We start from the raw sequence: 144,179 nt of genomic DNA on the forward strand, positions 1-144,179 counted from the left end.
GGAAATACTTTTCTATGGACATAATCATGTTGCAGTAATTCATTACCCTTGGGCCTCGTTAATGTCAACTGACATGATAAAAATTTCTCTGGCTTCTTCCTTTAAAAAAACCCCAACAACAACTCTTATTCATTACTGTTCATGACCTAGGCATTTTTTTCAATTCATTGCTTGTTTAACTTCACTCTTTTGGCAGAACCTCAGATCAAACCAATGGGGAAAGGGGGGGGGGGGGTAAAAATAAATAGGAAATAGGAAAAATGATATGAAGAATTGATAGCATGAATACACATAAATGAGACTAGTGCTCTTTTGTTAGTGCTCTTTCCATGTTCATTTGGGCCATGTCCTAAGTAGGAAAAGTGTATTTCAAAGAGGATTAAGGACACAGTCTGAACTATGGCTTTAACAGACTTCATTTGCTAGTGATGTATTCAGAGGTGAGTCTTACAAGCCGCTTGTGTGAACAGAACCCAGCATACATTTAGCTTATCTCTCAGGCAGCATAGCCGTGTCCATTCTCAAGTTATGTATCATAGCAGTAACTTCAAAAAATTCATTGCTAGGTAAACCCACCAAGATCATGAAGTTTATGCAGGGACCGTGGGACTGCTTTTAAGGGATTGGTGTTGTGGGGTGGTGGTTCAACATTGGCAGTCTGGATGCTATTCATTTGTCCTACTTGCATCTACTTGCAAGGGAGGGCAAATTATTTTTCCTAGCCATCACCATTCAAGAATCCTTAAATCTTGAGAAGCACAATGGACTCCTATGTATTCAACACAGCTTTGTTATTTGTTATTCTGAACCTTCAAGTCATTTCCAACTTATGGTGACACTAAGGTGACTTTATCATGAATTTTTGTTGTTTATTCATTCAGTTGCTTCCGACTCTTCGTGACCTCATGGACCAGCCCAACCCAAAGCTCCCTGTCGGCCATGGCCACCCCCAGATCCTTCAAGTTTAAGTCAGTCACTTCAAGGATACCATCTATCCATTTTGCCCTTGGTCCGCTCCTCTTTCTTTTTTCCTTCCATTTTGTCCAGCATTATTATCTACTCCAAGCTTTCCTGTCTTCTCATGATGTGGCTAAAGTACTTCATCTTTGCTTCTAATAGCCTTCCTTCCAGTGAGCGGTTGGGCATTATTTCCTGGAGTATGGACTGGTTTGATCTTCTTGTGGTCCAAAGCACTCTCAGAATTTTCCTCCAACACCACAGTTCAAATGCGTCTATCTTCCTTCGCTCAGACTTCCTTATGGTGCAGCTCTTGCATACTGGGAATACCATTGCTTTTAACTATGTGGACCTTCGTTGCCAATGTGATGTCTCTACTCTTCACTATTTTATTGAGGTTGCTCATTGCTCTCCTCCCCAGAAGCAAACGTCTTGTGATTTACTGGCTGCAGTCTGCGTCTGCAGTAATCTTTGCGCCTAAAAATACAGTCTGTCACCTCCTTCACATTTTCTCCCTCTATCAGTCTGGTTGCCATAATCTTGGTTTTTTTAATATTTAACTGCAGTCCAGCTTTTGCACTTTCTTCTTTCACCTTGAATTTTAATTGCTAGGATTTGTTCAGATGAAGTTTGTCATTATCTTCCTTTGAGACTAAGAATGGGATCCCATGGTTAAATATGGGATTCGAAGTCTGGTCTTCAGAGTCATAGTCCAACACTCACATCACCATACCATGGTGGCTCCAATGTAGCTTATTACCAACTAATTCTACACTCTATAGGTTGTAAGAAGCCTGTATTAAGCTTGGCTCAATGACAATTTTTATCTAAATATTTCTTAGTGCTTGGTCACTTAGTAGACTTCAGAATGGTTAATGCTGTGGTCACTCAACTACATCATAGTCCTGGTGTCCAATTTTCCATGAACATTTCAGAGGGGCTTCCGTCCCCACCCTCAGCTTAAGTAACTCTGCTCCTTGTTCTGGAATTCATAATTCTGTCTAGCATTTTCCCTGTAAATGATGGCTTCCATACAATGAGTGTTTGAGGTATGATTTCATCGTCCCTGTTTGAAGGACAGGAGAGGATGTGGATAAAAAAATACCAAGCACATAGAACAAATTTTGCTTTTACAAATATAAGTCCTGAAAATGGAAAGATAGAGGCCAAGGTCACATGCTATGTGGGTCTTGGCCAGATATACAACCCATGAACACACTTCTATAAATTCACCCACATATTTATGTTCTCAGATTCATTCCACTAAGGGCAAAAGGGGGAACATGTCAAGAGGAAGGTGCATCAAGCCAACCCTGATTGGAACCACTTTCCATCTGGAAACTGATGCCCTCACTGCGGAAGAACATGCAGATCAAGAATTGGTCTCTACAGTCACCTACGGGACCCACCACCAAGACCCTGCACTTGGAAGGCAATCATACTCAGCCATGAGGTATCACCCAAGGGAGGAAAGATTCTCAGTAACACTCACTCATTTTCTATTCACATATCTCTTTGTCATCTAAAACATCCACTTCTCTTCTTACTTCTCTCTGGCCTTTATTCCTCCATTTGCCTATCCCTACTGATATTCAGCTGATTTGTGTAAACCAGTTGAGAAGCAATGATATCATGGTGACAGAAATCATGAGGCTATGGCACCTCGCCTCCATGGGCACATCTATACTGACACTTTAAGGCTGATCAGGCATTCTGGACATTGGGTCAGCTTTGATAAGTACTCCAAAGGGATCCCCTCTGCCACCATGGAGCAAAGAGTGAGTCCCCATGAGAACTTTTCTCTAGGAATCTCTAGGTTCTCCAGCACTACTCTATGGTCAGCTTGCATTGGAATATGCCCATAGAGTTGGACTGGAGGACTTAAATATTCATACAGAAAGCATTTAAATTAATTTAGGGCCCTTCTACACAGGCCCTAAAGCTTGTGACAGGTCACAGGTTTATCTGAGGCATCCACATTACACCTCAGGTAAATCTAGATTATTGTACAGTAAACTGGGTTTTCCCAGTTTATTCTGCATTAATTTGACACTTGCAAAGATCTGAACCTTAAGATAAGGTCCAAATCTTTGCAGGTTCCGGGCCTGTAAGGATTGACTCCTGGGACTGCTTTCGTTGTCCCAGGAGGTCAATCTCCACAGCTGTTCTGGTTCTTCGGGCTCCTTGAGGCCGAAGGAACGGGAGGGAACCCACATCCTTCTCTCAGACCCCTATTTTCTTCCCAAAACTTACCATCAGGAGGTGGCAGGGATGAGGGATTTTCATCACCTCCCCCCCCCCCCCGATGTCATTTTTTCACATCACGAGGACTGTGAAGAGGGTCCTGCACTGCTAATAGGCCCCTCCGATAAGTTTTGGGGAGAAAATGGGGGTGCAGGACCGGCCCGAGGAAATTGAAAGGGGTACGCAAAACGTTTTTTTGCACCCCCCCCCGCGCCGCGGTAGGCATGGCCGCGTGACGCGGGAGGCATGGCCAGGACTGGCCCCGCCTCCCGTACCCTAACCCAGCCTCCCATGCCGGGCAGCCATGCCTCCTGCGGCGTGGGCAGTGCGGGAGGCGGGGCCAGGGTGCACGGCATGAGAGGAGGGGCCAGACATGGCCCCGCCTCCCGCAGCACGTATCCTGGCCCAGCCAGGCTGCGGCGAGAGTTCTGCCAGGCCGCAGCCTGGAAGGACTCCCGCTGCAGCGAGTGCGTGCTGTGGGAGGCATGGCTGGTCCCGCCTCCCGTGGGGCGCACCCTGGCACAGCCAGGCTGCATGCGGTGGGAGTCCTTCCAGGCAGCCTCGTCGCAGCCTCGAAAGACTGCCGCCACACACAGCCTGGCTGTGCCAGGGCGCGCCCCGCGGGAGGCAGGGCCAGACCTGGCCACACCTCCCACATCATGTGACCCCGCCTACCATGTCGTGCGACACCGCCTCCCAGGTGTGGCCCCACCTCCGCCAGGTGTGGTCCCACCTCTGAGGGGCTCAATAGCGCCCCTGAGAAGGTGGCGCCCAACACGGGGGCATGGTCAGCGTGCCGTGTTGGGCCCTGCCTGTGGGGGTGGCTGGATGCCACCTCGGATCAACCTTTGGTTGACCTCGGATGTCAACCAACCACCCCAAGGGAAAGCCCAGGGTTGTGGGAGGTGAGGAGCTCTGAAACCTGGATGGAAGAGGGTTTTTAACCTACTTCCTCCCAGGTTAGTAAAGTGTAAAAGAGCCCTCACTGAGTAATCAAATCCGCTAATGTCAAACCCACAAATATGTAGGGCTGATTGTAGACCTTCTTGGCAGAGTACTACTCGCCACTAGATGCTTCCACATAATTTGGATGAACTCTCTCCCCTTTCACCATCACTGTAGGCTGCTTCATTATTTTGGAGGGACCTCACAAAGGGAAAGTGAAAGTTAAGTGCACTTCTGCCAGCCCAGCTGAATATGACTCAGTCTAAATGTACTGAATGCATACATGTATATTTTGTATACAATTTGTGTTTGCATATATAATTTTCTCCTCCCCACGCCAAACTGCTTATACAAAAGAAACTTCTTTGTATGCATATGTTGCAAACATATGCCTACAAAGAAATTTTTGCTTTTAATGGCAAAAAGTTACAAGACTTTAATAAGGATTGGAAGGTGGAGGGGGGGAATCAAAAACAATTGTGTGGATATCCCATACAGATTTCTTTGGCTTTTAATCCACCAAATCAAACTTTTCAGCCATTTGGATCTGAATAGAGTAAGACTTTGAATTCTTCACCAGTAACTGAACAGCAGAAGATGAAAACATATTCCCCATTGAGCTCTGGTTTTCATAAAAATATATCAGTTTAATAAGTGCATCTAAAGGAAACCAGAATGATCATATTAAAATGCTGCCAAATGTATAAACTTTGACAGTCCCACATACTGAGATGAACAACCAAATTTATTTCATCTGAAATAAAAAAAAATCTTTCCATTTGCTGAAATGGAAACGCACATACATCTGTCCCATATTCCTTGGAAGGCACAAAATGATTATCTGTTAATAAGATATCATGACAATAACTCTCTTCTGCCCATGCTTTGTTCAGTGATATTTGCCGTTCCAAAATAATTTTATTAAAGTCCAAAATCCAAATAAATTTTATCTCACATATGAAAACAAAACAATTTTAGGTTAACCCCTATAGTTCAGGGGCATAATTCATTCGCTGACATGTCTGAGTTAGCTTCTTATATAAGATTCTCTTATCTAAGATTCATATGAACTGTGTTTTCATCTCGATGATCATTAACAGACAAGTTGGATCAACATGGGCAGTGCTGCTATTTATTATCAGTGCACCAAATCCTTCTGTTAACAAACAGGTAAAGGCAATTGTTTTAAATTACTATACATACAAGCATACATGAAAACACACATATCTATTATAATACATTCGGTCTGGCATTAGCCATACTTATAGTTGTTGTTTTCTTTTTGTGCCTTCAGATCATTTACAACTTATAGTGACCCTAAGGTGAACCCGTGATAGAGTTTTCTTGGCAAGATTTGTTCAGAGGGGATTTGCCAATAGGACTTAAGTAGGGATGTGATTGTTTAAATTAGTTGTTCCAGCAGGGAGAACAAATAATTTACTCATTTTTCCCTGCTACAGGAATAACTTGTTCAGTTTTTAAACACGTTCTCACAGGGTGAGAAGAAAGACTCTGCCCACAGACACACCTCTCTTTCCCTGACAATGCAGCCATGATTGTCCTTACTCAAAAGTAGTGCATGCCAATGTCATTTTTCAATCTCCAAAGGATCTTCAGGACTCTGTCAACATATCATCATCATCATTATCATTGTCATCGTCATCAATTTTATTTGTTACCTGCCTTTCCTCGTGTCTCAAGGAAGGACACAACACAGTTAAAACACATCACCATGAAATAATTACAATAAAATATATGTATTAAAACACATTACTGTAATATAGGTAAAGGTAAAGGTTTCCCCTGACGTTAAGTCCAGTCATGTCTGACTCTGGGGGTTGGTGTTCATCTCCATTTCTAAGCCGAAGAGCCGGCATTGTCCGTAGACACCTCCAAGGTCATGTGGCCGGCATGACTGCATGGAGTGCCGTTACCTTCCTGCCGGAGCGGTACCTATTGATATACTCACATTTGCATGTTTGGCAGGAGCTGGAGCTAACAGCAGCCGCTCCTGGCGCTCCCGGGGTTTGAACCTGGGACCTTTCGGTCTCCAGCTCAGTGCTTTAACGCACTTCGCCACCGGGGTTCCTAGATACAAAAAAGTTATTCAAATGGAATATCTGCTGTGCTGTGGTCTGTTTATATGGTAATTCTCTCAACAATAGATGTGTGATCCTCAGTGTTGTTGTATTGTAGTTCTAAGCTTTCATCACCATTGGTTGACTTCACTAAAGCTATTGAGAGTTACAGTCCAACAAGCTCCCATTCACTCCATGCAAATGTAGCATCATGATTTCACTTGATCTGCCATATTTGCATCCTATGGAATTCTGGGTTTTAAAGTTTATGGAAGCACGAAAATGTTCTGGCTGAGAATAGGATAGAATAGTGACAAATGAAGTAGTATCATAGTGCTGAATTGTATAGTGTAATACAAGGTTGACAGTCCAGCTTCAGTGCTGATTTTCCTGTCTTGTACAAAAAAGTCAGTAATCCAACTCTACACCGGCTCTCTAAATGAAAAGATTCTAAAGATAAATATATTTTTCAGTGGGGCAGAGACTATGAATGACCAAAGATGTTGATTAAATCACAGCTTTGTTCCATCGTTTCTTCTAGTACTTTTCTGTAGAAATACTGGGGAATTCAGAGTCCTTTCCTTTCAGCTGTACCAAGTTTTGCTTTCAAGCCAGGTCTGGAGTGTTTTGTGCTGAGTATTTGCTTCCACTTGATCACGTTTGCTGTCCCTTTGCAATCTGTGCCAGAAACAGAATTCCTGAAAAGCAGAATAGTTAACAAGTGTTGTTGGCTGCCAACAAGATAAGTTTCATGGGTACAGCTTAATGGAAGGCAGTTGGGTGTTATAAACAAAACAAAACAGGAAACTATTGTCTACAGCACTGCTGTGTGAGGCCAATCCCTGTGTTAGGCAAAGAGCAGTGGAAAGAAAACAGTGAACTATAAAATAGTGAGTTACACTGGACCCAAGGAACAGGCAAGCGGCCAAGAAGAACTGGCCAAATGGAAGGTATTATGTGCCTTCCTGTGTAAGACAAAGGAACACAACGCTTATGGGCAGATGTTTTGTTGTTTCTTTCAAACATCACTTAATTAGAGAAGCAAGGAAAAAGACCAGGATGCCAAATGCAGATTTTCTGAAACAAACACCTCCTCTCTATTTTACCTGCAGTGTCCCAACATTATGTACATATGTTCCTTCAATTAGCTATTTTTGGTGACCCCATAAATTTAATAGGCCAGGAATACTCCTTGGGTCCAGATAAGTATTCCTCTGAAATATAGTCTACAGCACGTGGCATTCATTGGCAGTCTTCCATTCAAGTACTAACCAGAGCCAACTACTTATCTTCTGGGATCTGGGTCCTTAGGGTATTTACTTCGATCCTAAAGATAAGGCCAGAGGAACACCAAATCTCAGAAAAGTATCACTTGGAATTCCCCTCCCTCCAGCTACTAGGCATGCTAACTGGATATTCTGCAAGTGCTAGTCCAATGATGTTTCTAATCCCTGGGCTATATATGGTAAAAAAAAACATTGGTTTAACACTGCATGTACGTATCCTTTTTCAACAATGATCAGGAACTGCTGGCTGGGATTTATGATCAGGAATGGGTTCATAGTAAGTAATTTTTATTTTTTGGTAAAAGAATAACACCCTATGTTGTCAGCAACTGAAGATGCTATTAATCCCAGGAAGATCTTCAATCTGTATCAATGTTAACCCCTCCTCAACCATAATCTGTACACCATACTCCCAATCCTGGTTTTATCTGATTAATAAGAGTTAGTTCTTTCAAAGGTAGGGAGACCTTAAAAACTGAGCTGCCACCCAACCACTGGTCTGTGTTGCACAATTCCATAGTAAGACAGGTAAACACAGTGCTTTTCCTTTCATCTTCTCAAGTTCCATCATATAATGAATACACAACACAACTTAGTAGAAAGTCTTAGCAGGTGGACTCTAATGAGCCCAGCTATGAATGGCCAAAGTCCAGGGATGATAGGGGGTGGAGTCCAACATCATCTGGTCAGTCTTGGCTTCTTCTACCCATTGCCTTATAAGATACAGTAGAGTCTCAATTATCCAACACTCGCTTATCCAACGTTCTGGATTATCCAATGCATTTTTGTAGTCAATGTTTTCAATATATTGTGATATTTTGGTGCTAAATTCATAAATACAGTAATTACTACATAGCATTACTGCGCACTGAACTACTTTTTCTGCCAAATTTGTTGTCTAACATGATGTTTGGGGGCTTCATTTGTAAAATCATAACCTAATTTGATGTTTAATAAGCTTTTCTTTAATGCCTCCTTATTATCCAACATATTCGCTTATCCAACATTCTGCCGGCCCGTTTATGTTGGATAAGTGAGACTCTACTGTATAACTTCCCCTTAATGCAACTGTGTCGATAGCACTCAATGACAAATTTAGTCACCAAGTCAATATAACAAGATGTTTTATGACAAGGATCTAAAGAACCTTGCTGTATATGATCATGCCCACCATAGTCCTAGTTACTGGTTGTTGAGATTGGTTTGATACATTTTTACGTTTTTATACCTTGCTGGTTTTAATTGTTTTAATTAGATTGTTTATGTGTTATTATGGTTTAATTATGTCTTAGCTTGTAAACTTCGTTTATGCTGGGATTGTTTCTCATGTAAGCCACACCGATTCCCTTCAGGGAGATGATGGCGGGATATATATATATATAATATATAATAATAATAATAATAATAATAATAATAATAATAATAATAATAATAGTGCGGTTTTCTGGCATTGTATATTTCTGCCGCTTCTGTGACTGTTCATTTGTATTTTGATTCTGTAGCCCACTTGTCGATGGATGCCCAGAATCGGCAGCATCCATCGCGGTCCTTTTTATCCTGGGTGATGACCGAACCAGTATAGACTTCATTTTGGTTTGATTCCCCATAATGCTAATGGGTTAGGTCTCTTAGTTCCACTTCTTAACTGAGACCTCTCTGGCTTGGTTGGACCTGCGGGTAGTTACACTACTGCCAGCACAGCTCTCAGCATCCTTGGAACAGTTAAGCCCCCCCCACCACCACCACCACCACGACAAGGTGGCACCTATTGGGGGGGGGGGGAAGCAGGATATATAAAGAATGGCGGGATATATAAATAATGGCCTGATCCTTGCAGCCCAGGAGCAAGCCATCAGAACAAAGGCAATTAAGGCCAAGATCGAAAAATCAGCTGATGACCCAAAATGCAGACTGTGCAAGGAAGCTGACGAAACCATTGATCATATCCTCAGCTGCTGTAAGAAAATCGCACAGACAGACTACAAACAGAGGCACAACTATGTGGCCCAAATGATTCATTGGAACTTATGCTTCAAGTACCACCTCCCAGTAGGAAAGAACTGGTGGGATCACAAACCTGCAAAGGTAATGGAAAATGAACACGCAAAGATACTGTGGGACTTCCGAATCCAGACTGACAAAGTTCTGGAACACAACACACCAGACATCACAGTTGTGGAAAAGAAAAAAGTTTGGATCATTGATGTCGCCATCCCAGGTGACAGTTGCATTGACGAAAAACAACAAGAAAAACTCAGCCGCTATCAGGACCTCAAGATTGAACTTCAAAGATTCTGGCAGAAACCAGTACAGGTGATCCCGGTGGTGATCGGCACATTGGGTGCCATGCCAAAAGATCTCAGCCGGCATTTGGAAACAATAAACATTGACAAAATTACGATCTGCCAACTGCAAAAGGCTACCCCACTGGGATCTGTGCACATCATCCAAAAATACATATCACACAGTCCTAAACACTTGGAAAGTTTTGTGATATGAAATCCAGCATATCTATTTTGTTTGCTGTGTCATACAATGTCGTTGTGTCAATAATAATAATTATAATAATAATGTATTATTATTATTATTATTATTATTATTATTATTATTACTATTATTATTATTAGGATCACATGTGTTTAGAAGCTTTTCACAATGTCCCACTTAACCTGCAGTAAAATATAAAACGCCCCTTTAAGCAAGCATCTTTTTTCTCTCTCAATACACACTGGTTTGTGAACCTTCTTACTGAAAATTGGTGGCATAAATTTGGGAGCACCTTGACAACAGAAAATGGAAGGAGTTGCATGCCATCCCCAGATGACATGTTGCCCTTGAAATCCCACTTAGCACAATTTTTGTTCCAGTGTAAATGGAAAGAAGAAAACTAGTTCTGATCAGAAACTCCTGCTCAATCTTCTAATAACAAACATTTCATTATTAATCTTGATAATATATCTTGAAATACCCAAAAGAGACTGCGCTCTTAGGTAGCATAGGCTGCTGCAGGTACAAACTTGCCTGTGATCCTACAGCACTTTTCATTCTCTTTCTTAGCCAGTAACTCACTTAATTTTGTGTAGTTTAGCACATTACAAGATTGTTCAAGAGTGCTATAAATAATGTCAAACACCATCAGTAACCACTTCAGAAAATCATTGCCTGTAGCCAGATCAAAAGGTGAACACCTGGAAACTAGCAGTGCTGGGAAAATAGAATAAATCATTTTTCTCCTTTTCCTCTTGGAGATTTGTTAGTTTTTCTGTAAAGAATTCCAAAGGTTTATTTACATCTTTCCAAATGACCCCTAATTTATTTAGAAGAAACCCAGGCAAGCAAATCTATCTTCAGCACAAGACTACCACAGGCATTGGGAACAGTATTTGTTTGTCTGAGTGATTCCCTTCCCAGTTGTTTTTAAAACATACTGTGACAGGTTCTCTTATCATTTAAAGAAATATTTGGAGAAAGTTTTTACAGTATTTCTTTAGTTGGTTATATACTGCCAGTGTGCTTGTTTTCTCTTCTTGAGAAGGCAAATGTTCATAAATACTGGAATATTTATATTGAGTTTAGTTAACCCTAACATCATAAATAACTGATATCTGTCAGTTCCGTCACATGTTGGCAACATAATTAAATCACCCATTATTACTTCCACTTTAGGAACATTACCAAGTTAGGAAAAAGTCTGGACAGTAAAATAATATGGTCATTACTATTACTACTATTATGATTATTACTTCTTAATTAATAAAAAATATACTGCTTTAAAGAAGGTAAGAAAACAAAACAACAAATGGGAAGGGGAAAACTGAAAGGGAAACAATTATGTAAATAGAAGTTGAGATCGAGCTCAATTTATACTGTTTTTTTTTCTTTTTTTCTTCTCTCTCTTTTTTCTTACTGGACTTCTCTATTTTTACTTTTGCTCAAACTATCTTGAGTTCTTTCGATCCTTTTTCTTTAGTTAACTGATGTTCTTCACTTTCGTTGTATATATAATCAAAATCTCAATAAAATAATTTTTAAAAAGAGATTGAGCTCAAGATTGCAGCTAAAATGATTTGTAGATCTGAATTGTCAAAAGACCTAAACAGTAAATCTGAATTGTAGGTCTGAAAAGAATCCTAGTGGAATTCTTCTTTCTTCATAGAAGCAAGATCTGTGACATACAACAACAGAATCCTAGGCATGCTTACTCAGAAGTCAGTTCAGTTGTCCGCAGTGGGCCTTACTCCCTGTTAAGCATGTTTAGAATTGCAACCCGAATATCACAATAAATTATATTAATATGTAGTCAATCACTTAAATTGCTCACTCTTTTTTAAAGGTTTTCCCCTGACGTTAAGTGTAGTCGTGTCCGACTCTGGGGGTTGGTGCTCATCTCCATTTCTAAGCCGAAGACCCAGCGTTGTCCATAGACACCTCCAAGGTCATGTGGTCGGCATGCTGCATGGAGTGCCGTTACCTTCCCACCGGAACGGTACCTATTGATCTACTCACATTTGCATGTTTTCAAACTGTTAGGTTGGCAGAAGCTGGGGCTAACAGTGGGTGCTCACCGTGCTCCCCTGATTCGAACCGCCAACCTTTTGGTCAGTAAGTTCAGCACCCCAGCAGTTTAACCCTCTGAGTCAACGAGGGCTCACTTTTTACAAATCCATTATTTCATTTTAAAAAACATATTAGTAAAAGCATGGAAAAAATGTAAACTTGCACCTCTCTCTTTAGATGCAATTAGTTCCTCAAGGCCTGACTGTATATCCCAGATAAAAAAAAAATTGTTGGTGGTCAGAAAAGTAACATCTAGCCAAATATTCCAAGGAAGTGCTACAAACAGATACCGAGAAGGTTCTCTTTTATGTTCTCATGAAATGAACCTCTGATGGTGTTGGGACTTAAGAGAACGACGTCTTCTCAAAATCTCAAAATCCAGAGAGGTCCATATGGGGACATAAGGTTCTTCTGAGTCATATAATGTTTTATAGATCATAACCAATTTTTGAAATTGTGCCAGGAAATGGACCAGTAGGCATGGCAATAAAAAAAGTAAGAAATTGTCTTAGTCGTTTCTCCCCATGGATTGTGCACGTAGTTATGTAGGTGTAATGAACAAAACAAAAAAATAGTACCCGTTTTCCTTTTTAAAACTGCCAGCTTGTAGCTTTGTACTCACTGCAAGTCAGCTACAAAATGTCCTAAAGAACAACAGTAAATTCAATGCTATGGGTGCTTCGTAAAGGCCTGTGTCTCTAGTGTCATAGAACACTGCTCCATTATTTGGAGTCAGTGATATACAGAGTTATCCTCCCAGGTTTCACTGGTTGGAAGGAAGACCAGAAATCCTTATCTGTGGTTATAAATAGGGGGTGGAATGGAGCTTTTGAAACTGATGGGATTAAACCAGGTGTCCCCAAACTTTTTAAGCCGAGGGCCGGTCCACAATCCTTTAGACTGTTGAGGGGCCGGATTATCATTTGAAAAAAATAAAAATAAATTCCGATGCACACTGCATATGTCTTATTTGTAGTGCAAAAACAACAACAAGAACAATGAAAGAACAATACAATATTTAAAAATAAAAACAATTTTAACCAACATACATTTATCAGGATTTCAATGGGAAGTGTGGTCCTGCTTCTGGCCAATGAGATAGTCAAGTTAATTAGGGTTGTTGTTGTTGTTGTTGTTGTTGTTGTTGTTGTTGTTGTTGTTTGCCTTCAAGTCATTTCAGACTTTGGGCGAGCCTAAGTCTAAAATTTATTTATTTATTTATTTATTTATTTACTGCATTTATTCACTACATTTGTATCACACCCTTCTCACACCAAAGGGGACTCAGAGTGGCTTACAAATTATATGTATATACAATATATTATATTATTAGCATAGCACAATATTAGCATTATATATTACTATATTGAACTATACTGTAATATTATTAGTAATATTATATGTAATATAGAATATATAATTAATATTATTATATGGTATTATTATTAGTGTTATATTGTATTACATTATAATATTATTATCAATATTATATGTATATACAATATATTATATTATAAAACTGAGGGCGGGGGCCAGGTAAATGACCTCGGAGGGCCGCATCCGGCCCCCGGGCCTTAGTTTGGGGACCCCTGGATTAAACCATCATTTTTATGGACCAGAAGACAGTAATGGGCTTAAAATTGCTTTGCCATTGGACAAAAGAATGGTAATCTTAAATACCCAAGGTTTACTATTGAAAAATTGGTCTTTTAGCATAGATCTGATTGTTTATGTGTGTTAGGTAGAAAAGAAATAAGTTTTCATTTAGGTGCTGTTTCCACTGCCATCTTAATAGATATCTCGTCGGAGAATAGGAGGGCAAGATCAATCAGTCCAACTAATAGGGAGGAATTATTGGGAAATGCAATAAAAACATTTTGAATAATAGAATCATAGAGTTGGAAGAGACCTTGTGGGCCATCCAGTCCAACCCCCTGCAAAGAAGCAGGAAAACTGCATTCAAAGCACCCCCGATAGATGGCCATCCATCTGCTCAAAAGCCTCCAAAGAACGAGCCTCCACTACACTCCGGGGCAGAGAGTTCCACTACTGAGCAGCTCTCACAGTCAGGAAGTTCTTCCTAATGTTCAGGTGGAATCTCCTTTCTTGTAGTTTGAAACCATTTTCTTGTCCCCAGAGCAGCATAAAACAAGCTTGCTCCCTCCTCCCTATGAATTTCCCTCACCTGTTTATACATGGCCATCATGTCTCCTCTCAGACTTCTCTTTGGCAGGCTAAACATGCCCAGCTCTTTAAGCCGCTCCTCATAGGGTTTGTTCTCCAGACCTTTGATCATTTTAGTCACCCTCCTCTGGACACATTCCAGCTTGTCAACATCTCCCTTCAATTGCGATGCCAAGAACTGGACAGTATTCCAGGTGTGGTCTGACCAAGGCAGAATAGAGGGATCACATGACTTCCCTGGATCTAGACCAGTGGTTCTCAACCTGGGGTCCCCAGATGTTTTTGGCCTTCAACTCCCAGAAATCCTAACAGCTGGTAAACTGGCTAGGATTTTTTGGGAGTTGTAGGCCAAAAACTTCTGGAGACCTTTGGTTTAGAACCACTGATCTGGACACTATACCCCTTTTTATGAAGGCCAAAATCCCATTGGCTTTTTTTGCCGCAACATTGCATTTATAGTGCCGATGATTCTGAAATCTTTTAGTGGGGTGAGGAAACAGTAATATACTGCTGAGGCTAAAATATATGAAGATTATTTTTGTGTGCCTTCAAGCAGTTTCTGGCCATGTGGACTATAATATGAACCTATCACAGGATTTTTATTGGCAATATTTCCTCAGAGGAGGTTTGCCATTGTATCCCCCTGAGAAAATGGGAATTAACCAAGGTCATCCAGTGAGTTTCAGTGGTTAATCATAGATTTGAACACTGGTCTCCTCAAAACCTTGAAACACACACTATTACAGCATGATCTATTATGCTGTCTAGAGTTGATGAAGTTAGATTAAAAAACATTGGAGACACCAAAATATGGATCACTAAGGTAGTAAAGTAGCCTCACCAATTATAATCTTATATCCCTGAGTAGGTTTTCTAATGAATTGAAATTTATTGGACAAAGTGACCTTTTTATTAAACTCTTTCATATCTTGTATTGCTTGTATCAGAGAGTTTTTATTTAATTACTTGTTATATACTATCTTCTTTCTCCTTTTTATTGGCACATTCTTCTTTTCCATTCACTTTGAAAGTTCCATGTTTTCTTTGTAGAAAGTCTTATTTAATACTTTTCTGCCCCATCATCAAAAACAGACCTGAGTGAATTATGTGTGTTTGCACCCATTTAAATAATAATAATAATTTTATTTTTGTATCCTGCCTCTATCTCCCCGAAGGGACTTCAGGGCGGCTCACATGGGGACAAGCCCAACAACACAAGTTAAAACACAGAACAATCAATTAAAAACATTATAACTACATAAAACAATAAAATACATCAACAGAATTAATGATTGTCTGAAAGCTCCAAAACCATTTAATATAGAGCCTGGATTTTTTGAAACTCTTTTTCCCATCTTTGAAAAGATTTGTCTTAATGAGAGTTTGATGCCATAAATAAGGCAAATGAATATTAATATTTCATATCGCACTCAGCCTGACTAACCTATATGTATCATTATTACTGCAAGACACATAGATGTTTTAAATGTTTGCTCCTGGAGGTATTTTCTTGAACTTAAGCATAAGTTATCTAAACAGTTGAAAAAAGATTTATAGTTATGAAGAGACCTTTATGTCAGGCAAAGTTTTATGATATGTCCCATAATAAATTAACAATAAATGGATACAGGTGACTGTGGAATTTATGGTCTTTAATGTTTTAATGCTCTACTAAAGGAGAAAAAAGCTATTATTAAGGCCTAAGAGGGTAATACAAGAATACAATCTACAAATTGTCAAATTAAATCCTTGTTACGTAGCTGAGCTGAAGAATAGGTTACATTAGGCTAGCAGCAGGAGAAAGGGGGAAAACATACAGAAATCATCAGTTTAACAAAAGGCAGGAAGAAAATTACAAATCAAAATTCCACCCTATCAGCATGGTCATAACCACCCTCCCCCGTCTGATTGAAGGCCTCTTCGACACAGCCAAATAAAATCCAGATTATCTGCTTTGAACTGGATTATCTGGCAGTGTAGACTCAGATAATCCAGTTCAAAACAGATAATGATGATTATCTGCCTTAGTATGCTACATTATATCGCAATGTAGAAGGGCCCTAAGTGGAATTGATTGAGAAAGGGTTGAAAGCTGAAATGCCTGAAAACCTTGTAAACAAAGCTTTCCTTATTCATTTGGAAAGAACTTTCCCGAAATTGGGGAAAATCTCCACCTGAAGGACTGCATAAAGTATAGGCCTGGCTATGAAACTGCTCCATCAAAAAGATTTTTCCTTTGCTTCCTAAACCGCAGCAATCAAAGGACCTCATCACAAAGGCCCATGGATTCACCATTCATTTTGGCAAATCCATGGGACTGCAGTGAAGGGTGTAGAGAGCTGGTAACTCCATGCCCCGCATCACCTACCTTACCTTGACCCCAATCCCACGGGGAGAAGTGCCACCGTCTGGATTCCCCCAATGCTCCTAAGACCACACGGGAAGCATCCTGTGTTGCCCAGCATACACCGCTTGCTCTCCTCTTTCAGCATGGAGCCCGGCTGGAAGTCCCTATGTGTCATATAATGGGCTCTATTTCGAAAGTGGAGAGCAAGCGGAATACGACGGGAAAATCAGCCCGTCTGATGAGGTTGTAGAACTACAGGTGAACTTTTAGAACTATAGGGTTGTTGTATGTTTTCCAGGCTGTATACCTCACAACCTCTGAGGATGCCTGCCATAGATTTGGGCGAAACGTCAGGAGAGAATACTTCTGGAACATGGCCATAAAGCCTGGAAAACATACAATAACCCTGTGATCCCAGTCATGAAAGCCTTCGACAACACTTTGGAACTACAGTAGAGTCTCACTTATCCAACATAAATGGGCCGACAGAACGTTGGATAAGCGAATATGTTGGATAATAAGGAGAGATTAAGGAAAAGCCTATTAAACATTAAATTAGGTTATGATTTTACAAATTAAGCACCAAAACATCATGTTATACAAAAAAACTGACAGAAAAAGTAGTTCAATACGCAGTAATGTTATGTAGTAATTACTATATTTACGAATTTAGTACCAAAATATCATGATGTATTGAAAACATTGACTACAAAAATGTGTTGGATAATCCAGAATGTTGGATAAGCGAGTGTTGGATAAATGAGACTCTACTGTATATTTTAAGCATCCAAAGAAATGGAGCAGGGAAAATTACCAAGGAGATATAAACAGAGCAAATATCTAGGTGTTAACAATTTGGATTGTCTCTTTCTGCCTCTGCAATGCTAAAAATTGGAGAACCAAAGGAAATTTTTATTAGGAGGGACAAAAATTTAATGGGGGTGCATTGTTTCACACCCACCCACCCATCATACTTAGATTAGTCATTGCTATTCAGTATAAGCAACATAGATCTTATGGGACTTGTACGGTATTTGTACATGTTTTAGTGTATTGGATTTTAATAGAGTTTGGAAAAGTTTGTCTTGGGGGGGGGGGGGGCAACTACAAACTTCCAAAATTTTCTATACTAGTGGGAAGATTCTGAGAGTTAGTAATCCTCATAGAGTTTTTCCCCAGGCTCTGTATTGAGCACTTTGTGAATTTGACCACTTTCTTACCAAATCTGAGACAAAACTGTCTGGAAACGATGGGGGGAATAGTCCACCTATAACAAAGATAGAGTGTAAGATACGTGTCCAACTATAGGTTATACTTGCCAAAGCTAACTGTCTCTGGAAAAAGGCGTTGCAAAACACAGTGCACTTGGAACATCCTTTTGCCTCTTTCTAGGGGCCCTTCCACACAGCCCTATATCCAAGAATATCAAGGCAGAAAATCCCACATGATCTGCTTTGAACTGGAATATATGGTAGTGTGGACTCATAACCCAGTTCAAAGCAGATATTGTAGGAATTTCTGCCCTGATATTCTGAGATACAGGGCTGTGTGGCCATAGGTTTATAAGTAGTCAACAACCCCGCCTCCCCCCCCCCCCCATGTAAACCAGACACATCTGGGGGGCTGGAGGAAAAGACATGACAACAATTACCCTAAGGGTACATATCCAGTACATTATTGCTGTATCTGCACATTAACATGTTGGTACTGAAGTGGGGTATTTTAAAAGACATCTGCTAATACTGCAATGGCATTTAACAGCTAAAAGGAACCACATGCCATTAGAGCTCTCTGTCTAATCGGAAGAGACATTTATTTTAAAAGAATCTATTCTTTTAGAAGCCTGGCTTTTAAGGCTAATAACTCACTGCATTAATCTATTTGATCTACTGGACTGATCTGCTCCAAGGGTCAGAGACCATGCCTTCCTCTGTTTGTGTAGCTCCAAACATTGTTTCTGTTCTGCAAATAATAATGATAGAGATAATGATACTCCATCAGCTTGCTGCAGACACCAAATAAATCTTACGCCTGTGCAATTGGCTACATGGATTTTAGCCGGCTGGCTGTGAATCACTGGCACATAGCAAGACAATTCATCTTATTGGTCTCCTCCCAAAAAGCAACCCTGCCTGGGGGGCAACATTGTAAAATGATCACTCCTAGGTCCTGTATTTGTTTGTTTCATGGCAATGTTAATTTCAGCAACCTGATACCGTTTCACAGATGAAAACATGTGGTCAGTCATCTTCAGGCTTTCCATTAGCATGTGTGCATATGTGCCTTCAAGTTGCATGTTAATCTATGGCAACCCCATGAACTTCATAGGGATGTCCTAGGCAAGGAACACTCAGATCATTTCATTGTTGGTCTGGTACCTCAGGTTGAGGTCCCCAGATGTTTTGGGCCTACAACTCCCAGAAATCCCAGCCATTTTACCAGCTGTTAGGATTTCTGGAAGTTGAAGGCCAAAACATCTGGGGGGTCCAGGTTGAGAACCACTACTTCAGGATATCATATCAGTATACTTACATTTAAAATGTTGTGGCATCTGCATTGGTTTTCAGAGTACTCTCCAACACCTCAAAGGTCTGAGGACTAGCAAATTAGAGTCTCTCTTTCCCTACTAGAATGCAAGTGAGAAGAAAGGTGTGTATCAAAACTCAGGATTGTTGAGGTTTGATGGTGTAGTACTCACAAGAGGAGCAGAGTGGTGGTGGTGGTGTGGGGGTGTGTGTTGCAAACAGCCAATCTCTTGCATTGCTTATATTCAGCTATAGAGCATAGCTATACATGCTAACAAAGCAGCCCAGTTTGTTGTGGTCGTGAATTTAAAAATTGTTAATAATTCTGACAAAGTTACACCACTGAACAATATATTCTCCCCTCTTTACTTGTAAAAGAAAATACTAGTAGGCAAGGGAAGGCACAGAATCTTTTTACTTCTTTCACAATATGAAAACTAAGCTAGGATCCTTCATGTTTAATTGTCATTCTTCATCTATGGAATATGTATATGTCCAAATCTGGTGGCGCAGTGGGTTAAACCACTGAGCTGCCAAACTTGCTGACCGAAAGGTCAGCAGTTCAAATCCGGGAAGCGGGGTGAGATCCTGCTATTAGCCCCAGCTTCTGCCAACCTAGCAGTATGAAAACATGCAAATGTCAGTAGATCAATAGGTACTGCTCCAGCGGGAAGGTAATGGCACTCCTTGCAGTCATGCTGGCCATATGACCTTGTAGGTATCTATGGACAACACAGGCTCTTTGGCTTAGAAATGGAGATGAGCACCAACACCCAGGGTCGGACACGACTAGATTTAATGTCAGGAGAAAATATTTACTTTTACTATGTCCAAACCCTTCCCTGCTTCATTTTTATTTTGACCCTGTATTTTGGGAGGACTAATATTAACTTACCACTCTTAAGAAAAATATCCACTGAAAATGCTGAATGCCTATGGTTATATTGATTGTTAATTATACACGGCATTTTGAGAGGGGGAGTAGAGAAATGCCTGCAAAGGTGAGCCTTATAGTCACACTTATATCTTTAAGATGTTTTACTGAATGAGGCAGCCTTCCCACAAAATCAAAGTACATAGTACACTAGGCTAGTCATGCTATTTTAGCATTTGAGATAGAAAATCTCAATAATAATAATAATAATAATAATAATAATAATAATAATAATAATACTTTTTATTAGCCGCCTCTCCTGATGGCTAGAGGTGAGGCACAACAAATTCAAAAACAAATGCACATAAAATATATACAATAGTTTTCATAGATAAACACACACACACACACATATAAAACTTTGCACCAAACAAAGATACAGAATTGATATATAGTAGCAATAGAATGTAAATCAGAACTCATGATTGAAAGTTGACAGGATAGGCCTGCCAGAATAAATGGGTGTTCAATTGTGTTTTAAATTCTGGCAGTTGATTTAGCTGTGAGAGCTCTTTCGGCAGGTCATTGCACAGGCTTGGGGTGGCCAATGAAAAAGTCATCTGGGTGATAGTCGCCAGTCAGGTTCTGGCTGGTTGGAATAAGTGAAGTCCTCAGAGGACTTCAGTGTCCTAAACGGCAGATTGTGAAGTTGAAGGCGATCCTGTAGGTAACCTGGACCCATACCAGGTCAAAACCAAGACTTTGTACTTTTCCCGGAAACTAACTGAAATTCAGTGGAGTGATTTTGGTAGGGGTGTAATATGCTCACTCCTAGATGGACCTGTAACCAATCTGGTTGCCATGTTTTGAACTAATTGCAGTCTCTGAACCTGATTCAGAGGAAACCCAATGTACAAATCGCACTATTTTCTTCCTAGAAATAAAAATACAGTAGTAATAAATTAAGTAACGGATGCCTAATGCTTCTGCCTCTTGGTAAGGCTAGCCTGGGTTATATACACATGGGTTCTCTCCTAGGTCAGGAACAGAACTTACTGCAGCAATTCTATCATTGCTCTTTGCCAAAAGGCTATTTCCAATTTGCTTTTAGTATCTTCTCTTGCAGCTTCCTCATATCTTGTCTAAATTCAGTTGTCAGCTATCCATACGCCCAGATTATTTGTATTTTAAACCAAACGTCTCTTATTTTAAGCCACTGATAAGGAGATAGACAACATCTCAGTTTAACCTTTTAAATATATTGGAACAGAGTAAAGAAAAATGCAAGTGACATAGATAACCACTCCTGACATGCATTTCTTGAAGAAACACACTGGATATTGTCAAAAAAACTATCTTGGCAAGGAAACTCCAGTCTCTGGTTGTCTCTTCCCCCACTCTTTGATCTGTACAGAATAATCAGGATGCATTAAAGATTTTGATCTTTATGATATACAGGTGGATAAACTCAAATATAAAAATGTGAAATATGGATGGAACTGCAAGAGAAACATTTTTCATGTTATCATGTAGGATAGATGAAACAATACTCCGGTAAAATATGGTTGCAGCCATTTGTATGCACTGCCCCCACATACCTGATATGGCATCCAAAATGTGGGAGCCCCACTATTGAATTTAGTATCTTGCTACAACCATTTTCTCATAGTTGCTATCACTGTCATACGTCGCACTAGAATTTTTTTTAGGGTATATACAGTTAAAACAGAAGTTGGTATACATAGGAGAAACAGCGTCATAATGGAAGAGACCCACATTATTATCATGTGGGGCCACAGACATACTAGTGATAAAAGGCATGAAATGCAGTGGACTCTGAGTAGTTGCAATAGGGATATGTTGAATGGTTCATCTCCATTTCAATGCCCTTGCCATCTATCCCATGTATGCACATGCGCACGCCTTCTGGTAGCTTGTAAGCTAATGGTGACCCGATTAATTTCATAGGGTTCTTTTAGGCACACTATACTTGGAAGTAGCTTGCTAGTTCCTCGCTCTGAAATACAGCCTACAGCACATGATATTCATTGACAATCTCCCATCCAATACTCAACAAACCAACCCTGTTTAGCTTTCAAGATCAGACAGGATCTGCTGTCTTTCAGATATTTAGGTATAAATACTGATCTAATACATCTAGAGTACCAAAGTAACAGGTGACATACCCAAAACCACATACTGATGTTCAGATGGTTCAAAAAGGTGGAAAGTTCAATAAACATATTACTTGTATTTCCTCCAAATCACCAGGGGTGAAATTAATACTGTTACCATGATTTAGGGATTGCTAAAGGGAACAGACGAATTCTACTGTATTGCCTGTTTATGTATTGTTGGATTTGCTAATTAGGAACTCATCCTGCTACTAAATAGAGCCTGCTGCTACTGTAACTCATCCTGTTTCTATCAGATGGTAAGAGAATTAAAAAAAATCAATAAATCAAGAAGATAGTTCAAATTATTAAAACATTAATGGAAGGGTTTTTGTTTGTTTTGTTCGTTTTTGCATCTGCAAGCATTCTACATATGATTGGTGTGATATTTAATCAGCACTAAAAGACAGAAAGCTTCATTATAATTACATGATCAAAATCTGAAACACTAAACACTGTCTGAAACACTAAACTGTTTTATGGTTTTGCCTGCCCAAGGTTATTGATGTCCCAGAATGTTAAAAGCATGTTCAGTATTATCTGGTCTGCTGCAGGATTTCCCTTATATGGATATCTTACATACAAGCATCACTATACTAGTGACTAAAACAGTGTGCAGAAATGGATTTATGGGTTTCAGATGTGTTTAAGCTTAAAAGCAAAGCCAGTCGGGTGGAAGAGATGAAAGTAAGCAAGTGATGAATACAGAATGTGACCCAATTACCATATAGTTGGTCACATTAACAAAAGGAAAAATACTAGAAATCTGTTTTGGCTGAGTACATCTTTCGAAATCTTAATCAGGTGAAGTCCAATTAGATATTGGACTGAACTCCCATCAGCCCTACGGATGATTAGGGTTATGAACAAAACAAGACAAGCCATACTTTCCCCGTCCCTAACCTAAATCCAACTGAGGTTGGTGTCCTGTACCCTTTAGTCATGCCCCATCTACACTACCATATAAAATACGGAAGTGTAGACTCATACAATCCAGTTCAAAGTAAATAATGTGGATTATCTGGATTATATGGCAGTATAGAGCCAGTCTCAGATATCAGCAGAGTGTCCATTTGCTTGTTTCAATTGTAGTGCAATCTATGGCGGTTGTGATGGTAGGAGAGTTTATGGAAGGCTGGATAAAAGTAGCTGGGACCCTGAAGCAGGTCCAAAAACATATATCCCACATAGGTCAACCATACAAATTAAATAAACAATATGTGCAGTAAGGCCTTTGACAAGATCCCTCATGACCTTCTTGCAAACAAACTAGTCAAATGTGGGCTAAGCAATGCTACTGTTAGGTGGGTCTGTAATTGGTTAAGTGTCTAAACATTAATGGTTCCTCTTCATCCTGGAAAGAAGTGACAAGTGGAGTGCAGCAGGTTTCAGCCTGGGCCCAGTACTATTCAACATCTTAATTACTTAGATGAAGGGTTAGAGAGCATGATCATCAAGTTTGAGACAACACCGAATTGAGAGGGATAGCCAATACTCCAGAAGAAAGGAACATTATTCAAATGGCCTTAACAGATTAGAGAGCTGGGCCAAAACTAACAAAATGAATTTCAACAAGGACAAATGTAAGATACTTCTCTTAGGCAGGAAAAATGAAATGCACAGATACAGGATGAGTGACACCTGGCCAGACAACAGTCCATGTGAAAAAGATCTTGGAGTCTTTGTGGACAACAAGTTGAACATGAGCCAACAGTGTGATGCAGCAGCTTAAAAAGTCAATGGGATACATCAGAAGGAATATTGTATCTAGATCGAGTGAAGTCATGGTACCCTTATATTTTGCCTTGGTCAGAGTTCACCTGGAATACAATTCTGGACACCACTATTTAAGGAGATATCGAAAAGCTGGAATGTGTCCTGAAGAGGACAACTAAAATGATCAAAAGGTCTGGAGACCATGCCCTATGAGGAGAGTCTTAAAGAATTGGGTAGTTTAGCCTGGAGAAGAGAAGGCTGAAAGCAGACATGATAGCCATGTACAAATGTGTGAAAGGAGGAGGGGGCCAGCTTGTTTTCTGCTGCCCTGGAGACTAGGAAGCAGAACAATGGCTTCAAACTACAGGAAAGGAGATTCTACCTGAACATTAGGAATAACTTCCTGACTGTAAGAGCTGTTCAGCAGTGGAACACTCAGCCTTGGAGCGTGGTGAAAGCTCCTTCCTTGGAGGCTTTTAAACAAAGGCTGGATGGCCATCTTTCAAGGGTACTTTGTACTTTCCTTGCATGGCAGGGGGTTGGACAAGATGGCCCATGCAGTCTCTTCCAACTCCATGATTCTATTATTCTACCCTGCAGAGCACAAGAGCCGGTTGCAGAAAAACCTTTATGTGTAAAATTTGAACCCTACAAATTCCAGGATACCAAAAGTCAGATCCCATGTATTTAAAACTCAGTTGCTCAAGTAATGCACAAAATGTAGAAGACAACAGAAACACTGGAAGATTTAGGAAGAGAGTGGGAAAGAAAACGATTCAAGGCCCTTCTACACATGGCTGAAAACTCAGATAAATGGTGGTAGGGTGGCTAAACGGCATTTAACAGCTGAAAAGTCAGTGTTAAAAAGGTGTGCTTAAAACCCTATTCCACCTAAAAATGTACACCTTTGCATGATTGTATATCCCTACAGTCATGCAAAACACGTGCTTCCCTTCCCTTCCCGCTGTGTACACTGCCACGGACACACAGCTCAAGAAAAGCAGAATTAGGAAGCAATTAGAACTCTCTGAAACCATTCCTTTCTTTTGATATGTATAATATTACACAGAGCTTGAATTTAAAATTGGATGTGGAAAGAGAATAAAAGAAATCTGTTTGTGTGTACATTCAGGTGTTCACATATGGGCATATGAGGTCCAGTGTATCTTTGAGAGAATTTTAAAAACAAACTTCTGCCAGATGTACCCCGTCCACCCTCCATCTTGATCCACTTGGTTTCCTATGTTTTATTGCTTTTTCATGCTTGTTTTATATGTTCACTGTTTTAAACGTATTTGATACTGTATTTTATGCTGTATGGGGACCGGGCTTGGTCCCCATGTGAGCCACCCCGAGTCCCTTCGGGGAGATGGGGCGGGATACAAAAATAAAGTTGTTGTTGTTGTTATTAAAGGAAGATGTGATGACAGTGGGGGGGGGCATTTCCTGGGACTGACAAGTCTGTCTGTGGACCTGCTGTCAGGTCCTGGGATTTTTTGTCCCAGTTTTGAAACCCACATTTTGGTGCTGTCTGGAAGTGCCTTCAATCAATACCTTTTCAGTTCAGCACAGTGCTCTTCATGAAGGACCTGAGCTGGGTGTGTGTGCCTATACCTTCCAGTAGCATTCATGGTGACACAAAGAATTTCATAGTGTTTTCTTAGGTAAATAATACTTAGAGATAATTTTGCCAATTCCTTTCTTTGAAAGATAGCCTATGGCACCTGGTATTCTGTAACAGTCTATCCATCGAAGCACCAATCAGATCAGACCCTGCTTAGCTCCCAAGATCAGATAGGATCTTTTTTTTTTTCGTGTGTGTGTCAGAAGCAACTTGAAAAACTGCAAGTTGCTTCTGGTGTGAGAGAATTGGCCGTTTGCAAGGACGTTGCCCATGAGACGTCTAGATGTTTTGATGTTTTACCATTCTTGTGGGAAGCTTCTCTCATGTCCCCACAGAGGGAGCTGGAGTTGGCAGAGGGAGCTCATCCGCACTCTCCCCAGATTCGAACCAGCAACCTTCAGGTCAGCAACCCAACCTTCAAGTCAGCAGTCCTGCCAGCACAAGGGTTTAACCAGTTGCGCCACTGGGGGGTCCATGGGAACTGGTGTCTAGGGTATTTTAGCCCTGGAAAACTGACCCTGAGTTTCTGATGGATGAACCATTACATTCTGGGTTTTGACAGGCTTGCACCCCAATTTAGAAGAATTCCTGTTAAGGTTACCAGTATATTTCTTGTGCTACCCAGAACAGAAGACGAGAGCTCTTCTGCATGTGTTTTGCCTCCTTGCCTTTAAATTAGCATTTCCTATTCTAGTGATTCCCAACTAGCTTTTGTCATACAATAAAAAAAATACACAGACATTAGCACAGGTGTAAATACATAACTGGTTGTTCACAGCCAGTTATGGGCAGTTTATTCCCCTGCAGCCATGAAAGGCTGAAGTAGTAGTTCAATCATTTATTTAAACATTTTACATATATTTCAGTTGTTAATCATGCAAAATAACATGTCGATATAGTCATTGGTGTAGGGTTTTTTTTGTTTTTTTAAAAAAAGTCCCCATTTCCTTCTTTAAAATTCAGTCTCATCAGAATACTGGAAGCAGGCAAAGCCCATTTTGATGTGTTTAGATTGTTTTCAAGGTGTGAAATTGGTATGTGCCAACAACAAAGGGAAATATTCCTTTTAATATTGCATTTCCATTCCACTTGAAACAGTACTGCTCTTTGGCATAAAACCAAGAAAATGAAGTGAGAAATTTTTCAGGGCATATGACTATAATAAAAAATATATTTAATCCTGGACTAACAATGGATTAAACTAGTGGGACATCGTTTGTATTAGATCATAAGGAAGAGTATCAAAATCGAGGCGATAGTTTTGAAACAACAACCAGCAGTGAAAAGTTTACTTTTAATATAAACCAGACAGTCCAAAATAATTTGCGGGTTTCTTTAATTCTTACCGTTCATCTTGTGTTCTTTTGAGTAAGTCAAAGCCATATAACAGCAGCAGCTGGTTTTAATTTCATTCTGGATCTTTAGTAAGCTGAAAACTCTAGACACTGTCTACAAAGGTTGCTGGGAAAAAGAGAAGTCGTTTTTGTAAACAGAAGTAAGTGTTTTATATGGTAGGTGCATTTGGGGAAAACATGCTAATATATTAGAATAAATTACTCTTCTGTCTTTATCTCCTTATATTTGAGCAAACATCAATGGCATGCATGCCATGTGAAAAGAATGCCTTTAAAACGCATGGCAAGTGTGCACCCAGACAAAGTAACTACTGTAACAAAACCAGCTGTGTGTAATAGAAAGCAAATGATTTACAATGTTACTTAAGACACTACTTTATTTTACATTATCATAAAAAGAACAGAACTGAGAATTTGCATGACAAACGCAAAGACCCAGAAAAATTCAAAATCGTATCATTTGCGGGGGTGTGCATATGCATTTGCGTTAATAGGTATTAAGTTAAGAAGGTGGATTGTTTCGTATTAAAAGAATATTTTTCAGAGAGCTCAGTTCAGCTGCTGGATGAAATGTTAACTTGTTTAGAGAGAGAGAGGGGAAATATAAGTATATAGTTTCACAATATTTTTTGCGGATTTACTATTGTAGCATTGAGGTTAAATTCATAGGTCATCATTTTTTAAAGATCATCATCTGCTAGAATGATCTTCCGGCCACATACAATGGTGAAATGGTTGTCCAAGTTAGTGGGAAAATGCTCAGAGATCCCTTGATGTCACCTATTGAGCCCGTAAATTCCTATCCTAAGCACAACTGAGAATACCGTATCACTGGAACCTGGTAACTAACATGTTATTATTGAATTGCATGTAGAAATGAAAATTGGGCACTTTCACCAGCTGTATAACATCTGTGCCCTCTGCTACATACTATGTATATTCATTTCAGAAGATGTATTATACATCTTTTCAATTTTCTCTATGGCTCTTACAGATGCCATGCAGATTGTCATAAAAAAAACACTTCAATTTAAAAGAAACAATACATGCAGCCATATATTCTAAGGATGGGATCATATGCAGATTTTACTGAGAGTAATCCTGATTAGAAGATATTGACACTTTTGAATAGGATTGTGCCAAGCAATGTGTAAGTGAATTGTATATTGTGTAAAGAAACATCAAGCAAGACTGAGATACTCTTTTCCCTCAGTATTGAATACAGAATGGGGGATGCCTGGCTCGACAGCAGTAGGTGTGAAAAAGATCTTGGAGTCCTCGTGGACAACAAGTTAAACATGAGCCAACAATGTGATGCGGCTGCTAAAAAAGCCAACAGGATTTTGGCCTGCATCCATAGGAGTATTGTGTTTAGATCCAGGGCAGTCATACTACCCCTCTATTCTGCCTTGCTCAGACCACACCTGGAATACTGTGTCCAATTCTGGGCACCACAAGTGAAAGGAGATGTTGACAAGCTGGAATGTGTCCAGAGGAGGGCAACTAAAATGATCAAGGGTCTGGAGAACAAGCCCCATGAGGAGCAGCTTAAAGAACTTGGTCTGTTTAGCCAGCAGAAGAGAAGGCTGAGAGGAGACATGATGAGGGCAGTGTATCAAGATGTGAGGGGAAGTCATAGGGAAGAGGAAGCAAACTTGTTTTCTGCTGCTTTGGAGACTAGGATGTAGAACAATGGCTTCAAACTACAGGAAAGGAGATTTCACCTGAACATCTGGAAGAACTTCCTAACTGTGACAGCTGTTCAGCAGTGGAACTCTCTGCCCCAGAGTGTGGAGGAGGCTCTTTCTTTGGAGGCTTTTAAACAGAGACTGGATGGCCATCTGTTGGGCCATCTGCTTTGAATGTGATTTTCCTGCTTCCTGGCAGGAGGTTGGACTGGATGGCCCATGAGGTCTCTTCCAACTCTACGATTCTATGAATGTAATGTCAGCAGATCTTCAGGCTCAGGTAAAAGACCAGCCTCTGAATAAACTTTGGTGTGTCATTTTCTCCTTGACATTTCATCTTTCTTTCTGGCTCCAGATACTGAAATCCTTTCTCTCCACTCCATGCCTATACAAGCTCATTTCTCGGTAGGTTTGTTGCGCTTGCATACCTTCAAGTTGTTTCTGACTAAACCTATCATGAGATTCTCGGGGGTGAGAATGTGTGACTCCTGGTCAACCAGTGGGTTTTCATGGCTGAGTAGAGAATCAAACCCTGGTCTCCAGATTTCATATTTTAGAATAAGTATATTTGCATCTATGTTCCATCTGCATCTTATACGCATACAACCTCATCACATTGGGGATTTTATTGCTCCTTTTTCTCTTCCGGACAGGGCCTGCTGAGCACTATCAAACAACGATGGCTTGGCCCTGCCCCTTTTACTCCCAAAGTGGACGGGAAGTGTCACAAGATGCTTTCTCTGCCACAACACAAGGAAAGTGTGTTTTGAGTAGCTCCAATTGAGTTACCTGATTTTTTCGCCCTTTCCTCCATTTGATGGGGGAAAGGGCCATGCAGCAACATGCACTGCTGCCATTTCACCCATATGGTGGGCACAGGGCACCAACATGCCTTGTCCCATCCTCACCATGTGAGGGGCGAAGGAGGGAGGGTGCGCGGGGTGCCATGAGCCACCATGTGTGCCTGCTGTTTCGCTGGCACCTACCAGCCAAAAGGCACAGCTCCAGGGGCCATGTGAAGAGGTTCATAGCCTGAATCTATTTTGTACAATATTTGTAAATGATTTTGTGCATAAAACAAAATTTGTATACACTAACCGTCGGAAAGCAAACCATCCATGTGGATAATTTTGGGTTTTGATTTTGCTCAATTCGTATTAATGAGTGTAAAATTCTACTCTGTATCATAATTTCTCAAGCTGCTACACAATAAGATCAATTTAACCATTTTTAAAATTTAAAACAATAAAATCATTTGAACACTGTAAAAGAATAGTAAATTATTTAACAATTTGGGAAAAAAATAAAGGTCTGCAACCTCTGAGGATGCCTGCCATAGATGTGGGCGAAATGTCAGGAGAGAATACTTCTAGAACATGGCCATACAGCCCGGAAAACATACAACAACCCTGTGATCCCGGTCATGAAAGCCTTCGACAACACTTTAAAAGCCATGTTTGGCACAAGAATGAAGTCAGTGACCTCATCACACTACAGCATGGATCCACTTTACATGCTATGGAGAATGTTAGAAATCCTTGAAAATATTTTTATAAATGTAATAATTGAAATTATTTAGTTAATGTATCCCATTAAAAGAAACACAGATGTTGTATGAATTAGTACCTGTTTTTGAATTAAAGATTTTTTTAAAAAAAATAATGAATATATCTATTAAATGGAGAAAACTAAACTTTTCAAACAGAGCTTCAAACTGACATGTTACAAGTAACATATTCACTTGACTATCCTCACTTTTGTGGATCTTCCCAGAAAGCATGATTGTTTTTGTTCCATCTCTGAAAACATTTACCATCTATCAGAGGAAATAGTATATGATTTAGCATAATTCAAAGAATATATTATCTTTTCAAACTGGCTTAATTCAAAGATTGGGAGATATATAAAGCATTTGGCTTAGAATTTGTTTCGTATTCTGTTTCCAGAAAGTTAGATAATTGTGTGGACTATAACTTTTTTGACTGCAACTATGGACGGCATGATTGTTATGTAATGTAATGTTTTTAAATGTTTAATATGTCTGATTTTAATCTAATTTAATTTTAATTTTTACATTGTATATGTTTTAAGGCATTGAATAATTGCTTCCTCTGCCACAACGTGAGTTTCCTGCGCGGTAGAGAAAGTTGGGGTATAAATAGAGCAAATAAATAAATACATAAATTCGATCACAAACTTTTCCTTATTTACTGTATATAGGCCTCTTTGAAAGAGGGCAATTATTCCCACCACAAATATTAAAGTAGTATTGATTTTGCATGTTTTTGACTAAAAATGACTTCTCAGATTTCTTTTTTTGCTAAAGAGTTAATTTTAGCCATATTTACTCACAAGTAAATCTTATTGATTGGACTGGTTCACAAGTGTGTCCAGTGTCCACAAAGAATGCCAGCCTCACTAGCTTTCTAAGACAACAAACTAATGAGCTGAGTTTTATACCTCACACTGAACAAAAAGACTATTTATGTAAACCGAGACTTTAGGCTAAACAAATGTTTTAACAGTTCTGGTAAAGGACTGTATGTATCATGTATCTCAACATTGTCCATTCAATTCTTCCGGAATATTTTATTTGGACAAACAGGATTGGTTCCCAGGGTGTACATCAGATACTTCCTTAGCAAAGTGTCTGAGATGTACTCTTATACCCAACCCAAACTTCTTTGTGGTTAAAAGAAAATATTTCTAGTTATTAATGTAATTAAAAACAACACTTTGAGGATGTGACACAATCAATAGCAGATAGTTAAGCAGAACATTTAGATTTTATCTCTCATATAGGTTAGAGTTTGCATGTCTTCATTTTAAAAGCTGCAATAATATTGCTGCTTTATGTTTTAGAAACACCTCACATTTTCATAAAAGTGAAGTTAGCTATTGGATGGAAAAATGTGTTGTGGAAGTAGACCAGATACATAGATGCCTGCTTCTGTGACAAGGCAGTTGCCAATGGAGTGTTACCAGGATTTGTGAAAATATTTGGAACTGCAGTTGCTCAAAGTCTAGGGACATTCTCACACACTATGCAATACTACTCATTTCAACTGGACCGGGTGATGGGAAAGAGAAAAGTGGACTTCACATATAAATAAAGCACTTTTTACAAATGGGCTACCATCAGAATGCATATGTGTAGTACCATATTTACCCGAATCTAATGCTCGCCGTTTTTGGCTAATTTACATAGCTAAAATTGAAGTGAGAGCATTAGGCTTGTACACCTAAATCTTTCTGCGCTGTTGGGAGATTCCAGCTGGGGACCGAAGGAGAGGCAACTGTGGTCATAAAAAGGCTAGTGTGAAGGGGAGTGGCTTCCCACTAGCCTTTTTGTGGCCACTACTGGCTTTCGACTAGGTCTGATGGAAGAGCTTTTCACACCCACCACCACATCACATTATATTCAATAGCAAATCCTATTTTTTGTAATGTAGACCTTTAAAATTGGTGTACTCATTATATTCGTTGGCGCATTATACTTGTGCAAATACAGATATATTGTTATCCCTTCTCAACTTAGAACCATAATATGCATCTCACCTTGGGGTTCAAGAGACAATCATTCAATTGCAACCCTTACTCTGTTCCAACAAGTGAGTGTGTGTTCACAAGTTTCCCAAAATATGAATGCCTGAAACTTTGCTACAGTCTTTATTTTATCTAGGAACCCCGGTGGCGAAGTGTGTTAAAGCACTGAGCTGCTGAACTTGCAGGTCCCAGGTTCAAATCCCAAAAGCGGAGTGAGTGCTCACTGTTGCTCCAGCTTCTGCCAACCTAGCAGTTCGAAAACATGCAAATGTGAGTAGATCAATAGGTACCGCTCCGGCGGGAAGGTAATGGCGCTCCATGCAGTCATGCCGGCCACATGACCTTGGAGGTGTCTACGGACAACGCTGGCTTTTTGGCTTAGAAATGGAGATGAGCACCAACCCCCAGAGTCAGACATGACTGGACTTAATGTCAGTGGAAACCTTTACCTTTACCCTATTTTATCTATTTCGATATCCTAACAAGCTTGATGAATCTGTGGATTAGGGTAGCATGACAGACATTTTAAATTATAATACAAGTGCATGTAGAAAGATTCCCAGCTCAATTTCAAAGGTTGAACTTGCAAGCACACTTAATAGGAGGTAAATTCACCTCAGTATGGCAAAACCTAGAGTGAGCAATCAAATTACCAGGTTGTGACTTTGAAGTTCTATCAGAGGTGTGGGAATGAGTAGGAGACACCACTTTCCTCCTTTCCTATATGTCCTTAATTCCAGAGGTCTGTTCGGCTTTTGCAGACTTCAGGGTTTTATTTATTTTGTGTCAAAATCATTGCATGCATAAATAAGTTTACAACTGATAAAAAGGGATCGCAAGCAGCTAAATAGTTTTAGACCACAAACAGGCAACAGCGACTGCATTGTCTGTAGCTTTAAACAGTTCTTCCTCTGTGCATGAGGCAGGGCACTCTGGGCAAGCATACACACGCTGAATTGTTTGTTCTGCTCTACAGTTGCACAAGGTAGAGGATTCTTTTAGGTGTTGTTGCCATTTTGCCAGGTTGTCTTTTGATCTGCCCACTCCACTTCTGAGACTGTTCAGGGACTTCTAAGTTGTTCATTCTTGGTTTACCCCTGGAGGAAGACCTTCGTGGGGGCCATACAGTTGGGATTGCCTAGTTTTGCTGCCCATATTCTTACTGTTGCTGGAGAAACATTTAGAGGAATGGTGGTTCTCATGAAACTTTTCCTTGATTTAAGTCTACTGGGAGGAGGCTGATAGTTATAAAGACTTTGGGATGAGACACCAAAAAGGACTCACGGAAGGGCTGGGACATTTCCAGAACAGAAAAAAGGGAATAATTTTCCTTCTGCTTCATTGGGTGGATATAAAAAAAAAACCCAGATTTGTTGCAGAGCCAATGGACCTGTCCCCCCTCATGACCATATTGTGTTCTGGTTGGCTACAGCAATGCCAGTTGGAGAACTGAGGAGCCATGTAAAATTCGTAGGATAGAACAGAATGTAAACCAAAAACTTTAAGTTATTGGGGACTTTCTAGAGAAGGAGTACGGGTTGGCCATGTATCATCTATGTTTGCTTTCAAAGGAAATGCATGTATTGCTCAGATAGAATATACCTCTCAGATTGGGAATAAGATGGGAGGCTTTATAGGATCTACTTTGGTTTGATGTTGGTTACAAATGAGACAGGTTGGCAAGAAAGGGCTAGTTCTCATATGTTTCTCTAGTGATAGCATGGCATGAGGGCTAAATCCAGGTGGAGGAGAAACAGGATTGAGGCTCCTTGCGGGTCCTTCCCACCTTAAAAGACATTGGGGGAACTTGGGAGCAGAAGGGTTTAACAATGAACCACACCGTGGTTCTATTTCCATGTGGATTTCCTGATTATATCTGATTGTTTCCTTCAGCAATTGATCCAGGAGGAAAATTCAGGTAACAGCCCAGTTGTTCAATCTAGTATCCAGATCTCTTGTCATTTAAACACTATTCAACTGTCAAACTAAAGCTATGGCTTCTTTGTTCTCAAGAAAGCTTATGTTCCATTTTGTGTATCTAGCGCCCCTTTGACATGAGTGGCCTAGCAGCTAAAGCAGCAAGCATGCTTTGGATTATGGCATATGGTCCTGTGTTGGGAAATGATATGCTTATACAACAAAACCTGGAGACCTTTTGGGTGAATGAATTTTCTTTAATAGCTATTTGGTTTTAAGATGTAAAAAGACCCTAAACTGAGGCTATAATTCTCCTAAACACAATTCTAAAATCAACAACAATTGAATGGTTGCTATTAGGGACTAAACTAGAGGCATTTCTTCAATATGATTAGTTATTTGTGTATAACACAACATTCATTTCATTCCCTTATTTTAGTCAAATCAAGGAATTATGCCAATAATGCATGAGCTGGACTTTAGCCCTATTACTATGGTCCAAACTAAGTTAGTAAGGATGAATAGATGTCTAATATTAAATTATGTTTTAAAACTACATATAATGATCTAAGTCCAAATTTCTCTGTCTTCCTGGCCCAAATCCATGGAAACTCCATCACTGGCCTTCAGTGAAAATCTTGAGATTTATGATAATCTGAATGACAAAAGGTTTTGGCCCTGCTGTACAATTTTATTGGCCTAAGGCTTCAATTAGAATTTCCCAGTTCAATCTCCACCTAATCTGCCTAGAGCTAATTTATATTCATACAATGAGAACATATCCAAGAGTAGTTTCCAATATTCTTGTAACACTTATGAGTGCCAAAGTAAACCCAGACAATTCCCATGGCCCCTGCAATCATTTTTGATTTGGGGGTCAGAAAGAAGATGCTCAGCCATCTATTTGGAATGAGTGAAGCACTGAATCATTTTTATCCTGGCAAACAATGAGATACTACATGCATGAAGCCAAACTACAACCACCAATTTATGTTCATATTTAAGAATCTTTCTCATAAAACATTCACATATTAAATTGCAAACTGTACTATTCCAAAATGTTGGATGCGTGTAACAGAATTGCAGAGATTCCACGGTATATTTTGATATCAACAGGCATCCAAAATGTTGTCTTTTCACTACCACTGTGCTTTGCTTTCTGATTCTTCTACAAGTGGAATCAGAGTTGGTCAGTTTCAATATATAAAGGCCTCAGTTAATAAAGCCTCTGTCAAGAATCTCTTTACAAAGGCCTTTTTATGACTGCCCATTCTCCTTTTCCTGCTTATTCTTTTTCTTGTTCTTTTTCTTTTTTTAAAAAACAGCACCAGGTTTGGAAAGATGGTGAAAGAGGATTGGGAGAAGACATATTTTTGGTTCAGATTGCAACAGATTGACTATAAGAAGGAGTTCAATAAAGATTTTGTTCGGGAAGAGTGGGACTTTACTTTCGCCCAGAGGTGTTGAACTCATTTTCATGGAGGGGCCACATCACCCTTATGATTGCCTTAAAAGGGCCACTGAATCTATGGATGGAGAATCCATGGGCAACAATATTTTTTACATAGTGGTCAGTGTCCTTTAATTTTCAACCAGTTTGTGTCCCCTAATGTTATTGGCCAACAACACTCATTGATTTTTATTATCTGCCATGCGGACTGGGAATAATGGGGGCCCACAACTCAACAACACATATGGCTCTGAGGTTGGGGAAAGATTAAAGGATGTTTTAAAGCCATCCTTGTATTTAAATTCAAACTCCACTATCCCAATTAAATAGAACAAACTGCAGCCTTCCTGATGTTACCGTATCACAAATCTCATCAGCTCTAGTAATGATGGGTTGCTGTGAGTTTTCCGGGCTGTATGGCCATGTTCCAGAAACATTTTCTCCTGACATTTTGCCTGCATCTATGGCAGGCACCCTCGGAGGTTGTGAGGTATGTTGGAAACTATGCAAATGGGATTTATATATCTGTGGAATGTTCAGGGTGAGAGAAATAACTCTTTGTCTGTTTGAGGCAGGTGTGAATGTTTCAGTTGGCCACCTTGATTAGCATTTAATAGCCTTTCAGTTTCAAGGTCTGGCTGTTTACTGCCTGGGAGAATCCTTTGTTGGGAGTTGTTAGCTGGCCCTGATTGATTCATGTCTGGAATTCTTCTGTTTCTGAATGTTGTTGTTTATTCACTGTTCTGATTTTAGAGTTTTTTAAAATACTGGTAGCCAGATTTTGTTCATTTTCAAGGTTTCCGCCTTTATGTTGAAATTGTCCACACACTTATGGATCTCAATGGCTTCTCTGTGTAGTCTGACATGGTGGTTGTTAGAACGGTCCAGGACTTCTGTATTCTCAAATAATATGATGTCCAGGTTCATTTATCAAGTGCTCTGCTATGGCTGACTTCGCTGGTTGGATTAGTCTGCAGTGCCTTTCATGTTCTTTGACTCATGTTTGGGCACTGCATTTGGTGGTCCCTATGTAGACCTGTCCACAGCTGCATGGTATGCGGTAGACTCCTGCAGAGGTGAAAGGATCCCTCTTGTCCTTTGCTGAATGTAGCATTTATTGGGTCTGTAGATAGTTTATAGATTGTGTTTCTTCATCAGCTTCCCTATGTGGTCCGCCAGTCAGTTGTTCCATTGATGTATGGTAAGTACACTTTTCCTCTGGGTTAATCCTTGTCTTTACTCTCATAGCTTGCTCTTGGTCTTGCAGCTCTTCTGATGACTGTGGTGGAGTATCCATTGGCTTGTAGAGCCCGGTAGTAATGATGTCTAATGATGAGGAATATAGGAGTGAAGTCTAGCATCTGAAGGGCCACATAAAAGGACATGGCAGGCCAGATTCAAGCCATGGGCCTTGTGTATGACACATGTGCTCTAACAGAGTGGTTCTCAACCTGGGGTCCACAGATGTTTTTGGCATACAACTCCCAGAAATCCCAGCCAGTGTACCAGCTGTTAGGATTTCTGGGAGTTGAAGGCCAAAAACACCTGGGGACCCCAGGTTGAGAACCACTGCTCTAACCTGTCCTACTGTAGCTGTCTGTGCCTACTTATAATAGGCAATGTAAACAGCAGCTGCATCCAAAATTCCTTACGAAGCATGTTTGAATAGCTAAACAGAGAGAAAGGGGGAAAACAGATATGCCTTTCCCACAAGCATTATTTTAAACAGCTTAGTCCTCTATGTTTGCCTACCAAAAAGCAAAGCATAAGAAAATCATTCCTGGATACATTTTGGAAGAAGTATTTGTGTGGTCTTTAAAAGGTTCAAAATGTTACTTATGCAAGGCTTACCTGACCTGGTTGTTTCTTTTCACACATGCATATGGTTAGTTTTGAATAACAGGGTTGATAAAAGATATTACAGTATATTATTTTGTCTAACCTTAGTATTTCCGTGTTATTTGCCTCTGGTACCACATTTTCCATTGAAGAACTTTTTTTTCATGTCAGGAGCGCCTTGAGAAACTGCAAGTCACTTCTGGTGTGAGAAAATTGGCCGTCTGCAAGGACGTCGCCCAGGGTATGCCCAGATGTTAGATGTTTTGCCATCTTGTGGGAGGCTTCTCTCATGTCCCCGCATGGAGAGCTAGAGCTGACAGATGGGAGCTCACCCAACTCCCTGGATTCGAACTGTCAACCTTTCAGTCAGCAGTCCTGCCAGCACAAGGGTTTAACCCATTGCACCACCAGGGGCTCTGTTTAAGAACTATTACTCAGGAACATATCTGCTTCATTAACTGAGGTATACCTGTAATCCTTCCTCACTCCTGCCCCCAAATCACAATTGTTGCTTGAATATTGTTGTGACTGCGCCTTCGGGGATTATGGTTGATGGGGATGGAATTCGAAGAGGAAGAAAAAACCCTCGTGATGAGGGTTCACTGTAGGAGTTGTGCAGGATGCGACTTAGAGAGCTATATGGGGGATCTTCTGAGGAAGATTCAGATGGGGAGATGGATGCTGAGGAACAGGTGGTGGCTGGGGAAGCGGGCACTGAATGGGCACAGCCACCGGAGATGTCTGGGGATTTGGGGTCTATGGATACTTCTGAACCTGGGGTTTCTGCAGGAGCTGATCCCAATTGGGATGCTTGGAGAAGGGAGGATGGTTCTTTAAGTGTTCATGGGGCTAAGTGTGGGCAGGATGATTGGGACTCCGACGAATTGCTAGGTACTCCAGATCCACGAGCTCTAGCTGTGTGGAGCTCAGACTCTGAGTAGATTTGGGACACCTGGTGTTTGGGTGTGAGTGTTTGGTCACCCAGGAGGAAGGGGAATAAAATGGGAATGTTTGGCCACTGCACCTTGCGTGTGGCAAGGTGTTGCTGAGGCGCCATTGGGATCTCTGTGTTTCCATGAAGACTGGACTTGGACTATGATTTGAATCTGCTGTTATCACCTAGCTTGGCTCTCGCTGTGTCTTATCGTGGACCTGTTTTGGATGACTGCACCCTCTTCAGACCTTGGATCGGAATTTGACCTTGCTACTGCCTTCGCCCTGTGATTGATGACTACTATCGGCTTTTGACTCCTGGCTTGCTCTTTGGACACCGCTGTTATCTCCTGACCTGACCTTGGAATCCCGGACGACGTCTTTTCATCATCCTTTTGGAGCCTTCGGCTTTATCCACATTGTGGAAGCAGTCTACTGCATTCTTAGTTTGTTTGTTTGTTTCCTGACCAATTTGGTGTTTTCTTTTGGGAACTGTTCCTTTGAAAACTACAGAGCCGGCTGGCAGGGCTTGGACTCAGAAAGTGCAGTTTGCACTAAGTTTGTTTAGCTTTGTTTTTACCTGCTTGTGTTGCTGAATTATATTTTTGTTTGAACTGCTCTTGAAGCACTGATAGTGACGTGTTTCAAGGTTTTTTCTGTGTTAACATTACTTTTTGGCTTATCTGCTGAATAAACTCTATTTTTGTTCGCTAATTGGCGTCTGACTCTTGACAAATATACTTATCCTCACACTCTTTGACACATTGCTACAGGTTGCTTACTTCTGTACAATCGTGTCATGCAACAAAGTATCCTGCTTTAAAATGAATACTATACTACCAGTTCAGTAATTGATTCAGAAAAGACTATATGAAAGACTCCATCAGAACTGGACTGATTTGATTTTGACATTTTAACTCTCAAGGTATTTATGGCTTATGCTAAAATCAAGATTAAAGATAATGTTTAAAGTGACATCACTTCTAGTGATTACAGAGTTGCAACTCAAATGTTCATGACACAATTCACCAGAGTTTACTATCTGGAAAAAAAAAACACTAATGGGATGGCAGGAAATCTATTTCTGAGCAAACACATTACTAGATTATATATAATTGCAAATAATATAAAGCTTAAAATTTCTACTATTTGCTAATCAAATAGTAAAAAATAAATTATCAACTGGCTCATTAGTTCCTTGCTCAGATGCTTACTGAGCCGGAAACTGACTCTCCATATTTCACATTTTATCTCCCTGAATCATCCAACATAAGTCAATTATATGTGATGATGGACCTCATAGTTTAAAAGATCTGGATGGCAAAATACAATGCAATCCCAATATTCATGAGGGATACTTTCCCAGATTTCACACAGATACATTAAACTGTGGATAATACTTCCTTCTGAAATATGGAACATCAATATGCAGTCTGTTATCTGTAGTTTAATGCTGTGTACTTATTAAGAGTAAATAATGTCTAAAACCAGCAGAACAAAGGGAACCTACGTTAAGTGTTGATTAGCCAGTTCCCATTGATTCAATGGTCTACCAACCACTGATAGACTAACTACTACTGGATTTAGGCTTCTGGTTTTATCTAATACATTACTGATAACAGGTATTATGTAACTTTCCCAAATGTGAAAGCGTTTTGGTAAAATTTCAGTTTAGTTGGTCAGAACAATATTCCCCTCCTAAACATTAATCCTTTACTTATAACAGATTATGTGTTGAAGTATGCTAAAATATTCCCTCTCTTTCAAGCAGTGTACAAACTTTATTTCTTTTTATTTTAATTATATACTGATCTTTGAAGAGGTTCAGGTCTGGTAGTTAGGACGGATAATCTTTACAGTCATTTAGTTAGGGTTTAAACCCTTGGCCTAGATCTAATTCTGCACTTGCTTGTTAGTTCAGCAGATTAAGTCTCTTTTCTTATTGGTTTGCACAAAATGAGAAACTTTCACTTAAGTGTATACAGGATACAACTGTGGTTGTCCTTGCATGCATTTTGCATTGTTAATTCCAAGAGAGTGAATCAGTAAACCTCAAGGCTGACTCCATTCAAGATTCGTTTTAGAGAAGTCAATGACTTTCTATTTTGCAAACCCAGTGGTTTGGTTGTAGAAACATACATCTGAATTGGACTAAAATGCATAAACAAAACTTATATTGAGCCAAATACAAAATTTATATGAAGTTTGGAAATATACTCATTTTACATACTGTAAACGAAATAGATTCCTTACTGGCTTAAAGAGATTAACAGATGGCTTGAATATAGCCTAATGTTTTCTGATTGTGCCCACATTGGGGGAAGGGAACCAATTCACACGGAGGTTATTGGATATCTCCAGTGGAGAGGTTTCAATGTCAGCTGGATCAGCTCTTGGTGATTATGTGCCAAGGGCTGCCCTCCCATACAAACCGGAGTGCCTTTGAAAATCTTAATGAGCTCCAGGCTTTGGGAGGAAAACATGAAGAATTATGGTCTTTCAACTGGATAAGATTGCTTGCAAAACAATTTAATCAGATGATATTCCAATTCTCTGTACAATGTCATATCAGCGTCTACACTCTTGACACATATTCATATATTTTAATACTATGTTTTGATCTATAGACTGTCATAGCATGGTCAAGTGCCTTCAGAAAACAAAATTCCATTACAGTGTCTAACATTAAGAATATTGGGGATTATGAAGTGAGATGCTACCCCTCTGTAGAAATATCAGTGGTCAAGAAACATATGCCAACGTTTTTTTTTAAAAAAAAACTCAGTAATGAAGTATGCATAATTATAATCATAAACTTTTGAGTTCAACTTGTTTTTATCAGTCTTTCGTACATGTGGCAAAGAATGTGTAAACCACCATTAAATTTTGTGGATTTTCATAGTGTGGTCGTATTTCAGTTCAGGAAATTATACTCTATTTGGCTTTTCATTATGTACATACCACTGTTTGTTCCACTGTAAATCTGTTAGGGAACTTTTAAAAGCCATGTCACCATTCTTATTCTTTGTATCCTGATTTTGGTAGCCACGGTGTTTTGATTTAGGGGTTTTATGCTCCTTTTATTTTGGTTATTCCACTATGCTCACATCACTACATCCATTCCTCAAGTACTTTAAAAAAAACCCCACAGATCTGGCTTGCTTTTCTCCATGTAATTTCTCTGGCCATCTTGACTCTTCACATAATCTATTAATTTCTGGTTCCTTGTAAGGTAGAAAGGCAGCGTGTAATTATCAGTTTTAGAGAATTGATTTTTTTTTTGTTGGTGTCAGGAGTGACTTGAGAAACTGTGTGAGAGAATTGACCATCTGCAAGGACATTGCCCAGGGTATGCGCAGATGTTTTTGATGTTTTTACCATCTGTGTGGGAGGCTTCTCTCATGTCTTGACATGGAGCTGACAGAGGGAGCTCATCCACGCTCTCCCTGGGTTGGATTCGAACTGGAAACCTTCAGGTCAGCAACCCAACCTTCAAGTCATTAGTCCTGCTGGCACAGGAAGCTCCTAGCTAATGGACTGAAGTCATGGAATTCAATCATCAGGAGTTTAGTTTGACTCTGAGATCAAGAACACCGAATCCAGAAGCTAGTTGGATCCCTTAAAAAGTGGAAGTTTGATCCCTTAAAATTAGTGTCTCCTAAATTTATACAATTTTCTCACTTAAACCACCTTCATATTAGAGATGTCCACTTTGGAGTCCAGTCATACAAGTGAATTAAAGAAAATAAGTCTTCATATATGTGCAGATGGTCTATTGTATTAATTATATTTAATATATTAGTATTACTATGTTACAATATTATTATTATTATTATTATTATTATTATTATTATTATTATTATTAAACAGGAACATTACAAATGGAGAATGACATCTACAATAGAATTCTGTGAATGAGGGGGGCCCAACTAAAAACTTTCCTGTTTAGACATGGTTTTAGTAAAAAAAAACAACAACATAGAATCATAGGTAAAGGTAAAGATTTCCCCCTGACATTAAGTGTAGTCGTGTCTGACTCTGGGGGGTTAGCGTTCATCTCCATTTCTAAGCCGAAGAGCCAGCGTTGTCCGTAGACACCTCCAAAGTCATGTGGTTGGCATGACTGCATGGAGTGCCGATACTTTCCTGCCACAGCTGTACCTATTGATCTACTCACATTTGCATGTTTTTGAACTGCTAGATTAGCAGAAGCTGGGACTAACAGAAGGAGCTTTTTCTGCTCCCCGGATTTGAACCACCGACCTTTCGGTCAGGAAGTTCAACAGCTCAGCGGTTTAATCTGCTGCACCACCGCGGGCCTCCATAGAATCATAGAGTTGGAAGAGACCTCATGGTTCATCCAGTCCAACCCCCTGCCAAGATGCAGGAAACTCACATTCAAAGCACCCACAACAGATGCTATGTATCATTGCGTTTGTTAGGGCTTAGTCCCCATGTAAGTCCCTTCGGGGAGATGGGGTGGGATATAAGAATAAAGTTGTTGTTGTTATCATTATTATGTGATTTTAATATGTTGTAAGCTGCTTTGGGTTCCGTGAGGGAGTAAAGTGGGATATAAATAAAGATCTATTACTGAATTGTATTACAGTAGTCTCACTTACTAAAGTTTCTGGATTATCCAAGCCATTTTTGTAGTCAATGTTTTCAATATATCGTGATATTTTTGTGCTAAATTCATAAATACAGTAATTACAACATAACATTACTGCATATTGAAATACTTTTTCTGTCAAATTTGTTGTGTAGCATGATGTTTTGGTGCTTAATTTGCACAATCATAACATAATTTGATGTTTAATAGGCTTTTCCATAATCTCTCCTTATTATCCAAGATATTCACTTATCCAAGCTTCTGCCGGCCTCACTTGGATAAGTGAGACTCTACTGTATTAGTATTGTATTGTATTATATGTATATATAATGTATTATATTGTTAGCATAGCACAATATTAGTATTATGTTACTATATTGTACTATACCACTATACTGCAACATTATTAGTAATATTACATGTAATATATAATCTACAGTGCGGTTTGCAACCCAGAGTGCATTTTCACTGTAGAATTAATTCAGCTTGATAGCGCTTTAACTGCCATGGCTCAATGCTGTGGAATAATTCCATGGTGTAGAGCAGGCAGGGGCAAACTTGGGCCCTCCAGGGGTTTTGGACTCCAACTCCCACAATTCCTAACAGCCTACCGGCTGTTAGGAATTGTGGGAGTTGGAGTCCCAAACCCATGGAGGGCCTGAATTTGTCCTGCCTGGTGTAGATCAAACCCCTCCCGCCTCCGCCTCAACTCCAGGCCGGGAAGGGAAAGGAAGGGGAGGAGGAGGGAACGAGAGCGGCCTTCTCGCCCGCCTGAACCCTGCCCTCCGCCCCCTGCCTGCCCCGGGAAAGAGGCGGCGCCGCCGTCGTCCTCCCTCCGCCGGCCGAGGGAGAGGGAACGCGGGGAAGGAGGCGGAAGAGGCGGAGGCGGCGCTGCTGCCCTGGGAAGAAGGCCCGAGCCCCGCTGCCTCCAGTCTCCGCCCGCCGCCGAGGAGGAGGAGGAGGAGGAGGCCGCGCTCGCCTCAGAGGCTTCCCCCCTCGGTCCTGGAGAGGTTTACCTCATTTTTGGCAGGCGGACTCCACAGCCTTCTCTGCCACTCGGGAGCTTCTCCTCTGCCAGGCTGACCCAGGGGAGATGTGAGGGGGGAAGTTCCGCTTCGGTCGTGTTTTGATTGGGAGGGCCTCCCTAATTTGTCAGCCCGGATTCCTTGGCACCCCTTCGCCTTCGGCCTTCTAGTCTTCCCAGGCATCTCTAACCCCTTCTAGTCCCCCCTAGGCATCTCTTGCCTTCTTTGGCATCCCTAGTCTTCCTACACCCAGCTTCCCTAGGCACCCCATAGCCTACCAAGGCATCCCCAGCCTTCTACAGGTAACCTTCCTAGGCCTTTAACTTGCCATCCCTAGCCTGTCACCCCATAGCCTTCCTAGGCATCTCCTAATTTGCCATCCCTAGCCAGGCTTGGCACCCTATAGCCATCCCAAGCATCCCCAGTCTTCTACATGTAGTCTTTCTTGGCATCCCCTAACTTGTCATCCCAACCCTGCCACCCCATAACCTTCGTAGGCATCCCCAGCCTACTACACGTATCCTTCCTTGGCATCCCCTAACTAGCTATCCCTAGCCTGGCACCCCATAGCCTTCGTAGGCATCCCCAGCCTTCTACAGGTAGCCTTCCTAGGCCTCTAATTTGCCATCCCTAGCCTGAAACCCCATAACCTTCCTAGGCATCCCCTAAGTTGCCATCCCTAGCCTGGCACCTCATAACCATCCTAGGCATCCCCCAATTTGCCATCCCTAGCCTTCCTAGGCATCCCCAGCCTTCTACACTTAGCCTTCCTTGGAATCCCATAACTTGCCATCCCTACCCTGCCACTCTATAGCCTTCCTAGGCATCCCATAACTTGCCATCCCTAGCCTTGTACCCCATCGCCTTCCTAAGCATCCCCAGCCTTCTACACTTAGCCTTCCTTGGCATCCCATAACTTGGCATCCCAAACTTTCTTAGGCATCTCTAGCCCACAACCCTAGGCATCCCTGGCCTGGCACCTTGAGCTTTCCTAAGCATCCTAGCCTGGCCTCTTTTATCCTTCCATCCCCTGGCTTCCTAGGCATCTCATAGTTGTTACCTCTAGCCTTCCTAAGCATCCCTAGTTGGTACCCTTAGCCTTCCTTGGCCTTCCTAGCCATCCTAGGCATCCCTAGTCTGGTATCCCTAGGCTTCCTTGGCATCCTTGTCTTCTTTGCATTCCTAGACTCCATTATCAGCTCTAGCCTGGCGTCACAGGCCTGGTATCCTTATCCCCTTTCTGCATTCTTAGTCTGGCATCCCAGGCCTGGCATCCCTAGCCTTCCTAGGTATTCCTTGTCCTGGCATCTTCTATCATTCCAAGGTATCCCTAGGAAACATCCCACCCTTCATACGTATTCCTTGGCTGGCATCCCTAGATTTCCTAGGCATCCCTATCCTTCTTACACATCCCTCTCCTTGTATCCCTAGACATTTTAGCTTCCAAAAAAAGTCTGGGGATGCGGGTGGGAAAGAAGGATGGGATGTACAGACCCAACCAAAGGGTTGGGGTTAAAATAAATTCCTTTAGTGGAGATGTGGTATAAAATTTCCGGCAAGAATGAAAAGCTGTGAAAAGTTTTTGTAGGAAAAATCAATCTAGGTTAAGAAGCGCCTGTAAGAAACACCTGCTGTAAGAAACACCCTGGTTGAGACCTTCACATGTATTTGTATCGAGGATTTGCCAGGCTTCGATGAACCTGCCTACTCTTAGGTGTCCCTTTCCTATTTTGTGAGCCCCAACATCAAACGATGTTGGCAGAACAGACCCAGAAGTGGTTCCCAACTCACGTGCAGGTCACTGTCCTTCAGGCCAAAGATCTGAAGCCGAAGGGCAAAAGTGGCACCAATGATACCTATACTATTATCCAGTTGGGAAAAGAAAAGTACTCCACCTCGGTGGCTGAGAAGACGCTGAATCCTGTTTGGAAAGAAGAGGCCTCCTTTGAGCTGCCTGGATTGCTGATGGAAGGCAATTCTGAGAAATACATCCTCTGCTTGATTGTCATGCACAGGTCTCTTGTCGGACTTGACAAATTTCTGGGGCAAGTGGCAATAAACTTGAATGAAATCTTTGAGGACAAGCTTAGAAGGAAAACAGAGTAAGTTTTATTTCATACATATCACATGAAAAAACTTACAGGAAAGATTAACTTTTTCATTTCCACAAGCAGGCAAAATATTCTCCCAAACCAGTAACCTATACAAAATTTAAAAATGCATGCATACACTTTCTTTGGTGCTTATCTGTGGATGTGGAATTAGGTTTTTGAAAACAAATGCATAAAGACAGAGGTCCTTGTTGATATGTGGCCATAATGCAATTGTTACTTACAAATTTTAGGCAGGGGGACACAAAGAACTATAAACCTTTCATGCATAGTCTTTTTTAATCTTCTGTTTTTCCACCACAAGTGATGTTCTGTGACCATGTAACACCTTAACTTGTGAATGATCACATGCATCAGTATTCTCTTAAGTCTGTTCAGTAAATAGAACTCATTCTAATGCAGGGAATGGATTGTTAATTTTATCAGATGAGCCATTGAGTCCTATTTTAGGGAGACAGGCATAAATTATGAATCCAGTAAGTCAACAAATAAATGATATGAAATCATAAATCACTTAGTAATGTATAATAATAATCATGCTTTTTATTTATTACCCACTTCTTATGGCATGAGGAGGGGCATAACCCAGTTAAAATGCATCATCGTAATAAAATACATATAATAAAGGTCTATTAAAGTATTTCTATAAAATACTCATTTTAAAATACATAGGAGTGTGGTAACCATTTGTGAGTCCAACTTAGCTATTATTGGTAGGATTATAACATCTTGGAATATCTGTTTTTTTAGGTAGTCTCACATTGCAATGTCCAAGCAATTTTCAAAAGTGTAGTACTATTAATTTTTTTAAGATTCGTGCATGTTGAAAACTGATAGGCCTGTTCCTCATTCATATCAACAGCATCCTTATTGTGACTCAACAACATCCTCATTTAACATGATAAACTTCTTCATAGACCATTAGCCTCCACATTTGCGGGTTTCATTTATGTGGATTTGAGTATTCACAGATTTAATTAGTATGTTTCCTCTAGGAATCTTTAGGTCCTCCAAAATTACTTTGTGGTCAACTCTTGTTCTAGAGCTATACTAGAGGAACTAGAGATTCCTCAAGAGAACAGTTCTTTAAAACTATGGTAGGTCCTTCCACATGCTTCTGTGTTCAGCTTCTGACAAAAGTTGATCACAAGAGTTGCTCTGGACACTCTAGGAATGCTTAGAGAGTTGTTCTCTCAGGTAAAAATGTAGTTTTTATGCATGGTTTTTCCATTTTTGTGGATGTGCACAGCAAATGTGAAGGGCTGACTGTATTTTATTTACAAAGCAGCCAAGTGTATGTAATTTTTTTTTAAAAAAATAGAGCTGCATTCCTGAATAAACTTTCCTATATGTAAGCCCCTTTGGAATTCAGTGGCATGTAATTCTGAGTAGATGTATTTAGGGCTATAATGTCCATTGACATTCTACAGTCTGCCCTCTACATTTGAGTGGAGGATTGGTTATTTGCAGATTTAATTATTTGCGGATTTGATTCTCTCTAGGAATCTCTTGATGCTCCACTGCGACTATGGACAATTTCCAACACAAGTTGACCATAGACCTGTATGGAGGATCTTGAGATTCCTAGAGAGGTATTCTCTCAGGTTAAAAAATGTTTTTTATTAATCATTTTTTCACTTTTGTGGGGGTACTGCACCTGTAACTTCACTGTACTGTACTCCTTTCAAGTGGAAATTCTGGTCACAAGAACATGAACTTATTGATGCCTCAATAGAGGGGCAAATTATTTAGTCATAGTACCTTTTTCATAAAAAACAATGCAAGAGTAGGCACCAGATTGCATTTGATCTTGGCAGTCCTGACTTGTACTTGGACAGGAAACCACCAACAAATCCCAGTTCTGTAGGTTATATTACAGTGGAACTGACTGTCCAAGCCACTTCTGAGTATTCCTTGCTGAAGAAAATCATGTGAAATTCATGGGGTCTCCATAAGTCAACAGACAACATGAAGGCATGCATGCACTAAAAACAATGCATAGCGGAGCAAATTGATATGATAATGCAAACCAAACCACTTTATTAGAGATAAGTGAATCACTTTTTCTACAGCATTTCCAAAACCATTTTAACAGTGTGTTGAAGTGAACTGACAAATCATGGTGTGTATTGGGGGGGGGGGATCTACTTTACAATAGGTATTATTATGTCCTTTCTTTACTCTGCCCCTTTACTCTGAAAATAGGAAAGAGATTGATTTGTTAAAACTTCAAGTGGAGAATTCAGTTATATAAATACAAACAGAATTGCTTTCTGAATAGAAGTACATGCGATATCTTTGTATTCATGGGAAGTAATGGCCCTCTTTTGACGTTCACGTGTCAATCTCATTATATCAGGCAACTCCTTTGCTCTTCTGTAGCAAAGTACAGTTATCTAATTAGTTTCCATTTTAGATGAACTCGGAAGCTGCGATTGCCATAAATATACCTGAGACTATATTTAAGATCTTGGCTTGTTCTAACCATTAGATAAAACAGAAAACTATACAAGTAGAGTGGTTTAATTGTGACTTGTACAAAGGCCTCTCTGCACCAGCAACATTTTCTTTATTTTTTAAAATTAAGCCAAGATATGTAGTCATGTCTCATACATTCAACCAAAAAAAAAGTGCCGTTTGGCTTTACAGTATGACCTTTATATCTAGTGGGATTCTTTGGTATTCTTGGGCTGGAAGTCCATTATTTCAATAGGGTTTGCTATTATCTGTGATTTTGTGCAGTCAACACGAAGCCCAGGAATATATATTCTGCATGAATACGGGGGTCATACCGTATCAACTAATTTCAAATGGGGACACTGACATTTTTTTGGCCTTGATAAGACTAAGCAGGCTTTCTCCTTCTCCATTACCTTCATCTTGTCTTCTGCTATGTTCAGCCATCTTCATATGGTGTGATAATAATTTTCTTCTCACATGTGTAGATGGTGAAATCAAACAGATTTTGGTATCTTAAATAATTTTGCTTCTTATTGCACAAAAGGGTTTTCTGGCACAGTGTTGGCATTCTTTAGTAGACAGGTCTGTAGAAATACATAATTATTACTTAAAATATTTGTCTATCACTTCTTAAATCCCCAAGTCTCTGTGGTAATGCACAATTCCTAAAGTTGGAAATGTTATGTCATGCATGTTTGTTTTTTTTCTCCCAGGAAACTGCATAACATCAATATCTTGCATCCATGCACTTTAAAAGAAAATACATGCAGTCTCCCAGTTAGAAACATCCATCTTACCTATGATTCCTAGTTACAAGCATGGGAGGGGGGTAATGGGCTCGGTGGGTGCACCATCTAGCAGTCTGCACTGGGTCGTTTGCAGTATTTGAAAATGCTTGAGCATTTACATTTACAGGTAAAAATAAATAATATGCTAAGACAAACATCTGCCCAAGTTGCATTTAAATTGAGTTTTTAAAAGTTTTTTGTTAGTATAGTGTGGGACTTTTACTGCTGTCTGTATTCTCATTGGAATCTCACTTCCTGTCCCTGAGACAATAGGAAGTGAGAAAAATCTGCCCCTAGGAAGGGAAATTCACTCCTGTTAAGAGTTACTGTGGGAAAAAGGTGTCTCCACTGAAGCTTTAACACTAATCCTTGTTTCTACGACAACCCAAAATGTTCAAAATCCAATTATCATTAAGAAACCTACAGAACTTGTCTTACTCCTAACCTGGAGACTGCCTGTAGAAGAGATCATATCATGTCTGAACTATATATATTTGCGGCTAACAGGGCACCTGCTTTTTAATTTGATACCAGACTGAAGGAACACCAGCCTTGCAACTTTTGCATGTTTAATTATAGGCTCAGTGGGACTTACTCTCAATGGGATTTACTCTCAGATACATGCATTTTGGATTACTGCCTAAACATGTAAACTATCTGATTCAGGCATAAGGCTTTTTCATATATGTGTATGGTACACTGAAGGTGGAGTGTTACTAATAGGCCCAAGGGAATAAAATGCATTGGAAGTAGTACATCTGTCAAAGAGAGAATGTATTTGCTAAGTTACAACATTGTGTTGTTGGGAAATGTACTTTCTGTACCCAGTATATTCATTACTGTGTTATGACTGCACAAGGTTAATAGAAGCATCTCTTTCCTAGTAATTTGCCATTGCTTGAGTCCTTTTACAACAATCTGTAGTCCTGTTTCTGCCAGTAATATGTGCACAGTGTTGAAAACTTGTAACAAGTATTTTTAAAGTACTTAAGGTATCTGAATCAGAACTCTTTGATGTGCCACTACAGTCATTTCAATGCTTTTATTTAATGTTCTTTCCCACCCCATCCTAATGAACACCAACATAACTTGTCAACCTCATTTGTGTGTAGTGTCTATACACTTTGTAATAATTTATTTATTTATTTCATCATTTCTATCCCACCCTTCTCACCTGAAGGGACTCAGGGTGGCTTACAAAACTGGCAGAATTCGATGGCAAAATAAAACAATACAAAAGAACAAAACATAAGCAATCAAAACTAGATTCAAAATAATACACAATGATTCCCCCCTTTTAAAAAAAAGTTTTAATTCTTAGCGTTGACTCCCCCTCTTCCATGCTGTAACATTCTGTAATAAAACAGGCATAAAAAAACAAAGAAAAATGAAAAACTATTTTGAGCAAAGCTATTATTGTTATGGTTGTATTGAATAAGATGTTAATTATGTGCAGATGATGAAATGTATAGACAGTGGGGATTGGGATTTTATTGGCCTTGCCAAGGTCATCTGCTTGATCATTCCTATTTTTGATATCACATTGGTGTGTAGGTCTGCATACGTAGAACCCATGGTTTGTGGGACCCAGACTGCTTAGTTTGTAGTGTACATATTTTATGTTAGGCACTTTGTGTGTATAAGCTTTCAGTGGAAATGTGGAATTCAGTGTGCTAGATAAGGGCTGTATCATCCTGATTTCCATGCATTGTGTACTTTAGTAAGGTTAGCAGAGATCTTCTATTTTACTGCTGCAAGGTTCCTTGGTTGCTGCCTGGAAGGCTCCATACCTAACTCTTGAAGTGTAAAAGAGGCTATGGATATGGATGCTCAGTTTCACTCTTACGTTCTTTTACTGTGACGGTACCATGTGTGATAGTCTCCACTGTGTGCAGAATTATTTTATAAATTTTGCAGAAAAAAATACTACTCTTCTATTGCCATATATTCTTAGTACCAGAAATAAAGTATGGAACAATGGGTAAAACTTCATTACTGTGCTAATTCCGTTATAAATTTGACAAGACATCTGAGAGACAAGTAATATATTGATTTTCAGGTATGTCTCCCATATGATTATACTCTACATATGGCCTTTCTGAACAAACACAACAGCTTTGGAAATGTGCAGCCCAACATCTCCCTTCTTTAAATGGAAATTAGGAATCCATTATGGTGCTAAGTTATGAACCTACGGTTTAAAACAAAACTTGATACCTTACAATATAATTTTGATTTCTTTCAAAGCTGCTAATAAATACATACCGTATTTTTTTTTATTAAACTGTATTTTCTTGCTTTCAAATGCATTTCGCAGACCTGGAGTATTGTGTCCAAAGTGACTTTCTAACATTGATATAACCTTAACGTTGCTTAGCTTGGGGATAAATGAGATCCAAGTATTTGATGAAGTGTCTTTATTGGTAATATTTCTACTTTTTAATATATTTAATAGCTTCCTCCTTCCAACACAGCTGTACATATGGTTCTCTAAGAGACAGACTTCAGAGTCACTAGAGTATTACAAAAAAGATATTTAATATTCTGCACAATGCTGAACCTTGTCAGCAATTCCCCTGTGTGTGTTTTTTCTTGTAAGAAAAATAAAGGATACCAGCTGATCTAGAATTGCTAGGAAGACTTAGAGCTTGTAGTGTGCAGACTTTTCTTTTATCAAGGAAATGTGTTTGCCAGTCCATTGTGGCTTTAATGATGTATTAGGTCCCAAACTAATAGCCTCTTGAACGTTAACACTTTTAAGTTGCAGTTGGTTGTTGCCTAAAAGGCATATGTCTTTTTAAAAATCACCTGATGTTTCTTGTAGTGATGAAGTTTCTTGCAGCAGCAGTATTATGTGAAGGCCTCCTCCATCATGTGTTTTAATATCTTCATTCTGGCACAAGATTTAAGAAATGAAAACAATAGCTAATATAGCTTGGCACATAAATATTTTTATTTCAAAACCTTTTTTTTCCTTTTCATGAGCATGAAAAATCATTAGCTGTTGAAAGAAAAGAGAAAGGGTTATTGAAACTTAGTTCAGACCTGGAGCAGGTGGTTGTCTCCAAGGTTTTATTTATAGTCCTTGTGTTGTTGGACCCTCAGGAGCATCCAATCTATTCATAATTGCCTTCTACTTGATTAGATATTGTTGTTGAGTGTGAAGGAATAAGTTTCTGGGGAGAAAACTCAACCTACTGTAAGCCTGGATGTACTCCTTATCTTCTGAGCACACAGGGAGTTAATAGTGAACCAGATTATACAGTGCACCACAGATACCATATTAGCAATACATACATACATGCACATGTCTACTTAAATATAAATCTCACTGAGTTCAGTGAAGCTTGCTTCCAGGTGTGTGGATACCATTTGTTGACAGCCACTCTTACTGAACCCATTCATCCTTTGTGTTGTGGCATGGATCCTACCTGTCTGGCATCACATGCCGAGACGTCACCCGGGATAACGAAGGAGGGGGAAGAAGAGGAATCCTTCCTTTTCTTACCCTCCCTTCTCTGACAGGTAGGTTCTGTGTCACAGCCAGAGTTTGCTGAGACATGGGCCCCTTCCACATAGCTGAATAAAATCCTGCACTAACTTCTTTGAATTGGAATATGTGCCAGTGTGGACTCAGATAACCCAGTTCAAAGCAAATATTGTTGGATTTTCTGCCTTGATATTCTGGGTTATATGGCTGTGTGGAAGAGCCCATGAAGAATGGGAGGGGCGATAACTGCCATCCCCAACGTCAGGGAATGGTCTAAACTTTGTGTTGGAATTCAGACAATCCCTTACTTTGATTAAAGTGGAGCATGTCTGCATCAGCTCTGTTTGGTTACTACAGAGTTGATATGAGGCTTATCTGGTCTAAATGGTCAGTGTAGATGTTTTCAAGGTCTTTTGAATAGAGCCTACAGGCATTGGTCTTGAATTTTACAGGTCAAATCAAAACACTGAATTACACTTGAATCCTGTTGATTTCAGTCTCTTAACAACTGCAGATGTTTTAAGTTAATACAAACATTTTTAGTGGCATCAGTAGTGGGAGAATGTTAACCACTTCAGAAACACAATTGGTATTTTAACTGGGATATACCTGCACTCAAGGGCCCTTCCACACGGTCATATAACCCAGAATATCAAGGCAGATAATCCACAATATATGCTTTGAACTGGGTTATCCGAATCCACATATAATTCAGTTTGATGTGGATTTTATATTGTTGTGTGAAAAGGACCCAAGTACTGAGAAGACCAAGAGAATATCAAAAGAGGTTGATGTTGTAACTCTGAAATCTGAGTTGTTTTTAATTGCTGGAAGATGTACTTAATCAAAAAGAAATTCCCACATAGGAGGACTGCTTCTTTGAGTAGTTTTGCTTCAGGCCCAGGGCTGACTAAGGCCCCTTCTACACTGCCAGATAATCTAGGTTATCAAAGCAGGAAATCCATATTATCAGATTTGGATTATTTTAGTCTATACTGTCATATAATCCAGTTCAAAGCAGGTAATGTGGATTTTATATGGCAGCGTAGAAGAGGCCCAAGAACCCTCCCACGCAGTCATATAACTCAGAATATCAAGGCAGATAACCCACAATATCTGCTTTGGACTGGAATATCTGAGTCCATACTGCCATATAATCCAATTCAATGTGGATTTTATACAGCTGCGTGGAAGGCACCTCAGAAACTTTGGGGATATTAAATCCTTTCCCTTCATCTCGTTGATCACAGATGACATGATATCAACAGCTAACATGTTCATTTGTGTGGACTACAACTCCCAGAGTTACTAGAGGAAAATCTGAAAGGAAAACCAGTTTGTAGAATTAGGATAGTCAACAATTATGTAAATTTTAAAGCATTCTACTGAGAGCTAAAATCAGGATTTTTGGTGCAGTACTATGCAGTTTAACTGTACTGTCTTCTCTTTCAGATGGTTCCATTTAGAATCCAAACAAGGAAAAAGAACTAAAGATAGAGGAGAGATCAAAGTAAATATCCAGTTTATGAGGAATAATATGACAGCAAGTATGTTCGACCTCTCAATGAAGGACAAGACTAAATCTCCTTTTGCCAAACTAAAGGACAAAATGAAAGGTCGCAAGACTGAAGGGGCATTTTTGGATACGTCTTCTGCTATCATTCCAAGTACGCATATGCCAGAATCTTGTACTGTAACTTCCCTCAGTGAAATACAGTTAAAATCTAAACCAAAAAAGCCTTTTCTTTTGGGACCTCAACGACTATCTTCAGCTCATTCAATGTCTGATTTAACCGGTCCTCAGGTGACTTCAGAAAAAATTAAGTCAGGCTCAATTGGCAACACATACCTCTTCAGGCGTCAGCTGGAGTCATTTGGTTCTGTGGATGAGACTGGTAAGTAGAGATGCCTTTTGTAAGCAATGAAAACTATTGGGAGTTTGCTTAAGAAACTTTGTCCAGTTTTTTTCTGGTTGGTCCAGACCTGAAATCTTTGCATTCTTATTCTATAATGAAATGTATGGTTATGAAACTGTGAGGATGTACTTACAAAGTTACAGTGCAAGTCAGGTAAGTTATCTATCTTCAATTTGTTGAAGATAACCCATGGCTAGAGTTTGGAATGTTAGATTTGAAAATGAATTCAATAATATTAAGTATTAGAAAGAGAAATTTTTTTACCATCAAAAATAATAATGTGTCTGTTGTTCTAGAATAGTGGGAGTCCCAATACATCTGGGAACTGCCAGGTTGGGAAAGACATGGATTCAATTTTACAACCTCATTAATTCAGATTTTCATTCTATACATTTTTCTTATTTTCTACCCCAGCCAACAGTTAGACATCACTTACACTTACAAGTCACCCACTATTCAAATGCTTTGTTTGTTAAAAGCTAGCAAAAAGTGGTTTAGTCCAATTATAGGATGGCAATTCTCCGTGAGTGGATAGTGGATAGTCAGTAAATCAAGAGTGGAGAATTTCTAATCAGAAATATTTTAAGAGTTGGTGCATATATGTAGAACATTTTCTGTATGATTGTATTACTGCATCGTTTTTGCCTTCCACTTCCAGTAAAGAATTAATCCATCTAAGATAGTAACACCTTGGATGGTTTAATAGACACAAACCAGATTTTATTACCAACATGATTAAAATATTGTTCAAAATTACTTTCAGGTTATGCGTATAAGATGTATATGAAAGGTACATGAATTTTTTGTTTAAATGTGTCTCCCATCTCTAGGATAACTAATTACATACATATGCAAGCAGTCCCCAAGTTACGAACAAGATAGGTTCTGTAGGTTTGTTCTTAAGTTGAATTTGTACATAAGTCGGAACAGGTACATTTTTAAGGTACATTTTTAACTCCAATCTATCTATATCTCCAGCTATCTAACTATCTATCTATAAGCTTTGGATAGCATAGGGAAGAGTTAACACTCCTGTAGTGTTTGTTTTGCTGTCTGTGCTCCTGTTTAGAAGATTTTACGTCACTTTCTATCCCTGTGATCAGTGGATTTTGAAAAAATTGGCTCATTGTGGAAACAGGGATTGGTGATAAAGCTTTAGTTAACACATCTTTTCTCCATGATAATTCTTTCAGGAGTGAATTTCCCTTCCTAGGGGTAACGTTCTCTCAGTTCCTGTTTTCTACCCCTGTTCTTAATTTTAATTATGTGTTGTTTCTAAGTCAGATGTTTGTAACCCAGGGACTACCTGTATACAAATATCCAAACTTCAAAAAAATCTAAAATCTAAAACACTGCTGGTCCCAAACATTTTAGATAAGGGATAATCAACGTGTAACTGAAATCATTCCAGTATCATGCTTTCAAGGTATTCAGAAGTGTCATCTTTAAAGTACCCTTTGATGATGTATCCCAAAATAATCTGGGTCTGTCCCTCTTGAACTTGACCTCTCTCTCAGGGAAGGATATTGTGGTAATAGTGCCATATATGTATGCATGCTACTTGGAAGAATTATGGTATATAAATGATATCAAGGATACTGTGTATTGTCTGGACTACTTAGTAACTATCTTTTTTGTCATTTTATCAAAGCTGAAGCTATATCTACTTATGTCTGAACTAATTTCTGTCTCAATTTGATTTCTGACAGCATACAATAGGCTATTTCAGGGCATATAGATACACACACACACACATACATCATGCACGGATTGGTATTTCAATGGAAGTCTTAAACATGTCTTCTCACCCTTTCCTTTGAATCAGAGTTGAAAGTGCCTTCTCATTTAAAGAGGATTGAAGATTCTTAGCTATAGTCATGTTTTTAAAATAATTTAACAACTATTTGAATAATACAGTTTTATTATTTTTATTTATTTACAGTATTTATATTCCGCCCTTCTCACCCCGAAGGGGACTCAGGGCGGATCACATTATAACACACATAGGGCAAACATTCAATGCCCATAAACACATCAAACAGAGACTGAGAGACACACGCAGAGGCAAGTTAACGTTCTTCTGAGGGGATGTTCGATTCTGGTCACAGGGGGGAGCAGCTGCTTCATCATCCACACTGACGGCACTTCCTCATTCCAGGTCGTAAATGTCACGACCCAGGCGGCAGAGGCACCAATAACCATACACAGAGGCCAGAATCTAACTAATATCTTTATTGAAGGAATATATAAAGTTAATAAAAACAAGTATAGAAAATAGTCCAGAATTAGACCCTTCAGGAAAGGTCAGAATTAGTCCAAAAAAGCAATGTCCAATAAGAAATATTAAGGTCCAAAGTTGTAATCCAATAACCGAAACACTCACTTTGCCAAGCAAAGTGAGGGGAGATGACAAGGTCCTTAGTCCATAAAACTTGAGCGTGGCTAGGAAATAACTTGATACTTGAAACAAGGCTTGAACGTGGAACAAGGTAACTAAGAACAAGAACAAGGTCCGTGGAATAACTTGGTAAAATCCGTGAAACAAGGCAAGGATTAGTCCTGGGAAACAAGGCAAAGTCCGTAGGTAAACAAAGGCTGGGAAGCAAGGCGAAGGCTGGATAGCGAGGCAAGGCTTGAGCTGAAGCGAGGCTTGAATCGGAGCGCGCTGTCCAGACACAACTCGCTCCGTAGGCTGACGAATTGACTCCGCGAAGTTGCTACGCGGGCAAAACACCTATATAGAGTCCAACTTTCTCACCAAAGCGGTTCTCTGGGAATCAGAAACGAAAGCTAAACTCTGAGACCAGATGTTAAACTCCTTAAAGATTCTCACGAGAACCAATGTTAATTGGCAACATTCTTAGCTGCTATCCTCGCACTCCTGCGCGAAGCTGAATCCAAACTTCTCTGTTGTTTACAAAACTCCCGGCGCAAGAACACGGGAGAAGTAGGCTCTGGGGTTGTTTGACATACTTCTGGGGCACAACTTTCTTGCAGGTGCAAGGTTTCCAGATCTGCCTGGGAAGGATCTGGCTGAGAGGAATCCAGTTCAGACTGGGAAGGTAAAAAACCCAAGTTTTCATCTTCATCAGGGATTACAATGTCCTGAGCAGGACTACAAGGCCCATGGTTCATCACACTATCCCCCTCCTCAGGGCCCCTCCCAAACTGGGGTCCTCTCCCCGAGGCGCGAGGTCGCGGTTTGGTGGGATAGGTCAGATGGAAGCGACGGGTTAGATCAGGAGCATGGACTGTGGAGGCGTCTTCCCAAGAGCGTTCCTCAGGCCCAAAACCCACCCAGTCAATGAGATATTGTAGGCGGCGGCGATGAAAGCGAGAATCCAAAATGTCCTCAACCTCGAACTCCTCCTCCCCATTCATCAAAACAGGAGGGGGGGCCGGTTGGTCTGTATCAGGACGCACACCATCCGCCGGAAGGAGCAGGGAACGGTGAAACACTGGGTGAATGCGCATTGAACGCGGAAGTTGGAGTTTGAAAGTCACGGGGTTTAATTGCGCCACCACTGGATAGGGGCCAATGAAGCGGGCATCTAACTTCCGGCATGGGCGGTGGGAGGGCAGAAAGCGAGTGGACAGAAAAACCCGATCTCCTACCTTGATTTCGGGGCCCGGCTGGCGGTGTTTGTCAGCGTGGCGTTTATAGTCCTCCTTGGCTTGGTCCAGTTGCTGGAGCAAAAGTTGTTGCACCGCTGTGAGTTCCTGCAGCCAATCCTCTGCTGCGGGAACTTCTGAAGTTTCAATGACAGGGGGAAAGAAACGTGGATGGAAACCGTAGTTTGCAAAGAACGGCGTTTCTTTTGTAGAAGCTTGAACTCCATTATTGTAGGCAAACTCAGACAGTGGTAACAGAGAAGCCCAATTGTCCTGTTGGTAGTTTACATAACAGCGAAGATACTGCTCCAAAGTGGCATTGGTGCGCTCCGTTTGCCCATCTGTTTGGGGATGATGAGCTGAAGATAAGCGAGAGTCTATGCCCAGTAGTTTTTGTAGTGCCTTCCAAAAACGAGAGGTGAATTGAGATCCACGGTCTGTGACTAAACTCTTGGGCAATCCATGTAGTCTGAAAACATGCTGAAGAAATAGATCCGCAGTTTCTTTGGCCGTGGGGAGGCCTTCGCAGGGAATGAAATGGGCTAACTTGGTGAATAGGTCCACCACCACTAAGATCGTGGTGAATCCACAGGAAGGTGGTAGGTCAGTGATGAAATCCGCGGAAATTATTTCCCATGGGCGAGATGGGGTAGGAAGGGGGTGCAAAAGCCCTGAGGGCTTCTCCCTTCGTATCTTGGAGCGCTGGCATACTGGGCAGGTGTTGACATATTTTTCCACATCCTTGCGGATCTTGGGCCACCAAAAATCTCTTAGGATCAAATGCATGGTTTTAAATAGTCCGAAGTGTCCTGCTGGTTTGCAGTCATGACACAGACGAAGCGCTTTTTCCCTGCCCGGTCCGGGTGGGATATAAACATGATTTCTATAGCAGAGCAGCCCATCTTTAAGCGAAAAGGGAAAATGCAGACCTTGGCGAAGTTGGTCCTGCGCCCAGGCATCTGCTTGCTGACTAGCCCTGATTTCTTGAGCACAGATGGGTCCTGGAGTAGGGGAAGTTGAACCAATGGGACTGGATTTGGTGTTCCCCACTGTGAGCGTGGCAAAGTTCTCAGGTTGTAGCAGTTGGGATTCAAAGGTCTCCTTGCGTCCTGCAGCGTATTCCGGTTTACGTGACAGGGCGTCTGCTTGCTTGGTTTGAGCTGGGGTCACATAATGGATCTGGAAGTTGAAACGTTCAAAGAATAAAGCCCAACGTTGCTGCCTCTGATTTAGTTTGCGGGCAGTTCTTAGATGTTCTAGATTACGATGATCAGTGTGGACTTCAATGGGGAATTTGGCCCCTTCTAGCCAGTGTCTCCAAGTTTCAAAGGCTGCCTTTATGGCCAGTAGTTCTTTTTCCCAAATGGTGTAATTCCTCTCTGGTGTGGTTAGTTGACGAGAATAAAAGGCACAGGGGTGGAGGTGATCTCCCACCGGTTGTAAGAGTACAGCCCCAATTGCCACATCAGAGGCGTCCGCTTGCACCACAAAAGGGGTTCCAGGATTTGGGTGCTGTAGAATTGGCTGGGAGGTGAATAGTTTCTTCAGTTGCTGGAACCCTTTCTCTGCTTGATCAGTCCAGCGGAAAGGCTGCTTTCCACGGATGCAGCTAGTGATGGGGTCGGACCAGCGGGCAAAATCTGGAATGAACTTGCGGTAGTAGTTCGCGAACCCCAAGAAACGCTGCACCTCTTTCTTGTTAGTTGGCGCCCGCCATTCCAATACTGCTGAAACTTTGGCTGGATCCATGGAAAGCCCTAGAGGCGAGATGCGGTAGCCAAGGAAATCTACCTCTTGTAGATCAAAAGCGCATTTTTCTAGCTTGGCATAAAGTCCATGATCCCGCAGTCGTTGCAACACCATTTTGACGTGGTTCTCATGTTCTGATTGTGATCTGGAAAACACCAAAAAATCGTCCAGGTAGATTATCAAGAACCTGTCTAGATAGTCCTGAAAAATATCGTTGACAAAATGCTGGAACGTTGCGGGAGCTCCGCATAAACCGAAATTCATAACTCGGGACTCGAATAATCCGAATTTAGTCTGGAAGGCGGTCTTCCACTCGTCCCCTTCTCTGATGCGAACTAGATTATAAGCCCCCCGAAGATCCAGCTTGGTGTAGACCTTGGCTCCTCGAAGTCGGTCCAGTAGATCCGAGATTAAGGGCAGGGGATAGCTGTTCCGCTTGGTGATATTGTTCAATGCTCTGTAGTCCACCACCAAGCGTAATTCCCCTGACTTCTTCTTCACAAACATCACTGGGGAGGCGGCTGGGGATTGAGAGGGTCTGATGAACCCCTTGCGAAGGTTTGTCTCTAAGAATTCCCTGAGAGCTTCTTGCTCTGGTTCAGTCAGGGAGTAGAGATGCCCTCGCGGGATCGGGGCCCCCTCCACCAAGTCAATGGCACAGTCATAAGGTCTATGTGGGGGTAATTTCTCGGCTTCTTTCTCATTGAATACATCCCAATACTCGGAGTACTTCTTTGGCAAGGTGATGATGGGCTCGGAGTCTGTGGCATGGCATACCTTGGCTACGAGGCAATGGTTTTGGCAGTACGGTGAAGCAAACTGCAGTTCTCTGTTGGACCAGGAGATGTTAGGGTCGTGGAGTGTCAGCCATGGAATTCCCAAAATCACAGGGAAATGGGGAACCTCGGTAACAAAGAAGGAAATCTCTTCCATATGTTCCCTTATCCACATCCTGGTGGGTTCCGACCACTGACTTACGGGGCCCGTCTTGAGGGGACGGCCGTCTATGGCTTGCACCACACGGGCATTCTTGAAATCATGATATTGTAATCCCAGAGAGTCGGCATACTCTCTATCGATGAAATTGTTGGTAGCTCCAGAGTCTATCATGGCGTGGATCATGACGGGTCCCCTTTTTGCTGACCATAATGTGACCACGAGAAGGAACAGGACCCCGGTTGGCGGCTCTTGGATGGATTTTTTGACCGGGTTGGCGAGCCTCTCTACACCCGGTCGTTGGCTTCCCCCGCCGGCTGTGTGCCAGTCGGCTCAGACGCCTTCGACTCCGTGGAGGACGCCGCCGCAAGACGGGCGGCAGGCTTCCCTTTGGCTGGGCACTCTCTGGCGAAGTGGCCCCCGTTCCCGCAGTACCAGCAGAGGTTCAAGCGTTGACGACGGGCCTTCTCGGCGGCATCTAGTCTGGGACGCACATTGCCCAACTGCATCGGCACCTCCTCGCCTCCTCTGGGGTATGGGGTTGGCGGCGGGGGTCTCCACACCGGACGTGGCTGAACACTGGCGGGAGCGGGGGGTTTTGCCCCGGCTCTACCGCCCTGGCCTCGAACCCATTGTTTCCTGTTGGCAATCATGACTTCAGCCCGTAAACATTGATCAATGAGTGCCTCGAGGGTCTGGGGAGGATCCACCTTGGAGATTTCTTCCAGCATTTCAATGTTGAGACCCTCCCGAAATTGTCCTCTGAGGGCTACATCGTTCCAGCCGGTGTTGTGGGCCAGCACGCGGAACTCGGCTATGTACTGAGACATGGGTCTGTCTCCTTGAAGGAGGCGCCGGAGTTTGTGGCCGGCTGCCTCCAAATTGTCCTCGATTCCCCAGGTCTCCTTAAGGTGATCCAAGAAGCGTTGTGCTGAACTTAGGTGGGGGGAGGCTTGATCAAACAGGGCCGTCGCCCAGCTAGCCGCTGGTCCGTCTAGAAGACTGTAGACCCACGCCACCTTGATGTCTTCTTGGGGAAACTCGGCATCACGGGCCTCTAGATAAGCTTGACATTGGCGGCGGAAAACATGAACCTTAGCAGCTTCTCCAGAAAACTTGGTAGGCAACGCCATGGCCGGGAGGCGAACTCCGCGCTCCCTCAACCCTTTTATTTCTCCATCCTGCGCGTTGAGTCTGTCACGGATGCGGTCCACTTCGTCCTTGCTGATGGTGTAGCTGAGCGGCTGTCCAGCCGGCGCGGCTCCGGTAGACATCCTGGCCTCGGTTAGTTGGTGCTTATGGTTGGCGGAGTCAAACTGTCACGACCCAGGCGGCAGAGGCACCAATAACCATACACAGAGGCCAGAATCTAACTAATATCTTTATTGAAGGAATATATAAAGTTAATAAAAACAAGTATAGAAAATAGTCCAGAATTAGACCCTTCAGGAAAGGTCAGAATTAGTCCAAAAAAGCAATGTCCAATAAGAAATATTAAGGTCCAAAGTTGTAATCCAATAACCGAAACACTCACTTTGCCAAGCAAAGTGAGGGGAGATGACAAGGTCCTTAGTCCATAAAACTTGAGCGTGGCTAGGAAATAACTTGATACTTGAAACAAGGCTTGAACGTGGAACAAGGTAACTAAGAACAAGAACAAGGTCCGTGGAATAACTTGGTAAAATCCGTGAAACAAGGCAAGGATTAGTCCTGGGAAACAAGGCAAAGTCCGTAGGTAAACAAAGGCTGGGAAGCAAGGCGAAGGCTGGATAGCGAGGCAAGGCTTGAGCTGAAGCGAGGCTTGAATCGGAGCGCGCTGTCCAGACACAACTCGCTCCGTAGGCTGACGAATTGACTCCGCGAAGTTGCTACGCGGGCAAAACACCTATATAGAGTCCAACTTTCTCACCAAAGCGGTTCTCTGGGAATCAGAAACGAAAGCTAAACTCTGAGACCAGATGTTAAACTCCTTAAAGATTCTCACGAGAACCAATGTTAATTGGCAACATTCTTAGCTGCTATCCTCGCACTCCTGCGCGAAGCTGAATCCAAACTTCTCTGTTGTTTACAAAACTCCCGGCGCAAGAACACGGGAGAAGTAGGCTCTGGGGTTGTTTGACATACTTCTGGGGCACAACTTTCTTGCAGGTGCAAGGTTTCCAGATCTGCCTGGGAAGGATCTGGCTGAGAGGAATCCAGTTCAGACTGGGAAGGTAAAAAACCCAAGTTTTCATCTTCATCAGGGATTACAATGTCCTGAGCAGGACTACAAGGCCCATGGTTCATCACAGTAAATTAGTTATTCTTGCCTCCCCACTTTTATTAGTGGTACCTTATCTCCTACTTGATAGATGCAACTATCTTTCGGGTTGCTAGGTCAGCAACGAGCAGGGGCTATTTTTTATTTTTAATTGACGGGTGCTCACCCCGCCACGGGCTGGCCTCGAACTCATGACCTCATGGTCAGAGTGATTTAAGGCAGCTGCTCAACAGCTGCGCCACAGCCCGGCCCCAGTTGCACAATTCATCTGAAAATTATACGTGGAGGCTTTTTCTTATACAGTAGAGTCTCACTTATCCAACATAAACGGGCCGGCAGAATGTTGGATAAGCAAATATGTTGGATAATAAGGAAGCATTAAGGAAAAGCCTATTAAACATCAAATTAGGTTATGATTTTACAAATTAAGCACCAAAACATCGTGTTATACAACAAATTTGACAGAAAAAGTAGTTCAATACACAGTAATGCTATGTAGTAATTACTGTATTTACGAATTTAGCACCAAAATATCATGATGTATTGAAAACATTGACTACAAAAATGCATTGGATAATCCAGAATGTTGGATAAGCGAGTGTTGGATAAGTGACTCTACTTACCAAATTTGATCATGTATCTGATTGTATACTGATACCAAAAATTGTTTGCAGGAAATCTGAAATCTCCACACAGACGGACATTAAGCGCAGATACAAGTAAAGTGAACCAGCTCGACAGCACAATTGATGATAGTGACTCAGCCTTTGGAGCACAAAATGACCCTTTTACAAATGTGAGTGCTATGCTGCCTCAAAAGTTTGCCACTTTGCCAAGGCAGAAGAATCCATTTGAAGAAACCCCTGTATCATGGGACCAAAACATAGGGCTGTTTTCAAAACCTGTTGAAATAAAAAAAGACATTAAAAGAGAGAAAAAGGAGAAAGTTAGTCTTTTTGAAAGAGTGACTGGGAAAAAAGATAGTAAGCGGTCGGATAGGCTTAGCAACGGAGGATCAGATGGCTCCACTGATTTGAAATCACCCAGTGCTTTGGGAGAAAATCTTCAGGACAGTTTCGATTATGATTCATCTAATCCCTTCATGACAACCTTCAAGCCAATCAGTATGCTGTCGTCTTCTAGGTAAGTTCTGAATTTAGATACAGTGTCTCAGAGTCAGTTTAGATTTATTTATTTATTCTGCTTTATTTCATTAGGACTATAATTTGTAGTATTCTATTAAAATTATTGTAAAAGTATTGGTTAACCTCAGATGGATATTACCATACTGTAAAGGACCTGCCTTGGATGTTGTGCAGGATGTTCTGTTGCCTCTTTCTTGTAGTAACAAACATATATTTGCTTCTGTCATATAGGGACCAGTCCTACCCTTATGAAAAGAGTTTTGTAAACAGCAAAGGAAGAGAACCCAAATATTTCCTCCACACACACACACACACACTTCCTGAAGTCCTGTTCTGTCTGATCCTGTTATCATAATATTGGAAATTATCAGTGCAGTCTAGGACATTTTGCACTTTAGTATTTACTCAGAGAAACCTACATGCTCATTTCTAATTATATTTTTAAATATTAACAGAAACCCACACATGAGGATTGTTTTTGAAATTTGCTTAATAGTGTGCTGCTCGTTTTTAAAATTTTACCCTTTCCTTTATGTTGTGTTTTTAAAGAATATTTTAGTCACTTAGGACATATCTACATTGACCATTTCGTGTGGTTTAGATTTCACTCTTGTATGTGTCCACAGTAAATACACGATTATTGTTCTTTCCTTTTGTGCACTGTACATACAAATGTTCATATTGCATGTTTCTTAGCATTTTGAATAAGTAAAACCACATCATAATTTCAAAAGATCAAATATTTTATCAAAGTATATTTCTATGTTAGAGTTCCGGGTGGCACAATGAGTTAAACCTTTGTGCTGGCAGGACTGCTGATTGAAATGTCGGAGATTTGAATCTGGGAAACGGTGTGAACTCCCGTTTGTCAGTTCCAGCTTTCCATGTGGGAACATGAGAGAAGCCTCCCACAGGATTGTAAAACATCCAGGCATCCCCTGAGTAACGTCCTGGTAGACAATTCTTCTGGTGTGAGAGACAATTCTCTCATACTAGAAGCGACTTGCAGTTTATCAAGTCACTCTTGACATGAAAAAAATTCTATGATCCCCTAGATTTTTATTTTTCCATTTTCAAAAACTCCCATTTCGCCACCCCAGATCTTCTCATCTCTGACCCCAACCACAGCGTGAACAAATCCACAAATGGTTGAAGGGTTTTGTTAATGGTTCATATTTCACTCCTTAGCCCATGCACCCGCACCTAGAACTGACGCAGGGCACTACAGAACCCAAACCAAAACTTGATTTTGCTGATAAGTCCTCACCCAAAAATGTGCAAAGTAATAGATGGCCTCTGAGCATTAGAAAAGTTCCCATCATGTTCTGAGTAACCATAAGCAATCTTCTAAAGCCCGGAGACTCTATTGAAAATTAGTCTTCAAGCAGCTGCAGGCTTTGCAAATGCAAATACTTCATTAGTATTCAGTTCACACCTTTCTCTCTGATTCAGCCTGAGGGCAAGTAAAAGGTAAATAAAGACAGGCCATGTTATCAGAGCATGGCTAATCCACTGACCGAGCTTCTGTCTTAATTTATTGGGTCTTGATTGGGCACAAAAAGGATTCAAAGAGTGGAGCTCTTGTGGAACACAGATCTTATAAAACAATTTTGTTCTGAAAGAACTTTCAAAGGTGTGGATTAGGATGAAAAGATACAACATAACCCTGTTTCCACTGAAGGATAATTGTTCTAACTAAGAATCTGGTCATGGTGGTCAGTAGAAATTGCTCTGAGTTGATTAATAGAAATTACCCCAAGATGATTATCATGGAAATCCATGGGTTGACCTTGGACAAGGCACATTCTCACAGCCGCAGAGGGAAGGAGGCAAAACTCAATCTGAACAAATCTTTTCACAACAAAAACATCAACACTGAATTATTTATTTATTCACATGCTGCTCGGGAACCATGTGGCAGATCAGAGCTCTGAGGTCTTCCGTAGTCAGCTATAACAATATCTAATTGCAGTGATGTTGAAGCCCTCTGTTCACCACAGACCTATATTGGGCCCCAGTAACACCATGCATTCTGATAGTAGCGTTATGCTGTATCTTTTTATCTTAATAAGTTGAAAGTTGTTTCTTATATACTCTTTGAATCTTTCCAAAACTCTTCATTGTATCCATTCATAGGAGTATAGTGTCTCGATCCAGGGAAGTCATGCTACCCCTCTATTCTGCTTTGGTCATACCACACCTGGAATACTGTGTCCAATTCTGGGCACTGCAATTTAAGAGAGATGTTGACAAGCTGGAATGTGTCCATAGGAAGGCAACTAAAAAGATCAATGTTCTGGAGAACAAGCCCTATGAGGAGTGGCTTAAAGAGCTGGGTATGTTTAGCCTGCAGAAGAGAAGGCTGAGAGGAGACATGCTGAGGGCAGTGTATCAAGATGTGAGGGGAAGTCATAGGGAGGAGGGAGCAGGCTTGTTTTCTAATGTCTTCAAACTACAGGAAAGGAGATTCCACCTGAACATTAGGAAGAAGTTCCTCACTGTGAGAACTGTTCAGCAGTGGAACTCTTAGCCTCGGAGTGTGGAGGAGGCTCCTTCTTTGGAGGCTTTTAAACTGGATGGCCATCTGTTGGGGGTACTTTGAATGCGATTTTCCTGCTTCTTGGCAGGAGGTTGGACTGGATGGCCCATGAGGTCTCTTCCAACTCTGATTCTATGATCGTAGTGACTCTGAATGAGTTAATCTGTCCGTCTCTGCCATGGCACTCCGTACACTAAACATACTTAAGGCCAAATACAAAGTTAAATATAAAAGTATTCCATAAAATAACTGGTTGTACTCTCTGAATTTCTAGTAAAAATGTTTGTTTTTTTAAGCTATAGTGCAGCCAGCTAATACACTGATGTGAAAATTTCTCAATTTACAGCCCTTGACAGGTGCTAAAAGAAAAACATCTTTTAATTTTAATGTGTTGTTAGGCCCTCTTTAGGGGGATTGTGCTAGTTATTAACAAGGTCCTCTGAGACAGGAGACGGGTAATTAACAAGACCTACAGAAAGAGAGTTTGGGTAATTAACAAGCTCTTAGGCACTGGACACAGGGTAACAAATAGTCCAGTAGTTAAAGGCGACAGGTTGTTATTAGTATGATCAAATGCCAGATTTGAAAATATGAATAGATAGGTGTCTCAGCGAGGTGTCTAATTAGAATGTGTGTGTGTACATGTGTGTGTGTCTGTGTACACTTCCTTCAGGTTCCATTTTTGTAATGTAGCACTCATGGTGATAGCAACACACTTCCCTTTGAGATCCCTTGCAAGATTAACATTGTGTTTCAAAATTAGCAATAAATGTCCTAAGTTTGTAAAGATTACTAGGCTGAAAACTTATGGTACCAGCCTTCATTTGCAGGAAAGAGCTGTATAGATGGAAGAAACCTGAATGTCATAGCACTTGTTAGTTTGCTGCTGCACTTAAAAAGGCAGCATCAGGTTTTCCTGTTGGGAGGAAAGAAGCCAGTTGTTGCAAGAGGACAGACAGAGCACAAGAAGTTGTCCTGCCAGTCATCCTTCCTTATCCTACAAAGACTACTGTAGGAGAAATATGGGGAAGTCGATTACCAGCTTTACCAGCTTTATTAGAGTGGCAGAGTTCATCCGGTAAAGGGAACTACAGAGCTTGTATTATCATACTACATAGTCCTGTACAACTTTGCTATATGTTGCAATAGTGCTTTCTTTACCCAGAAGTGCTACCTTAACAGTGGTGTTATCTTTGTATGGGAAGCCAGGCACAAAATGTTGGCTCAGTTGTGGAGGCTAGAGCCAGTATATTCCCTTCCTCTTATTTTCAGTGCACTCACAGATACTGCTCATGGAGCAATATCTGGAAACAAGAGCAAGAGCTGGTGTTATTGAAACTCTGGCAATAGAGTGTACGTATATAAAATTCACATATCTAATCATCAGCTTGTACCTGTAACTGCTGATTGTGGAGCAGAACACATCAAAACGTTTAAGGAGATTTTATCTGCACAGTCTTCAGATTGACCTTACAAAAAAAGATGGCAATCAGGCTTGACATACTTCCCTTGTCTTCATCTTTCTACAGCACATAAGATGAGAACACTAAATGTTCCCTGTGTTTTGTCTATAGCCTTAACATTTTCTTGTAGTATCAACCAGATTTAAGACTCTTTCATTGATTAATTAAAAATATACAATTAGCAAAATAATCTAGTGTCTCTTCACCGCAACATTCATTCATAGTGTCAATTGTCCATTGAAATATCACCTACTAATCATACACACAGACATCATGTAGACTGTTGCATTCCTATAGTGTTGTCTCACTACATTTGTTGTATTTCTGTTACTTGACATCATTTTCCTCTTCAGAATGTCTTGTCTCTCCTTTACTGATGTTGTAATGTAGCTCACATAACTGCTGTGGGACAGGAAGAACAAAGTTACTAGTTTTCTTTGCACTCCGGAATTAACTGTGCTTGGCATAAAAGCCTGTATACCATTGCCTCTGTAGTTTATAACCAGGGACCCACCTCCAGCAACTAAAAATCAGAAACGAACCTAAAACTTTACATTTAATTTGGCAATCTTTCTCCCAACAGGAGGGACAGGTCTACCTGCAAATTTCAGTCAGCAAAAATAAGTAGAGACTTTTCTTGAAAAATGGGGGAAAAAAATCTGCCTTCCATACTGGTATCCTTAAAAGTTGACAGGCTCGGTACTTTCAGAGCAGCTTTCTGTATCTACTAATTTTAAACAAAGTTAGAGATAGTTTTCTAGTCATGTAAATTGCCCCCAAATTGCATCAGCCTTCAAGCTGCCTAAGATGAATTGATCAGTTTCCAGAGTCTGAAGGAAATCATTTTTTAGCCTTAGTAATAACTGTTAATATTAAATTAAATTAAAATTAAATATAGTAATCTTTTAAAACATGTCAATGTGGTATAGTGGCTTGAGTGTTTGATTATGACTCCCAGAAACTGCTTTGAGTCCATGGAAATTGGTTAGTGACCTTTACTAGTCACACATGAAGTCACACTTTCTTAAAGGAAAGCAATGGCAAATCTCCTCTGATTAAATCTTACTGAGAAAGCCTATTGATATGGTCACTGTAAGTCACCTCTAAGGCACATAAACAAATCTGCTAGAATGTAAATATCCTCATGCATTTGCCCGTGTGAAACCTGAAGAAAAGTTTGATCTGACTTTGACTACTGAAGATCCAGTATGATCAAATTCCAGCTTGATCTTTTCTGTATATGTTTTAAAATAATGTATACTAAACTTGACGTTGGAAAGGTGCTGCTAGAATATGCAACCATGGTCCTCTCTACCTAGTTACTGTATGTTTGGCACTCATTCTGCAGAAGCATTCATTCTTCCTCTGCTAGTAACAATATCAGATTATATCTTTTAGATATCTCTTTTGCTATCCATTTCCAAAGTGTAATCAGTAAGTTTTTTTCAATAATTTAATATGGATTGTAATTTAGAATTTTTGGTTTTAGTCATTTTAGAAGCCACTCTTCTAAAGATTGTTGAAGCTGCTTATATAAGGGGAATGATAGCATATAAACAAAACAAAGTTTTCAAAGGCAGCATCATGTACAAAATATTTCAGAGATATTAGCAGGTAATGTGTCATTGTGATATGATTTCAGATGGTTTTGAAAGAGTAACTCAGGACCCTTCCACACAGCCATATAACCCAGAATATCAAAGCAGATATTCTACAATATCTGCTTTGAACTGGATTATCGGAGTCCAGTTCAATGTGGATTTTATGCAGCTGTGTGGAAGGGGCCTAAATTAAAGTGGGGGTCAACTGGAATATATTGAAAATTGATAGCAATGGAACAGAAAAGAGAAGTGGGATAATTTATGCAGAAAGGTAAAAATGTGTAGGTAGTGCATATCAAAGTTGACACCAAACGATCAACTTTGATGTTTTGTATGGTTTTTTATCGAGGGTATTGAATTGTTGCCAACACTGAACAGCCCTGAGTCCCCTTCAGGGTTGAGATGGGCAGTATATAAATACCACAAAATCAAAATAAATAAATAAAATATATTTTATTCGGAAGGACAGATTTTAACCCAGGAGTGTGAGATCCCTTGAATGTCTAATTTTTTCCACATTAATATTCTCCCTTGCCCAAACTGTTTGGGAATAATGGTCTTCAAGAACATCCAGAAGGCCACATGATCTACAGACCTGCCCTAGTCTTTTATTGTATTTTTTAATCAACAGATGGAAAATTAGTAACAATTAATAAAATATGCACATTTAATTTTCTCTACTGCTTTTTTCCTTTTGGCAATCTCTTACTCTAATCATATAAACAATTCTTAAATTGATATAGTAGTGTTTGATAAATCTGCCAATTTGAAATGAACTGGAGACATGCATATTCTCACAATTGTAAGGTGTTTTTATTTTTAGCTTATCTTTTGGAACATCTATACCTTATTAGAAAGGGATTGTGTTGTTCAGCTTTTGTTTAATAATAAGTTTCCTTATTGTTCTGAGGAAACAGTGTAATTAATTTAAAGATCGTAACTTTTTTTTAAAGCAACTAGATGGAGGCAAAATGTAATCTTGGCAACATCAGAAGTTTCGTAAATAATGAAGATATAAAAATAGGTGATTTTTAGCATACTGAAATATTTTTCAATGTGTCATATCATGGTAAATAGAAATAAAGCAGGTTTGTCTTGTATCTTGTAATCTATATTGACAGCTTATGTTCTGAAATGTCCCTTTGCAACTTCAAACATTTTAAAAATCACAGCTTAAGGAAAAATTAAATGTCTTAAGTAATCTCCATCTGTTTTGTTTATCTTTCTGCTTTCTTGTTGTCTGGCAGTCTCAGTTGCAACATTATTTGCCTCATCTGTGAATTTCCATGCTTCTGCACGCTGATGAGATTTAATGTTCAGGCTTGGCTGCTTTAGGGTGTCAGACATTAACTTGGAATACCTGTTGACAACAACGTAGGTATCTGTAAAGTTTCAAACAACATTAATATGTGAATTGTTTTCTGTCTTGGGACTTGTTTTTCCATATTTGCAAAGCATAGTTATTCCCATTTATTGCAAACTATTTTTTACCAGTTTTACCTTGTCCAATATCACTAATAGGAAGAGTGCTGAATGCACTGTACGAAATTAGGGAGGAAACATGTTATAACCATCCAAAGCATCAAATGCACTCTTGTAAGATCAAGATTTTAGAGTGATTGATTTGTCTATTGAGTGAACCATATATTTTTCCCATTTTTCATACTATGTAATACAACATGTAAATTGTTATTTCATGGGTCAGGATCATTGAAATAATTATTTTGCTTCATTTAGACAATAATAATATGCACACTGCTAGATCATCGAGTATGGTTGAAAGGTCTTCCTCACTCATGAAATAAAAGTTTGCATATTGTATATTATATCTCTGAAAGATAAGAAACCCATATATTTGGTTTAATTGTTATATATGTTTTAACACCCCCCCCCCAATATTTTTGTTTTAATACAGTTGGTAACATTTGTTTTCCACCTGCATTAAAATTATACTCATAGAAGCAAACTATAACCAGGTTAAAGGAAAGTGATCTCAAAATGGATAAACCGCTACTTAAAACTTTTTAAAAGATTGGCTGTAAGCTTTTTAAATTTGGGGGAACAATCTCTCATTGTATCATTGTGGCATGTTCTGTGAGACGTATCTGTTGTATCTACAGAATGTGTATGGAAATAGGTAATTAGCAAAACAGTTTTTATTTGCTAATTTTGAATTGGTCAGTAAATTTTACTATGTGTATCTCTGTGTCAGCATGCACACACCCATTTTCTTTCAGCTGTGGTGTTGGACATGTATAGGAATTTCCATATGATTTCTTACATGTATATGGATGTTCTCTTGTGGATTAAAATATATCCAGTATATCCTTCAGGTGGTTTATGTACTAGGAATGCTAATATTCAGTTATGCTCTTGCAGTTAAGAATGAATTAATTTCTACAGTTTTCTGAGGAGAAAACAAATATTTCTGTGCTATTCTCACACTGTCTTAACACATTTTGAAATGTTATGGAAAAAAATTCTGCAGAAATGCAGGAAATGTTTGGGGGGTTTTGGCCAAAAAAACAATAATTTTGCACGCACTACAGAAAACTCATGGAGATACCTGAGATCAGTAATTTTGTGTAAACCTCCACAATTCTCATGCAAAAAAACCCCAAAACCCATATATATTTTTGCAAATAAATTTCTTGAAGCACTTTGGAACGCATGAATAATCCGAAACTATGAAATTTTTTTCCACTATATTATTCTTCCCAGCTAGATTTCACACGTGTTGAGAAACCCATTTTTCAACCAGGAAACAAATTATGGCAAATATTTTTTCTGTACCTATTGTGGGCATATATTGGGTTATATCTAGATTTGCTTTAGTTCCAAATTAATCAAGACACTGGTGCAATGACAAGACTAATAGTAAAGCTTCATATAATGGAGGGAGTTTAGCTTGGAGTCTCCTGTCTTGAGCAACTAGTTACATTTGTAATACAAAAAATCAAGAAAAAAATAGTTTGAATTATTCCTTATATAATGCTTACTCCTCACACTGATGTTACACAATTCCCTCAGTTTTCTCTATGGATCACATCCAAGGGCTGATGGCTTAGAATTATGGCAACTGTGGAAAAAACTCATAATGAAATGGAAACTCATTATGTCTTCTTTGCCTGTGATAAGGCCTCATGCTACCATTGTCAAACATTTTATTGCCAAGTTCATTCCCCTTCTTGGCCATGTGTTGACCAGGAACAGAAGGTAGTAAACATCAGGCTATAACATTTCAAAGCCATTAGCAGCATCAGACAACATGGTATTTCATGCTCAGCACAATCATATGGGAGCATATCCTAAATATTTCAGTGGCACAGACTTTTGTATGAACAAAGGACTATAAGTTATTTTAAACTTGAAAAGTAGTGAATGGGTTCCCATTTAGCAAAAAGGGTAGATGGATTTGTTTTAAGAACTATCATGAATTACACGTAAGGTCGACATGCATGATTATATAATGTTTTTTAAACCTGTACGAGCTGCATAATTAATTACATGCAATATAGGGATGGTAGCAACTACACCAAAAAGTGTATGTGAAGTTTCAAAATGTATCTAAAGGCTTGTTTATTTATAGAGCAGTCCCTGAAATTTTCCCATAAATGTTCTGAGAAAGGTAGGAAGAAAGATTTACCATTCCTGTTCTGCTAGCTCTTTAGAAACTGTCTTGCAATTTAGAATTGATGATGTCTTGAATTCCAGGACATTGGAAATGATAGCCTTTTGTGGACTCTGTGAAAATGAATTTCCCCAAGAGATAGAGAGCTGTTTCATTTTCATCCTTAAGGATTGTTGCTCCTATAGTTCTCCTCCTCTTCCTTTTCCTTCCCTCCCTACTGTATCTGAGCAACAAACCTGGAACTCTCCATGGGTTAGAGTATTTTGCAAAATTCGTGGGAGTTATCTGCCTCTGCCACAACTGAAGCGTAGCCGTCAAGTGGGCCATACAAGGATGAAGGACAAAGAGCCATTTTTCAGAGCAGTGCCATTTATTTGAGATGCCTTCACCTTTAAAGAAATATTCCTGCAGAGATGAAATACAATAAACTATTTTCCTTAAAGAATAGAACAGAATCATGGTGATATGCTCTTGCCAAAGAGAATGCCATTGAAGAGAGAGAAGGTCACTAAAAACTAGCAGCATTGTTGTTTATATGGCCCCATTCTACAGAAAATCAGTGTTGGGTTAAGAAAGTGTTTTGTTCTCTTTCTGGTGTAAAACCAGTGTTGAACGACTGCACAGAAGGGAGGCTTCATTGTGGTACCTCTCTTTCTGTATCTACATTCCTTAAGTTGTGCTAGAAGCTTAATATTTTCAGACTTACTGCTTTTAACGTCTGTGTTCCAGCTGTTCCTGAAATTATTATTAAATATGTTTATAGAAAAGAGATTTCCCCTGTAGTAAAGACAAAGAAAATCATATTGGTACGCTGTATATGTCTGTTTTGTGGAGGAGAGGTTATTTGGATCTGAAAGCACATTTCTGTTCTCACAACCCTACAAGTACCAAACCAAGCAGACATAGAAAGACTTTTGGCTATTACCTGGGTATATGTTAATATTTATATATTTTCTTCCTTCAATGGATAATTTTTGCATGTGATTTTTGAACTTGTGTGTGTATATATGTTTGTCACTGTTTTGCCTATATATGGGATACAATCAATATAGCATGCAATATGTTTAAATACTGTATGAAAGTGTATATTTATTATGTAATACATTTTTATTCTTTCCCTAGTTTTAATGTGAAACCTGCAAGCACTGAAAATCTCCGGAAATCAACGGTAAGAGATAGTCATACCATTTCATACCAAACTTAGTTTATCATTTTTATAAAGCCTTGAAGTGTGTAGCTAGCTGATAGAGTTCTTTTTAAGAGTGCCAGAAATATCTGGTTATATAATATATATTGAACAGGCAAATTATCGTATCTTGTCGACTTAAGACCAAGGTCACTCTAGCCCAGAGATAAGAAACTTCCAGGGACTGGAGGAGGTGCATGAGATTTTGGATTGCCATGTCTCATTTTCATTTCTCATCCATCTCCATAATTTGGCATATAGGCTTTATTTTTATTTCTCTCCTAACATGGAAAATACCACCCCCAAAACTGAGGTAGGCGGTAGCTGCTGGCAATTTTGAGGACCCTTTCTAGCCAACAAGGAACTCAGAAACAGGGCACTTTTTGCTTGTTTCCAAGGTTTTAATACATATGATTCTACAAGCTCTGATTAGCTTCTGTGGCTGATAGTGATTAATAGACTATTCTCCATAGGCTAAGCATTTTTAAGGTCATTTATAGTATTAGAGTAATAAATTTCAAAGAGGTAACTACGTTAGTCTGTTTCAGTTTCAAAAGAAGAAGCTCCTGGTACCTTTTGGATTTTATCAGCTTTAGTTACTGATTTCTATGAAATCTTCTCTGTCCTAAGCCTACTTCTGTTCAATTTAATTTAGGAACCTGAAGGTACAGAAGAGCTCTACCGAACCCTCACATGTGTTCAAAGCACACATGAGGGGGTGCAGAGTAGCTCCTTTCTTAGTTTCCATGAGTATGTATTAAAGTTCACTTGAATTCGTATTAAAGTTCACTACGTGACAGAGAATTCTGATTGGCCCATGATACACTTGCATGTAGAGGAATCTATTAATGTATTTTGATAAAAACTTATAATTCCTTTTCATGCTTGCTGATCATGCAGGTAGTGGGATGTGTGACATTTCAAACATGGTTATGTGGGGCTTCATGATTCTTGTCAGCCTTACTTCTCTCAGAGGAGAGGAAAGTACGGCGCTACTTTTGTGGGACCCAATTCCATATCTAGTCCCCTGAAGTCCTCCCACCGAACCCACTTTTTTCAATCATACATTAACACAAAATATTGTCATCTGAATCCGCTAGTGAAACCTGTGCAGAATAGCACAAGAGCAATAATTGCCGGTTGTGTAAGTTGATTTGTCTTCCACGCAAGAATAATTAATTTACAACTTGTTTTTGTTCATTCATGGTTTAAAGAATAAGTTGCTAAGTTAGTTGTCTTTCTTACTCAACAAGTCTTCAGCATTTTAACATGCCTCTTGGTAGCATTCACTGCATTTTACCAATTATATGACATCTTTAGGTAACCAGAGCAGCACACATTTCTGCTGCACTGTAGTCTTGAATAGCAGCATTATGGGCCTTGTATTAGCTAGTGTAATAGACTTCTATCTTTTTTTCACTAGTGGACTATATATTCTAAGCAACAAGTTTGTTGGTAGTGAATAATTCCAACCAGTCCTTTACAAATACAGGTCTCGTGAATCTTGTAAGATGTATAAAGTGATTTTACCAAAGTGAGAGTGCTAAGTTGATGAGTAAATATATTTAGGTTGGTAATACAAATAGCAAATGAACTCCCACGAAGACTAAAATAACTCTCAAATGCTGGATTTGTTTTCCTTTGGAACATTCATCTGACCTCCAAAGGATTGAAGAATAACCTGTGTGATGAGAACTTTTAAAACATCCCTTCCCAAATCCCAATTCTAACACCAAAATATTAGAAATATAGTGGTGTTAGAACCTGTTCCACAATAAAAATATTGTATTATGTTTACTTTAAATGATATTATTGAACCACATATGGTCGTAGTCTGCAGTCTTGCTGACACTTAAATTTTTAGTAAATCCTATTGGACTTGGTTGTGCTCCTTATTTATAATCATATATTGTTGTTCATCCCACTGGCATAAGGATTTGAATAGTTTTACTGCAGGATTGCTCTAGAATTAATTGCAAAAGGGTGCTGGATTGTGTGTGTGTGTGTGTGTGTTTGTGTGTGTGTGTATATATATATGTATGTATATATATATGCTTAATTCCTCCTTGATCCTTCATAGGACATATTTGTGATTTCATAAAGAAATAAGCTGGTGTTTTTTATTAGAACAAAATAAATTCAACTATTATATTGTCTCCTCTTTTGAGAGATTAAGTAATACATTTGAAAATGTTTTACCTGTTTTGAGATGTCTTCTGATGAAATTAAGTCCATAAGACTTGGCATCTATCTATATACTGTTTGATTAATTTTAAGTGGGCATGCAGTCAAGTGCTATTTGCATTATTATTGTGGTGAATAGTGCTTATTTCCAGTGAATGTCTTTTCTTTGATCATATTTTTCGCTAGTTTCTGCACTTTGTTTGAAATGCATTTCATTGGCTGCTATGGATTTTAAAATAAAATTCAGAATTATAGAATATTTGCTAGTAAAAACTGCTAGATTTTAAATGTAGTTTTAGTTGTGTGAATTAAAGGTGATAGATAATCCATGTTTGCTTTTATTCTCATTTTGGAATATTGTTGAGTTAGTTGAAAATTTGTGTAATACAAAACACAATTATAATGGCAAAGGCATTAATTTTATATAGTAAGCATGAAATAGAACTATTGTCAAAATTCAGATATTGCAGGATTAGTCTATAAGTAGTTTGAAGTACTTTAAATGATGTACCACCAATAAATTATTCTTTTCTTCCCTTGGAAGTAGTGTTTGGTAATTAAGTTTATGTGCCTTGTGCTCTGGTGGTGCCAACACCTGTCTCTGAATGAACGTTGCTTAAAGAGGAGCAGTAGCCGGTTGAAAGGGCAGCAAGAACTCTTTAAAGCCTAATTAGGAACGGAAAAGGAGATAAAGCAAGAAGAACAAGAGATGTGAAAGTGGCTCAGATGATATTCCCAAAGCAAAGTTGCTCATTAGAACAATAAACAGATGATCAAAGAATGCCAGGTTCTCATTTATCTTTCCCTTTATCCGGTAGTTGTGACTATCAGCTTGTACTCAAATAATACTTAGTTTCAAGATTTCCTGTACATGCTTACATATTTCAAATGTTGCCTTTTTCCTTGCTCATTCCTGATGTTATTGCCTTTATTGTATTAGAAAGTGGCAGTTGAATATATACTTTAAACTAAGATTTGTCTATGTTCGCTAGACAGATTTCCTATTACTTTAAGGGCCAAAAGGATACTATTACCAATAGGCTGCAAGATTTGCATTAACATGGACGTTTTACTTGAATGTTTTTATTCTAACTAGATTTCTTAAAAGATGTATTACACTGAACCGACTGCGATAGAATGCGTAATTAAAATGTAACTTTTGTTGTGTATTGTTGAATAGGTTAGAATATGACAAGGTTGGTACATACATTTTATTTATTAATACCATTTCTTATATAATGCAGTGGAAAATAAAGTAAATCTGAATCAAGAGAAAATAGAATTAGTTCTAAATTCTGTTTCTATATACAGAAATCTATCATACTACCAATTGTTCATACTCAGATATATCTATGAAGGGCTTGGCATTTTTAGTAGAGATAATTGACAAAAAGAGGTTAACTGAAAAATAGACCAGATAAAAATACTTCAGCTTTCAATTAGTTTAAAGAGCTCAAAAAATTAAACAGTTGATTGACTTGCACCATTTATTCTGGCTTGCTAGCGCACCCTTTCTAATTAGCCTTATTTCAACTTTGCCACCTGCATATTTTAATGATGTGATAGGTGCCAAAGTGGAGGCAGAGATAGCTGAAGTGAAAGGGAGTGAAGCTGAATCAGTGCATATTTGATGTGGTATGCTTCCAAAATTATCAGTGTTTATCTTCCTTAATGATAGGCTTCAGATGTAAACAGAAAGCATCCCTATGTCATCTTACCTCACTCTAAAATTAGGAGGTGGGAGGTGTGACTTGATTTGGTTCTTGCTATCTGAGAGCAAACGGATCATTATTCACACATAACAAAAATGACTACTGTTTTATACATATTTATTGTTTTGTGCTTTCAATTTATTTCTGAGTTATAGAACCCCTAGGACAAACCTATCATGGCGTTGGCAAAATGTGTGCCTTCCTCTGAGGCTGAGAGAGTGTTACTTGCCTAAATTCACCCAGTGGGTTACTTTTCCAACTAAAGATTCAAACTCTAGTCTCCTGAGTCATTGTGCAAAAGTCAGACCATTTCATTACGCTGGCTCTCACGTTTGTATATTATTTCTTTTATTCTAAACTATTTTCCAGTTTCATAAATTTTGTATTTTTTAAATCATGGTTGAAACCCTATGTGTATTTATCTGGAGGGAAATTCTCTTGAGCCTGATGGGACTTATGGAGAAGGCACATACAGGACTGCACTGTGTATTGACTAAATCTACTGATCACTCCTCAGTGACCCATCAAAAGAGACTTTTTCCTTTCTTTTTAAAACTAGCGTAAAATTCTGTTTGCAATATCATTAGCCCCAGAGGTCAGTTTTAATATGTCTTCATTACCATCCTAAGTACTATGTTGCAATTATAGTATATTTCTTACTGTGCTTAAACTCTAGATGTTGCAGTGCACATTAGGCAGTCTAGGAAATGAACATAAACACCCTGATCCATAAAACACTTACTCCCATTGAAATCTGCTTAAATCCAAGTGCTCTGATTTTTGTATCACAGCCACAGGAGGACTAGAATGGGTAATTAGACAAACAAAGCTTTAGAAGCTACATAAATCCTTGGCTGCCTTGTGAAAGGGAAGGAGTTCAAACAGTACTTTTGGATATGCCTTGGTTATACAATTCCATTCTCCACATTCCCAGGGTAGACAAAGCTTGGCATTTAAAGTGGTAGAGATGAGCTACCAAAAATGGAGTAAATAAGAATGCACATTCTCTCTCTTTCTCTGTTCCTTCTTCAGGAATAGGATTAGGGCACGGGTGTCAGGTTTAGAAAGATGAAAAAAGATACTAATTTGGGATTGAAGTTTGGCTGAGAAAAGTCTGCAAGCTTTCCAAACTGAACATTCTTTTTAGCATTATTCATTGGTCGTTCTGCAGCCATAATATTCGACATGCAATTGTGTAATCCAGAAAATGCTTGTAAAAGCAGTGTCCAGAATGGTTTTCCACGCATTGCTGAAAAGTCCAGTTATTTTAATTTATTATTAATATATTATTGAATTAATTTCATTAGCAGTTTTAAAAGGCATAAATATATGTTCACATCATTCATTGACCACACATTGCATGTGTGAAATGGGCATCCTTGATCTGTCTAGCAGGCAGATTTCTTATAGTCAGATTTAAACTCAAATATAATGCTTATCAGAAAAGCCAGTTTACAGATTCATCTGTAGATTATTGAATGATCAGTGAGTATGTGCATGTATGAATGAGCTCCAACTTGCTATTTAAATATAGATGCAGACAAATCTTAAAATAGAACCTGAATTAATTAAAAAAAAAGAATGCAGAAGAATTATCTCACTGTTGGGAAGCAACCAAGAAATGTTTTTGAACCACATCTATTATCCATTTTAATCGTTTTGGATTCTTTTCAAATATAGACAGGCTCCCTTGCAGCATCTTCTGCCAGGAAAGTGGGAAGTATTCCAGAGAAATGTTCACTTAATAACACTGCACTGTGTGTCCCAGATGGAGGCCTGTTTCCCTTAGATCTCAATTACAATCTGCTCCTGCTTTTGCTACAGACCAACAGTGAAAGCTTGAAAAGTTGGTGTACTGTAAATTCCGCAGTATTTATATTTTGTTGCAACTTCTCTTTCCTTTCTTATTGACATAATGCCAGAATTAATCAGCAAAATCATCCTTATAGTTGCAATATTCTTCTGTGGCCATGACTGCTTTACCAAAGTATTACCTCAACTGTTTTATCCCACCTTTCAGACACTGAGTGTCTCCCAAAGGTTATATATACAGCAAAGAGAGCCCTCTAACCTCAGGCTTCTTATCTAAAAAAGACAACACACACAGGGAAGGACGTGAAAAGAAATATAAGGAAGCGAGAGGTTAATTCTTGAGTGTTAGAATGAAGTAGTGAGTTATGCATGGATTTATAACTAGCTTAGCTCACATTGATTTCCCTTGCTAATGCTTTTGCTTAAGTAGCAGTTTCTGGCTCTTATGAGGCCGCAGTGCTCTTTCACCTTACTTCAGTTTAGTTGGTTCTTGATGGCTCAAGGTGCTCTGAGGGGCAGAAGTTATTTCGGTTCTCCAGTTCCAGATAATCCTCCCCTATACTACAAGCCAGTTAGACCGTATAATAGAAATATATAGTTGAATTTCTTATATGCTCCAGTCCAATTACAAAATACATGCTTGTACTGGGCAAACACACAAAAGCAGCTTTCATGCTAGTGATCAGGTACAGGAACTGTGCATAGCTGATATAAAAAATCTGTACACTACAGGTGTACGACATAGGAAGCCCTTCTCAAATAAAATCATTTTCAACAACTTGCAAATGGTAGATGTAACATGAGCATAGATCTTCAATCTGTTGGGATTCATCCTGGACTACTCAAGTCTAAATGTAGTCAGATAGATGATAGAGTTAGATTGAGGGAATCCTTTCCCCGTTTCCAAAGCATGCCTAGATAGGATTCACCATTGTTTCCTGCTTCCCATCCTATTTAGGTCAGCCCACCCTTTGATGTTTCTAGAAATGTGATCTCTCCTAGGGCTTTGACGTAACTTCCCAAATTTGGGCTTTGGAATGTTTATGGCCCTAGAGAAGAAGCGACCCACGAGGTTTGGTCGCCATTCCAGCTTCCTGCTTTGTTCCAGAGAGGATGCACCTCTGTCCTCTATTAGTCAAGATGTAGCTATCTAGAGCTTTGTTATTTTAATCCGTCTATGTGTATTAGAACAGGATAGATTAGATAGTTAGCTCTAAACCTTTTCTATCCATCAATGGATTTCTTTTTACCTCAATAAATATTTTTAAACTTTAAAGCTAACTGCATCCCTTTGCCTTCCTGATGACACAAAGGCCTTCCAAACTCACACCGCGTAAGTCTCACGCTGCTGCAATTTTTACTCTGCTATTTTAATGGGAATTTACCTCATAAAGAGGGTGATTAGAGCTTAACGGCTCATCCATTCCCAACACAATCCACATTACTGGGGAAAACATGTTCACATTACCTGAGAGACCATATCTGTAGGAATTTCTGGACTCTCCAGCACAACTCTCTACAGCACTGGTTCTCAACCTGTGGGTCCCCAGGTTTTTTGGTCTACAACTCCCAGAAATCCCAGCCAGTTTACCAGCTATTAGGATTTCTGGGAGTTGAAGGCCAAAACATTTGGGGACCCACAGATTGAGAATCACTGCTCTACAGTCAACTTATGCAGGACGTTGACCATAGAATCATACTGTGAGACCTACAAATGCCTAGAAAAGTGTTCTCTCTAGGAATCTCTAAGTCCTCCAGTGCAACTATATGGCAGAAGTCATTCTGGAGGATCTAGAGATTCCTAGAAATAAAATATTAATTAAATCCATGAATAACCAAATCTGCAAAAATCAAAACTGCAAATGTGGAGGGCCGACTGTTTTTTCCTAATAGTTTAAAAGATTTTGGCACCAAAATTTAAATCAGCAATGAATCTTTAGTATCATAAAATTATGGAAAGTAATTGACTGAATGAATAATTAGATAACAAATTATCTGAACTGAATAAACAACATGTCCAGTGTCAATACCACAAGTATTTTATTTAAATATGCTGTTGCAATTCATTATCTGTCTTGATGGAGTAAAAGAAAATTGCTATATTCAGTTTCTTATTTATTCTTTCTTTTCTAGATACAGGATCATTAATGTTCTTATTTTTTATTTTTAAAAAACAAAACCCTTGTATTCTAGGAGGGAAATCCTTTTGATGCAACCTCAGGATACCGTAATCTTACATATGAAGAGATCTTACAAGAATTAGTGAAACAAAAAGAACAACTTAAGAAGAAGGACACTCATATTCGTGAACTTGAAGACTATATTGATAATCTTCTTGTACGAGTAATGGAAGAAACTCCCAGTATTCTCAGAGTGCCATATGAACCTTCTCGAAGAGCTGGCAAATTTGCAAAAAACTAAAATAATGTTAGTATTCTGTGTTGCTTCTTTACTTAGACAGACTCTTACTGCAATGTTTTGATATCTTAATTTCTATTTTCCACTCTTTTAATTCTGAAATTTCCACTCCAAATATAAACTGGTATCTGCCAAAACTGGCAATCTGTACATGAGCTGTATAAAAGTTAAACGTGAGTTTCAATTGCTTTAAAACACTCCTTTTAACTCAAACATTTACCTGCCAATGTGTTCCATTTTTGCTTTAATATTGTAGTTATTGTGTACACCACTATAGAGCTACAATCCTATATTCTTACTTGAATATTTATTTTGTACTTCAGTCAGTCTCTTTGATGTTAAGGCATGCTGTCAAAGTGGATGCGCACAAGCAGGATGTGTTTTGCAGCTATCAACATGAAGGAAAATGTGATAATGTAGGATTTTATAGTTGACAGTCTAGAACTAGGAATCATCAATACAAACCTATTAAACGTAAGTGTCATAAAATGTTTTTGCATAAAGATGTTGACAGTATTGATTCCGGAATGGAGTGTCTTTGAAGAGTTATGTTTATGCTCTTTCAGAAATGTGCGCTTTTGAAATGGTATCCCTTGTTACGGATGTGAAAAGAGCTAGATATACAAGGATACAGCATACTACTTGTTTAAGCATCGAAGTATAAAATGAAGTAAACAGAAGAAAGTAATGAGTTAATACCTCATTTACTTAAAGTCTATATAAGTGAGGCATAGACAAAGGCTGATAGAGAAATCTGAAGAATTAGCATTTCAGCATATTTCCTTGGCATTTGCCAGTTTGCATCAGGAAATATTTTGAATGATGTGCTTTTACCAATCTATGCCTGTTTTTCTTAAGATTAAAGAGTTGGAGGATTTGCAATCCTATATGCTGTGTCAAATTTAAATATTGCCATTCATTTGAGTGTTGCAGATGTAATTGATTATGCATGCCTGTAACAAGGTAATATTTGTATATAGTGTTGTGCATTGATTTCAAAGTGGCAAAATGCAATGGAAAACACTGCCATAAAGAAAAGATTGTTTACTATACTTAATGATCCAAATGTTATTCTAATTTGCTTTATGTAAGTATTTAAGCAGCATATTTGGTGCAGCAAAACGCAAAGAAAACTTAAACAAGATAGCTGGAGTGTTAGAATGGGGCTTTTTACTTTAAAATGGTGTTTTCAGATGTTCAAATGTGTTTCTCTTATTTAATGGGTATCTTTTCAAACTTGGATATATGAAACTTTTCTGAGAAAGAGCAACTGAACATTGTTTCCTTTTTCTTCCAGTTATAAATGATATTAAATATTTTTTATTTTTGCTTTTCTCAATATTCTAAGAGCATTGTTCTTAATTTAAACTCTTGTAAGTATCACACAATAGTAGGGGAGAACTGTTTCCAAAAATAGTGATGCAGGAGTGTTGTCTGTATTCTTAAAGATCTTCAGCCATAAATCGCAGGATAATATGCCATAAGGAAGAGATTAATTTTGCTTCAGTGGGTCTCCATCAATTTTCTCTGTAGTTTGGCAGACCCTAATATATGAATAAATGTTAATAATTTAAACATTTATACTATGTCTCAGAATATGAAGGATTCCCCCCTCCACACACACACTTCATATCTACATGCTTTCACTTTATTCTTTCATATGTGAGTGCCAAATGATATAGTCTCATCTATTCCTCAGACTATAATACTGGTTAGCTAACAGTCTAAGCTATTCCTTGTGTTTCAAGGTTAACTTCTTGCATTTGAAGTAGATGTTTACCTTGATTGTTTATACAAAAAAATTGTTTTTAAAATGCATTGCCTGTTTAAAACTTTCAGATGTTTCACAGTACCACAGTTAATGGCTTCCACACGTGATACTGGAAACGGTTGGGCCATTGATGTTTAATTTGAACATCCATTATATATAAGTTCAACTTGCATCTTCACTGAGTGTTCCTTGAGTACAACAGAAGAGTATAAACCACAGAATCCTCAGCTGATATTGTTATGAACTTTTAGTATATACCATCTTTTGAATTATGTTTTTAGAATCTTAATAAGAAAGATCAGAATGTTTTGCTGTAAAATTTTTGACATGTGCAACAAAATTAATAAGAACTTTAGATGAGCTTTTGATGAACCACTTTCACATGCTTTCTAGTCCTATGTTCTATTTGATCCATTGGTATATTCAAGCACCCTTTTATTTTCAGTATTTAACTTAAAAGAAAGCAGTATGTATGTTGTAACTAAAATAGGCATAGTTCATTTTTTACAAACAAAATGCCCCATAAAAATGTAAAAGTGAATGTTCTAAATAAATTCTCTTGTGTTCTCTGAGCAATGACTTAAAATACCTGTTGACATACTCTCAAGTACACAACCACTGAAACTATAGTTACAGCTGGGGCAGAAATTAGGAAATACTATAAGACTAGAATAGCAAGGCATTTGGGTCTTTAGCTACTCATTAGCGAGATGACACCTCAGTATTAGTACAGATTCTGTGCTTGTCTTCAAACTTTGCACAATATTCCTTGTACAATAAAATAATCTTTCATTTCCAAGAATATTCCATATTTAGATAGTGTATAAATAGTTTTTGCTACATTATTTTATTTACAAAATCATAGGTGTACTCCTCATTTCCTAGAGGGTCAATACAATGAATGTAGATTGTTCACACATGTTTGTGTATGCTTCTTGTTAAGAAATTAGCATGAAGGATTTACCAGCAGTCGTTACTACTCTGTTTCATTTGAAACAGTACCAGAAAAACATATAAAGGTCATTTCTAGTGGAAACGTATGTGGCCTGGATTCTGTTGGTGAGTCTCAAATTCAGTAGGTCTGAATTGAATATTGAATGGTAAGTCAAGATGCAAGTAATTGATTATTGTATCCTACTTTATTGGGATGAAGGACATTATCATAAAAATGCTTAATATTATTGGTGGAGATTCCTGCTGTATTTTAAAATTACTATGTTGAACTTGATTATCACTTAGGAAAGAATATAGAATTATATTTAACTATCAGTTTTAGTTATACTTGTCTGCTGTGGGTATTTCTAAATCAAGTTGTAATGTCCCAGGTATGAAAATATTTCTTTGTACTGTTGATGTTATGAATGGAATCATATTTTCAATTAAGCATTTTAATAATGAGTTCTCCACTTGAAGCTTTTTGCTCAATTAGATTCTTAGAAAGGAAGGAACATATGACTGGAATATGATTTACAACGAAACCTTTTAGAAATGTAATGTAAACTAAGGGCCTTTCTATATGTTGGGCTCTGTTTATCCCCAGCAATGGTAAAAGTGGTGAAAATGTATATATTTTCTGAAGGATGTTGATTTATATAAAATGTTTGCTTTCAAAGTAATTGACAAAGGATCCAGCATTGCAAGATTAATCTATTGTATGGTCTGTTACAGAAAATCTATATGGGCTGAACATTAGCAAGTTGTGCGGCACCATGTGTTACATTCCTAAATTACTTTTGTGCATTCCCAATGGTTTTAAAGCTAAGTATATTTGCTAGCAGTATTTAAGATACAACAGCTATAGCACTTTAATTGATTAACTTTTTGTAAGTTTTTCTCAATGATTTCTGTTAAATGAGGTACCTCTGCCTAAAGTGTTGTTTGCCATCATTTCATCTTTAAGATTTTTTATTCAGGGAGTCTGTAAAATATAAAATATCGATGGTTCCAGATCATGTCTGTTTGTTATGATAAAACCGCTATAGATTATAGCATTGTTTACCAATTCTGGAAATATGAGCATGCCTTAGACGTAAGAGGGTTAATTTGGATTTGTGCAATGATTCATTTGTACTTTTTTAAAAGAAAAAAAATGCAAGTCACTACTTAGTGACATCTGTCTATGTAGAACGATCAAATGCGTAAATAATCAGTTGGTAGGCTTAAATACTTTTTATTTGATCAAAAATTGTCATTTTCATTTTTTCCCAATAATTGTTGCATGCCAAACACAAATAAATTGCCACTGTGCACTCCAACTATGTGGTTTGTCTTTCTAATGTCTTTAGTACAATAAGCTTTTAAAAATTATGTCAGAGTTTCTCATATTTGATTATTATGCTGCTAAAAATTAATATAAGGTTATTTGCGATAGCTATGGAGATATTGGTGGGTGGTATAACTGATCCAGGATCAGTAAGATGGCAAAAATCTTCATAAGCAGTAATTGTGTAAGAAAGATGATGATGGCAATGAAAGTGTGTTGATCCTTTAAAACAAGAACAATATATGGTGTATTTTCAAATATTTTAATGCAGCAGATATCTGAGATATTCAAGAAAAAAGGGAGAGATGGAACAGAAGCACTTTTAAGATTAACTTTTATTTTAGCATGAGCTTTCATGGGTTCTAACCACTTCTTCAGAAGCACTAATGAGAAAAATATCAAACTACAGATATATTAGTAGTCATAAAGTTGTGAATTGGAAAAAGAGAGTACTGTATATACCCATGGCTTGTACTTGAATGAGGGTCCTGGCCGGCTTATATTCAGGTCAGCTTATACTTGAATATATACAGTAATCAGAGTTGAGTTGGACAGTCTTATCTTAAATTACAGTTTTATGTAAGTATTCAAAAACATTTATCATAAATTACAGATTTATGTAAATATTCAGAAACATTTATCCTCAATTAATGTTATTTGATTGGTAAATATTTTTTTATTTTTGAAATTTACCAGTAGTTGCTTCATTTTCCACCCTCATGTTATACTCGAGTCAATAAGTTTTCCCAGTTTTTTGTGGTAAAATTAGGTACTCCGGCTTATATTCAAGTATATAGGGTAATAGGCTACAGAAAAATGCAATTTGTGACACTGGCCATAAACATTAATATAACTGTGTAAAATGGACCCCTGTCAGGTTGGTTTGTAGTTCTAAGATACAAAGCTGCCTGTCTGCTCTTAAAATATAGGTATTTGTTTCAGAAACTTTGTTGGGGGGGGGGGGAGAGAATTAGTCTGTTAATATAATTAATTATAAGGACATATGTATTAATATATATAGCGTGGCAATAAATCATTTCATTCATACCTTTGCTAATGAATTGGAATTGTATATGTATCTCAATACAGCTGTTCCTTTCCCCTAATGGCCTTAGAATTTTGCTTTTTAAATATTTTGTTTGAAATCTGCTACTTATAAAGAGATTATATGCTCAGGAAGATTGTTCTGATAACCTCTACCAAGAACGATGCCACTGCTAAAATACATGTCATTTGCTATTAACTCCATCAGTATATCTGAAAAAGTGGATTGACTCCACAAAATGGCCTGCTAAAATAAATCAGTTAAACGCTGTTACTTAGTTCTTCCTTCCTCCCATTTTTCCTTTTTATGCTGTGATAGAAAAAGACGGCTATGTCTTTGAAAAGAAGTTCAGAATTTCTTCTCAATATTGAAAAGTTGAATATCATTAACTTCCATGGTAAGATGTGGGTATCAAGCTGTTTGTGAAGTGAATAAGAAGTCTTTTGCACACCTGTCAGTTCTGTGTTTTGGAACTCCTGCATAACTCTTATATAATAATAATAATAATAATAATAATAATAATAATAATAATAATAATAATAATAATAATAAAAACAACAACAACAACAACACTTTATTTGTCTCCCCATGGGGACTCAGGGCGGCTTCCAACATGGTAAGAGATAAACATTCAATGCCTATATAAACATAAAACTATAAAAATGTAAACAAAAGACAATACTAAATATCGTACAGTTAAATTAAAATAAACAGTTGCATTAAATAATTATCATTAAAAGCAATTTTAAAAAACTTCTGAATTAACGTTTGTGGCTAAAACTGACATTTTTTCAAAGTTGATTGTTTTAAACATTATTTTAAGTAGTTGCTTCCCAATGCTTCATTGTATTTCTTTTGCAGCAGGAATGTGTTCAACATTGAAGTTTTTCACATCAGTCTACACCAAACCAGTCTTTTTTCCTTTGTGAACACCACTTCAGTTAATATCAATGCTTCAGTTCCTTTATAAAATGGATATTTAGTCCTAATGATTTCAGATACATTGTGGACAGGTTATAAGACACATTAGCATGTCAAGGAAGAGTGAACACAAACACGAATCTATTTGTATACACAATTGGGGAAATTAAAAATGTTCACACTTTAGATAATAGATATCCATACAAAGTTTCACACACATTATATTGCATTCTATGATGGGACAAATGTTGGTCAAAATAATGAGAATTTCACCACATTGAAAAAGTTAGATTCACCCATCCAGAATTGGTTGGAGACTTGGTCCACATCCATCTTCTAGTCCCAATTTGAATACATTTTTTAATCAACTGTTGAAGAGTAAGGCCCCTTCTACACAGCCATCTAATCCAGATTATTAAATCAGATAATGCCTTGTACTAGATTATATGAGTCTACACTGCCATATAATCCAGTTCAATCAGATAATCAGGATTTTATATGGCAATGTAGAAGGGGCCTATTCGAGCACATACCTAAATCTCATTCATTCAGTGGAACTACTCTAGTTGGGAATAACAATTGGATTTAAGAAGGTTGTATCTTTTATTGTTCTTGTGTTTGTTCTAGTAGTTCCAGTCTGGGAGGTATTTTTGAAAGTCTTACACAATCTTAATCAAGACTTGTATGAAGTTTTTTTTTGGGGGGGGGGGGTTTGCAGGGGGGAGGGTAATAAGAAGACAAAACCGGTTTCATTATTCTGATAACTCTTAGAACAGTGTTACAAAGCGCTGTGCTCTTGAACTTGCGAATTTGTATAGTCTAGTGGCCAAGTAAATCCATTGTGTAAGACTTTTAACAAATAGGAACTTTTAGATTTTTTAAAGGATTTATCTTTACAGAATTGAAAAATGCAGATAATCTGGGTGCTGATCATCTCCTAAATTTCTAAATTATCTTTCATCTTTGTTCCTTTCCTGATCTTAGCCTTTTCTTTTCTTGGCCTCATTGGCCTTTCCTGTTTGCTGAAGGAAGAAGAAGAACAAGTCTGGATCTACAAAAAAATACTCAAGTTCCATTTTATTCTTAAATAGCTTTAATGCAACAAGACATTTAAAAGCTGCAGTTAGATTATTTCAAAATAAGGCATGCCCATTTTAGTATCCTTTAGTTCTTGTCTAGCTGTTACTGATATTATAGAATTCAGTTTTGAAACAATTTTCTAAGCTCATATACTCACCTGTGCGTACTTAAGCATTGTTCTGCAAAATATATGGGGAGAATCTGCCCTGAACTATTACTGATTTCTCATACAACAGAAGCAAATGTTTGAAAGTTTAGCAGATGGAATAGTGACCAAGGGGCTGGCTGTCAGACATACATCAAGTCAAATGGATTGCTTCAGCCTGTTCTCTCCTCCCATTTTCTAGGTCTCTGGAACACTTTTCTAAATCTTTAGGGATTAAATGAACCAATATCAGCAGGGAATGTCTTAAGAAATCTGGTGTCGCAGGCTGACTGTGGCAGACCAGATTGCTTCTATTGTTGCCCCATGTAGGTGCCTGTCACATGGTGCCAATAGCTTTAACAAGAAAAAACACTGCAATGTGTCACTTCGCCTCCTCCTCTAAATGATTCATGCCAGCCTTGTTAAGGTGATGTGGGCCTCATTCTCAGATATCTGCGGTTTCCATTAGAAATTCTTTGAAAATGGACTCCCCAGGACACCTTTAGAGGTAACTTCAAAGGGCCTCATTAATGAATATCATGCCATTTATACAAGAGCTCCTAACAATAGCATTAGAAAAACCTGTGTTCTCCTTCTACTGTGGTGAAATCAATGTATTAGCTCTATAGCAAGACAGAAAACTAAAAAACAATGCTGCTTTAACCAGATGTTACTTGGTTATGGTAGTTCAATTATCCTGTAGATGTAAGATTGTACTAATCCAATAGATAATTGTTAAGGAATTCACCTAGAGAACATCTGCATTCTCCTGGAGTACATGTATATGTGGGTGAGAGAGAAAAAGAGAGGACATTTCCCAAAGTGCTTTGTAGATAAACTTTCAGGTTATATTCTTAAATTATGTGAAATACTACTTTATTTTTAGAATTTTGCTATTCACAAAATGATATTCATAAATCCTTTCACAATATAAACATGGTGTTTATATAAAAAATTTCACCACTCTTTTTTTGTGAGAAGTAGAATATCAATCAAATAATCATGGAAGCCATTTTATGTGTGCGTAGTAAGGTAAATAGGTGCAGTGTGTCATTTTGCCTTGGTCCAGTATCCTCCTTTCTTACTGTTATTAGCCAGATACACTGGAAAACCCAAAGCCACACTTTATAACTTACCGTATTTCCTCACATAATAGTTGTCACCGCGTAATAGTCACACACCCATATTTGAGGTCCCAAAATTGGGGGTTTTGGGCTTTCATTGAATAATAGTCACATCCTTGATTCATTTTCTCTCTCGCCTGCCCGCCAGCTTGCCATTCAAGCATGGCGGTTTGCTTGCTCGTCAACCAGCTTGCCTTTCAGGCACGGTACTTCATTCATTCAGTCGGTCGCTCACCTGCCTACCTGCCCATTGGCGTTTACCTTTCCGGCACAGCACTTCATTAAGCTGCTCATTCGCTTACCTGCCCATTTACTTTTCAGGCATAGTGCTTCCTGCGGCGAATTCCATGCTTTCAGTCTCAGCCACGAGAAAAGTGAGCCTGAAAGGCGAGCAACCAAGCGAACGAGCAAGTGAATGAAATGCCCTGTCAAGAAAGTGAGTGAGTAACGTGCTTTTGCTGATATGGGCAAGCAAAGCTGTTGCTTATGGTATGTAATGCAGCAAGACACATGGAGTTTTGATTCATAAAACTGGCCCCACTTTTTTTCATTGTGTAATAGTAACCCCCTTTTACCATAAAATGTGACTATCATGTGATGAAATACGGTAATAATACCACCATCAATGATGATGATGATGATGATGATGATGATGATAGTAATAGAAAACTTGATGTAGTTGGGTTGAAGAACAATTAGCCCCTTCACTCCCTAAACAGATTAGTCTATTAATTTTTTCTTTCACTTTTGAAATTTTCAAGCATATTTTTTTCCATTCTGTTAATGGGGAGATTCATAAATTCTTGCCAAAAACGAACCAAATAAGATTCTGAGCCATCTGCACTAGGAAAATTCAATGGTAAAGCTATTCTCAGGGTGAAAACAGTATTGCAGCCACCTGATGTTAAAGATGAGGATCCTTTTAGGGAAAAAATGGTTGCAACTCTAATATAGAATCACTATCATGATTGAACTTCCAGGGATTCAGCATGAGACTTTTCCAAGTTTGGCATTTAAATTTGTTTTTGCGTACATGAGTAAAGCTATTAATTTCATGTTCCCACATCTTTTTTTAAAAAAATTACATATTGTCTAATGTGAAAAAAATAAAAATTTGGAAATTCTTGTATAAGAAGGAACTAAATGCAATTCTTACCAATACTTGATTGTATGTTTCCCTGTGGTTTATAATAGTTCCATGTTTATGGTGACTAATTTATATTGAGAAATATACATATAGAGAGAGTTTACACCACTGTGACAAATAGCTGACAAATTAACACACACTATGGCTGCTTCCACTCCTTTAAAATGAAATGCTATTATTAAACCAGAATATGTTCTGGTACTACTCTTTTTTTTTTCTCTTTCTAAATTGACTGAGAATAGTTGTTCTGCAGAAAATCCATGGTGGGTCTGTTCATATTACAAAATTATAGTGGTATATTCCACAATAATAATAATAATAATAATAATAATAATAATAATAATAATAATAATAATAATAATAATACAACCACCACAACAACAACTTTATTATTACATCCCGCCCCATCTCCCCGAAGGGACTCAGGGCGGCTCACATGGGGACCAAGCCCAGCAATACACAATAAAATACAATCACATTAATACATTGAAAACATAGAAACATAAAATCATAAAACATATAATACATTAAAACATACTCAAGCAATAGCTACTAGTCAGGCGCAGTGAACATATTCCACTGGGGGCAAGTCAAATGTCCGTGTACAATATCTTATAACCCTCTACTGAATGGACTGGAGGAAAAGCAGTAACTGGGTCTAGGTGGAGGTAAGGGACAGTCGTCAATTTATGCCAATTTAATCATATGCACATTTAAATAGCCAGGTTTTTAGACGTTTACAGAATGTGGCCAGGGTGGGGGCTAGTCTAATTTAACCACTATGGTAACATCCCTTGGAATCCTGAAAAGGATATTTTGAATTTACAGCTAGAAAAGCTCTATATCTTCCCCAAACTACAAACCCCGCGATTCTCTAGAATGCGATCATGGAAGTTGAAAGGTGAAATATTGCACTATAATGACTCAGTGTGAATGGATCTAGTGTTACACATGCTTCTTTTTCATTTTCTACTCATCCATCCTCCATATCTCTCTTGTATGCCCAAAATATGGAACAAAAAACAGTGAACAACCCTTCACCTTAGCAGTACTGTGGGTTGGAGGAATAGGCTGTACTGCCACCGTTCGATCATAGCCTCTCATTTGGCATCATGTGAAAGGACCTTTTGTTTTTTATATTGGTTTATGTAATAAGAAGTATTTTGTGCAGAAGATGGGTGCCGATTGACCATCTGTGGACAACTATCTTACACACACCACATGTTTGGCCAGTAGGTAAGACTGCTATGTAGGATACCCTGCCAACGGAGCCCTCGGCAAATAATGGAGGGTTACTAGCATGAATTGACGGGAAGGCACAGACACATTGTTTTGAAAACTTCTTCAGGACTATATTATAAGTTTCACTATCCATAATATAGAAGATAAATTGACAAGTGGACCATCATTTTAGTGGAAGCTTATTATTCCTTGTAATATTTAGTTTTACCTTGGGCCTCTGTTAAAATTTAACAGTACATCGCTAGACTGAAAGAAAGAGTTATATCTCAACCTTTGGACTCAAAAACTCACCTCTTGGTGGCCTTATAATTCACTTTTTATAAAAGTCCTAACCAAAGTTATTACCTGAATACATTCTGGTTTAGGAAGTGTTAAAAACCCTTGGGAGTTTCATGTAAATATAGGTTTCAGAGCAATAGTTTGAAAATATTCAATATAGCAGTATTGCTTTCTCAATCTGGTAAACAGAAGGATGATTTTCATAAAGATGAGTACAACCCTGACTGTGTTATAACATGTTTTCACAATTGATAAAACTACTGAATATCACTTTCACCCATATTAATAAAGGCATCTGTTCTGCTGACGAATTCATACAATGCTCAGGGCAAGTTACAGCTGGCTTAAAGAGCAAAATCTTAGCTAGTTAAATGACTTATTAAACCATTTTATCAATGAAGCCTTTCAGGAAAGTTATTCAATTAAAGGGGATTTGTAGCATGGCAACAGCCATTGGATTATGACACACAAATTCTTGCAATTTTAAATTTCAAAATTAAATCTAATGGAGGTTTATGGAATTTTTGTTTCTCCGGATATTGTTGAACCTCTTTTCCCAACATACCTTATAATTAGCTAGAACTGATGGGAACTGGAGTTCAATAATGCTTAGAGAACAACCAGTTCACAAGGTTTAATATGAAACATGGTTTTCACTATCCAACAATTCCACTTGAAGTAGTGATATGGAGGTTAAGCAATAGGAAATGCTCATTGTCCAGCTAAGCTGACCATGGTTTTATTAGCTCAACAGCAGTAACATCGAAATTACAATGAAACAAGTGGTAAAGAAAATGAACATAGCAATAGTGATAACTCCTTTCCAGGTCTGAACACCATGTGATATCCAAAAGACGAATAGAGTATCCACTGGAGTTTGATTCCAGACTGGCTCTTTAGGAATTTCTAGGTTCCTTAGGGAGACCATATGGTAACGTTGGTGGAAATGGCTTGTTTCATTTGACTCCTATTATACACAGTTTCCTTTTTCCATGGTAAGTGCAGGAACACCCTTCAGAAGAGTGGGCCATGGTTAATGAGTATCCAAAGAAAGAAAGGTATACTCTATTAGCACTTGTGCCAGTAGAAAACCAACTTATAAATACCCTTATTTCACCACAAAATAGTCGTGTTCCGCCTTTTTTCCCTTCATAAAAGGGGGTCACAATTATTATTTGGTGAAAACTTTGGAGGCTGCTGGCAGCTGAGGGAGGCTTTCTAGTTCTTGTGTCTTCACCTGGCCACACTCGTGCCAGGTTGTTCTATTTTCCATTATTATTATTATATTATTCCATGATGAATTGCAAAATACAGAAACCAGAACCCTAGAAAGGGGTGTGTGACTATTTTGCGATGAAATATGGTTACATTTTCAGAAGGTAGTATTGATTGATATAGAAAAAAAGTAATATGCTGTGTCAGTATTAGATAGGTAGTGTGGACCTATGAATCCATGCACAATGGATATGGGATGCAGAAAATAGTTTAAAGCAACACAGTAGCACCTCTCAATGCAATTAAAATATCTCTGAGTAAAAAAGAATTCGAATTTTGTCAATACAAATGTGCTTCTTTAAAATCTCCAAGCGTAAAAATGAGTGCTGATGCACATTTATGTAAATGGATTGTGTGTGTGTGTGTGTGTGTGTGTGTGTGTGTGTGTGTGTATAGGAGCCCCGGTGGCAAAGTGCATTAAAGCACTGAGCTGGAGACCGAAAGGTCCCAGGTTCAATCCCCGGGAGCGGCGGGAGCGGCCGCTGTTAGCTCCAGCTCCTGCCAACCTAGCAGTTCGAAAACATGCCAATGTGAGTAGATCAATAGGTACCGCTCTGGCGGGAAGGTAACGGCGCTCCATGCAGTCATGCCGGCCACATGACCTTGGAGGTGTCTACGGACAACGCCGGCTCTTCGGCTTAGAAGTGGAGATGAGCACCACACCCCAGAGTCAGACATGACTGGACTTAACATCAGGGGAAAACCTTTACCATATATATATGGTATATATCAACTTAAAATGTGCTATACATATTAGTATTAATGACTTATGCCTCACTTTCCCCCACAACTGGGAGTCAAAGCAGGTTACAATTGAAAACAAGTGCAATTTAGCTAAGAGTGTTCAAAAGTCAACATTTTGATAATATTATTATTTATTTATTTATGACATTTATATCCCGCCCTTCTTACCCTGAAGGGGACTCAGAGAGGCTTACAAGTTATATGTACATACAATACATTAAACTATTACCACAGCACAATCTTAGTATTATATATTATTACAGTAGAGTCTCACTTATCCAAGCCTCGCTTATCCAAGTTTCTGGATTATCCAATGCATTTTGTAGTCAATGTTTTCAATATATCATGATATTTTGGTGCTAAATTCATAAGTAATTACTACATAGCATTACTAATAATTGAACTAATTTTCTGTCAAATTTGTTGTGTAACATGATGTTTTGGTGCTTAATTTGTAAAATCATAATTTTCAAAATTTAATGTTTAATAGGTTTGTCCTTAATCTCTCCATATTATCCAACATATTCACTTATCCAACGTTCTGCCGGCCCGTTTATGTTGGATAAGCGAGACTACTGTATCTTGTACTATACCACTATACTGCAATATTATTAGTACTATTACATGTAACATATATAATTATCATATTATTATATTGTATGATTATTATATTGTATTACATTATAATATTATCCATATTATATGTATATACAATATATTATATTATTAGCACAGCACAATCTTAGTATTATATAGTACTATATTGTACTATACCACTATACTTCAATATTAGTAATATTACATGTAATACAGTAGAGTCTCACTTATCCAAGCCTTGCTTATCCAAGTTTCTGGATTATCCAAGCCATTTTTGTAGTCAATGTTTTCAATATATCATGATATTTTGGTGCTAAATTTGTAAATACAGTAATTACAACAACATTACTGCGTATTGAACTGCTTTTTCTGTCAAATTTGTTGCAAAACATGATGTTTTGGTGCTTAATTTGTAAAATCATAACCTAATTAGATGTTTAATATTGTATGATTCATGTTCATTTTAATGATTGTTTTTACTGATGTTGATGTTTTTATTGGGTTAATTGTGTTATGGCTTTGTGATTGATATTTGATTGTTGTATCGGGCAAGGCCCCATGTAAGCAGCCCCTAGTCCCTTGGGGGAGATGGGGCGGGGTATAAAAATAAAGTTATTATTATTATTATTATTATTATTATTTATTTATTTATTTATTTATTTAATAGGTTTTTCCTTAATCCCTCCTTATTATCCAAGATATTTGCTTATCCAAGCTTCTGCCGGCCCATTTAGCTTGGATACGTGAGACTCTACTGTATATAATATATAATTATTATATTATATTATTATCAGCATTATATTGTATTGCATTATACAGTTGAGTCTCACTTATCCAAGCTAAACGGACCGGCAGAAGCTTGGATAAGCGAATATGTTGGATAATAAGGAGGCATTAAGGAAAAGCCTATTAAACATCAAATTAGGTTATGATTTTACAAATTAAGCACCAAAACATCATGTTTTACAACAAATTTGACAGAAAAAGTAGTTCAATATGCAGTAATGTTATATTGTAATTACTGTATTTACGAATTTAGCACCAAAATATCACGATATATTGAAAACATTGACTGCAAAAATGGCTTGGATAATCCAGAAACTTGGATAAGCGAGGCTTGGATAAGTGAGACTCCACTGTAATATTAAAATAATATTATTTTATCAATAGTAAAACAATTAAAAGCCCTACAACTAAAAAGAGTTTTAAAAGCAACTTAAAACAGTTCAATAAAAATACATGCAACACCCACCCACTGAAGTCCTTCTTTAAAATGTTGATTTCATAAATCCTATTGGAATTTTAAAATAAATCTTTATTTGCCAATAAAAAGAAATCAAGGATGGCTATTCTGGGGTGTCTGGAAAGGAAGTTTCAGAACCTTTAGGAGCTACCAAGAAGGTTTGAAAATATACATACCTTAGGGAAAAATTGTTTGATGGTTAATAGTTTTGAATGGTCTAATTTATAGTCATATGTATTTGGACAAATATGATCATTTCCATCCAGAATTTTAAAATAAAAGTTTCAAGTTGACCCAATAGAAGGATGAAATGTATTTACAGGGAATACAAAATGAGCAAAAAGTGAATCTGGCAAAAACCACATATCTCTGACTCTTAGACAAATTACATTACACAGACAAAGGGTAAAATGGCATGATATTAAACTGAACTGTCAACTGTAGATACTTTCATTAAAAAACGTAAGATTTAATTGCCCCCCCCCCCCCCACACTTTCCTCTTCAAGGACTAGGGTTATTGCTCTGTAGTAAAGTGCCTGCTTTAGATGCAGACACACGGTCCTTGGCACCTCTACTTTCGTTATTATTTTTTTAAAATGTCAGGAAAAATTCTGCCTAAGATCCTGGAGAGCTGCAGCCATCTGGAGTAGTTAATGCTGGGCTAAATTCATGGACCGATAATCTGACCTGGTATAACATAGCTTTCTACATCTGCTTTTTATGGTAATCACATCTGCAGTTGGGAACCACAGGGGTTACTATGTATAGATTACAATAAAAAATTCCCACATTGGAGATGGATTGATGGCTTAACATGGGGCATTACCACAGGAGTGTGAAAAGCACTTGTTGAAAAGGTAACTGCACTGCAGTGGTTTTTATACTGTGAATTGATTTAGGTGTTCATCTAATATTCTTAGCAAAGCTTTGCCGTTCATGTAGCAAGACTAAGAAAGCAGCAGAGTGATCTTTTGGGCCTTCCTCTTACATTTGAAAATAACTCCCACGTGAAGCAGCCTCATGAGTTTCCTTGCTCTCACTTGATATTTTTATTGAATGCTGGATGGAGCATGGAAGAGATCCACAATGAGATGGGAATGCTAGGTCATTCTGACTTGCTAGAATCTATATAAAAAATTCTGTCTAGAATAGACATTAATGAGTATTAATATGTTTTTTTTAAATGTTATGATTGCAATATTAATACCATTGTAATTATAGTTCATGGCAGAGTAACTGAATGATAACTAACAAAAATGTAATTCATGTATGAGAGTTAAATAAAAGCCTGCTAATGCTTTAGTGGTATGTGTTCCCCTGATGGCGCAGCAGGTTAAACCGCTGAGCTGCTGAACTTGCTGACCAAAAGGTCGGCGGTTTGAATCCAGGGTGTGGGATGAGCTCCTGATGTTAGCCCTAGCTTCTGCCAACCTAGCAGTTCGAAAACATGCAAAATGTGAGTAGATCAATATGTGCCACTCATGCAGGAAGGTAACGACGCTCCATGCAGTCATGCCGGTCACATGACCATGGAGAGGTCTACAGACAATGCCGGCTCTTCAGCTTGGAAATGGAATTGTGCAGCAACCCCCAGAGTCAGACACAACTAGACTTAATGTCAGGGGAAAACCTTTACCTTTCCTGTAATATAACACAGTTGATGAAAACATTACAACAAGAGCAGCATCCATATTATTTTCAAAATAATAATGCATTTTAAAATTTAAGATTTTAACCATTCTTCAAAATATCACTGATTCTGGATAATCCATGAAAACATGGAAACGAAACTAGATAAAAAGGTAAAATTAAAGTATTCCGTTGCCATATTAGGTTGCGATCATAAAATTGTGAAAGTAGTATGAGACTGCTCTACTGCTTTCCCTGGGAAGAAAAAGCAGGTGAAAGTTTCTAAAACTGCCAGAAAATCAAAATTAATGTGGGACACTAATGAACCTCTGCCTGAAATACTCAGTTGGAGTTCTACCCACAATCACTATTAATAGCTTGCATATTCAGCTACACATATGAATACGCATGCCCAGTGTGGAATACATTGCACCACGTTAAAACAGTGGGTGTGGATCTTAATGAGACATGCTGCATTATCACAGGATGCCCATGCCCCACATCACTGGAGAAATTATACTGTTTAGCCACTATTGCATCACCGGGAAGTAGCAACCTGTAATGAAAGGACCAAGGCAGTGACACCTCTGGCCCACCCCCTGTTCAGATATCAGCCAGCACGCCAACACCTTAAATGAAGAAATAGTTTTCTACGATCTACAGAGATATTCCCAGGAACACCTTAGCAAGCAAGTGTCCAAAAGTGACAGGCTAAAACCCGGAACCTCAAGCCATGGCTGATACCGAATGAGAGACTCCCTCCTGGGCACATAGAAGATTGGACGACTTGGAAGATACTGAGCAGACTGCGCTTTGGCATCAAGAGATGCAGAGCCAACTTTAAGAAATGGGACCATAAAGTGGAGTCAACGACATGCGAGTATGGAGAAGAGCAAACCACAGACCACCTATTACAATGCATTCGGAGCCCTGCTACATGCACCATGGAGGACCTCCTTATACACCAGATACACTCCAAGTGGCCAGCTACTGGTCAAATAACATTTAATATAATGCCAAGTTTTTTTTAACTTTGTGTTTTTAAATACATTACAACTGTATCCTCGGTTCACTTCTGACATGATAAATAAATACTATTAATAGCTTGAAAAGTCATAAAATTGTTTCTCTAACTTGTCAATCTCTAATTATGTATTCTACAGCATATGTTTTGCGGGGCAGAAAAGAGATGGAAACAGTTTAATGAGAGTCTGTGGAACAAGGCCTGTTCCCTTGCTGTGAAATAGTACAGTTTTGCAACAATCACATAAGAGAATTGACAAGTCTGCTGAAAATGTGTGATCTTCTAAGTATACTTCCTTTAACAGAACTACACTGCATTTTAGGGGCCCCTGGTGGCACAGTGCGTTAAAGCGCTGAGCTGCTGAACTTGCGGACCAAAAGGTGCCAGGTTCAAATCCCAGGAGCGGAATGAGTGCCCGCGGTTAGCCCCAGCTCCTGCCAACCTAGCAGTACGAAAACATGCCAATGTGAGTAGATCAATAGGTACCGCTCCGGCGGGAAGGTAACGGCGCTCCATGCAGTCATGCCGGCCACATGACCTTGGAGGTGTCTACGGACAATGTCGGTTCTTTGGCTTAGAAATGGAGATGAGCACCAACCCCCAGAGTCAGACATGACTGGACTTAACGTCAGGGGAAAACCTTTACCTTTACCTACACTGCATCTTATTTATTGGACCTCATTGTCAACTCTTATGTACGTTTCTGGAGAGTTGTTGGTAAAAATGCCTTAGCTATCCCAACTGTATAATTAAAATAGTTAATGAGGTGCCTTGGAAAACTAGCAAGACCTATACATTAGCAAATCACTAAGTACTTTTCAAAACAAGTTGTCAATTAAAACAAGAAAACTAGATCAGAGCTTGAACTATAAGTCACATAATCATAATTGACCAATGTGTCATGACTCCTAGACATTCTAGGAACTGATCAAAAGTAATTCCACAATCTCTGAAAATGATAAACTTCTCAATTAAAGCTAAAGGAATCATGGAATTCACTGCTTTCTGGTCTGCTCAGAGATGGAAATGAGTGGCAGAAGTAAGAGTGGATGCAGATGACATATTTCCATTGATTTCTCTATGCATCTGCTCCTGATATATAGTAGGTTTCTCCTTGCCACTTGACAGGATGATAGATGAGCAGTGATATTGTTAATATTACAGTAATCCTATAGACATCCAGAACCCCACTCGTGGGTGTGGGAGCAATTGCAATGGCCCTTCCTTTCCCAACAAGGCTGTGAATTGCAAACAGCATGGTGTTTGAAGCGATATCCAACTGTGCAGCTCTAAATGAGCAAGGCCATATTCATTGCCAGGTGAGAGAGTCCATCACCTCTTCCCAGGAGGTGGGACTCTGCTCCATTCACTCCTCATCTGTATGCATGCGAGATTTGTTTTGAGATCCACTTGCACATGCAGGATTGAGCATGTGCCATTTCAGAAAAGACTTCTGGAAAAACAGTACTAGCATTATGTGGATCCACTCAGCCGTGGGTCTACCTCACAAGTGGTAGGAAAGAGCAGTGGTTTGGGCAGTGGCGACAGCAACAGGAACCAATGTGCCCAACAGGGCAGAAGGTTGGCAATAGTAATGACAGTCTGAGAGTCGTGCTAGTGCCAGTCAATTTTAAACTATGAATTTTAAATGTATATTCTATTAGTATTATGTTTTAATCTTTGTAGTTATTTACTTACAGTTTTTATATTCCACCCTTTTCACCCCAAAGGGGACTCAGGGCGGATTACAATGCACATCTACATGACAAACATTCAATGCCATTATCAGACATACCACATATATACAGACTGTCAGACCTCTGTCAGCTGGGCACCAAGAACCATACACGGAGGCCAGTCTCTATCTAATATCTTTATTAAGGAAATATATAAAGGCAATAAAAACAAGTGAAGAATATAGTTCAGAAGCAAACCTTTCAAATGAGGTCAAATATAGTCCAAAAATGTATTGTCCAATAAATGATATTAGAGTTCAAAGTTTTAATCCACTTGACCGAAACACACACTTCTGCCAAGCAATAGTGTGGGGAAATGTCAGAGTCTTAGAGTCCTAGGTAGCTTGACAACAAGGCTGGAACAAGGCTGGAAATAAACTTGGTTCTTTGACTAGGTCCGTGACTAGAAACAAGGTAATCCATGGATCCTGGAACAAGGTTCGTGGTCGAAAGCAAGGCGATGCATAAACTTGAATACGTGATCTGGGAGGCAAGGAACTGGGGTTACTAAGTCCACACACGATCTCACTCCTGAAGCTGATCTGTTGACTCCGCAAAGAATCTCCCGCGCCAAACACCTATATTGGGTCTCGTTTTCCCGCCAACAATCTCTTTCCCTAGAGAACGAGAAGCGAAACCCAACTCTGTCCAGATGCATGACTCCTTAGAATTTCCCAAGGGAAGCAGGCCTAATCAGCCTGTTGTTTGGCAGCGATCCGTAAACTCCTCCGATTTGCTTCTCTGACTCCTCTGTCTCTAGAGTAAGATTCCTTCCTGGGAAACGGAGGGGAGTAATGCCCAAGGCCTGTTTTACTGAATTCTTGAGGGCAAACATCAACATCCGGCAGGTGAAGGGACTCCGGCTCTTGTTGAACCGGCGAAAACCCCATATTTTCATCTTCATCTGCCATGATAGTACTAGGAACAGGACTACAAGGCCCATGAGGCATCACACAGACAGACATAGAGGCTATTTAACATTTTTTCCAGCTTCTGGCTTCATGAGGGTATGCTCGATTCCGGCCACAGGGGGAGCTGCTGCTTTATCATCTACTGTAACACTGAGTCCTTTTTTATGGTACTTCCTCATGTTCTTTGCATGCTGCCGGCAGTTTTATGGTGTCATAAATTAAGTTAAATTAGCCTTCCCACATTAAGCGGTACCTAGAATTCTCTACTTACAGACACATCTGTTTTCAAGCTGCTTAGGTCGGCAGCAAGCTAGACTATTAATGATCGGGAGCTTTAACCCCGATCCGGGCTTTGAATCAATGACCTCACGGTCAGCTTCTAACCAGCTGCACCACAGCCCGGCCCAATGCACTATGTATTTTAATGGTATTTTGCTTTATTTGGGTGTTTTAACTGTGTTGTACCCCACCTCAAGCTTTGAGTAGAGATGGGTAACAAAATAAATGTATTTCCTTTTCCTCAGCCAAATCCCACCTTCCTGGTTTGCTTTCACTTGCATTACCATTTGAAGAACCATCCTTCCTACACAAACTCTTTGATGCTGAATCTAAACTACCATGCTGTACCCACTGTAAATGACCAATAACAAGCCTTGCCCAGGGGTAATTTTGCCATGAGCATGAGCAAAATGAAAGTCTGGATTGCGGAAAGCCTTGTTTCATTACAAGACGCTGGAAGGAATATGTTGTTCTCGTTTAGCTAAAGCATGTTTTTGATGTAGTCATCAATTAAATAATGATATGGCTAACAGCCAGAATTGCCTAACTATAGCCAAGTTCAAAATTAGTGCCTGGGAAGATTTCAAAATGCAGTAGAGAAAGGAAAGCTCTCCATGCATGATAGATTCCATTGAATGACTTCCTCTGTTTTAATTTGTTGTATTCAAACATTCAGATCAGCTAATGCGGTTTAAAATGAATGTGGTGTGGAAAGCACTGCATACATTCATTCCATGCCTTAGTTACATCTCAGAAGCTTCAGCTGGTCCAGAGATCTGTGGCCAGGTTACTAACTGATCACCATACAGGGAGTGATCAATTCCCATGTTACGGCAGCTCAACTGGCTCCCAGTTTGCTGCTGAGCGAAATTTAAAGTGCTGGTTGTTACCTTTAAAGCCCTAATGTGGTTCTCAACCTGTGGGTCCCCAGGTGTTTGTCCTACAACTCCCATAAATCCCAGCCAGTATACCAGCTGTTTCAATATCTGGCATCCACACAATGAATGGTTTATTGACAGGGTTTTAAAGATGGATTTGGTTTTAATCTATTGATCTGGATTTAATCTTACTTTCAATGTTGCTGCAAATTGTGTTTTATTTATTTGTTATTATGTTTAGTTATGATAAATTGTTTGTATCAATCGTTTGTATTTAATTTATTATGTATTTGTATTTTTATTGTGTATTCATGTGGCATCGAATGGCTGCCATCTATGTTTTAAGTCACTCCGAGTCCCCAAGGGGTGATGGGATGGGATATAAATAAAGTTGCCTTGACTTGAAATAAAGCAGCAGCAGCAGCAACAGTTTGGATACCAAGCTCTTATTTATTAGAGGCTATTTAACAGTCTTGCATAAAAACACTCTAAAATCACAAAATTATGCATGTCTTAAATGGTCAATATCAAAACCATAGATTACAGTGGCTTCAATCCTAGTGGCTAGTAGATCGACTGACTCATTTGTTGAAAAGTAAGTCAACAGACAGGTAAACTCCATTGATTTAATGGGTTTCTTTTAACTTAGTCCTGTAATAGAATTCAGGCCACATATTTGATAAAATACAATGTAAAATAATACAATCAGCAGAGAACTCAAACTCTTGCTTATTGCTCTGACAGCGTGTAAAAATAGATTTTTTTTATCTGGAGTTTTGAAGGTAAACGTGGAGGATTTTTGATTTAAGGGAGTTCCACAACAGGTGTGGTTACTACATAAAGCCAAGGTTGGGGACATATAGTCAGTGGGTCACAAACAGTCCTCAAAGCTCCCTTTTGGGATCCTGAAACCTCCAAATACATATCTCAAAGCCCCCAGATTCCCCATCTTGGGCATTTTTTGGCAAATTCTTCCACCCAAAAAAATTGCCTGCAAATGTATTGTTTACCTGATTCCCTCCCTCACCCCACAAGCCAACTGACACAGGCGTTTTGCATTGCATCATTTTCAGTGTGCTTCTGATATGCAGCCCTGAGATGGGGAGAGTAAACATTGGCACTTGCTCCTCAACCAGTTGACTATTCCTGGTATAGACAGAGGAGTAAAGCTTGGCTTTGATGGCATGCTAGAGCAGAACTCTGTTTTATTAGGAACAAAGAAGTACACTGGTACATATTAACTTATTGCCTCTACTGTGTGAAACATTGATTAAATAAGTGATACACTTTCCATCCATGGGTTGTTAATTATGACTTCTGAGCTCAGCAGTTTGCTTAGTGTCTCTCCAAACAAGCCAGAGTCATAAGACATCTTGGTTCATATTCTGAAGTTCTTCCTTTGCCTAGCTGTGCATCTACCTTCCGGGATTGGCACAAGTACCATATACTTAAGCGATATTTAACTTGCCTATACAAAAATTTGGTGTTGAAGAATGATGCCTAAAGGTTCATTCATTTACATGCCAGGTTTAACCTAAATGTGGATGCAGATAGTGCCTCCAAATACCACAACAATGTACTTTTCATGAGTTATATATACATTCCTCACATCTTTCCAAGAATCAGTGTTTATAACTGGCACTATATTTCATGCCATACATTGAGCCTATAGGTGGATATAGCTTATACCAACAATAGTGCCTAACCTCAGTCTTGCGTTGTATGATCTTTCATCAATGATGTAGTTGCTCATAGCTGCCTGGCTGTCTGTGTGTATTGTGCTGGGATTAAGACAACATATGTCAGTGTTGAAAATCTCCTGTCAAGGTGTCAGTATGCTTGGCAGTAAGGTAAAGAGCTTGTGATATATAATTTGAGAAGCCCTATTCATGTACCAAAGCTGTGCTTGATCTGGCATGTAGTATATTTTTCTCTGAGGCATCATATCTACGGTGATACATACAGGAAGGAAAAGTTGGACCTTTCCACTCGTATTGTTTATTGCAATGGTTGAAACTTGCTTGTTAGCATGACATTCCCAGGAGTCACCTTCCATATATAGAAATGTAGATTGGCACCTGGAATGTGAAGCTCTGCAACATTCTTGTGGTGCAATCACAAATGTGCAAGAAGGGAAAGGATAAACTAGCCTGTCTAGAAAAGCGATGTTAAAAATTTACACTTGCTATGTAAAATACTGCAAGTGTAATCCTTGATAAAAAAATTAGTAAGCTAGTGGAGGCCTTATGTTGGAACTTCTGCAATTAACTAAACTAAACCAAACTAGATTACAGTCACTATTTGAGGGCGGGGGGTGGGAGGTTGGGGGAGGGAGAAACCTATTTTCATGATGAGAGTAAAAACTGTGGAATAATAGACATGAAAAATAGTGATTTAATTTTAAATTGATATAGGTAAAGATAAAAATTTTCCCTTGACATTAAGTATAGTTGTGTCCATCTCTGGGGGTGGTTCTCATCTCCATTTCTAAACCAAAGAGTTGGCGTTGTCCATAGACAACTCCAAAGTCATGTGGCCAGCATGACTGCATGGAGCAACCGTTACCTTCCTGCCAAAACGGTACCTATTGATCTACTCACATTTGCATGTTTTCTTTTTTTTAAAAAAATAATCTTTATTAGTTTTAACAGAATAGTAAAAAGCAAAATCCCAAATTGGGCAAAAAAGAAAAGGAGAGAAAAGGTTAAGAGAAGAAAGGAAGGAAATGTAAAAAAAGAAAGAAAGAAAGAAAGAAAGAAAGAAAGAAAGAAAGAAAGAAAGAAAGAAAGAAAGAAAGAAAGAAAGAAAGAAAGAGATTTTAAAAAGTGAATATAAAAATGACTTCTCGGCAGTTTCTTCAAGGTAATTTGCCTTTTCTTTCTTCCTTAATTTCTCCTTAAATTCTAACTCCTTTTCTTCTTGTTTCCTTCCTTTCTATTGAGGTTATCTTTCTTTCTCTTTATATTTTATCTTTCCTTTTCCTTTATCATCTATTTTTGCTTCTTTCTCTCATCTATCCATTTTAGGTTTTCCATCATTCTGTCCGTACAAAAAGTATTGCATTTTACATATATCATACTGTGTAATGATGACTGCATTTACAATGTTGAGTTTTACATACACACACACATACACACACAAGCCTACACTGAAAATAGGGAAAAGATAATAAAAGGTATTTTTTTTATTTTCAAAATATCACAGGAGAATAAAATAATCTCAGTATGCAACAATTTGCAAACATTCTATATCTTTGTTCCCAATAAAACAACCTACCAAAAAAAATTAGAAGGTCCCAATCCAGATAGGAAATCAAAGAATTAAAAGCTTATTTTCAGTTTTCTAGATTCAAATCCAGATTATATACTTCACACCAGCTATTAGAATGCAATTTGAGATAGTGTGAACTATATCTTGTTTAATTTGATCCTCAGCCTAATTATAGCTATTTATATGAAATGCTTAAGTGACCCTTTCCCACCAAGACAATTTTTCATTAGTTACATTTTGACTAAACCCCGCATTATTAGGAAGAGTATTTGTCACTTATTGCTATTACGCTATGTTTGCGCAAGCTATTTGAAAAATGATTTACTTGATGTATTTATGTAAAATTAGATTCAATCATGCGGTCTAAAACCTTGGATATTACAAGGCTGAAAGCCTGTAGGTTTGCAGTGCTGAGCTGAAATGGAGCCCCTATGATCACCTGCCATTTGGCAATAACGTCACTTTCTGCTGGAGTGAAACGTTTCTCATATTCCATGTGGCAATAAATATTGAATTTCGGAGTGTGATCAAGCTTTGGGTTGCAGGTGAATGTAAAAAAGTTTGCTCCCGGTAGCACATGCCAAAAGCCCTTTGTATTGTTTTGATGCTGTTCACTGTGTTTGCAAATGCTGTTGCACTTTCTTTATCCCAATGAGGTTTGATTTGCCACAGGATTTTCAAGGCTCGGGACATGTTAATAATGCTCTGCCTCTGTTCAAACAAAACAAAAGGCCCTGGAAGCAAAAGTGATACTTGGGCAAATTTTCAGCCCCAGTATTTTCTCATATATTTTGGAATCTGGACAAGGGTAGGATAGTATTAATCACTGACTAGTTTGGTGCTGGAGAAAAATCCTGAGAGTGCCTTGGACCGCAAGAAGATCCAACCAGTCCATCCTCCAGGAAATGATGTCCGGCTGCTCACTGGAGAGAAGGATATTACAGGCAAAGATGAAGTATTTTGGCCTCATCATGAGAAGACAGGAAAGCTGTATCCTTGAAGTGACTGGCTCGACCATGAAGGAACTGGGGGCAGCGACAGCCAACCAGGAACTCTGGCGTGGACTGGTCCATGAGGTCACAAAGAGTCGGAAATGACTGAGTTAATGAAGAAGAGAAGAAGTTAATCTGTTGACTTATCCAGTTACGTTGCTAAGTTAGAGTTGATTCTGGGGCAATACCCCCATTAGATTGGGGATATATCTTTAGGCCAAGCATTTTTTTCTTCATAATCCACTTTATAGATATGTTGGATTTGGTTGCAAGTTGTTACGGAGTAGTCTCTTTTATTATGGTCAGTAGGCTGGCCAGTTATGCATAGTGTATAAAGAATACATGTAGTACTTCTCCAGAAAATGTAGCTTTGGATAATCTATGCCTATTGCCCTATTTGTTGTCTGGGCATGAACCATTGCTGGAAAATAATTTCATTGACATTACAATTCTCAACAAAAGTGACCATATCATACAATTGGAGGCCCCTTCCACACAGCTGTATAAAATACACATTGAACTGTATTATATGGCAGTGTGGACTCAGATAACCCAGTTCAAAGCAGATATTGTGGATTGTCTGCCTTGATATTCTTAGTTATATGGCTGTGTGGAAGGGCCCTGGGATGCATTGTAAGATGATGCACACCCAGCCTCTGAAATCCTCCCATTTGCAAACATGATTTAGTCAATGAAAAGGAGGAAAACTAAATGTATAGGTTGTTTGAAAAAGAACTCCCCAGTTTTAATGTAATTATACTTAAAACTAGAGAATTCTTTTTCAAACACTCTGTAGATGTGTGTGTGTGTGTGTGTGTCTTTGAACAGATTATTTTGCAAGAAGAAAAACAACATCGTGATGTGAACCAAGAACAGTATGGTTTTAGAGAAATGCAACAAAACTGACACTAAAAGAAGTTCACATTCATACTTTATAACTCTAGAGATCTCTTTATAGTGTATTGTATAAATGTGACTTCAAGTCATATTTTGACTAATGGTGACCCCATAAATGTCATTGGAGTTTCTTGAGCAAGGAATATTCTGAAATGGTCTTGCTAGTTCCTTCCCCAGAAATATTGCATATATTATCTGGTATTTCTTGATGGTCTCCAATTAAAGTACTAACCAGAGTTGACCCTCAAAGATCAGATCAGATTGGGTGCCTTTAATATATTTAGGCTTCTCTTCTTTATGATGCTTTAGCCCAGTGGTTCTCAACCTGTGGGTCCCCAGATGTTTTGGGCTTCAACTCTCAGAAATCCTAACAGCTGGTAAACTGGCTGGGATTTTTGGGAGTTGTAGGCCAAAACACCTGGGGACGCACTGCTTTAGCCTAACTCCAACCTAATGGAATAATTAATAGTGCAACTATGTGGGATTACAACATTGTTCTTTTTTTGTAAAGCAATTACCTAAGTGCTTGTGTGATATGTTGGTTAATCCAGTGGACCTGTTTGCACTCCTAGTGCTTTCCACAAATGACTACATAACCTTGTACTAATCATAATATGCAACAAGCTTTGCATCAGCTCCTTGATATAGGCCCAAACTTTTAGTGGACAATAATCCAGATAGAGAATTGTCTTCGGAGAGATTCAAACGTCAGGAGAGAATGCTTCTGGAACATGGCCATACAGCCCGAAAAACTCACAACAACCCAGATTCAAATGTAGTTTTTAGGAAAACATTCCAGCTGATTGTATAGAATTTCCCCTGCTAGCTTGGCATCCCTCAACAAAGATTACCATCATCTGCTTTATGTGTGGCCATAGTTACTTAGTAGGAAATTGTAAAACATGACAATAATGTGCTCAGATTACTGGAAAAATGGATTAATCTACTATATTTTTTTTCCAGAATAGGTTCCTATGTATTACAAAATATATACGATACACCCACTTGTATGTGTGTGTGTGTATGTGTGTGTGTGTGTGTGTGTATAGTGCGCACATACATACATGTACAAATTATGAGGTTTGTTCTTCGATGGAGTAACACCATCCAAATCAATAGTGTTCCTTCAAATTTTCCCTTGCACCTGTTGGGAGACAATGTTCTCATGTTTTTGCTCTATAAGACTGTACAGATGGGCTAATTGAAGCTTTACTCGGTCTACTTAATTGGACGAACGGCCCTCAAAGCTGTCAATAAGTGGTGTGTTCACAGTGAGGTAATTAATAACGCCATTTCCTTCTGGTAGGCATATTATTACCCATTATTTCTTGAACCATGACATTGATGTCTTTATTCCAAGAAGTAATTGCAGGTTTCTGGAAAGGGTTATGGCTTACCCACCAATTCCCTAAAAATGACATCATGCTTGAAAATTAAAACTGCCCAAATCTGTTATTTTTGAATTAATAATTAGGAGAGCATTTGAATAGCAAAGATGCCCTCTACTGAAAGACGTCTTTGTGCACATGCATGTTTACTCTACACAGAGGACAACTACAGCTTTTGATGTCAGAACATTTTGAGCCTCAGATAGCAGTTTTGGATTGGTTTAGTTGGAAGTTCTTTACTGCTGTCTTACTGACCTTTCTAACTGCTGCGATGTGATGCAAGGTCTGTGCTTTGAAAATACTTTGCAGTAGTTTCTCCAAGATTACATACATGACTCAGAAACAACAAAATGAAATGCACAAAACTGGGGAGGAAACATGCACTGTTGTGATTATCTAAAGAGGGCATAAGGTGCAATTTTGCAATCCAAATTTTCAAACTCAAAGCTGATTTAAACATTTTGCAATGCAATACTATAAACAGTAATGCCCCATTGAGTTCATTAGCACTTCTCTCCAGGTGAGTATAGTTTTGTAGAATCAGAATATTCCAGATGGACTTCGGATATACACTGGGGGCTACATATATGAGCATTGTTTTTCACACAAATTACTCATTGGATGTACAAATATGGCAAATTAAAGAGCATATATTTGGTTCTTTATATCCATGGATTATACATCCGCAGAGTTCTGGCTACCACATTTTGGGAAGTATGCCAACAAAGTAGAGAATGTACGCGAAAGAATGACTAGGTTGGTGAGGTAGTAAGAAATGAAATGGATAGGTATGACAGGTGGGTACACTTAAGAAAAGATAAAAGGAGAAATATAGAATAAGGGTATTCAAATTGCTGATGGGCTATTATGAAAAGGCTAGCATAGATTTGTTCTCTGTTGCTTCAGGCGGCAGGACTAAACCAATGTCTGTGAATTTCAGGAAAGCTGATTCTGGCTGAACATTAGAAGAAACACCCAAAGGGCTGTTGGGCAGCAGACACATCAGAAGGTGATAGGTTCTGATTCACCAAAAGGAATTAAGCAGAAATTCAGCAGATGATATCTTAGGCATGAGATAATTTGCACCACACATTTCAGATCTTGCACTTAAAAGCAGGGACATGATGACCTCCAAGGTATACCCCAGGTTTACGATCCCTTCATCAATGAAGTATGGTTTCATATAAAGTTATATTTTCAGTATAGTAATTTCACATTTTAATATGATTAGAAACAGATCTGGATGCAGTGTGTGTTACCTAAAATCTAGCTATCAGTGATTTTGGAGCTAAATGTGATGAATTTAAGACTCCCACTCTATGTCTAACTTTTGTTGTGTGTATTTTAATATGGATTTTATGGAAATACGTTTTAATATGTGATTCTATGGAGTGTTTTCAAATGATTATGTGTTTTGATTATGTTTTAGCACAAAAATTAGCACAAAAAAAAACAGGAGCCGTGATGGCACAATGGGTTAAACCCTTATGCAGTCTGGACTGCTGACCTGAAAGTTGGGTTGCTCACCTGAAGGTTTCCGGCTTGAATCCGCAAGATGGAGTGAGGTCCCGTCTGTCAGCTCTAGCTTGCAAGAATATGAGAGAAGCCTCCCAGCAGGATGGTAACACATTTGGGCGTCTCCTGGGCAACATCTCTGTAGACAGCCAATTCTCTCACACCAGAAACAACTTGCAGAATGTTCAATCTCAAGTTGCTTCTGACACGATAAAAAAAGCAATGTTGTAACCCACCTCAAGCCGTGAAGTGAGGAGGTAAGAAATAAAATTATTATTACTACTATTATTATTATTACTATTATTATTAAATTTCAACTTTGCCAGGGCACAAAACACTGGCAATTAAGATAAGTTGTGAGACCGGTTCTCCAGCAGCTATGCAGAGATTTCTGATGTTCCTTTTATTTGTTATAACAGATGCCACTTTTCTTTGCCGACATGCCTGTGTGGATGTAATGGGCAAATTATGAAACACTTTATTAAAAAAACTAGTTTGACCTGGCAGTATCTTCAAAGAGATAATGCCTTTGAGGTAGGAAGAGAAATAGAGGATTGAACAACAACAACAAGTTTATTTTGGTCAGTGACCAGCATCAAAACAAACAGACAGCAAGGTAAATGAAACGCAAGTCGAGGTATCAAAATACAACTTTCAAAAATCAGAGCCAGGAAACAATGCCAAGTGCAACAGTCAAAAAATAGCACACAGCATTTGCACAATTGAATAGCAGTGAGAAAAGGTTTTAAGACTGTGACAACATCCTGTGCCGACAAGCTATTGTCAGAGTACAAAAACTAGCAACTTTGGCTGTGGTTCCAGGAGATTGGTCAGTCAAAAGTTAATCAATATAAAATCTTTCAGATACCCCTGGTATACTTTGCAAAACCGGGTTAATTAAGTGTTACTGAAGATCTTGATAGAAAGACTGCAACAGGCTTATTATTATTAGCAGAGCCGGCCCTAGGTATTTTTCAAGTGTAGGCGAACAGAATTTTGGCGCCCCCCAAACCAATCACTGAAAAATAAAAGCGTTGGATAAGCGAAAATGTTGGATAATAAGGAAGTATAAAGGAAAAGCCTATAAAACATCAAATTACATTATGATTTTAAAAATTAAGCACCAAAACATCATGTTTTACAACAAATCAATAGAAAAAGCAGTTCAATACATGGAAATGTTATGTAGGAATTACTATATTTGCAAATTTAGCACTAAACATTGAACAGGGATATAGGGCAGTGTGGACTTAGATAACCCAGATAGCCCTCAGTATTAAAAAAAAACCCTCTAAAATCAGGACAATAAATAAAGAACAACACTCTGAAAACAGAAGAAATCCAGACAATAAACAATCAGGGACAGCTAACTCCTCCCAAAAAAAGATTCTCCCAGGCAAGAAGAAGCCAGGCCTTGAAGCCACAGGGCCATTAAATGCTAATCAAGGTGATTAATTACAACATTCACACCTGCTTCAAAGAAAAGTTCTTTCTCCCACCCTGGACCTTCTGCAGATATATAAACCCCACATACCTAGCTTCCAAGTTCCTACAGACCTCACAATCTCTGAAGGCCCCAAAGGTGGGCTTGCGTGGTGCGAAGGTGGGTCTGCGCTGGCCGGAAGGCCCGAAAGAGAAGGAGGTGGAGAGTGGTGCCCTCCTCCCAGGACGATGGTGCCCCCGGGACGATGGCGCCACAGGCAAATGCCTATTTCGCCTTATGGTTGGACCGCCTCTGATTATTAGTATTATTACTACTGTATGACACAGCAAACAAGCTAGATATGCTGGATTTCGTATCACGAAATCACAAGTCGAACACTTCCCAAGTGTCCGTGTGATGTATTTTCGGATGATGCCCGCAGACCCCAGTAGGGTGGCCTTTTGCAGTTGACAAATTGTGATTTTGTCAATGTCTATTGTTTCCAAATGCCGGCTGAGATCTTTTGCCACGGCACCCAGTGTGCCCATCACTACCGGGACCACCTGCACTGGTTTCTGCCAGAGTCTTTGAAGTTTAATCTTGAGGTCCTGATAGCGGCTGAGTTTTTCCTGTTGTTTTTCGTCAGTGTCACCTGGGATGGCAACATCAATGATCCAAACCTTTTTCTCTTCCACAAGTGTGATGTCTGGTGTGTTGTGTTCCAGAACTTTGTCAGTCTGGATTCGGAAGTCTCACAGTATCTTTGCATGCTCATTTTCCAATACTTTTGCAGGTTTGTGATCCCACCAGTTCTTTACTGCAGGAAGGTGGTACTTGAGGCATAAGTTCCAATGAATCATTTGGGCCACATAGTTGTGCCTCTGTTTGTAGTCTGTCTGTGCAATTATTATTATTATTATTATTATTATGCATTTTTCTATTATTTTTGTATTATTTCTGTTATGACTGGTTATAACTTTATCTACAGGGAGGGAAAAATCATTCTAGCTGGTAGGAGCAAAAGCAACAAAAAGGTATCTCTCTAGTCCTAATATTCAAACTGAGCAGCATAGAGAAGGATAGCAGATAGCAAAATAGAGGTATTCATGTCACTGCAAAGGCATAGGTTAGCATGGTTGAGCCTGCACATTTTGGGAGAGGCTGTGTTGGGTTTCTGAGGCGAAAAACCCTAATTACTGTAACCTGCTAACTCTCCCACTCGCAGCAGGAGATTTGATTTTAAGGCTCTAACTTCCTCTTTCCTGTTTTGAAATTTGATCTGTCTACCTTGTCTTTATTTGATCAGCGTCGACTTCCATGAAATTTCCTGAATGTTTCTGACAGATAAGGTAAGGAGCTGTGCTGGTTTGATCAAAGTAAAGCACTTCTCAAGAGAAAATTAAAATATTACCTTATAAAAGCTACCAGATCAAAGCTAAACTCTTTGCAAAACCTCAGGCCATTCAAGGGTTAGCAAAATAGACATGTTTTCCTTCAAAATGTGGCTTTTAAAATATGATGTATTTTACTAGGATGTATTTTAATAATTAATCATAATCTCATTTTAATATTTTATTATTTATCTCAAACTTCTTTGGTGGAAAGATGGGGTATACATTTAATACTGTCTAGATGATAGATAGATAGATAGACAGACAGACAGACAGACAGACAGACAGACAGACAGACAGATGATAGGGTTTTGGAAGCAAACCCTATTATTATATCTATTGTTTAGAGCTTTAGTATTATATCTATTGTTTAGAGCTTTAGTTTGTTATGTAGTTTTAAAAATGCATTAATAGCAAATGATTTCATAGGATCCCTTTTCTCAGTACAGTATGTTTAAACTCAGCAGTTGAGCGAATGCAAATATTAAAACCTGTCCAGTGTTTCAGTTTACTTTCATAATCATTGTATAACAAACATCAAAATGAAGATCAAGGGGAAGAGAGTCCGTGGAAGTAGATCTGTCTACCTTAGTCCAGACAAGGTGAAGGAACTTCTGGGCAATAGATGTTAATGTGGGATTTGTGTATTGGTGGTGTTTAAATGAAATTTGTGTCTGGCATGTGTTGCATACAGGTTGCATCATCCAGAGTATGCTATAGTCTATAAAGAGTTAATGACTGAGAAGCTGTGTTGACCTTGATGTGTGGCTGGAACCACACATCAAGGTCACATGGAAGGTTTGGGGAGTATCCAGACTCAAGTGTGTTTGTACATACTGATTGTATCAGTTGAGATCTTGCTCTGTTCTGAGTTGGTGTCTGCCTAGAGTGAAAGCCAAGCCTGTGTTCGTCTGCAAATTCTGTTTGTCTTGCAAAGTAAAGCTTTTGTATATATTTTTTTAACATCATTTCTGACGTCTCTTCGTTCTGCGCTCCATTGACAACATACAACTGCTGCTACGTTGCGAATTACTCTGACAATAGAAATGTTTGTCTAGGATCTGACAGAACAGCCTCTTTGGGGTGTTGCGGCACTTCCCTCTGAAGAGTTATGTTCACAGCTTGAGGATGCTTCTAGGCTCATTGCTCTTCATTGAGAATCAGATATCTTCTATGGCCAAGAGAGTCTCTGTCCAGCTTGGACCGGTGTACCAGCTGTGCCCCTTTCTAAAGAATGCCAGTTTGACCACAGTGACCTCTAATACTTTTCTGCAACATTAAGAGGCTTCTCCTGATGTGTGACTCAGACATTTTAGCAAGTGCAAGATATGGTGATCATGTATGGCGCGAACAGGGGTTGACTCATACTTTGTTCACTAATTTACACTTCTTATTTATCAGTTTTATTGGCTATTCTTTTGTATCTGGATATAATTAAAGGCTATAAAGCTCTAATCACTTTTGGGACCAGGATGTTTGAAATACCATATTATCCTATATGTATCTGTCTGTAATTTGAGCTCTTTCTGTACAGGATAGCCTACGGTGTAACCAAGGAAGGATAAGACGCTTCCTCTACTTGGACCACAGGGCACAAAGAACTGTCCTTATGACCTTTTAAAAAATGTTTTGGCTCTACGCTCTACTTTTCAATTTTTCTTCTGCTCGTCATCCTGATGTTTGTGATATTAAATATCATGTAAAAATGAAATTGAGTATCATTTTAATTGGTTTTTTTAATAAAAAGTTTTGTAATTGTTTTAATTTTAGGGAACCTTGTGGTCTCTATTTGAATGAAAAAATAAGTCATATATTTAGAAATAAAATACACAACTAAATACAGATCAAAAGACAACCTATTAAAATGGCACTACCTAGAAGAATCCTCCACCTTGTGTGACTGTGAAGCAGAACAAACAACTCAGTATCTGTATGCTTGCCCACAATGCCCTGCCTTATGTACAGAGAAAGAATTGTTGACAGCTACAGACAATGCTGTTGTTTTTGCCTATTTTTGGTCAAAAATTATTTAGCTGCTTGTGTTACCTCTATTTTTATCAGTTTTCTACTTATTTATGCAATGCTTTTGACACAAAATAAATAACTCAAATATTCTCTTTAGGAATCTCTAGGGACATCATCACATCGTGGCGAATCCAATGGGGTCCAATGGGGGCAGGGGAAACCCATTGCTCCACACCCCAGATCTCCCGGTTTGCCTCTCACCCCATTTCACGGGGGAGGGGAGCATCCACCATCCGGCTTCCCCCGCTTTGTCTATGTAACACTGAAAACCTCCCATGTTGCCACCTTCTTCACTTCACGGAGTCCCACAGGAAATAGATCTATGTCTTGGCATGGGAGCCAGTGGGCTCCAGGCCACAAATGAAGACGGAGCATCATACGATGGTCAATTTTCACCATCTGATGAGGTAGTAAGAGTCATGCTGGAGGACCTAGAGATTCCTAGAGATAACACCTCTTTAGGAATCTTTAGGTACTCCGGTATGATTCTGTGGCCAACATCTGCTGGAAATTAACCACAGAACCATACTGGAGGACCTAGAGATTCCTAGAGAGTTGTTAATGCAGGTAAAAATTAGAGTTTTTCATCCTCAGTTCTTCCACTTTCATGGGGTTCTGCACTTTTAACCACAGTTAATATGGAGGGTTATGTCTTTGCATATCTGTCTTTCAGTATTGGTTACCTTGCATGTTTATACTTTTGTTTTGTGTTTTCACAAGCAAGACATGTGTTTCCCCAACCACAAGTCCCATGAATTTGTTTTCAGAGCAGAAATGTCCCTTGAAATTAAGAAATCCCCCCCTCCTCATACTAGGCAGTTGTCAGGCTCTTTTACTTCTTTTCTTGACTTCATGTAAAGTTTGCCATGTAGTATTTAGCTTAAACAAGCCAATAATTGCTGAATAAAGTTTGCAAATGGAAACAGGTTTCATCTTTTCTTTTTGGCTTTAGCCTGGCTGATAAAATCAGATACTTGTCAACCCTTCAGCTTTTTTAAGTAAGGAGAGGGGATGGAAGGGAGGGAGACTAAATTTAGTCCTCTTTGCCTCTCGCTGGGTTTACTGACCCTGAACCAAGTGACTGTAGACTGCGCTAACAAGAGACTCATTGTCCCTTTCATTAACCAAACGCAGTGAGCCAGGTAAATCTTTAAGCAAGATGAATGGGCAGTATTTTAAAGAAGTAAAATAATTCACTAGAATTTGGGATGCGTTTCTCTTTAATTAGATGAGCACTAAGTCAGAGGCCTTGTCAAACACCCAGCATTAGTCTCATGATATCAGGTGGGGGGAATGAAAGTGAAGGATCATCGATAGGCAGGTGAAACTGGCCAAAGAAGGAATGCCTTTCTGTTGTGGTCTTTCCTCCAAATGAAAAATGTCATTACCACAATGATACTCTTAATTATACTGCCATTAGGATAATGCTGCAGTGTGTGTAACTCTGGCTTTTTAAAACAACATGATGGAACATAACACACAGGAATAAGTGGTTTTTAACCCTTTAGTGGTAGAAAAAAACCTAAGTGACTCTCCATTATAAATTTGTATGAGATGTTCTTAAATATTTTACAGAGTTTTTTCTATCACTGTTTCCTTAAGAGCATTTGGCTGAATACATATATTTTAAGAAAACAGAATACACATTTAACAAATCATTTAATTGGGTCTCTTCACCTCTTTACTATCAGTATATATGGATTACAGTGCAAAGTATATGGTGCCAAATTATATGGTTCCATTCTTCCTATGGAATAGGGCTACCTTTGAAGAGCATCGAGAAATTTCAGCTGGTCCAAACAGCTGTAGCAAGATTATTACCTGGGGTTGGTTACAGGATGCATATAGTTCCCTTGTGACAACAGTTCCACTTGCTGCCAATCTGTTTCTGGGTGCAAGGTGCTGGTTGGGACATAGAGAGTCCTGTACGGCTTAGATCTAGGATATCTGAAGGACTGTATCTCCCTTGTTCTTGAGAACTTCACAGGTGGCCCTGTCCCACCACCTTCACAGGTATCTCTAGGGAGAACGTAAGAGACAACCTTCTTATTGTCTACTCCAAGCTCTGGAACACTCTTAAATAGAAAGGATAGACTAGCACCCTGTTTACTGTTTTCCACAGAAAGGTGAAGACTATGTCTTTGAATTAAACTAATACTATATACCATATGTCATTTGTTTAGTTTCAGTTTTTTGGAATAAAGAAGAGAACATGAACATTTACCTTGAGTAAAACCTGAGAGGTGAAAAGGTAGGGCTACTCCCCCTCCCCATCCTGGAGCTCTTTTGCAATACAGGTTAATTAACTGGATTTAGATATTTGCAAGATGATATATTTAATGGGATTACGGCTCATATAATGTTCTCTGTGACTGATTTGGAATCTAAGCTCAAGGAACAGAATACTGGATTTCCAGCTCTTTGAGAGTTAATGTTGTGTTGAAGAAAAGTACAATTTGAACCTCATTGTTCATGAATAGCTAGGTTATTCAAGTGAAATAGAGCTGAGCTTGTACAAGGGCGATGCCAGGCAGATGCATGAACACAAGGGTACAGAGTCTGACATTCCTGCGGCTGCTCAAAGTACAGATATACCCACACCTGAACTCCTGGCAAGTTCAAGGCAGTTGTGTATCTCATAAAAATATAATAGGCCATTATTTAAAGTCTGTCTCACATGAGGAATCAGTTCAGGGCTATGGTCTACAGGTTAACAGATAAATATTCATTTGCTTAACATGTTTATATGATGAATCTGAACCTCAGTATAATTAAACCAGCTTAATTCATGGAGGCATTTTAATGTTTCCACACTAAAATTTGTATCCATTTGTAGACCTCAGAGAATCTGTGAATAGGGTTTTCAGTATGCTGTATTCCTTGGTAATCGTCCACCCAAGCCTTATCCTACTTAGTTTCCAAGATCAGATGGGATCTGATTTTTTTTCATGTCAGGAGCGACTTAAGAAACTGCAAGTTGCTTCTAGTGTGAGAGAATTGGCCATCTGCAATGACATTGTCCTGGGGACGCCTGGATGTTTGATGTTTCACCATCCTGTGGGAGGCTACTCTCATGTCCCCGCATGGGGAAATGGGGCTGACAGAGGGAGCTCATCCACTCTCCCAGGATTCGAACCATCAATCTGTTAGTCAGCAGTCCTGCTAACACAAGGTTTAATGCATTGCACCCTTCGGGGCTCCATGAGATCTGATGCCTTCATGATATTTAGACTTGGAATAAAGTGATTCCATGCTGGTTCTTATATAAAATATGAGAGCCAGCATGGTGCAGTTGGGATTGTTGAAGACCAAGATTCAAATCCATTCTGAGCCATGGAAACTCACTGGGTGACCTTGGCCAAGTCACACATTTCTTTTACTGCCTCATCACACCAGAGCATGGATACACTTTAAATTCAGTTTCGGGGGTTTGTAGTTTGGTGAGGCCCAGAACCTATCTGGCAGAGCTGTTTAAAGGCCCCTCCCTAAAGTGGATTTAAAGTGGATCCAAACTCCAGTGTGATGAGGTCTCGATGGCAGTGGCAAATCCTCTCTGAACAAAACTTGCTGAGAAAACCATGTTGCAGTTTTGGCCTAGGGTCACCATAATGTAGAAATGACTTAAGGCACACAACACCAATATAAAATAAAGAAAAACTGAATAATCTAGCTCAGTATGATTCAACCCGTGGGCCGCAGGTCGCATGTGGCCCACCAATTCATTTTTGGAAAAATATTTTAATTTAACATTTGGAAAAAAAATCATTTACCCTTCTTACTGCTCTAAGTTTTTAAGAATTCATTTTCTTTCTGGAATGTCTCTGGCCCTCACATTCCTATAGTAAAGTTTGATAGGGTAACTAAATGTTGGACCACATTGATCTAGCTATTCAGCAGAATTGTAGCTAACTTGAACAAGATGAGCAAAGTCAGCAGAACATCAGGTGTATGTTCTATTTTTACATCTGAGTATATGAACATACACAATCTTTGTTACCCCAGCCACGGTATTTATGAAGTAATTCTCACAGTAACAGTTCCAAGAAATAAGTGACTATATGAACTGATTTCATTGAAAAGTGTGGTGTTCTGGTGACACTGAATGATATGAACAATATATATCTTAGTATTAGAATTCTCACACTCATCCACACAAGTAGGCCTTCGCTGCAAATCATTTGCATGCACATAAGAATCAGATCTAACAAGATGATCAGACATTTCCCTACCCATACTCTTTCTTGTCTTCAGCCCATGCTATGCAATTCCACATTATTTATAAACGGGAAGTTTCACATTGTAGAAACCATGGAGATACGTCTTATTTTGTTTTTCCAAGATGGGAGTTTCAAACTATATGTTGACACAGGGAATTCTAGCCACATCTGTAATTAACACATGCAAATCTCCGAGAGAAGTTCTACAAACAAAACAGGGCAACAGATTTAATAAGTAAAAAAAGCACAGTGCATTGGCTTGAATATCAAGAGTGAAGTTACAGAAGTGAAGAACGCTGGAGGAGAAAAAGAAGAAATCCCTCCACACAGTGGTTTACATTACAGTTGCTACATCTGAATGACTGGAACCCAGAGTTTTGCTTACCTATATCGGAAAAAAATGTTTTCTTTTGGCATTTTCTAGGTCCAACAGCATGATTTTGTGGTATGCTTCTACTAGAAATGTTGGAGAGATATTTACTCTGGGCATTTTTAAGTTCCTTCAGTGGAATTCTATGATACCCTTTCTAAGTAGTGGTTCATTTCAATAGGGCTCACTATTATCCATGGTTATGTTTTTTCATGCTATGTCCAGTAACATACCCCTCACAGATTTTGGGGTCATATTGTATGTGCCTAGGGTAACATTGTGTTGTCAAAAGCTTTCATGGCCAGAATCACAGGTTTGCTGTGTGTTTTCTGGGCTGTATGACCATGTTCCAGAAGTATACTTCTGGAACATGGCCATACAGCCCAGAAACACACAGAGCAGCCCTATGGTAGCATTCAGTATGAGATCTAGGGATGTTTAGATGTTTGAGTGTTAGACTGAAGGTGCACCTACACTGTAGAATTGATGCAGTTTGGCCCCACTTAGACCACAAGGAATCCTGAGATAGGTAGTTTGGAGAGGGACCAGAAAACACAGAGAAGGCTAAAGACCTTGTAAAGTTACAATTTCCATTATTACATAGCACTGAGCCATGGCAGTTAAAGTGATGTCAAACTGCATTAATTCTACAGTATAAATACATCCTAGGACTCTGAAAGACCAGCGTCTGAATCCCACCTCAGTCACGGATACCCAGTGGAAATCCTTTGGCAAATCCCATCTTCCCAGTCTTATAGAAAAGCAATTGCAATCTGTCTTTGCACAAATGTTGCCTGAAAAACTACACGATAACACAATAATTTCCAAGTTATTGGGGAGCAAGGGGGTTGGAACAATTTGTCAAGCAATTTTCTAATTCTAATCATGCCTTCAAACTCCAGGCAAATGCTATGTAGGTTTCCCTATAATCCACACACTAAAATGCTATTCTTTTCTTGTTTTTATTATTTTTATTTTGTTCCTGGCTAATATAACACATTGAGACAAAAAACTATTCCATGCTACTTTGGGAGTAAACCACTATGCAGCAAACCAGAACTAATGTATTTCATCTGTCAGTAGGCTGGCTCTGCTTAAAGGAAACTGAAATTTCTTCCACTGGAAGGCCTTGGGGACTCATTTAAATATATCACCATACAAGAAGTATATACTTTATTTTGGCTAATTTTATTTTGCTTGTATTCCACCTTGTGCACTCTGACTCTGTTTGGATGGAAGCCTCTTGATCTGTACACACAACTATTCCTTTGGACTTAGAGAATGTTTAAATCTCCTATTACATTAGAATCCCCACTGGATCAAAAATAGCCCCCAGTTTACACAATAGAAGTATATATGCATTTTTGTCAGTCCTAACACATGTGAGTTAATAGTAAATGAGTCCCTCAATGGTCCTTATTAAAATTTACACAAAGTGACACAAGATGCTATTATTTGCTAATAAATAGAACCATATACGGAGCCCCTGGTGGCACAGTGGATTAAACGACTTAGCTGCTCAACTTCCTGACTGAAAGGTCAGCAGTTCAAATCCGGGGAGCGGGGTGAGCTCCCGCTGTTAACCCCAGCTTCTGCCAACCTAGCAATTCGAAAACATGCAAATGTGAGTAGATCAATAGGTACCGCTCCGGCAGGAAGGTAATGGTACTCCAAGTAGTCATGCTACCCACATGACCTCGAAGGTGTCTCTGGACAATGCCAGCTATTTGACTTAGAAATGGAGATGAGCACCAACTCCCAGAGTCAGACACAACTAGACTTAATGTCACCTTTACCTTAACCTTAAGAACCATATACATCAAAATCATTCAGGTACATTAATGCTATTAAATTAATAAGTAAATATTAGTAATAGTAATACAGTAGAGTCTTCCTTATCCAGCGTAAATGGGCCGGCAGAACGTTGGATAAGTGAATATGTTGGATAATAAGGAGAGATTAAGGAAAAGCCTATTAAACATTAAATTAGGTTATGATTTTATAAATTAAGCAGCAAAACATCATGTTATACAACAAATTTGACAGAAAAGTAGTTCAATACACAGTAATGCTATGTAGTAATTACTATATTTACGAATTTAGCACCAAAATATCACGATGTATTGAAAACATTGACTAAAAAAATGCTTTGGATAATCCAGAATGTTGGATAAGCAAGTGTTGGATAAGTGAGACTCTACTGTAGTAACAACAAGAACCTATCACTTTCCATGCAGTTGAACATGATGTTTGTGGGAAATCACGCATAGTATGCAACTGGCTCAGGTAGACGAGGAGGACAAAAAAGTAGTCCCAGATTCTGGATGGAACTGAGCAGACATCTTCTAAATATGGTTGTATGAGTTACTTGTGAAGGAAGTCATGTTCCTGATAACACCCAGATCAGCTTTCAGGGGGGTTTGTCCATGTTAGATAACTTTGCCTAAATTAGGGACACACACTCACACAGAGTAAAGCCTTCAACATAACCAGTTTTGTAGGAAATATTTTTTCAAATAATGAGTCTCAAAACTCTGCTCCCAGCCCAGGTGAGCACGCACACGTTGACTCATTCAAAGAGAGGCTGAAAAGCTCACATTCAGGATGCATTAATCTGAAAACAAGTGTACTTTTGTGTCTAGGGAGTATTATTTTCATTGCCATCAATTTAGTACATAGATAGACTGTGATTCTAGACTTGCTATCAGGTTGCCCTGAAGACTGGGACCCCTCTGCAGGCCACTCTATTTAATTTAGACTAATCTACAGCTAAGTGAAACTTTGTAACCTCTCTGATTTCCTCCTATCATCCTGAACACTCTTATTTCCCTTTCCCCTAAATGACCTACTATGAAGGGTTTTTAAAGAGGGGAGGTAGACAGTCAATGGGGGAGAGAACAGTGTATGCCAGGTAATATTAGCAGATATTTGGGTCTACTGACAGCAATTTAACTAAAGACAGAAATATTTAACTAGTTCATCCCTATTTGTTTTAATAGTTGCAATCTGAGTTTTAGTTATGCATTTCATATCCACTTTTATCCTAGGGGGAAACAAGTTGGTTCTTAAGTTTAATGAGGATATACTAAGAAACTGTTAACAAGCTACACAAGCAAGGACAGGGTAGACAATTATCTACCATTGCAACCTTGCACACACTTGCTTGGAAACAAGAATGTAGTAAATTGATACTGATATTCCATAGATCTTTCTTTGGCTTCCCTTATATCAGCGTTTCTCAACCTGGGAGTAGGGACCCCTGGGAGGGTTGTGAGAGGGGTTTCAGAGGGATCACCAAAGACCATCAGAAAACACATTTCTGATGGTCTTAGTAACCCAAATCCCCCCAGTATTTTTTGTTGGTTATGTGGGTTCTGTGTGGGAAGTTTGGCCCAATTCTATCGTTGGTGGTGTTCAAGGAACTCTTTGATTGTAGGTGAACTATAAATCCAGGCAACTGCAACTCCCAAATATCAAGGCCTATTTTCCCCAAACTCCACCAATGTTCAAATTTGTGCATATTGAGTATTGGTGCCAAGTTTGGTCCAGATCCATCATTATTTGGAGTCCACAGTGCTCTCTGGATATAGGTGAACTACAACTCCAAAACCCAAGGTCAATGCCCACCAAACCCTTTCAGTATTTTCTGTTGGTCATCGGAGTTCTGTGTGCCAGGTTTGGTTCAATTCCATCATTGGTGGAGTTCAGAATGCTCTTTGATTGTAGGTGAACTATAACTCCCAACAATTATAACTCCCAAATGACAAAATCAATCCCCTCCCAACCGAACCAATATTCAAATTTGGGCATGCCAGATATTTGTGCCAAATTTGTTCCAGTGAATGAAAATACATCCTGCATTTCAGATATTTGCATTATGATTCCTAACACTAGCAAAATCACAGTTATGAAGTCGCAACTAAAATAATTTTATGTTTGGGGGTCATCACAACATGAGGAACTGTATTAAGGGGTCACACATTAGGAAGGCTGAGAACCACTGCCTTATATAGTTAGTTAGGCTAGTTATTGTATACAGTAGAGTCTCACTTATCCAACATAAATGGGCCGGCAGAATGTTGGATAAGCGAATATGTTGGATAATAAGGAGGCATTATGGAAAAGCCTATTAAACATCAAAATAGGTTATGATTTTAAAAATTAAGCACCAAAACATCATGTTATACAACAAATTTGACAGAAAAAGTAGTTCAATAAGCAGTAATGCTATGTAGTAATTTTATTTAATTATTTATTTACAGTATTTATATTCCGCCCTTCTCACCCTGAAGGGGACTCAGGGCAGATTACAATGAACACATATATGGCAAACATTCAATGGCAACAGACAAACAACATATATAGACAGACACAGAGGCATTTAACATTTTTTTCCAGCTTCATGATTCCAGCCACAGGGGGAGCTGTTGCTTCACTGTCCACTAGTGGCTGTACTTCCTCATTCCTTTCCTCGTGTTTTGCTGGCAGTTTTTATGATGTTGTAAATTAGTTAAATTAGCCTCCCGCATAAAACGTACCTAAATTTCCCTACTTGACAGATGCAACTGTCTTTCGGGGCTGCATAGGTCAACAGCAAGCCGGGCTATTTAATGGTCAGGGGCTTAACCCGACCCTGGCTTCGAACTCATGACTCATGACTCATGGTCAGTAGTGATTTATTGCAGCTGGTTACTAGCCAGCTGCGCCACAGCCCGAATTTAGCACCAAAATATTACGATGTATTGAAAACATTGACTACAAAAATGCATTGGATAATCCAGAACGTTGGATAAGTGAGACTCTACTGTACTTGCAAAATTCATAAAACACATTTGGGATGAAGTGACAGACACTAGCTTGACATGCCATTCCTGATGACAGTGATGTCAGCTTGGAATTATGAGAAAGTCCAATTACATTTTTAATAGATGGCACCAAATCAACAACAGATCGCTTAGAAAATGCCTGCAAGCAGGTGCTAAAAAAGGCATGGAAATGGGTTATGTTTTCTTCTTGGTTATTTCTTGTTCCGTCGAAAGCTTGCTGTCTTGCTTTTTATGCCTGCCCGCAAACTGTTTGCCAGCAAAAATTTGGCAGTCTGCAACCTAAGATTTTTATCCGATCCTATTTGTTTTCCCATTTGTAGCTGACAGGATGAAACAGCTTTGTAAAACCACTGTTTGGACTGGTAGTGATTGAAGTGATGAAGGAAAGAGTTCCCCCATCTTCCACACCACCGGAGCCCAAGCTGTTGGCGAGGAGAATAGGTGCACATGTGAGTGACACATGAATGGTGCAAGAGGTCATTTGGCACTTTTATTAAAGCGGGCTACTCAATAGCCCCGAGCTCAGGGACTCAATCACTATTTCAGGTGTGAGAGAACCTGTGTTGATAACACTGGTTTTAACACCACTTACCAATTCATTTCAGTGCACTTATGGTACTTCAGCAGTTTCTCAGCACCTTGTTGGTGTGCAGCTTTGATGTTGTCAATTCCAGTTGAGGATTCATTCTTTCAACACATTCAAAAGAACAGGCTACTTTGATGCCTCCCCCCATTCATCCGAACGGCCTTGCATAAAAGCCGATCTATCAAGAATTCAGTCCTTGGAAGTGATAAAGACATTTAAGGACGGAGATGTGGCTTTAAATATGCTTGGCAAAGAAGTGTTGCTCCTTTGTGTATGTTTCTTTGCGGCTACGGATGCTATCTTGTTGCACTATACCAGATGCCTATGACTGAGAGAAATAAGATGGTGACAGATCTTTTTGGAAGACCTGTTACCCTTCGACAGATTGATGTCTGAGTCAGATTGCGAGTCAATGTTGGCAGCGGAGCATGTGCAATAAAGCTTAAACTACTATTATCTCTGTACCACAATTAGTATTATGTTAGCAAATATTGTACGTTTGCTATCTTTCGTCTTCTAATGCAGCGAGTGGTAGAATGCAGAGAGGGTGAACATGCAATTTCCCCCCCAAATATTCTTCACTCTAAGCTTAATTTTATGGTTTGACTGAATGAAAATTAAATTTTACCTAAGCACAGTAGGTAATGTATGCAACCCGAACCAAAGGATTAGTTTAAAAGTATTTTAAAATATTATATGAAAGTTTTAATTACATGGAGAAAACATCATAAAATTGTCCAGTAATTACAGCATATTGATTCTTCCCCCCCTTGAAATACTAAGACCATTTCAACACAGGCAGAATCAATAAACATAATTAAAATATGAGCTCATCAAAACAGCAATTAAATGTACTTAACAGCTTTTGTGGCTTTTTCTCCATATGGTTACTGTGGGAGTGTGAATCTGGCTTGCTAGATAAATGTAACAAAATGAAGTGAACGCCTTGGAAAAGATTACCGTGGTATCATAAGCAAAGGCAATAAAGTTTAGCTCCATAATAAGTTCCAATAAATCAAAAGTTGACAAAACAAGCAATGTATACAATTGTAAGAAAGCAAATTATGTTTTATATTTCTATGAGATTAGTGTTATAATGGGCCTTAAAGAAGGCAAATCAAATCTTTGTTCCATCACACAAGGTCCTGAAGCATCGTAACATATATGCTGCTTTCCTGTCACGTCTATGTTGAGGCATTACACTACACAAACCTGATATTTCCCAAGGCTATAATCCTAAACACACCTGCTAGAGAAGGAATATGTTAAATACAGTGGGGTTTACATTTATGTAAAGGTGCATATCATTGCATTATTGTTATGGTATGGACAACTTGTAAAGCAGTAAATGTGGTGTAGCAGTTTGAGTATTGGACTAGAATGCTGAGAGATCAGAGTTTGACTCTCAGTTCAGTTTTGGAAACCCTCTGGGTGTCTTTGAACAAGTCACATAGCCTCAGAGGAAGGCAATATCAAGCACTTCTATGAAAAAAACTTACCAGGTCCCATGATGGGTTGACCTTAGGACTAGAAAAAGTTAGAAATGACTTGTAGGTATGCAAGAACAACTTGTAGAGATATTACCGCTGTATTAGGACCCAGTTCTTTCTTCTGCAGTACATGGTATTTCTTGGTGGTTTCTCATCCAAGTTCTAACCAGAGTTGGTCCTGTTAGTTTCGAGATTGGGTGGGATCTGCTGGTTTTAGGGTATTTATGCCAGTTCAGTTCTGTCTTGATATAATTGATTTCAGTCCCATTCAGAAGAGATCCAGGATATTAAATGAATAAATATTTTCTAAAAATCAGAATGTAAATGTGTTGTCGAAGGCTTTCATGGCCGGAATCACTGGGTTGTTGTGAGTTTTCCAGGCTGTATGGCCATGTTCCAGAAGCATTCTCTCCTGATGTTTCACCCTCATCTATGGCAGGCATCCTCAGAGGTTGTGATACTTCACAACCACTGAAGATGCCTGCTATAGATGTGCCTCAGGAGAGAATGCTTCTGGAACATGGCCATACAGCCCGGAAAACTCACAACAACCCAGAATGGAAACATTTACTAATCGCCACTGTCCATAGCCTCCCTAGTCAGAACTTAAAAGAGCAGCCTCTTCTACCTTCTTTGGATTCTAAGGATATCTCTTTGTCATCAGATCATTTTTTGTCTATCACAAAATCTGCACAACCGTTCTTAGGACTTCATCATATGACGGTTGTAGTACAATTTCCACAGAGTCAAAGTGCCTTTGGATGGAGCTTACTGCATGATGTTGTGTTTCTCCTGTAGTCACATTGCACTTGAATCATGATTGGATCATCTCTTTTCATGGATAACAAAACCTTATTATTGTTCTTCTGTCACGCTTTTTTGTGTGATAATGTCCTTCTGCTCAGCTCCAATATTGGAAAACAGAGGAGGTTCTCATGAGGATACTAAAAGTGTACAACTGTGGAGTTGCAGCAAAACGGGAAGAGAGAGAAAATTTTAAAAAACCCTCAGCGTACATACTGCAAACATGAGTAGGATGTGAGGCTGTTTGGAAGATTGGTTGTGGGAATTGTTGTCAACAAAGTGCTAACACAATTGTACCTTTTGCATTAAGAAGGCAGGGGAAAGTCAGCACCAATCCATAAGAGAACAATAATCTGTGACACCTATGAAAGTAGTATTGTGAATTGTTGTAATCCGCCCCGAATCCCTTCAGGGAAAGAGACTCCAATAAGACATTATTAGCATGTACAGTAGAGTCTCACTTATCCAACATAAACGGGCCGGCAGAATGTTGGATAAGTGAATATGTTGGATAATAAGGAGGCATTAAGGAAAAGCCTATTAAACATCAAATTAGGTTATGATTTTACAAATTAAGCATCAAAACATCATGTTATACAACAAATTTGACCAAAAAAGTAGTTCAGTACACAGTAATGCTATGTAGTAATTACTGAATTTACAAATTTAGCACCCAAATATCACAATGTATTGAAAACATTGACTACAAAAATGCGTTGGATAATCCAGAATGTTGGATAAGCGAGTGTTGGATAAGTGAGACTCTACTGTACATATATGAAGACAGTGTAAAATGCAGAATATATTATACAATTGTATAAATACAATTATTATTATTATTATTATTATTTTATTATGACACAGCAAACAAGATAGATATGCTGGATTTTGTTTCACAAAATCACAAGTCGAACACTTCCCAAGTGTCTAGGACTGTGTGATGTATTTTCGGATGATGCACGCAGATCCCAGTAGGGTGGCCTTTTGCTATTATTATTATTATTATTATTATTATTATTATTATTATCATTGTTATTGTTGTTGTTGTTGTTGTTGTATGACACAGCAAACAAGGTAGATATGCAGGATTTCGTTTCACAAAATCACAAGTCGAACACTTCCCTATTATTATTATTATTATTATTATTATTATTATTATTATTATTATTAAAGTATGTTTCCATTTGCTTAAAGAGTGCAATTACTATGAGACAACAGGCTGCTGAGATAAAATCTTAAGACCTCAAGAGAAGCCTTGTATATTCTGGAGCTAAGCAAAGCCAGAAGCCTTAACCATAGAGGAAAGGAAACCTATAGATAAATACAGTAATGCTACAGGCTTCTCCAGCTGGTCTTGATGCACTAGCTTCCTGGCTCCTTCCAACTCTTCTCTCCATTGTTTATTATGATGGTTCTGTCATGATGGAATATACAATATTAAATTATAAACCTAGCATGCTACAGTGGCCACATATTTTACCATGTTGTCTTACAGGAGGCAAAATGTCTGGCAATTATATCTGCCTTTCAAAGCAGAAAATTGATTTGAAGAGTGCCAAAATTCAAAACAGACGAGGAGTGACCAAAATATCTCTAGTAATAATAAACTTTTTAAATTTTATTTTGATTATTTGAAATTAGGATGCAGATAGAGTTCCACAATTTGAATAACAGCAGCAGCATACAAGAAAGTACTGGAATCAAAAGAAAATAATAAAGACTCATCCACTATATTTCATAGAAAATAGCCTGCTTGCTCTTAAATTTCAGACACTTGGTGGTTTCATGATGACTCGACAATTAGATTGTCCCAATTTTTTAAACCACAAATGGAAAAAGTTACTATTTCTATATCATTAAGTCAGAGGATGTTTAACTGATCTGCTTTTGTGGCATCCAGACTTTGAAGTTGTGATACTTGGAGGAGCTTCCTGCCCACCACTTACATTCTTTCGAAGGGAAAGTATATCTAAATAATACCACTACTTTAAATAAGTCAAGTGTGACATACAACATTATTTTTTATCTATTTTTATCCAATCTTTTTTCAATGTGGGACTCAAGGAAGCTTACAATAATTAAAACAAAATACTGTAAAACTCTTTTCTAACTATCTAAACACAAGAAAGATACTTATCAGGTAGTAATATTCCCCTTTCCCACTTACATATTTCCTGGAGTAAATCTATACATATCTGTTCAGAATGCAGGGAGATTTACTTCCAGGTGAGTGTACAGAGTATGGGTTTGATTTCATAACAACACTATCATCATTCCTGTTCTTCCTTGTGTCTTTCTAACAGAAGAATGGAAACAGAATTTAGGAGAAAATAGACCAGTGTCAAAACCCTGTGTAAGGAGAACTGCTTCTGAGAGTCAAAATCTGCATGTGAAATTGTATGTATTTTCAGCTGCAGGCATAGAGATGAGCTTGGAGTATGTCTGTCTACTAGGGGTGTGCTATCTGTAAAAAAACATGGTTCAAAAGTTATTACAAAACTGCGGGGTGTTGGCACTTCATTTCTAAAGTGTTTCTGAAGTATACTTAGTGAAAATTTCATTACTATAATGAGACTAACAAAATTTGTTACTGTTTCATTACAGTAATTGCTCATAACTAAATTACTATAATTGGGGAAACTTCAGGGGCTCCTATCTCCCCTATTTTAAAGCTTTTGGGGTGAACCTTGCTACAATAGTAGAACGCATTTACCACTGTTAGCACGCTAAATTTCAGGCTATTTCACTTATCCACAGATTTTTGGCAAATTTTCAAAGTTTTTATAAGCAACATTTTTAATAATAAAGAAAATCTGTTCCTAGTTTCAAAGTGTTATTTCCTGTTTAATTATGTAGTCCTTACTTTGAAAGTAGTTGTTCTACTCCAGGAACTTTGCTTTTGTGGCAGAAACTTCACTAAATTGATGAAGACTCAACAAAGCAAAATGTGTGTTAGGATGGTAAGGCTCCTCCACTTCCCAAACTACATTTCCCAGAGTTCTGTGCTATTTCCAAAGTGCCCTTCTCCCTCCTTTTAATGCTCCTAATGCCAACATACCATTAATTTCAGGGAGAGGAATGGCAAGGCAGGAAAGCAGCCTTTTTGGCTTAATGGCCTTGCTTCCTTGCACTGAATATGAAACTGGCTTTGGGATGCTTCAGAGGTTTACAAAACTAACATGAAAAAGTATGGGAGAAGTTTTGATTCTAAAATATTTTATGTGAGCCATGGAAATTCTATGGCTATGGCTTCTGACTTTCAAAACTTCAAATTTTCTTATGAATTCCGACCCTTCTGATTTTTTTGCACATGTCTATTGTCTACACATAGCTACCAAATGCCACTTCCTCTTAATTACTGAGTGGTCTGGATCAGTACTTCCCAACCTTTGGTCCTCCAGCTATTTTGGACATCAACTAGCAGAAGCTGTAGTTAAGTTGACTAATAGACAGGAATTCCAGGAAATGAAGTATAAAACATCCGGAGGACCAAACATTGGGAACCACTGGTCTGATGAATAACCTATCATGAATTCAGTGATTAAGAGTAACATTTCAGTTATAGTTTCCACTATATTATACAAAAACTTTAAAGTCCATATCCAGTTGAGACACTTGTTTCTTATAGAGATTGGAGAATTTTCCAAACACAAGAAAATATATCAAAAGCACTTATCAAAAAACAATGTGGTTTCTGGTGGTGATGCTTTATTTCTTTGAGAAATTTTGGTCTGGTTACAGATTTCTTCATGACTGAAATGCATGAACATAACATAAAAGATTGTTTTATCTTGATTGAATGTTTAAAAAGCAACAAGAAGAAGCCAAAATTCTCATTTATTTTTGGGAAAAATTAGTGGCAATCCTTTATCTAATAGTCTGAGAGAAAGTTTTAAATTCAGCAAGATCTTATGCCTGTGTATAGGAGGTTGTAGTGTTAAATTCTTCTCAAACAATATTAGCTCAAGTTGGACAAAGAAGACCTCTATCCTCAACTTCAAGTGGTCTACATTGACTTGCTGTCACTGGAGTCATTTTTATTACAGGCTAAGGACTTTTATCACATGACTGACAACCTTGGATTGCAGTAGGATGAGCACATCTGCTGATTGTAGCCATCAGACAATATCATGTGCATTCAGCTACTGGTTTGCCTCACGCACACATACACATGTGCAAAACCTCCTGACACCATTATCTTCTCATTACTTCTTTCGGCACAATAGATCCTCTCCACTTATGTGCCAATATACCAGCAGTCATGTGGAACTATTGAACATATTTCTCTTTGTCTCCCCCTTCCCCCTCACTATTCCAAAGCAGGCTCCCCCCCCCCTCAAACATTTCATTTCATTTTTTTTAAAAAAAGTATTGCATACAGCAGGCATGGGCTAACATTTTTGCTTTGGGGCCACATTATGGGCCCAGCCAGAAGGCCGGGCGAGGAGGGAGGAGGGCCGGGCACATGCTGGACATGGCAGCCCTGGGAAGGGGGGCCAGGAGGGGGTAGAGCAAGGCCTGGGTCAACCTCAGATTATCCTCCCCGTAGAAGGATGGGGCTGCTCGCCCCATATGCTGGGAGAAAGGCAAGACATGGGGTGACTTCCCTGATCCTTCTCCCCATCCTCCTCCCCTGATCCTCGGGCTGTCCTCTTGGCATTATCCTGGCATAAGGATGGGGTTGCTTTATGCCAGGAGGAGGGCGAGATATGCAGTGGTTGAGAGTGATCCAGAGGGCAGGCTGCCTTGTCCTTATGCCAATAAGACAGAGAAAGTTAGGAGGGCCTGAGGTAAGCACCCAGAGGGCCACATATAGCCCCTGGGCTTTAGTTTGCCCATGCCTGGCATAAAGGGAAGGTAATAAACAAATAATGATGATGATAATAATAATAATAATAATAATAATAATAAGAAGAAGAAGAAGAAGAAGAAGAAGAAGAAGAAGAAGAAGAAGAAGAAGAAGAAGAAGCATGCAAAGATACTGTGGGACTTCCGAATCCAGACTGACAAAGTTCTGGAGCACAACACCAGACATCACAGTTGTGGAAAAGAAAAAGGTTTGGATCATTGATGTCGCCATCCCAGGTGACAGTCGAATTGACGAAAAACAACAGGAAAAACTCAGCCACTATCAGGACCTCAAGATTGAACTTCAAAGACTCTGGCAGAAACCAGTACAGGTGGTCCCGGTGGTGATGGGCACACTGGGTGCCGTGTCAAAAGATCTCAGCTGGCATTTGGAAACAATAGACATTGACAAAATTACGATCTGCCAACTACAAAAGGCCACTCTGCTGGGATCTGTGCGCATCATCCGAAAATACATCACAGAGTTCTAGACACTTGGGAAGTGTTCAACTTGTGATTTTGTGATATGAAATCCAGCATATCTATCTTGTTTGCTGTGTCATAATAAAATAATAATAATAATAATAATAATTGTGGCAAAATAATAATACTAAAAATCACAAGGCATGCCAGGTAGAGCATAGGGCAGGAATGTGAAGTTATAGAAGCTGTATGCAGAACTGATCACAGGACCACACATTTCCAAAGCATCGCAGTTGTATTAATACAGAGGGGTGTTATACTGCATGTTTTAAAATCAGCATGTATCCATCCTCACACCAACACAATTGTGGCAAGACACCAGACTGTTGTGATAAAGTCCTAAGGGGGTGGGGGGACCCTTGGGTATTTCTGTAGCCAGCCATATGTAAAGCTGATAATCTGAAAAATAGAACCAAGTAGCCAGTCAAAGTGGAATATTTTAAAGATGTAAGACAGCAGAATGAGGCAAGCAGTTAAGGTCCAATTAAGAAATTAATCAACCATGTTGCAGAAGAGCTGCCATATCAGTTTCCATATGTAAACCCATAGCCCTACTGTAAGCAACAGGAATTGATTTAGGGCCTAAATATAGGTTGGATGAGCCAAGAAAAAAAAGGCAGAATCAACTATAGATAGAAACAATTGGCTGAAAAGCAGCCAAAACCAAACTACTGGCTTAATCAATGACATTCGTACCAAAAAGAGACTTCACATTGAGGTTGGAAGAGCCTGACAGCCGAAGAATGAATCCTTTCAATAATAAGCCAAAAATGCTAATTAGCCTGAGAGACCTGGCAGCATTTGAAGATTATTACTCACAGATAATTTTTTTTTCATTTGTGCTTTACCAATTGTCTTAACCATTCAGAGAGTCTGAAGCAAAAGTTTATTTTTGTTCTGTCGTTTCCTTCCCTCCCTCTCTGTTCTCTCACCAACCTCAAAAGACTAATTATCAAAGTATTAAGCATGTTTCGAAAATACGACTGAACCCATCATCATAGGCAAATATGCTGAAGAATGTACCCCATTATTTGAAATGACAGGATGTATATAAAGCCCATATGTTTTCAAAAGGGTTTCTGTCAGTATTAATCAAAACGTTGGCAAATTTATGAACACACTGAACAGCATGCCTGCCATATGGGTAATTTCTCTCCTTTAATATTGGGAATTTGAATTAATAATAAACACTGTAGAGCAACCTCAAATGAGACAGAACCAATAATGTGAAAGCCAGAAAAAATAAAGTAACGTATGAACTTGATTTTGCGATGTTTGCTCTTAGTCTTCCCTCGGATGATCTCTTGTAGTCATTTTGGATGCTTAGCTGCAACAGCGGCAGGAGGCAGAGATTTGAACAGAACCAAACTTATACTAAACATCCTTGAGCAGCTGTCAGAGCCCCAGAACCATGGCAGAACTTGCTGCTGTGATCCTCTCCCCATTGTTTTCTGACCTTGCAAACCTAAGATCTATAAGATTTAGGCCCAAAGTATCTCAAAGTCTGTATCTGCTCATATGGTCTGCTTGAGTCTTACAATCTTCTGAAAGTAGAGCCACTTTCTTCTCGGTTCTTACCAGATTTGCCTGTGAAAGCAATGGGACCAAGAGAAAGTGGCTCATTCTTAAATCCCCTCCCAAGGGAGTTTTCATCAACCCTCACTATTTTCTTTTTTAATGGAAACACAGACTTTTGTATTTAATCGGACCTTCAGCTTTATTGCTGGCCTGCCATTTAAGCTCTGACTGGCTTGGCTACTGGTATCAATAGTTATATTTTTATGATGGTTTACATGTTTTTATGTGGTTATGCCTTGTAATATAAATGTATTTTATGGTGATGTATTTTAACTTTTGTTCCACTAGGCTTGGTCCCCATGTAAGCCATCCCGAGTCCCTTGGAGGAGATGGAGTGGGATATAAGAATAAAGTCATTATTGTATCATTATTTATTATTTCACTAGTTGGATTTTTTTTTTAAAAAAAGGAGGGATTCCAGCCCTCTACATTTACAAGTTTAACTTTTGTAGATTTGATTATTTATGGATTTGATTAATGTTGTCTCTCTTGGATCTGTAGGCCCTCTAACACGACTTTTAAAATAAACTTTCACTGGTGGCAGAAAATTCTGTTCTCATCGGATTGGACTGGCAGAGCAGTGTTAGTGGGGGTTTCTTCATCCTTCCAATAATAATAATAATAATAATAATAATAATAATAATAATAATAATAATAATAATAATTTTATTTTTATACCTCGCCCCATCTCCCCGAAGGGACTTGGGGCAGCTTACATGGGGCCAAGCCCAAACAGCAACAATATAAAAACAAGCAATAAAACAAATGAATCAACAATAACAATAAAAACAATAAAACAGGCCATAAAATCACATACAAATATAATGATAAAATCTTGGGTTGGCTCCAAAAAAAAAAGCTTTTAGTTGTTTCAGAAACATGGATGTTCTTCAAGACTGAAAGAAAGAGAGTTAAGGTGTGTTTATAGAAGCTGTCAAATTCATCAGATGCAATGTTCACTTGATTAGATTTAATATTTTATTTCATGTACTACTAGTACATATGAGCTATCATGATGTAGTGGTTTGAGCACTGAACACTCGATTGTAGGCTCTGCTAGCCAGGCCTATGAGCTATCAAGTGCTCAGTGGCACGTACACCCAGCTCGCAGGGCCTACAGTTGAGCACCGAGCACTCAATGCTCATAGGACCTGTGAGCCGAGCCTACGAGCCATTGAGTGCTCGATGCTCATAGGCCTGACTCGCAGGGCCTACAATTGAATGCTGAGTGCTCAGTGCTCATAGGTCCTGTGAGCCAGGCCTATGAGCATCAAGTGCTCGATGGCTCGTCGGTCCTGGCTGCCATTGAGTGCTCGATGGCAGGCCCTGCGAGCTGGGCACTTTTCTGCCCAAGGCCTGAGGTTTGTTTTTTTTTTTTGGTTTTTTTTGGACCTTGGATGGAAAAGCCTGTTTGTATAGGCGCCATTTCCATTAGCGGTGGACGGAAACAGAAATAGAGCCATAGAAATGGAACAGACAGAAAAGGTAAGTAATTTCATACAAATGCACAACCCTAGTGTCAACACATAAAGGTACAAGTATCAAACCCAGGGCCCAGAGGCAGTATCCAGCTCAACACATCATTTTATGCGGCTCGCAAAGTTTTCAATGCCAGGTCAACATCATTACATTTATACAATCTTACAACTACAAATGGCCCTTTGAAGGCAATTATAAGGCTGATGTGGCCCTTGGTGAAAATGAGTTTGACTCCCCTGCATTAAGGTCTTGCTTAGCTGGGGCTAACAAATTTGAAGCCCTGAACATATTGGTTGTATTAGCTCATGGTGTGAGGTTATGAAAATTATGGTTAATCAACATGTGAAAGGACACATATTCCCCATTCCTGATAAAACCATAGCCCACTATGTCTGTAAGATTCAAGTTTAGATCTATAAGTCAGTACATAGTCATGGGATCCTGAAAGCCTCTGTGACCTACCCATTCACTTCTCTAGGTTCCAGTTGTAGGTACCCACTGTACTATACCCCATCTTATAGTCCTATTTATATGGAGAACCAATAACTCAGTTATGCCCAGCATGAACTGCTCCATTTTATTAAAAGTTCAAATTTGATCATGCATTTTGCCCCATATGCCAAAGGGAGTATATTTCACCTTTGGAATGGAATACTTCCTTATTGGGATCCATTACAAACATTTTCTACATATTAATGGCTTCTGAGTCAGCAGTGATAATAAAGTCAAGAAGTATTCAAAGAGAAGAAAGAGACTAAGGATGAAAGACTAAGAATGGGGTGGAAAAGATGAGAAACAGATAACAATTAATAAAGTATTACAGAGTTTGAGAGAAAGGAAAGGATAGCCTCTTATTTTGCATGATTTCTGCAAAATTTCATAATGTGTCATTGTAATTTATACTATTGCTGCCCTTCAATACGATTTTAATTATCTGAGGTTTTCCAATATTCTGTAGGGAAAACATGGTAAGTCATGAGTTGAGTCTCAACCCTCTACCTTGGACAGCTTTTAGAGACAGATTTGAGCCTGAGGTTTCCAAAGGTTTACAGTGAACACCTGCGAGTTCAACCCTCCCCTACAACAATTAATAAATCAACCAAGCCCTTTCCTTATAAGGCCCACCCTTTGATGTGCATGTCTTCTAGGGCTAATGGTTGTGCCTTTCATCTTGATCCAGCTGTTGTATAATAGATGATCCATCTAAAAAGATAATGCTAGTTGCACGGAACATGGTATATGAACTTAACGCTGCTGGAATGCCAACCAGACTGGCCACGTTAACAATGAAAGCTAGGATCCTTCTGGAGAAATATGATGTTGATTTTGACCTTAGAGGGAATCATTCCTGCTCAGTGCAGTGATGATGGCAAATATAAGGAATTGATTAAATGAATAAATAACCCTATTGTTTAGTTTTGCATGAAAATATGTGGCACCTAGGTTAGAGCTAATCCTTAATTTTTCCCCTATGCATAATAGATTCCAAAGTGTAAACATAACCACTAGCATGAACCAAACTAGATGCTCTGTGTCAACAGTCAAAGGTGTGATTGTGAACTTGGAAATAATGTTTGTGAATATCCTCAGACTACATTATGCTAGAGTTTTAAAGTTGATAACAAGAGCTGTTTATAAGACTGCTAAGTCTGTTATTCTAGGGGGTCTGAGATAAAGGAACTTTTCCTCCCATTGTTTCCCTCTTTGTCTCTATTTTTTCTGGTTAATTTTATAAAATCTTAGATGTCACAAGAGAACAAATGTCAAGAAAACAAGATGGATTAATCTTTTGCTTTGCCCAATTCTGCTTCAGCAATTATCATAATCAGATTCAACAGCAAGAGCAAAAGTGGGAGTACTTAGTTGAGTAAACTGATGCTAAAGTACATTTCTTATAAGGAGGAGGACATGGCAGATGATCTGAAGCAGAAGTTAGCACAAAGTTGAAAAGGCCATTTTCAAGTCATTCCGATCCTTGGTTGGTTGCATCGCCATCATTTTGGCTAACCTGGAAATGGCATTTCAGACCAGGAAGCCACAACGATGTGGTTTGAGTGCTACCTCTTGTTCTTATAGAGTGCCTAAAGCAGTATTTTAAAGGGGGGGAAGCATCCCAGTGACTTTTATTTAGCTAAGAAATGGGTGGAGGGTTAAACTAAAAACAAAGGAACTGGTGTCTAATAGGGTTAATGTGATTCGGAGGTTCATGGTCTATAAGGGCTCTCTGTGGTCTGCTGGATCCCCATCTGTTTTTTCTAAAGGCACAGGCAACATGTGAATTTAGTAGCAAGATGTCTTCCAACACTATATTTGAGTCAAACAGTGAAGGCAAATTTCCCTTCCCCCTCTTAGTCCATGAACCACCACTATCTAAAGCAGTGATTCTCAACCTGTGAGTCCCCAGGTGTTTTGGCCTACAACTCCCAGAAATCCCAGCCAGTTTACCAGTTGTTAGAATTTCTGGGAGTTGAAGTCCAAAACATTTGGGGACCCACAGGTTGAGAACCACTGATCTAAAGATATATGTACTCTACAGATTACAACTGCTTAGTTGTAATTCTTTCATCCTTAGAAAATATGGTGATACATAGCACTTCACCAAACTGCAGTTCTGTAGATAGATAGATAGATAGATAGAGTGATAGAGAGATAGACAGACAGACAGATAATATGCAATTAGAGGTGCTCTTGTAGTGGAGACCAGACAGGGTAGATTAATTTAGAATGGCATGTTGGGATTGATTGCTGTGTTCTTATACCTTTTTTTGCGTAGTGTCATCCAACCTCCTGAATGTTTCTATAGATATTCTTTAGCATGTGATTCTGAAAAAAAACTGAATCCAAACTTGAAATTTGGTATTGGCTAAAAAAAAACCCCAACAAAAGTCTTTCTTTTTTGTTTTTGTGAAATTGTCTAATAATTAAGGTGGGTGTGTCTAACTCATTTCTAGTATCCAACAATAGCCATGGGGAAGGGAAGCTTGATAAACAAGATTCTTAGTCATCAAAGGCAGGAAGTTTAGCTGAAGAAATTGGTGCAAAACAAGGAAGTAAATATTGTAAGTCTCACTATAACAATATATGAGTTATGGAAAACCCCATTTTTTTTCCTTTGCAGAATTGGAATTATTTTGGCAGCAAAATTCAATGGTGCTTCTGAGTAACATGGGTGCATATAGTTCTAATCATATTATTCTCCATATTCCATTGTGTTTGTAAATGGTGGTCCAACTAATGATCAGTCAAATGCCAAAAATGTGATATCCCATCACCATTCCTGCATAGCAGGCAGCAGTGGAAGGAACCAAATTTCACCTTTGGATCAAAACCACCAATGGGTTGTAATGACCCCAAATTTGACATGAATTATCATGACAATTACTAAACATCACTTGTTTTTCTAGATTTGGAAGGCATTTTCTAGTTATTTATGGGTTTGGGAATGTGCTAATCACAAATCCACTAGACCAGGAGGCTGTAGCAATTGCAGTTGACTTCTCTGAGCTATTTTTAATCCTCTGTTAAAATAAATTGAGGACTAGAGAATTTAGGGAAAAGTGGGAATATCTGTAGAGTTGCAGAGAGGAGTTGGGGCAGCCCACAGTTTGCACCACTCCCACTACTGGTATTCTAGAAAAGAAGTGTAATTCCTTTTAGTTTATTAAAAACAGAATACATATCACTTATAGCTTATAGCATCACAATAACATTTAGTTGATTATAGTCACAGAGTAAACTAATCTGTGATTATAGTCACAGAGTAAACCAACATCCAGGAGTATGCATATTACACCTATGCTGAGGTCACTCCACTGGTTGTCAATTAGTTTTTGGGCAAATTACAAAGCATTGGTTTTGACCTTTAAAGCCCTACATGATTTGGGTCCAGGTCACCTACAGGATTGTCTTCCTCCTTACAATCCGTCTCGCACACTTAGGTCCTCTGGGTGATGACTACTCCAACCTGTCAGAACCTGACTGGTGACCATCATCCAGAAGATCTTTTTATCAGCTGCCCCAACACTGTGGAATGACCTGCCAGAAGAGATTCAGAATCTGAGACACAATTGAAGACCCATCTCTTCCGACAGGCCTACCTGTCAATTTTAAGTTGTGAATTTTAATCTACATTTCATTAGTGAAATTATGTTGTAATTTTTTTTCATGTCAGGAGAGACTTGAGAAACTGCAAGTCACTTCTGATGTGAGAGAATTGGCCATTTGCAAGGACATTGCCCAGGGGATGAGCAGATGTTTGATGTTTAAGTCCCTGGTGGCGCAATGAGTTAGACCCTTGTGCCGGCAGGACTGCTGACCGACAGGTCAGCGGTTTGAATCCAGGAAGAGCAGGTGAGCTACCTCTGTCACCTCCGGCTCCCCATGCGAGGACATGTGTGAAGCCTCCCACAAGGATGGTAAAACATCTTGCATTTAAACTCTGTGTATATGTCTTTTAATAGTGTTTTATTGTTTTAATGATGTTGTGTCCTGCCTTGAGCTGCAGTGAGAGGCCGGCAATAAATTCATTATTATTATTATTTTATTATGACACAGCAAACAAGATAGATATGCTGGATTTCGTATCACAAAATCACAAGTCGAAGACTTCCCAAGTGTCTAGGACTGTGTGATGTATTTTCGGATGATGTGTGCAGATCCCAGTAGGGTGGCCTTTTGCAGTTGGCAGATCGTAATTTTGTCAATGCCTATTGTTTCCAAATACCGGCTGAGATCTTTTGGCACGGCACCCAATGTGCCGATCACCAACGGGACCAACTGCATTATTATTATTATTATTATTATTATTATTATTATTATTATTATTATTATTATTATTATTATTATTATTCAAATGGTTTCAAACATGCCACCAATTATTTCTGACTCTCAACATTTCATTTGCACAATTCCTCCTGCCAGCTCCACTAGTACTTAAACATTTTCCATAAAAAGTTTGCATTATCACACCCAGTTTTAGTGCACCCTACAACAGGAAAGCCCCAGAGTCAGTGCCCCAAACTGCAGCACCTTGGAAGCCCTTCGGCGGAGGCTTCAAAGTTCATTTTGTGGAGTGGCATCAGCAAAAGCAGTTATTACAAAGTACAGTAGAGTCTCGCTTACCCAACGTAAACAGGTCAGCAGAACGTTGGATAAGCAAAAATGTTGGATAATAAGGAGAGATTAAGGAAAAGCCTATTAAACATCAAATTACAGTATGATTTTACAAATTAAGAACCAAAACATCATGTTTTTCAACAAATTGATAGAAAAAGCAGTTCAATAAACGGTAACATTATGCAGTAATTACTGTATTTATGACTTTAGCACCAAAACATTGCAATGTATTGAAAACATTGACTACTAATTAAATTGGATAAGTGAAGGTTGGGTAAGTGAGACTCTGCTGTAGTTCTGTCTTCATAGATATGTTTGACAATCAGGGAACCCAGTCAATGTATCTTTTGGCTTTGAATGATCAATTTATTGAGCATGAATCAATTGTAGTAGTTAAAGGTTCTCCAGCCCCATGGCTTTTTGGTGTGGTGAAAATGGTTAAGCAACTCTTGCTTCCAAGGGCTCCACCAGTTTTCTTTGTCATGTATCAGAGGGATATGGGAACCAGGGCGGGTTTTTCAATCCTGCCTACCTCCTGTTCAACACACTAATGTAATGCCTGTTTCCAGATCTTTAAATGTACTGTACAAGAAAAGAGACTCTGAAGCTGTTCCTGGTGTTTGCAGAACTCTACTCTCCCTGCCCTTCCACATACCCCGGAAAATGTAAGATCGAGTAATGAAAGTAAATGTAATGTTTTGCAAAACGTACAAAGTCAACTGATTCATGCATATTTTAACAGTGTAATAATACCACTTAGCTCACATCATTTATTTTAAATGATGTGTAGGTCATTTTTATTCAAACAGTTTTGAGTTTTAACAGTGTCAGAAATTCACTGAAACTCCTATCATAATGGGTCTTTTGAAAAGGAGAATTGCCTTGCTAGATGTCAATCCTGTCTGTAATTCTGTCTCTGCATAGCAAGACATCTAAGAAACTCTCAAAGAGAAGATGAGTGATTGCCAGCTCCTGTTGCTTTTTTCTCAGTGTATTGAAACCTTTGAGAGTATGCCGCTTCTGACTTGTATGTTCCAATCAAGTAGGATTGAAGATATTTTTTAAGCTTGCAATTATCAATAGAAACATCTACGTTTTGCACCTCCCAAGCCTCATCATGAAATAAAGTGCAATCTGCTTCCATTTCAAATATTTACTATGCATTTAGAAGACATAAAATATATGAAAAACCATGCATACATTTGAAATGTGAAAATGGATATATATGAAAAAATGCACTTTAGTTATTGGGCTTCATC

At 38.9% G+C, this 144,179-nt stretch overlaps 1 protein-coding gene and 1 long non-coding RNA gene across 5 annotated transcripts; both read left to right on the forward strand.

The window, feature by feature from the left end:
* Positions 1-43,542: 43,542 nt before the first annotated feature.
* rab11fip2 (RAB11 family interacting protein 2) lies at positions 43,543-86,915 on the forward strand. 3 transcript variants are annotated; one of them, XR_010004434.1, is made up of 6 exons: positions 43,543-45,978; positions 54,178-54,620; positions 63,873-64,341; positions 71,194-71,320; positions 74,700-74,745; positions 82,665-82,758. XR_010004434.1 is itself a non-coding variant. In XM_003223494.4 (5 exons), the coding sequence occupies exons 1-5, from the start codon at positions 45,629-45,631 to the stop codon at positions 82,890-82,892; spliced, it is 1,536 nt and encodes a 511-aa protein (XP_003223542.2). In that variant the 5' UTR covers positions 43,547-45,628; the 3' UTR covers positions 82,893-86,915. The 3 variants fall into 3 exon arrangements, 1 of the variants encoding a protein (XP_003223542.2); XR_010004435.1 differs by having other exon boundaries at positions 71,194-71,324; positions 82,665-82,726; XM_003223494.4 differs by lacking the exon at positions 71,194-71,320 and having other exon boundaries at positions 43,547-45,978; positions 82,665-86,915.
* A 2,697-nt stretch (positions 86,916-89,612) lies between these two features.
* LOC134297627 (uncharacterized) lies at positions 89,613-118,047 on the forward strand. 2 transcript variants are annotated; one of them, XR_010004437.1, is made up of 3 exons: positions 89,613-91,674; positions 112,200-112,542; positions 115,015-118,047. It is a non-coding gene; the product is annotated as an uncharacterized LOC134297627 (long non-coding RNA). The 2 variants fall into 2 exon arrangements; XR_010004436.1 differs by having other exon boundaries at positions 112,200-118,047.
* The last annotated feature ends 26,132 nt before the right edge of the window (positions 118,048-144,179 follow it).

The sequence above is a fragment of the Anolis carolinensis genome, chromosome 3 (assembly GCF_035594765.1).
Source record: "Anolis carolinensis isolate JA03-04 chromosome 3, rAnoCar3.1.pri, whole genome shotgun sequence".
NCBI classification, from domain to species: Eukaryota; Metazoa; Chordata; class Lepidosauria; order Squamata; family Dactyloidae; genus Anolis; species Anolis carolinensis.

Excerpts from the sequence above, each read along its gene's own strand:
- rab11fip2 (XM_003223494.4), top strand. The coding sequence starts at position 45,629 with ATGTTGGCAGAACAGACCCAGAAGTGGTTCCCAACTCACGTGCAGGTC. Across the intron at positions 45,979-54,177 it reads AAGCTTAGAAGGAAAACAGA|ATGGTTCCATTTAGAATCCA; the intron begins GTAAGTTTTATT and ends CTTCTCTTTCAG. Across the intron at positions 54,621-63,872 it reads TGGTTCTGTGGATGAGACTG|GAAATCTGAAATCTCCACAC; the intron begins GTAAGTAGAGAT and ends AATTGTTTGCAG.